We start from the raw sequence: 117,671 nt of genomic DNA on the forward strand, positions 1-117,671 counted from the left end.
TTCTCCAATTTGGTACATAATAAAGCCTCTTTTGAAAAACTGACCTTGAAAATTATCAACCGAAAGTTACTTGGAGTTAACCGGAAATTATCATTTTTGCACTTTTTTCATGAAAAAGTAACTAGAAATTGTATATTTTTTTTAATACACATGCTTAAATGTATCATTGAAGACCGGAAGTGACCTTCAATAAACTGGAAGTACTTTAAAATATCTTCTTATTACAGACAAAAGTATATAGAAACCATATATTTTTCGAATCAGTGTGAAGAAAGCTATTTTGTGAGACCGGCAGTGACATTTTTTAACTAGAAGTTGACAATTATCTCCTTTATTTCAGCCAAAAATATTTAGAAAAAATATTTATTGAATTAGTATAAAGAAACGTATTGTTGGACGGACGCCAGTAGTATATTTGAGTAAACTTGAAGTAGCTTCTCATCGGTATAATTTAGAAAATTGATGTAGAAAGATCTTCAATTGTTCAACTGAACATTTGATATTTTTTTAATAACTTTTGTTGTTTCTGTTATATAAAGTGTTATATCTTATAATTATTGTCCCGAATATGACTGTTATACCGAGTGTAAATTTGCATTGCTATACGACGTGTCTCGGTTTTCTGTACATCCAACATTCATGGTTTTGATTTTAATGTTTCTGTTAGGGTTTCGGTTAGATGGTGAGTTTTGTCCTATCTTTGATTGTTCAAATATTTATAAAATTGCCTCCAAATACCATTTCATGGCTTGAATTTTTTTTGGACGAGTAATGTGAAAATAGTTTTCATTTTTACTCTTTGAATACTAGTATAAAATAAAATTGAGAATGGAAATGGGGAATGTGTCAAAGAGACAACAACCCGACCAAAATAAAAAAACACAACAGCAGAAGGTCACCAACAGGTCTTCAATGTTGCGAGAAATTCCCGCACCCGGAGGCGTCCTTCAGCTGGCCCCTAAACAAATATATACTAGTTCAGTGATAATGAACGCCATACTAATTTCCAAATTGTACACAAGAAACTAAAATTTAAAAAATACAAGACTAACAAAGTCCAGAGGCTCCTGACTTGGGACAGGCGCAAAAATGCGGCGGGGTTAAATATGTTTGTGAGATCTCAACCCTCCCCCTAAACCTCTAACCAGTGTAGAAAAGCAAAAAGCATAACAATACGCACATAAAAATTCAGTTCAAGAGAAGTCCGAGTCTGATGTCAGAAGATGTAACCAAAGAAAATAAACAAAATGATGTCATCAGGTGAGAAAATGATATAACTAGTATAATGTTGTTTTTCTGTTATTAATTAATTTCAAAAGTACAATCGGTCAAACGCAAAAACGAAAAAGATCCAATTTTTTTTAATTTGGTGAATAAAATGTCACACGTTATTTTTTTGCAAAAACATGGCGTACCGTCGTAATTAAAGTAAAATATGTTTAGTTTTGCACTTGATTGTCGACAATGAAATTTTTATATAGACATGTTATTTTTCTAAGCTTTTCAAAATATCTATATTGGTCTCCATAGCATTTGTACTTTCCGCGAAAAAAATGTGTGAAAATTGGTGAAAAAGTTGTCGCACGCATTAAATTTCTGACGGCGGCTACCTGACGTCGTTTCGAATAACCAAAATAACAATAAACGCAGTGCCATAAAAACACACAGAACAGGCGTACACCTTAATCGATTTTCGGTGCATGCATTGTTCAACGACATATATATATATAGAGGGACTTTTAAACTACCATTTGATTTATCTATTTGTTACTGATTTTTCGGATTCTTTTTGTTATTCCGTGATATTGATAAGTGTTGACCTCAACCCGGAACTTATAAGTGCAGAACTTGCAAACTTTTTAAAATGAGTAAAACTTGGGTGCGTAATTGTACGGTCATTTCTTTTATGCGTTTCTATCTTATAGCACTCAAGAGGTTTCTTTAAAGTTTACGGACAAAATATGTTTCGGAGAAGCTCCTAATGTATCTTTGGAACGATACGAATCTATTACAGTGAAAATTAAGAACAAACTTACATTTTGTCAGAAAATGCAAAAAATTTCAACGCTGGACACCAGTTCCTTGCATAGTGGCAAAATGCACAACTTAAATGTTTGAAAGAAAACTTATTATATAAGCACGGTATTATAATTCATAACTATTCCGAAAAGTACGGTTGCAAAGAAAAGTTGGAAATTCAAAAAACTTATTTTCTGCACAACAAGGTATTTATCTATGTGTCTTTAATCTATCGACATTAGCGGTAGACGGAAAAGAAAGTTTGCCGGATATTTCATGTATTATCACCTTATATTATCGGCTCAGTATAAGTCACGAAATTGTTTTTGAATGTTACTAAACCGACATTTGTTTCAAACACGGATATGAAATTTTCATTCGAAATTATTTCGAAACTGCGTGAAAGGTCCCTTAGGACGCAACCGGGGGCGCTTTTTTTTTAAGAATCCAGTAACCATTGATTTTTTTCGCGGGAACGAAATAAAACAATCTGCGGCAGTATTGCAGGGGAAAATTTGAACGTATTGTAAGCGTCGAATATTTAGATATGTCGAGATTTTATAGATCGTGACACAATGTCGTTTAAATCGTTCCTAATATCAAAAGCCTCTATCAAAAGTTTTCTTCTTCTTTGGACGATTCCTATTTGACGTTTAGGTACCTGTCATGTTATTCTTGAGAAAACTAATTGATTGGTTCTTACGATGACTGAATAAATAATTCCATTTGAAGTATAAGGCGACAATACCGACAGTTGTCGAGAACAACTGAAGCCGCAATTGGGGTTCCGCAGAAGATGTGGTATGATTGCCAATGACACAATTAGCTCTCCACAAGAGACCAAAATAACACAGAAATTAACAACTTAAGGCCATCGTTCGGCCTTCAGCCATTAGTAAAGCCCATACTGCATAGTCAACTTAAAAAGGCCCCGCAATGACAATGTAAAACAATTCAAACGGGAAAACTAAGAGCCGTAAAAATGAACGAAAAACAAATATGTAACACATAAACAAACGAAAACCACTAAATTACGGGCTCCTGACTTGGAACAGGCAAATACATACATAATGTGGCGGGGTTAAACCAGACAGGTACATTTACTTTACTTATTCTAGAAGTATTTTTTTTTGCGTCTAAACCATGAAAAACGTCCGATTTTAGCGATAACGTCTGTTATGCTTATAGGCACCAACATCGCGCGTATATACTATCGTAATTATATCCCTTCTTAATAAGTCTATTCAAAGGTTTTGTAAGTTTATGAGGTGAATACTGACACCTTTGTGCTTTATAAAGAATATTTCCATAAAAAATTGGATGTGAAATACCTGAACGTATAAAAAGTCTGCATGTTGAGCTATATTTACGAATGATGTCTTTATACCGATGATATAATTTAGTAAATGTTTTGCCTAGTTTGTGATATCGAAAACCCTGGTGTAATAATTTTTCAGTAATACATAAATTTCTCTCGTTAAAATCTAAAACATTGTTACATACACGAGCGAATCGTACAAGTTGAGATATATAAACACCGTATAGTATGTTTGTTTTGTTCATGTATTGTTGACAATGTAATGGAATTTGATGCGACTGTCATAGAAGTCAGAGGTTTAGCTAGCTATAAAACCAGGTTCAGTCCACCATTTTCTACATTATAAAATGCCTATACTAAGTCAGGAATATGACAGTTGTTGTCCATTCGTTTGATGCGTTTGGACTTTTGATTTTGCATTTTGATTTTGGACTTTCCTTTTTGAATTTTCCTCGGAATTCAGTATTTTTGTGTTTTTACTTTTTGTAAAGTTCGAGATTGCATGCAAGTTATGTGAGCGCGTCACTGTTTCTGATATCTCGTGGTATCTGTTGTTGATGGAATATTTTCGTTATTCTGCGATTTACATGTTGAGTCGATTTTATGAATAATTTTGTTGTGCCTTTCTATGTGATGAATGCGTTTGTTTGTGTTGTATTTTTGTCACGTAGTGTTGTCATATGCATTTTAGCGATATTTATTCATCCTTGTCATAAAGCGGGATGTTTGGCTAGTCATTTAACCAGGTTCAACCCATCATTTTGTTTTCTTAAAATGTCTTGTACCAAGTCATGAATATTGCTGATATCATTAAATACTTAGTAGTTCGTTTCTATGTATAATTGTGTTTGTTTTTGTTGCACTTCCGCATCCCTGTTGTTCCTTCGTTTTCCTCATATAGTACTGCAACCAGAGTTCATTTTTTAAAACTTTAATGGTCCGGAAGAACACACACCTAAATTATATATCGATGGAAAGAGGAAAACGTGTACAATAAGAAAAGTTGTTTTCCTCTTTTAGTTGATGTATTTTCCTCGGTTTAGATTGTTAACTCTTAATCGATTTATTACTTTTTAACAGCGGTAGACAACTGTTGCCTTTATTGACATTTTTTTGTTCTTCATTCTCTAATATTTTAGAACAATTTGATATATTGGTCCATGTTAATTACGCCTTTTGTAAGAAATGGATGCAAGTAGATTATCATTTTTCATTGTTAAAAGTCGACTTTTTGTAGACAAGTTTCCGTGAAATGTAAAAAAAAAGGATGATGCTGATACAGAAATTTGAAATAATCATATAGTCACTAAATTCATTTGTTGACTTATAAGCAATCTGTTTCATGGATGATATTGAAAACGTCAAAAAATGAATGTTTTACGGCCTGCAATGCGATGACGTTACGATTATTACGAGGTTATGTGGTATATTTCACTTACAACACCACTTTAAATGATGTTTACCATAAAAACGAAGTCGGTGATCCTATCATTATTTTACATCAATAAAAAGTAAATATCTGTATCAACAGCAAATATAGGGTTCGAAGAAAAATCTATGTAGTAGAATTAGAGATTTGATGATATCAAGACATATTTTATAAGTTTTTGGCTGATTTTATGAGCTTTCTATAACTGTTACAATATTCACCTGTTTCTGACGAATCCAAGCAGTGATATTGCAGGTGATAAAATACACAATGTTTCCGATTTTCAGAAACAGTAGTTCAACGAATCAAAATTGTATGAAATTTTAGAAAAATCTGTGACGTAGCTCATTTACTGTACTCTGACATTAAAAAACTTGTTTGTTGTTTGGTCATTATTGAATATTTTCGAAATGATTTTTTGATTAGTTATTTTTTTATAACATTGACAATGGACTTTTAAATGGAAGATATGGCTTGAAATAAAGTAGAAAATACAAGAACCTTTATCCTTTTCTAAGCATTCACAAATTGCATTTAAGATACAACAAAACAGCTTTAGAAAATAGAATATGTCCTTTATGAAGAATTATAAGAATAAGTAATAGTATGCTGGCTGTTGAACGTGGTAGATACAACAAAACAGCTTTAGAAAATAGAATATGTCCTTTATGAAGAATTATAAGAATAAGTAATAGTATGCTGGCTGTTGAACGTGGTAGATACAACAAAACAGCTTTAGAAAATAGAATATGTCCTTTATGCCATCAAGAGGTGGAAGATGAATTTTATTTTATCATAACATGTTCAGAAATTAATAAAACTAGGATCACAATGTTTGATGAAATATCTAGTATTGTCCCCTGTTTTAATTCAATGAGTGAAGAAAACAAATTTGATTTTATATTTTCCTGCGAAGAATGTGATATTTTACTTATCATTGTTAACTACATAAGTGAAATGTATAATGAGAGAAACAATTATAATGTCAATATATGAACTGTGTAACTGATGGCTCAACTTATAATGTTATATATATTATAACATATTTTTTGTAACATAAGCATAATATTTTAATTGATAATTTTAAAGAGGAGGCATGTGTCAAAAATAGTATTATAATTAATACTATAATAATCTATGTTTTTGTTTTTCTTTCAATGCTACATGTTTGTAGTGTTTAATGACTATCGTTTTGTAATTAAACTTTGTGAATGCATGAGAATGAATATGTTGGACGCCTTCCTGTTTGCATTGTTTTACGATAGTAATTTTGTGGCCCTGTATAGGTTGCTGTTCGATATGAGTCAATGCTTCATGTGGGAGGCTGTAATTTGACCTATAATTGTTAATTTTTTTCACATTGTGACTTGAATGGAGAGTTGAATTATACTAAATCTTCTCATTTCTATGTAGCTTGATAAAAAATGCTAAAATTTAAATAATGAGTAATTAAATCTTATTCTAATTCATAAACGTCATCTATACTAGTATATAAAATTCTTGACAATGAAGAGATTAAGTTTCATAACGGCATTTCCAAGCATAACCGAGATATCAGTCTCATGCTATTTGACCCGGAAATCAACAGAGAAGGGTTGCTAAAACAATCAATTGAAAAGTTTTGTACCATAGAACTAGAGAGGTGACTGTTTACAATTTAGACTTCCAAGTCTACAAATACCACCATTAAAATCATACCACAGAAATCGAACACTATACAAATAAAGATGGATACAAAGAGGAGACACAAATGAAGGTAACATTAGTGATAGAAAATTGTTCACAAACATTTCACTTGCTAAAAGAAGTTACTACATAAAACTGTATAAAGCCCCAAAACGATCAGGTCAAGGAAGAAGGAACTTGTTGAAATAGACGAGTCCTTGCCTCGGTTGACAGTGTTTTCTCTAGATGATAATTTGCGCTTTCGACCTCTCAGCTATGTGTTATTTAGATAATTTTGTAAGAGGAATATCCAATTAGGTAAATGTTTCATCATCATTATAGACCATATTTCACACTTATTTGATTATTTATGCACAAGAAAGAAATTCAAAACTGGAATATTAAGGTTTTTATTAAGATGTTCATCCATAGAACGTTTTTGACCGTACTTTGGTCATATCCTCATTATACTATTCCAAGTGGTCAATAGGAACACACTGTTGTAAAATAATCCCAAGCCCAGATTTGATGAGCAGGCATACAAAACCTCTATAAAAAATTTAGAAAATAAAATGAAAAGCTAGTGTTCAAAAGTGAAATAAAAAATAATTGAACTCAGAGGAAATTTCAAATATAAATTGGCTTTGTACTTATACATCACGTCATTGTGTTATTGTACTATGGTAATTTTTGTAGTCTTGTCTTTAATTTTTGCTTATATGCTTGGTTTATATACCATTTTGTGCTTCTTTGTTACATATTTGTTTTTTTCATATTGATTACGATTATAACGGTGTTAATGTTGACTGTTGTACTCCTATTTTTGACATTTTTACCTATTATATAAATGTATGTTTGTTTTGTTCACACAAAATTGACAATACGACGGAATTAATTTGATGCGACTGTCATATGTGAGAGGATTAGCTAGCTTTACAATCAGTTTTAATTCACCAATTTCTAAATGTATGTACAAAGTCAGGAATAAGACAGTCGTTCTCCATTCGTTTTTGATGCGTTTTATTATTTGATTTTGCCATGTGATTATGGACTTAACGAATTGATCTTCCTCTTAGTTCAGTATTTTAGTGATTTTACTATTTGATATACTAGTATTTGAATTTTTGATTTTTTCATTTGATGAAGGACTTTCCTTTTGGAATTTTCCTTGAATTTCATATTATTTTTGTGATTTTCCTTTTTTTTAAACTACTGCTATTGACATTATGCTAACACTAACAGAAGACATCATAGCAAGAATATGAGGAACAAAAGCTATTCAAGACGCAGAGCAAATTCCATAGAACACTTCTATTTATAATATCTGAGGCTGATAAAATCAGACACGAACAAGTGCTTGTAATGTTAGACACCAACAATGCTTTCACGATCTTCGCCATGATTCTTTTACATGTATAAACTGTTTCTTGATGGAATCACTGGAAACACATGTTTTATCTTACTGAACATGTTTCGTGCATGTATCGATTTCCGAATCATTTTATTTTTTATAAATATTCTGAAAATAGAAAGAGGAACTGTGTATGCCCTCCTTGGATCAGGATAAACATGTTATAACAAAAATACAGAACTCCAATGGAACATTCAAAACGGAAAGTCCTTCAACAAATCAAATGGCAGAATCAAAAGCGCAAACACATCAAACAAATGGAAAATAACTGTCATATATCTGAATTGGTACAGACATTTCCTATGTAGAAAATGGGTGAGTCAGCTTGGTTTTATTGCTAGCTAAACCAACCATTTATCAGTCGTATGCGAATGTTACACCTAGTAGCCGATAAGTTTCGACAGACGTATGTTCTACCTCAATTTAACTGTGGTATTGATATTAATTCTGCAGATGTGTTGAAACTATAGCAACTACATTTTCATATAGTTTACCTATGGTCATCTAAGACATCTAATACTGCTACATCAGAACTTTATCGTAAAAAGCTGGATACGATACAATCGTCCAACTACTTCCATGCAATTTGAACCGATCCTTTTATTTAGAAATCGGAAGATATTATTAGTTACATAGCATTCATTTGAACATAAAACCACTTGGCGCTCTATAAATATAACGAGAATTTTCGGAATGCATGACTCCAGATCAGTATGAAGCAATGTTTAATTCTCAAAAGGATCTCACATTCATCTACTAGTATATGATAATACTAGTATGTGTAGTTTCCTATTTCCTAAAGCAGAAATTGTTAAATTGGCCTTTCCAAACCTAGAATTCCCCCATACGGACATTACGTTATGATTATTGTAAGAAAACAAGATGGGCTGCTGTTTAGTGGAAACACACACCTGCATTAGTGTCCATAGGAATGTTTCAAAGAGACAACACAGCCCAAGGCCACAAATGTGTCTTCAACAGTGAGAAATTCTGGACTCAGAGGCAGGCTTCAGCTGAACCCTAAAGAAAAATGTGTACTAGTTTACCGAAAATTAACCAACATTAACAAATATACAAGATAAGCAAAGACCACAGACTCCTGACCTTTGTTTTAAAGAAGTATGATTCTGCTGTTAGAATAGACAACAAAAGGAACTGAGCCATATGACAATGATACATAAATTCACAAAGGACTACAAGCAGTTTCTGATAAGCCAATGCCAGACCTCAATTAAATTAAATCAAATTACACAAGTATTCCACATTCCAAACTAAACGACAATTTGAAAGAGTTGGTATTGCTTTGCTTCATAAAAAAGAATGGCCAACGTAGATACAAGTATCTTGTCTTAGGGAGGAATAAATCCAACTTTAATTTGTAAAGGATCACTCTGATTCAAACAAAAAATTCTCTGAAACTGATATTATCAAGATGCTTGATTTCTTGATTGACAATAAATTTGTTACGTTTGGAGGACGTGTTTTTCAACAGACTGTCGGCATTACAATGGGAACAAACTGTGCCCCTCTACTTGCCAACTTGTTTTTTTTTTATTATTATGAGGCTGACTTCATGCAGGAACTTCTTAGGAAGAAAGATAAGAAGTTAGCAATATCCTTTAACTCTACTTTCCGCTATATAAATGATGTTCTTTCACTAAATAATTCGAAATTTGGTGACTATGTGGAATGCATCTATCCGATCGAACTAGAGAATGACTTACATCTATAAATTGACAATGAGGGTCGGTTGAAAACAAAACTTTATGACAAAAGAGATGATTTCAGCATTCCAATTGTGAACTTTCCATTTCTAAGTAGCAACATTCCAGCAGCAACTGCATACAGGGTATATATCTCCCAATTGATACAATATTCTCGTGCGTGCATTTCCTATCATGATTTTCTTGATAGAAGGTTGCTGATCACAAGGAAGCTAGGAAACCAAGAGTTCCAAATGGTGAAGTTGAAATCATCCCTTCGTAAATTTTACGGACGCCATCACGAGTTGGTTGACCGTTATGGAATAACTGTTCCACAAATGATATCGGATATGTTCCTTACGTCGTAACTACAATCCCCTTTCCTTTCATGAATGTGACCTACCGAATTAGACTATTTAACGGATTTGTTATCACATAAGCAACATGACAGGTGCCACATGTGGAGCAGGATCTGCTTACCCTTTCCCAGCACCTGAGATCACCCCATGTTTTGGTGGGGTTCGTGTTGTTATTCTTTAGTTTTCTATGTTGTGTAATATGTACTAAAGTTTGTCTGTTTGTCTTTTTTATTTTTAGCCATGGCGTTGTCAGTTTGTTTTAGATTTATGAGTTTGACTGTATCTTTCGTCCCTCTTTTTTTTAAATGATGGAAAGTTAATGTCTTTATCTTATGACAATCAATTCTGTAAGGGGTTTAGTATCATATCATCGTCAACTATTCAAGAGGAACATAACTTGTATCAAACCAACAACTGGCTTTAGAATAAATGTGTTTATTTCTGATGCTAGGACACTAAGGAGTGAATCAATTATTTTTTTTTCAAAATGCCATCTTGAATGACTTGACAACAGTATTGTAACTATATATGTACTGAAAAAAATCTGTTTCAATTTTTTTTTAAGCTTTAAGGGCATACAATACAGTTACAGGGGAGGTAATGACGTTGCTAACGTAAAATGTTATTTTTGCGACGTCAAACTGTGACATACCTGGAAAAGATGCATTGTTCGACTGATTTTTATTATTCAAACTGATTTTATTTTAAAAGAGTGCATGGACTCCTATTTTTTAAAACGATATTTCGTTTCATTTTGCAGTGAGATTATGTGAACCAAATTTTATAAAACTGTAAATAGTGCAATTTTTTTAATGTTGATAAATATTCAGCAAAAAATTACGTTTTTTCTCAGTTCATGACAATTTGATAAATATGAGTTATTTCTGAACAAAAAATACATAAGTTTTTAGGATATTTATAAAATACAGAAATTACAAATTATTTAACAAAAAACAATTTGTGTTTATCTTTTAAAACAAAGAAGTTATGGCTTTCTTTCGAAAGAGAAAATACGGCCACAAATCTGAATTTTGAGCTAATATACAAAATTTCGACATCATTTAACTCAAAAAGTAGCACATGAAGGTATATTTTTTTTACATATTTGATTTAATCAGGCAAAAAATATCCTATATGGAATTTTTTTATCAAACTGTTAATACGGGATCAAAACTGTATCGTATGCCCTTAAGGTGAACAACAGTTGTGGGCTTTGTATAGAATATTACCATTAAAGTTGCATGTGAGTTGCCTGAACATATAAGATGTCTGTATGTGGATTTATAATTACACAATGATGTTCTTGTACTAATGATAAAATCATAGTAAATGGCAAGTTTCTGATATCAAAATAGTGTAATAATTTGACAAAATCTAGCTTATTATAACAGCATACTTCTGCTGCTTTTATTAAGATGTTATTCATCTAAAAATACTCATGCCATCTTTGTATCTGCTTTTGTTTCTTTAATTTTGAATACCTGTCAACCTGTCTGTCTATATCAACCATCTTTGATAGAAATAAGAAATGCATGAAACAGAATATAACAATTTATTTTTTTGTCTTCAAAACAACAAAGTTAACATAATCAATATGTTTGGAATGTCATCAATATAATCTTTACAATATATTGTAAATTGCACTATCCCCCACATATATACAAATATTGTACGAAAATAAAAAAAATCCCCCATAAAATTTCATTTAACAAAAAGACATTAATTGTAGTTTAATAAATGATAACAAATAAAAGGATTTCTCTTAAACAAAAAAGAAAGTGAACTGCACTTAGACAACTTTAATTTCGATCCATTTCTGTCAAAAACTCTGGTTTTAGTGAGCGTCATTTCTGCGTTTAGGGGCATCATCACTTCCATTTCAATGTTGAGCGAGTGGTTGGAAAATTATAATGTTAAATTGCACAAATCATTCTGCAAATTAAATTCTCATAATTGAATATCAGTACTTACAAAACAAATATTATTTTTGGTTTATCCTGCACAATGACAATCACTAAGATGCTTGATGAACGTTGATAGTGCAGGGATACAGGCGACCCCCTCTATCTGGTAAATGACGTCATAAAGGAGCACATAATTGAAGAGTTTTTTCTGGTGACAGATGAATTCGAAAGTGGTCTATTGTAATAATAGTTTGTACCATAATTAATAGAAGTACTGGGAACTTATGTTCGATAGTGATACCTCTGCCAATTAGAATACAGGAAGCTGTTGATAAAGTCAACACTTATTTGAAGTTCTGAGAAAAATGGAATTAACATCATGGGAATCAGAAACAGACAGAATTAAAGCTATATACCCCCTTCCCTCCCCTTTGAGAATGAATCATAATAAAATATCATCATAAAAACTGAAAAAGTATAGTGGCATTTCCCAACATTTTGGTAATCTCATTGCATACACACATTTTTTTTAAAACCCAATGATTAGATTTTGTGGATAAAAATATTTCATTCTAGTTGTTTTCTTATCACAAATACTTTTTATTAGAGAATTGGACACTAAATTCTGAACATGATTTTGGGTTAAACCACTTTGCACATGATCTTTTAACTTTTATCAACATTTTATACTTATCTTTCACATTACATGTTTAATGTTTATCTACCTTTAGTAAGATTCAATTTTAAAGATTTCTATAAACAATGAAAAATTAGCACTTTTCTTTAATATATGACTTTTGAATAAAATGCTAACTGGCAAATTTTCCTTGTCATTTGGCAACAAGATCAGTTGTTTTGTTAGTTTTTTAGCCTGTAAATTACATTTTTATCTTGAAAATTTATAGTCTACAAGCTTAGATAAGCTTGCTACTACAAAGCTAGCATCAATCTTAGTTTTACTTCTTGCTTTAATCTACCACAACTCTCTGTTCCCTTTAGACAGATTTGTAGACATTGAGATCATTTCCCCTCTGGTTCATAAACTCATTTGTTTATTTTTTGCCTGTTAACCTATTTGCTTCCCCTCTCGTTTCCATATTATCACCATGCCTTGTTCATCACATGATGCTAGTAAGCTTTCATCACAGTTAAAACACACATCAAGGACGGGAGCAGAGTGTCCTAATAGTTTGTTAACACATGGTTTACTTTCCTTACACACATCAAAGAAATACACACACATGTCTTCACTTCCAGATACTGAAAAAAATAACATCAAATGTTCATTTTCTATTTTATATATGTAGTAATGTATTGATTCATTGCATTTGAAGAAACTCATAAATATTCATACATTTATTTTCAAATAAAATAAACATATTAAACAAAACATGGTTTAAATTACATTCAGATAATTTCTTTAAAATTATGTCAAATGTTCATGTGTTTTTTAAGTATGGTTTTCATTGCAATAAACAGATCTCTTTAAATAGGCATTGCTACACACTAGACGTTTAAATGACATTTTTTCAAATATGCTTCTTCCTCATTTATGTTTCTAGCATTAGTAATCAGCATAAAGTATAAAGCAATCAGAAAATATAAACAAATTTAACATTGAACGAGTTACCAAGGCAACAAACCATGATAAAATTTACTTATATATGGAATAATGAGGATGATAATGATATGGTGTTAAACATCCAGAGACAAACTCTTAATAGCAAATACCAATTTTAAAGGTGTTGTTTGACAGATCGAAATACTGAACCTCCTGTACTTTTAAAATCTAAAACAACCAATGCTGATATTTCTCATTGATTTATTTTAATGTCATATTTTGTGTATGATTTAGGTTTTGTGTTGTCCCAGAAGTTTCAATTGATGGATCATTTAAGACGGTCATATTTGATAAAATTTTGGCAATAAAACCTAAGTTTTACAATTTCCTATGGAAAGACCTGTATAAGGTCTGGGGAGTGGTATCTAGTTTATGAATGATATAGTAATTTACTGACACATGCTTCTTATAAGGGAGATACCTTTAATTACTGACCTGTGTAATGTACATGTATCTAAATGAGTGTTACTTACTAACACAGGCCCCTTGTCTGAATGACATTAAGGGACAAAATGTGCTCCTTATAGAAGATCTTTTCTGTTTAACTGGAAATCTTTTCTTTAATTGCAAAGCTCCATCTTCACTTATTATTCTGTATTAAAATAAAAGAAAAGTTTCAGAACTTTCAACAATGGCAGGACTCTGGAAAATGTTTATTACTTAAAACAAAAGTGAACACACCTGTGTGATTTTATTTATAGCATCTCATTCGATTGTACTTATATTCTTCATCATGATACCAGCTCAAAGCAATTAAAGCATCTTTTCATTTCTACAGGTTAGTTCAATCATTCAGTGTAAAAAGAAATCAATCACAATATAAATATACCAGACAGTAACTAAGTGAAACGTTATTTTTCAACACTAGTAAATATTTGTTGCTATGGGTTGATTCATTTTCATGGGTGCCAATTTTCATGGCTTGAGGAAAAACAGTATTTCATGGATACTTGCTTTTATTGTTTGCTAAGGTTACCTTACAAGCCTATAAAGAAGCATATCATTATTTTATTAAAAATGTATTTACCTTTTTCCATGAAATCCCTAATATTCATTAATCTACAACTATTTAATTCTAATAGGCCAGTCAAACTAAGATTCAACCTCAAACTAATTGCAACAGAAAATGATTTAGTTCTAATCTATAGCATTATGCCCTTTATATACACAGAAAAAAGTATCATAAAATCTAACTTGAGGAAAACTCAAAGTCAGCATTTTAAATTTCCTATGGAAATTAACATTGGAAGGGGAGATAAGTCTTGCAAATATGAGTCATTTTTGGTAATTTTTTGGTTGTTTTCCTTGAAATTTATGTAAAGTATGATACTTTGATGGGGTTATAATATTGTATTTGACTAAATTATATAATCTTCTGCTCATGAAATGTACAAACCCAAAGTGTTTTGGGTAGTTTTCATGCATTTTTCATTAAAGAAATTGCAAATTTGAAGCTTTGTTACCATTTTGAAAAAATAATTTAGTATAGTTTATATCCGGTCCAACGATTTACAGAAAAGAGCGACGATTTACAGAAAAGAACCGAAAAGGACCAAAAAGAACCGAAAGGACCGAAAAGAACCGAAAAGAGCATACAAATAATGTTGAAAAAATGTATATATAAATATATATATAACTCGTCTAAATAGCTATCAAAAGTACCAGGATTATAATTTTATACGCCAGACACGCGTTTCGTCTACATAAGACTCATCAGTGACGCTCAGATCAAAATAGTTAAAAAGCCAAACAAATACAAATTTGAAGAGCATTGAGGACCAAAAATTCCAAAAAGTTGTGCCAAATACGGCTAAGGTAATCTACTCCTGGGGTAAGAAAATCCTTAGTTTTTCGAATAATTCAAAGTTTTGTAAACAGAAAATTTATAAAAATGACCATATACAATGTAATTGATATTCATGTCAACACCGAGGTGCTGACTACTGGGCTGGTGATACCCTCGGGGACGAAACGTCCACCAGCAGTGGAATGTGGAAAGGTAACACATGGCCAGCAAAAACTCTTTTTTTGAGAGCCCATGTGGTCGTGTGGTCTAGCGGGACGGCTGCAGTACAGGCGATTTGGTGTCACGATATCACAGTAGCGTGGGTTCGAATCCCGGCGAGGGAAGAACCAAAAATTTGCGAAAGCAAATTTACAGATCTAACATTGTTGGGTTGATGTTTAGACGAGTTGTATATACATTATGTACACAGCCATGTATCACCATCATTGATGGCGATCCGATGGATACATCTGTTGTAGGGTTGTCACTGACTCAGACGTACTTATAAATATATATATATATATAGTTTAAAAGTAAAAACACCAATGTAAACCCCCTCGTAATAAAGGAATGTATAATTCAAATTTAGAGTGTACATTGATATGGATATGTAGACTTACAAAAAAGTTAGATTTCCCTGTATCAGATTGAGGTATTTAAAATTTTGAAAAAAAATAATCAAAGTGTCATTTCCGTTGTTTTCGAAAATAGAATTGTAAAAAACATTTGAAGAAAATTTCATTTCTTGTTACATGTAAACCTTGGCAAACTTTATAGTTTTATAGTTCGTTCTTATGTTGTCCTGTTATAACGTACACTATCCCAGGTTAGGGGAGGGTTGGGATCCTGCTTACATGTTTAACCCCGCCACATTACTTACGTATGTGCCTGTCCCAAGTCAGGAGCTTGTAATTCCGTGGTTGTCGTTTGTTTATAATGTGTTACATATTTGTTTTTCGTTCATTTTTTTTTTACATAAATAAGGCCGTTAATTTTCTCGTTTGAATTGTTTTATATTGTCTTATCGGGGCCTTTTATAGCTGACTATACGGTATGGTCTTTGCTCATTGTTGAAGGCCGTACGGTGACCTATAGTTGTTAATGTTTGTGTCATTTTGGTCTGTTGTTGATAGTTGTCTCATTGGCAATCATACCACATCTTTTTTTTTATATATTTACGATGTTCTTGGTTCGTTCTGGGAACAGTTTATGTTCCTGATTCGTTAAAATTTCTTAATTCAATTTACGGTATAAAACGATTGGCTACATGGGAATAAAAGGATATTAATCAATAAAAAATACATCATTATCTATATATTATAAATTTTGTGCAAAACACAGTGATTTTCTTTCATCTTTTAAGGAATATAAATAAATGAAAAGCGCACCCGCTTTCGCCCGGTATAATTGATAATTGTTTACTCTTTATATAGCCGCCATATAATAGCGTATAGATTAAAGGGTGTGAAAAAGTTAATGGCATGTTTATTTCTATTAATTTTATCCAATAAACCACTTAAAACAGATATGTACATGTAGATCAGTGAAATGATGTCAGATGGTGATAAATGTTGGCCTGTGGTGCTTCATGTATCCTGGATGTATCTACAGAGAAACTTGTGCATGAAGATAACGGGACTTTTCCTTGACAAATTCAAATCCTTGACATGTTTAACGCGTCAAAGTAACAATTAATGTGTTTTCATTGAATATGTAATACACATACACATAAACACAAAAAAGAACGAAATATTCTTATTAATATATGTATTGTAATGTTGAAAATGAATTAGCGACCAAGATTGAACAAAATAATGACACTCAGCTTATAAATATAATTCACTTAGAACGATTGTTTGACAGTAATGAATTGATATCTTTTATTTTCTTGTCTGTTCTATGTTTTCTATTCCATAAGATAGGCATCGGACCCTACATATATAATTTTTCACATGTACAGTTAGTTAAAATATGTAGTCCTGTCGCAGTATAAGGTTTCCTAATAATAAACTTTTGTGAAGAATATCTTTTTATTTAGAATAGACTTTATATAATTTTGCAATTTGCTAATTTTCTTCGATTACAAAACTTTTCGATCTCCTTTTCGGTTCTTTTCGGTCCTTTTCGGTTCTTTTGGTTCTTTTCGGTCCTTTTCGGTTCTTTTCTGTAAATCGTCGCTCTTTTCTGTAAGTCGTCGAACCCTTTATATCTGTATATTATATTTTTTCAGCAACTAACTCATCTAAAGAAGGCTGTACAGTGACCTATAATTGTTAATGTTTGTGTCATTTTGGTCTTTTGTGGTTAGTTGTCTCATTGGCAATCATACCACATCTTCTTTTTTATATTTAAACCACAAAAAGAAGAATACATGCTTAATTGTTTTTATTGAATTTGAGATTCTTTACCTTGACATGTTGAAAAATTTAATAAATGGTCAACTAATGAATTACGAAATCTAGATTATAGCTTGATAAAATATATGAAAATACCTTTAGAGTTGTTTGTTATACTCTAAACACCGCTTAAAAAAAAATCAAGAATCAATACATTCTGATGAATAGAAGTGGTAAAGTTATAAGTTTGTATCAAATTCTATTGATATTTCTGCCTTTTTCGCAAGAGTTATCTCCCTTTCCAATGCAAATCTCCATAGGAATCTTAATATTATGATTTTTAGTCTTCCTCAAGTTAGATTTTATGGGACTTTTTTCTGTGTATATTTGGGGTATAATGCTAAAGATTAAAACTTAAAATTCTTCTGTTGCAATTACTTTTGGGTAAGGGTCAAACTTATGCTAGATTGACTGGACTATAAATATTTATCAACTTAAATACTTACTTGAACAAACAGAGTGCATTAACACAGCAGTTAACCAGTAAAGAAGGATCTCTAGCTTCACGACTGATCCATGACCTAGCAGATATACATGTGACTGGCAATCCTTCACAAACAGTTATTCTGTAAACACAAATAAAGAACTGAAGCAACTTAAAGTGAAGTTAGAACTATTATTAACATTGAGATATATCTCACTAGTTTGGCAGAAAGTGAGTAAATGTGATGGTTTTGTTTACCAATTATACATACATGTATGTAACTGCAATGGGCTGCTAAAAAGAGCATTTGAAATATCAATAGTCTATCTAAAGTAGTTCCCAATAAAAGTACCATGATCATATTACTTTTTATTTTTAAGAGCATAGGATTGAAACTGTGTAGTATCATACCTCATTTCATAATTTTCACTAAAAAAGGAAGCAGATTTTCATGAAATCAACACGAGTCATAGTTCTACATAATTCAAAATACCAAAAATTATTGTACAAACCTTCTTGCTTTTATTAGTTTACCACTGTTTACATCAATAGTAAAGGAATGAATAGAGCCCTTGTCATCTCCTGTCCATAATATATGCCCTGTACTGTCAAAAGCTAGAGCTAGAACTTTACCAGTCACTTTACTTGAACCTCCCTGTAAAATATAATATATGTCCTGTACTGTCAAAGGCTAGAGCAAAAACTTTACCAGTCACTTTACTGGAACCTCCCTGTAAAATATAATATATGTCCTGTACTGTCAAAGACTAGAGCTAAAACTTTACCGGTCACTTTACTGGAACCTCCCTGTAAAATATAATATATGTCCTGTACTGTCAAAGGCTAGAGCTAGAACTTTACCAGTCACTTTACTGGAACCTCCCTGTAAAATATAATATATGTCCTGTACTGTCAAAGGCTAGAGCTAGAACTTTACTGGTCACCTTACTGGAACCTCCCTGTAAAATATAATATATGTCCTGTACTGTCAAAGGCTAGAGCTAGAACTTTACCAGTCACTTTACTGGAACCTCCCTGTAAAATATAATATATGTCCTGTACTGTCAAAGGCTAGAGCTAGAACTTTACCAGTCACTTTACTGGAACCTCCCTGTAAAATATAATATATGTCCTGTACTGTCAAAGGCTAGAGCTAGAACTTTACTGGTCACCTTACTGGAACCTCCCTGTAAAATATAATATATGTCCTGTACTGTCAAAGGCTAGAGCTAGAACTTTACCAGTCACTTTACTGGAACCTCCCTGTAAAATATAATATATGTCCTGTACTGTCAAAGGCTAGAGCTAGAACTTTACCAGTCACTTTACTGGAACCTCCCTGTAAAAAATAATATATGTCCTGTACTGTCAAAGGCTAGAGCTAAAACTTTACCGGTCACTTTACTGGAACCTCCCTGTAAAATATAATATATGTCCTGTACTGTCAAAGGCTAGAGCTAGAACTTTACCAGTCACTTTACTAGAACCTCCCTGTAAAATATAATATATGTCCTGTACTGTCAAAGACTAGAGCTAGAACTTTACCAGTTACTTTACTGGAACCTCCCTGTAAAATATAATATATGTCCTGTACTGTCAAAGGCTAGAGCTAGAACTTTACCAGTCACTTTACTGGAACCTCCCTGTAAAATATAATATATGTCCTGTACTGTCAAAGACTAGAGCTAGAACTTTACCAGTCACTTTACTGGAACCTCCCTGTAAAATATAATATATGTCCTGTACTGTTAAAGGCTAGAGCTAGAACTTTACCAGTCACTTTACTGGAACCTCCCTATAAAATATCATATATGTCCTATACTGTCGAAGGCTAGAGCTAGAACTTTACCAGTCACTTTACTGGAACCTCCCTGTAAAATATAATATATGTCCTGTACTGTCAAAGGCTAGAGCTAGAACTTTACCAGTCACTTTACTAGAACCTCCCTGTAAAATATGATATGTGTAATGTCACAACAAAAGCTGGTTCTAAAATTTTGAGCATGTATTTTGCTGGAACATTTTTTAATTTTTAATTTTTAAATGCTCTAGCTATTAAAGACTTCTACATTAGGAAAATCATCAGTCTGATACTTCACCATCATTTCTCTATAGAATAAACGTCATTCTTTAATATAGACTATAGCAAGAATATATACTTTCATCCAAACATATGTAATTTAATATTAAGTCTTGAAGGGAAATAAGATCATGAAGCATGGACTTTTCATGTTACTACTTTCCAAATACATGTATAAAGTGTTAAAAGATCTGTGCTGTATTAGATGAAAGATAAAATTGAGAATGGAAATGGGGAATGTGTCAAAGAGACAACAACCCGACCAAATAAAAAAACAACAGCAGAAGGTCACCAACAGGTCTTCAATGTAGCGAGAAATTCCAGCACCCGGAGGCGTCCTTCAGCTGGCCCCTAAACAAATATATACTAGTTCAGTGATAATGAACGCCATACTAATTTCCAAATTGTACACAAGAAACTAAAATTAAAATAATATAAGACTAACAAAGGCCAGAGGCTCCTGACTTGGGACAGGCGCAAAAATGCGGCGGGGTTAAACATGTTTGTGAGATCTCAGCCCTCCCCCTTCACCTCTAACCAATGTAGAAAAGTAAACGCATAACAATACACACATTAAAATTCAGTTCAAGAGAATTCCGAGTCAGAAGATGTAACCAAAGAAAATAAACAAAATAACAATAATACATAAATAACAACAGACTACTAGCAGTTAACTGACATGCCAGCTCCAGACTTCAATTAAACTGACTGAAAGATTATGATTTCATCATATGAACATCAGGCACAATCCTTCCCGTTAGGGGTTTAGTATCATACCATCATAACATATATGAGAAGAACATAACCCGTGTCATGCCAAAAACTGTTTTTAGAATAAATGTGTTTAGTTCCGACGCAAAGACCTTATCAGTGACTCAATATTAACGCCAAAATATGCAATCTTTAATGACTTGACAACAGTATCGTAATTATATCCCTTCCTAATAAGTCTATTGAAAGGTTTTGTAAGTTTCTGAGGTGAATACTGTTACGGTTTAGGGTATAAGCTGTAGGTTTGTACATACGACTGTTTCAGGCTACTCAGTAAACACTCTATTCTATTTTCGCGTTCGTCGTTTACTGTTAGCAACGCGTATACAAAGACATTTGATGAACATTGTGTGTACTTATATATTGTTATTGTATGTAAATATTGTTAGTAAGGTCTCTGGGATTAATAAAATAGAGTTCGTCTTCACCGTTTGACCATGGGGGGTCCCTTGACTGAACGACGGTTCCCACCTTCTGTTTATCCTTATTTCACATGTTCCCGCTTTATTACCTTGTTATTTTATTAGCGTAAGGCACGAATATTGTAACCGGGGACCATACATGCTATGAGTAAGCTTAAATAAGTCCCATTTGTCCATTTCCGTCCTCGACAGAATGTCAACATTCCGATCGCCGCCATTTGCATCACTATTTTTATTGACGTCAGTGACCTAATGACCTGAGATCAGCATCCAATCAGCATAACGTAATTTGCCCACCATCTCCATAGGGGCACGAGATGTTGGTGGGACAGAGATATAAAAGCAAGTGCACAACAGTCTTCAGATAGACTGCGGCCCGCTACCAGGGCAGTCACTCCTAATACCAAGGAACTTACCAAGGCAAACCAAAAGTGCTGCAGTCAATGCAATGCATGTACCTTGCTATTGTATGCATCCCCGTTGAATAAATGGACCAAACCATAATTGACCTAGATGTTTTACTACGTTTACTACGATGTTGACAAACTATTAACGTACCAAAAAGGGGGGTCTCGGTATATTTTATTAAGTGTTCTGTTGGGTTTTCATGTGATTTATACTTGTAATAGTATTGATTGTTTGTATATAATAAATTGTGAAGCTTAATTAATCTTGTTGTCTGTTGTACATGTAATTAGTAAGTCAATGTTAACAAGTTTCTGTGCTACCATATTTAGATCAGTGCCTTAACCGTTTTGCCTGCTACGCTACCATAATATTGACTATTTTGCCAGCTACGCTACCAGTATAAATTAGTTTGTAACTCTGCACCAGAGTTGACAGCTCTATATTAGAATTTACCAAGAATATAGTAATCAGTGTTAACCTTATATAAATAACTTTTACTTAAGGGACACCCCCGTCCCGTAACAATACTGACACCTTTGTGCTTTATAAAGAATATTTCCATAAAAATTGGATGTGAAATACCTGAACGTATAAGAAGTCTGCATGTTGAGCTATATTTACGAATGATGTCTTTATACTGACGATAAAATTTAGTAAATGTTTTGACTAGTTTGTGATATCGAAAACCCTGGTGTAATAATTTTTCAGTAATACATAAATTTCTCTCGTTAAAATCTAAAACATTGTTACATACACGAGCGAATCGTACAAGTTGAGATATATAAACACCGTAAGATGGTGACAAGGGAACGTCACCATCTAAAAACGGATAATTAACGATAGGAAATGAAAAATCATCCCTTTTATCATAAATTTTAGTATTCAGCTTTCCGTTAGTGATATAGATATCAAGATCGAGGAAAGGGCAGTGGTCATTGTTGGTATTAGCTTTATTTAAAGTAAGTTCAGCAGGATAAATTTCATTAACATACATACTGAAGTCGTCATTATTGAGAGCCAAGATATCATCCAAATATCTAAAAGTATTATTAAATTTGTTTATCAGATGTTGTTTTGATAGGTCTTTGCTTATTTTTGTCATAAATTGCAACTCATAACAATACAAAAAGAGGTCCACAATAAGTGGTGCACATGCAGTTAGTCCCCATTGGAATTCCAATAATCTGACGATATACGAAATCCCCAAAGCGAACAAAAATGTTATCTAGTAATAATTCAAGTGCATATATAGTATCAAAGCATGTCCAAGTAACATAGTTTTTTTTTTTATTGCTACTAAAAAATAGATGTATAGGTTTGTCAGATAACTGCTGTACAAAAACTATTCATAATATATTGTACAAGTGTTATGCATAACCACACCAATTGAAGAAGAGATCTAAAAAGAATCTTCCTTTAAGTTTTACTGCAGCAAAAGTGGAAATAACTTTTAAAAAAAACATATGATCAAGAAATAAAAACTCCCTAAAAAAACAAGACTGAATGAAATTGTTTACAAAAAAATGTACCTTACCTTATATCCTTTGCCTGTTGATATGTTCAAAACTTGAACAAAACATTTACTATTCCCTGTCTGGTTACAGTTAAGGTTATAACATACAAATTGATTCTTGAATATAAATAATGTAGCAGTTTTCATGATGAACTGAAAAATCTACAGCTCAATTTTTGAAAAATTTCAGTTAGATTTTGTTGGCCTGCAGATATGATTTTTACAGGCCTGTAAGCAATTCTACAAGCCTGCGCAGCCTGGGCTGCCACTCAACCTGAAGACTGATGTAGTGATCATCATTCAACTGAAAAAAAATAGTGGTCAATAGGCTATTTGCCAATTCTTGTAATTGACCCTATAATTAGGGATCCCTTCTTTTAGTTGTCTCCCTTATGAGGGACATACATTTCTATTTACAATGGAGAGCTAGCAGAAAGAGCAAATTTACCTTTGTCTAATGTGAAGAATCTTTTTAAAGGTTTTCAAATCTTTTAATTACATTAATTTGTTGTTCAGCTAAATACCTTTTTACATTAGAAATTATTTTTCGTGAAAATTTAGTTAAACCCTTTCAATTCATCAGGTTTTGCATTGGCAAAAGCCGTTTTTGTCCAGTATGGAACCAGTCTACGATTGACAAAGGAAAGTTATTTGTTTAAAAGTGTGAAATAACAGATTCAAATTGGTAATAGGAAAAAGGACTATTCATAGATAACACTTTATGATCAACAGATTCCAAAAGGATACAACAAACATATTATTATTTAACGGATGGAAGACACATGACAAGAGTTCTGCTGCCATACTGTCCTCTATCACCCTCATACACTTCCCTGCGGCTATATCCCATACTCTGGCTGTAGCATCTAACGATACTGAGAGAATTACATCATTGGACAGGGAAAATACAAAATCTGAAATTGATAGATGAATTTCATGAACATTAGCTGTCAGATGATACAGAAATAATAACAATATTTGATAGCAAAAAATAATAGTTTAAAAAAAACGAAAGTTTAAAAAAGATTTTTTTCTTTTTTTTTCTTAGGGCGTCAAATGCACTTTTTCTGCATTAAACCTTCATGGTGAAAGCTCAAGTTTATATGCTTGACAGCAACAGATTTAAACTTAGAAATAAATGTGTTGCACAGGAAACAAAACCTTTCATGAGAATCATTTGATGTTGGTCAGGGCATTCTTAGATGGTGAACTGTCTCTTCCAATAATCACAATAGCTTTAGCATGTTTAGCTCTCTGTGGAGTTCTTTCAATGGAACTTTTCATTTATCCTTGAAAAAAAACCAATTAATTACAAGACAAAAATTTTGAATAGAAACTCACAGATGATATTTTAAAGAATGAACTTTCAGAAAACCTAATAATCAGTTAATATATGTTTGCAAAGCTTTCCTTAGTGGGGCTTTCATTGGAATAGTTAAATGATTTTGTATATGTACCTGTGACCCCTGCAGAGTGACCCCTCAGCATACAGATAACAGTGGCAGGATCTGGTATAACCTGACATATGGACAATGTACCATCCAATGAAGCACAGGCCAATCTGGTTTTATCATCATGTCCAAATTTTACATTTGTAACTACAAAAGAAGAGAGTAAGAAATACAACGATTAAAATATATCGGGATTCAGAAATAAAACAACAAGAATTTTTAGGGCTTTTCTTAAATATAAATTCCTGAAAGGGTAGCAACTCTTTTGCTGGGGAAAGTGCTATTTATCATCCCTTTCACTGATATTTATGCATTACAGAAATCAAATTAACAATCAATTTCCTTTCCTGTCAAATACTCGAAAAATCTTTAAACCATTACCTTTATATCTTAAAAGGGGAAGGATTTCATAATCCAATCATATCAAGTTGTGATTATGTTTAAATGAGAGTTAGGAGTAAAAGAATTATATTAAATATTTCTCTTTAACTGACAGTACCTGCTGCTGTGTGCTGATCAAATATATGATGCATTCCTGCAAAGGCATAATTCTCTGAGACGGTCTTCCCTCCAGCCATAGCCCTGGAAAACATATTTTCTTTGTTAATTTTCTTACTGATCAATAAAAAAACAAGGAATTATCAAATTTACCCAAATCCTATTGTAATATTTGATATGATAACTGTAAATTATCAAATAACAATGTCCTTCTAATGAATCATTTAATTTTGTGGTTGCATTTTTCATTGATTCAAAGGAAATTTTGTATTTGTAAATATTCAGATTGGCGGATTTGCCAAAAGGTGCATACAAGCTTCTAGAAAATTGCTACTTCATAGAAATTATAAATTTGTTATTTCTCTTTTCATTTTTCAATTAATTGCATTCTTAAAACTTGTTATACTATAGGTTTCAATACTTGACACAATGCTTAAAGATTAAAGTAGGACCTGAAAAACGTTATGATGGGGTTTGTGTTGCTCAGTCTTTTGTTATGTGTACTATTCTTTGTCTGTTTGTCTTTTTCTTTTTTAGCCATGGCGTTGTCAGTCTATTTTCAACTTGACTGTTCCTTTCACATATCTTTTATGATAATTATACCTGCTTGCTTCAGCTTCATCTGTGGGTACAACTTCTATACTGTCAAAGACACGTTTCATTGGTCCTTCAAAGATATGCTTCAGTGACCCACTGCTTAAGTTCCTACGATGTTTCTTAGTGTCACTTAGATTAAGCTTGTCAAAATTCTATAAAGAAAGAAAACAACGTAAATAAGAAATGCTAAAATTAAATGTGAATATTTTCTTTTAATCATAGGATAATAATGTGTATGAAATTTAAAGAATTGACATTACCAAGACATAGATATGTCATTTTCTTGATAAGACTGTCATTAAAGTGAGAGGGTTAGCGCTATAGAACCAGGTTTAATCCACCATTTTCTACATTTGAAAATGCCTGTAACAAGTCAGGAATATGACAGTTCTTGTCCATTCGTTTTTGATGTGTTTTGTTATTTGATTTTGCCATGTGATGATGGACTTTCCAAATTGATTTTCCTCTTAAGTTCAGTATTTTTGTGATTTAACTTTTTAATAACGCAATAATAATTTTTGTTTGAACAGAGAAAATGCTACGATAACATCAACTAAACATGACTATTTTGTAACTGCAATGATACTGGTATACATGGAATTAAAAGAATTAAAGGGGCCTCGGTGTCCAAGTGGTCTAAATAGTTCTACTACTGTGATCATAAGCCAGTCAACAATATGGTTGTGAGTTCAAACATAGATTTGCTTTAAAAATAATCTTCTAACTATGTGGAAAAAAAAAATCAGTTCTGGTAATTGTTTGGCGAATGTTAATTTCAACTAATGAAGAAGACTTAAAGAAGCTTAACAGAGTTAAAAGACTGAAAATGACACAGTAATTCATCATCTTAAGTTCTGTTTGATCGTATAATAAAAGTTTAAACAGAGCATTCTTAATCATATTATACCAGGTTAAATGACTATCTGATTTCATGTTTAATTTGTGCATCATAAACTATGTGACTAACAAGACCTTAAATAATTACATACATCTAATCCACTCCTTCCTCCACTTCTTAAACTTATGGACCTACTTCTTATACTTCTGAAAAATATAAAACAATGGTTATAAAGCTATAGGTTTGCTAGGTAAATATATCAATTACAAACCAATATAAGTCTGCCCTAATTACTCAAACTTTTAGGAAGGAGGCATGTCTCCAAGGTTGCTTGACCCATTGAGTTGTAAATTATGACACAGTTAAACAGTCATTGTGTAATTACCCAGCTTAACAACAGTCAATTTAACATGGTATAACCTGCTACATAGAAATGTTTTATACTAAAGTAAAAATGTTATATTAAAGTTCAAAGATATATAATATACATTGTGAGAATTCTTAACAATGTATCTATAAATTAAGTTTCATTCATTACTGTATCACTAAACTAAACAATGATAAAACCTACCCTCCATCTGAGAAAGCTGGACTACCATATCTAGAATTCAGCAACTGAGCCCTAATATGAAGGTGATCTTTCCTGACTGAAGGGTCTTTCTGAAATGAAAAAATCCATATTACCTTTGGTGTCAACTAATTTCAAATTATGTTATTATCATGTTTAATAACCATTTGACATCCTTATGAATAAATACATGTTCTAGTATACCGGTACATCCAATAGACCAATTTCCAGTTTGTTGCATTTCCGTCAAAGCTTTGTTTCAAGTGAACACTATTCCTCATTTTGGGGCATCATTACTTCCATCCAATCTTGAGCAAGCGGTTAAAAAAATAATGATGTTATACAGTATAAATTATTTGGGAATTTAAATTCTTATACTTGATTATCAGCAATGCTATCATTAGGGAACTATGATTAAAAACATAAGGAACATATATTATTTTGTAAATCTAGCCTGCATTATGACGATTATGAAGATGCTTGCTGAACTTTAATAGCCAGAAATACATGTGGTACCCTATGTCTGGTAAACAACACCATAATGGATAATTGATGAACTTTTCTGCTGAAGGAGATAACTCAAAAGAGACATATTCATTTAGAACATACTTGACAGTCTAAATCTTCACAATAAACTATTGAACCCACAAACCTGAAGCTAAATTTTACGAAAATTCAATTGATTAGTAGAGAAGAATGTTCCAAGCGTAAAGCAAAATTATTTTTTATTGTTTGTAAACACGTGATTGATTTGTTTAAATTTGTGGAACTGCATACCTTTAATTAAATTTTCTACAACACTGAAAGTTTTAACATTTGAATACTTACTCCTGACTTGGCACACTCCCTTAATAACTGACTTCTTCTTCTTATATACAAAGTTCCTGTAAAAGAAATAACAGCAATGCACAAATTGGTAATTACATAAAGATAACATTAATGTATTGTTAGGAGACATTTGTTTATGAAGGTTTGGTTATTCAATTTAACCCTTGTCGTGCGGGGGCCGTAATATTACAGCCTTACCCAGAATACCGTTATTTTGGCATCAATGGCGCTCCATACATTTAGAGGTCATCATAATACCATTTAAATCTTAGTGTATGCACGTTTCCTCAATCTGAAACTATTCATGTCATGTTTCTCACTTTAAATATTCATTTTGAGCTCAAATACGAACTTCAAAATTTGATATCGGACAAAATTGGTTTTTTTGGAGGGGTGGGCTTACCTTCAAGGTCTGAATCACGGAGTTCAGAGGACTGAAACCTTGACAAATACCGTTAACCTAAAGGCACACAAGGACTGGCCGTGTTTATTATCAAAATACGCAGAGGAAACGACTACTTCCGGTTGCAAGTCCAGTTAAAGTTCAAAATTGGAAAAATTCCGAAATTTTGTGAATTTTGGTGCAAATGACCTTCTTTACACTGATGAACCCAGATCAGTTTCACTCCGACCTAACAACTGTTGTGATAAAAGTGTTCACTGGTGTCCACACTACATGTAAACTACAGATGGATGCATCTATTAGCATCTCTCGGATTTACAGGTTGAGAAAAAGAATGAAAAAACGTCAAAATTGACGCTTTTTGTACCTGAGGACCAACTTTGGGGCAAATTCCCGCCCACCCTTCCTCGCCTTCTCACCCCGACCACCCCACCCTGTGATCCCCTATTTTAGATTTATTGCAATCAGTATGCATCAGCATCAGGGTACAGCTCATTTGCATATCATTTGCATATTTCTGCAAATAACTCAGCATGGTAAGGGTTAAGAACCCTGATGTCAGAAACGATTTTTTTTCAGTTTTCTGTCCAATTTTGATGTTTTTTCGTCTTATTTGGGGCCTAGAAAGGTTATCAAGGCCTTGGGATACGCTGGTCATCTCAAAATCGCAAAAAAAAAAATAATGTTGAAACTTACTTAACCCTTGTCGTGCGGAGGCCGTAATATTACGGCCTTACCCAGAATACCCTTATTTTGGCATCAATGGCGCTCCATACATTTAGAGGTCATCGTAATACCATTTAAATCGTTTCCTCAATCTGATCATATTGCTAAATAAACACCCTAAGGGTCATGCCATTAACACTTATAGAATTGAAAGGGCTGATTATTGTTACATAAACAAATCTGCATTCTATTCTGAATAATTACTTATTAATAAGTCACAGTACATATACATGTACATTATTTAATTGTAATTTTTCTTACATGTAATTCTTAATAGGAGGCATATTTATTTGAAAAAAAAATTTTTTTGCTTTATATTTACAGTTTTACAAATCCAAACTAACAAAATAGGTTATAAATATCTTTAATATATAACATTTGTGTTTGATCATTAAATCATCTATAAAATTCAGGCCAGTATTTTATATTACCCAGTATTGCCCAGTATTACCCACTAAAACCCAGTAAAACCTGGGTTTTCCCAGTATTTCCCACTGGGCTGGGCAATACTCATAAAACCCGGGTTTTTGCCAACCCTGATGCAGGAACAAATATATATATATACATTCTATACAGTTACTGTACCCAGTGATATAAGGGTAGTAATGCCCTTTAAGGGCATATGATACAGTTACAGGGGAGGTAATGACGTTGCTAACGTAAATGTTATTTTTCGCAATGTCAAACTGTGACATATCGGGAAAAGATGCATTTTTCGACTGATTTTTATCATGCAAATTGATTTAATTTGAAAACGAGAGCATAATTAAGACCCCTATTTTTTAAGATGACATTTTGTTTCATTTTCCAAATGGAGATTATGTGGACTAAATTTTGTAAAACTGTAAATAGTGCAATTTTTTTAATTTTGATAAATTTACAGCTAAAATTGGTGGTTTTTTTCTCAATTCTTTACCATTTGATAATAGTCCAGTCAATCTAGCATAAATTTGACCCTAACCTGAAAGTAATTGCAACAGAAGATTTTAAAGTTTTAATCTTTAGCATTATACCCCAAATATACACAGAAAAAAGTCCCATAAAATATAACTTGAGGAAAACTAAAAAAATCACCATTTAAAATTCCTATGGAGATTTGCATTGAAAAGGGAAATAACTCTTGCAAAAAAGGCAGAAATATCAATAAAAATTGATACAAAATTATAACTTTACCGCTTCTATTTATCAGAATGTATTGATTCTTGATTTTTTAGCAATCTTTAGAGTATTACAAACAACTCTAAAGGTGTTTTCATATATTTTATCAAGCTATACTCTAGATTTCGTAATTTATAAGTTGACCATTTATTGAAATTTTTAACATGTCAAGGTAAAGAATCTCAAATTTAATAAAAATAATTAAGCATGTATTCTTCTTTTTGTGGTTTAAAGTTTCTTTAGATAAGTAAGTTGCTGAAAATATATAATATACAGATATAAACAATACCAAATTTTCACATTATTTTTTCAAAATGGTTACAAAGCTTCAAATTTGCAATTTCTTTAATGAAAAATTCATGAAAAAAATTTAACTACCCATAACATTTCGGTTTTGTACATTTCATGAGCAGAAGATTATACAATTTAGTCAAATACAAACTTATAACCCCATCAAAGTATCATATTATACATAAATTTAAAGAAAAACAACAAAAAACTGACCCAAAAAGACTAATTTTTGCAAGAGTCATCTCCCCTCCCAATGTTAATTTCCATAGGAAATTTAAAATGCTGATTTTGAGTTTTCCTCACGTTAGATTATATGGGACTTTTTTCTGTGTATATAAAAGGCATAATACTATAGATTAGAACTAAAACATTTTCTGTTGCAATTAGTTTGAGGTTAAATCTTAGTTTGACTGGACTATAAATATGAGATATTTCTGAATAAAAAATGCATAAAATTTTTAGGGTACTTATAAAATACAGAAATTACAAATTATTTAACAGGAAACAATTTGTGTTTATCATTTAAACAAAAAAAAATGTCTTTCTTTCGAAAAGAAAAATACGGCCACAAATCCGATCTTTGAGCAAATATACAAAATTTCGACCTCATTTAACTCAAAAAGTAGCACATGAAGGTATATTTTTTATTACTTATTACATATCTAATTTAATCAGGCCAAAAATAGCCTATATGGATATTTTCATCAAACTGTAAATAAGGGATCAAAACTGTATGATGTATTGTATGCCCTTAACGTCAGGCGTCAAATGGTAATTTATTATTTTCAGCTTCTGTAAGTGTCAAATAGGGTAAATTTTTACCGTAAGTCAACAAACTATCCTTATTGTTACTTGTCAGGGGTCTCAAATAATTATTGATACCATCATTTTTGGGGGAAAAAATAAGGGCTATTCCAGTAAAAATTATCCAGGGGGGGGGGGAGAGGCGGGGGCAAGGGAACGCCACTTATTTTTTTACCCCCCCAACTATGGAAAAGATTAAAAAGATACACCCCCACCTAGCATGTATTTTCTTCCAAGACCCCCTACCTAGAGAAAAAAAAATAAAAGTTAGCTAGTTTTTTAAAGTATACAAAAATGTTGCATCCTGTCAAATAAATGTAAAATTTGTTGGTTTATCTATTGTTAAATTATTTGAATATATAGCATATAATTTGGTTTATAATTGTTTCGACAGCTGCATTTTATTGCTTGTTTGAGAAGTTCTTCTCTTAATGATCCATAACGACTTTCGGGTGATTGTTTTTGTTTCTGTGTCTTGTCGAGATTTTATAGCCTAGCAGTCAGATAGCGGTCAGACCATAGGCGTTAAAATAATCATTATTGAAATTATTTTGATAGATAACGCTGTCTTCTTCTTTTGATCAGTTTCGTTAGCAGTTCTTGTCTTACCAAAAATATATGCAAAGTTTAGTTTTTAACTCTTGAATGTTTTTACGGATTACTTAACATTATGGCTTCTCGGAGAAAAAGGAAATCTACAAGTCGGTTTTCTCCGGATTCAATTGAAATCAGCAGACAAGAAAGTGACTGTTCGTCTTGGACAGTTAAGAAGTTCAAGGAAGAACTAACACATATTGGAATAAACATTACTTCAAAATTAAGTAAAACAGTGTTACAACAAATTTATTTTGATAATCTCAAATCAGTTTCCGAACCTGAACAATTGTCAAATGAAGACCAGGAAGTCTCGCCAACTTTACCTAATGTGACCAGTAATTGGTCTAATGAGCTTCCACTTTTGATCGGAAATTTAACAGAAGTTGTTATAGGATTAAGGGATTCAATGAATTCTAACACCAATAGGAATAATTCTAATACTTCTTTATCAGCGGATTTTTCCGGGAATATACAAGATACAAGACGAAATAGATTTCAACAAGTGCACACAGCAGATGAGCATGTGTTTTCATTATACAAATGGTACGGTGTTTCTCCTAGTGAAAGCGATTGCGGGATAAATCCCACCCTTAACACATCTACAGCTACTATTAACGGAGTGCCGTCATCATCTGTTCCTTTTTTGGATATAATTTCACCAGCGCTTAAAAAGCAAATTATTGAAGGTAGGGACGTTAATTTAGCCGGATTACTCATGAAAGATTACGAATCCGTTCAGGCAGCTAGTACTTTACTTACTAGCAGTGGTCTTGAAATTAATTTGCCAGGAAAAAAGGATATCCGGCTACATAGAACACTCACTATTAAAGAGTTCGTTTGCGCTTTTGGCAAATATAAACGCGTCATGTGTAGGGTTTTTCCTCAACGCAATGAAGAATTAGATTGTTACTTAGCTAACATTTTACAAATTGAATCTAGCTACGGTGAAAAATTTTACGAATATCATAAGCTTTTTGCTGCCAAAGCTGCAACTGCACTTCGCGATTTCAAAGTTAAATTTGACTGGGGAGTTAAAGACAATGACATTCTTACGCTTTTAGCACCTCATGCAAGGCCAGAAGTTTGTAGACTTTGTTACGCTATTGATCACGGAACAAATTTTTGCCCTCTTTCTTCTCAATCAGTAGAACGTAGTACTTATCCGAGGAATAGACCATCTTCCAATCGCGTCGATAGGAGGGGCAGAACACGAGTTTTGCACGATGGGAAAGAGGTCTGCAATAACTATAACACGGCAAGGGGGTGTGCCAGACCGGGTTGTTCTTTAACTCATATTTGCAGTTCTTGTTTCGCTTTTCATTCCGCCTTTAACTGCAACAAAGATACTCAAAGGAACAAATCTTCTAGAGGGTCGACTACAATCAACGAAAATACAAAATGACTAGTAACAATTCCTGTTATCGAAAATTCACCTATCAATGTTAACTTGTTACGTGATTTATTGCAAACGCATCCAGATATAAATTTTGTTAATTATCTTTGTAGTGGTATTAACGAGGGTTTTGACACTATGATTAAATGTACTGATTTACCGACACTTGAATGTAAGAATAACTTTTCTGCTCGCTCTCAACCTTTATCTGTGCGGGAACTTATTAACAAAGAATGTGAAAAAGGTTTCTTGTCAGGTCCGTATAAAATTCCACCTTTTAACTATTATCGAGTCAGCCCTTTGGGACTTGCTGTCGGAAAGTACTCCGGGAAAAAGCGTCTTATATTGGATTTATCAGCCCCACATGACGATGATGATAATTGTAGTATTAACGACTTGATCAGTAAGGAAGATTGTTCAATGACGTATGTCAGAATAGATGATGCGATCAAAGTTATACGAAAATTAGGTCGTTTTTCATTGTGTTCAAAGTTCGAAATAGAGGCCGCTTTCAAACAATTAGGTATAAGAAAGGACCAGTGGCATTTATTTTGCATTAAATGGTGTAAAGAATACTTTTTCTTTAATAGACTAGCGTTTGGTTGTAGAAGCTCGCCAATTATTTTCGATAACTTATCCAGAGCGATTTGTTGGATTGCTACTAATATCTACAAAATTGAATATATATTTCATCTTTTAGACGATTTCTTGACTATAGATAAACCTGATTCTTGCGCAGAGAGAACTATGGCATTAATGACTACTCTTTTTAAAAGACTTAATATTCCACTGGCTAAACACAAGGTTGTAGGCCCTTGTACAGTTATCGAATATTTGGGTATTATACTTGATACGGAAAAGATGGAGACCCGCTTGCCTTTAGATAAAACAAGTCGCATAAGTGAATTTATCAAGAAGTTTTTAAACAGACAATCTTGTACTAAACGTGAACTTCTACAATTGTTAGGGCATTTAAATTTTGCTATGCGGGTTATAATTCCGGGTCGTTCTTTTGTCTCATACCTAATATCTTTATCAACAACTGTCAAGGATCTCAAAGACAAAATATATTTGACCGATGAATGTCGTACCGATTTGCGTTTTTGGTACTCGTTTTTGGTAAACTGGAATGGCATTAATATGTTTTATGATTCTGACTATACTAGTGTTAGGGATATCGAACTATATACAGATGCGGCTTCTACCATTGGTTATGGTGGCTATTTCAAGGGAAAATGGTTTTGTTCTCCTAGGCCGGATGATTTAAATTCTCCATGCGAAAAGAAATTTTCCATGGCTTTTCTAGAACTCTATCCTATAGTCGTTGCAGCCATCTTATGGGGTCATTCATGGACAACTAAAAGAATCTTATTTCGATGTGACAATGAAGCCACCGTACATATTGTTAATAAAGGCCGTTCCAGATGTTTATTGATAATGAAACTTATGAGAACTCTTACTTTGTATGCCTGTATAAATAATTTTTGTTTTCGCGCCGAACACGTTCCTGGAGTTCAGAATTATATCAGTGACTCTCTTTCTCGTTTACAGCTAGAGCGGTTCAAGATACTTGCACCTTTAGCGGACAAAGTACCTCACAAGTGCCCGCCAGTCTCACGAGTAATGTGGCATTAAAGTCTACAGTATCGGATTTATGGCGACATGTGTTATCAACTAGAACATCTCAGACGTATAAAGTTGGATATCGAGCTTATACTGCATTTCTGGCTAATAACGGGGTTGTCTGGTTAGGTAAACCTATGCCTCCGATTTCTGAGGATATTTTGATTTATTTTGTCGCACATTGTTACAAAAACTTGAGACTTTTACATACAACCATTAAATTGTATTTATGTGGAATTCGGTTTTATTATATCCAAAGTAACTGTGACCATCCATTTGATTATACAAATGAATCGACACTCCTTAGACTCAATATGATAATGCGCGCCATCAAACGTATACAAGGAGAGCATAATTCAAAACCACGTCTTCCTATTACTTTTCAGGTACTTGGGAGAATTTGCAATTCTCTTAGAGCAGGTGTTTTCTCTACCTTTACTGATTGTATGTTAGAAACGGCCTGTACAGTAGCCTTTTTTGGATTTCTTAGATGTGGTGAATTTACAGTTTCAAAACATTTTGATTCTACTGTAAATCTAAGTGTAACGGATGTTGAGATTCTCGATTCTTATGCTATTTTACACCTTAAAACCTCAAAAACAGATCCTTTTCGTAAAGGTGTCAGTATACAGCTTCACAAATCCGATCATACCATTTGTCCTTTCTCTGCTGTCCAAAAGTATATTGCAATCAGGAAGGGTAGAGAAGCATCTTTTTGTTTTTCAGATCCATTGTTTGTCAAAGAGAATGGTAACGCTTTAGACCGGGACTTTTTCATCAGAAGTCTAAGACATGTACTAGATATTTGTGGGTACAACTCAAGCTTATACAATGGTCATTCCTTTAGAATTGGTGCCAGTACATCGGCAGGATCCGTTAATATTCAAGATCATCTTATCAAAACACTTGGTCGGTGGACATCAGACAGTTATTGTCGTTATATTCGTATTTCCAATGACACTATTCGAAAAGCACAGAAGTCTTTGACATTGTCTAAAAATACCTGAGTAATATTTGATATGTGGACATTATCGAACTTGAATGGATTACCAAGGACAATGAACTTTAATGTGAACTTGTTGACCATTACAGAACTTTTATGCGAATTACTATACTTGTTATGAAGTATTCAGCCATACGAAGAGTTGCTGTTTGTCTTGCGATACACTTGGACTTATATTTGTACGTTTAGCAGAAGAAACAATGTATTTTAACTTTAAGTCTTATCTATATAGTGACAATTATTTGAATTCGAATTTACCGATTTCATAGAATATTCAGCCGTTCGAAGAGTTGCTGTTTTCACCTGATACATGTTGGATTTATATTTCACTGTGTTTACAGAACTTGTGTCATTGAGTTTTTTTGCCAAAAAACGCGTATTTCAATTTAGAGCCTGCTTGGAATGTGAAAAGAAACACATGTGAACCTTATAATTTTCTTAATATTCAGCCATGTGACGAGTTGCTGTTTTATTTTACTAGATACATTCAAACTTTACAGTTATGTTTTGTGCATCATATTTGTATATATTCATTTTGTTTCTCTCTCTCTCTCTCTCTCTCTCTAATACTTTTTCAGCACATGCGACTTGAAGGCTCCCTTTATACCCCCTTTTGAATTCCACCTCACTTCAAATCTTACCACTTGGGGGATTTCTCAGCTCATATATTATTTTTTTTTAATATAATTTTTCATATTATCTGAGCAATAGCCATTCATTGCATTTTTTATCACTGGTCAGTCTTTTAAATGACAATTTTTTATCCCCCAAGTTCTATCAACTTACAACTCACATTTCATTAGTTATACTACAGTTGATAGGACAAGTCACGTCGAATTTCCTGTCAACCACTGTTTCGCAAGCATCAATAGTTCGCGCAAACTACGCTTTACAACAGCTCAGGATTCAGGGAATTCGACGGGAAAATATTTTCATAATTAGCAAAAATATTTTCAAAATTAGCTGAGATGATTTCCCAAGGGCAATACTTATATAATTTTATTTTTTGTAATAAATTTATATATCTTTTATATTTGTCAGTTTTTCTCTGTTGAAATGTATTCGTTTCAGTCAGGCATTTTGTCTCTGTTATAGCACCACCAGCCACTTAATTACAGACTTGGTACAGGTCATTAAGGTCAATTACAAGTGTATACCAGTTGTAACCTACAGACGGTAATCAATGAGTCCTTAACTATGTCACAACGTTGTTATTTAGAGTATACCTTCATGGAGAAACTTTGTGGTATAAATCTATTTCAGTGCAGAATATTGGAGCCTTTTCATTTGAGATTGCATTAAAAGACATTTTGAATCAACAGTACATGAATTATAGTTTAGTAGGACTAAAGAATTCCTGCACCCCTGTATTTCAAATGAACTATTCATGGAAGGAGATATAAAAACCAGATGCTCCGCAGGGTGTAGCTTTATACGACCGCAGAGGTTGAACCCTGAACGGTTGGGGCAAGTATGGACACAACATTCAAGCTGGATTCAGCTCTAAATTTGGATTGTGATTAAATAGTTGACACAGCATAGGTTTCTGACACAGAATGAATGTGTTCTAATGAACTTAAAATTTTTGTTTTCTCTTAAAGCCATTCACTCTGCTGTTGAATATTAATCCTCTCAAAAAAATGTTTGAAGAAATTTTCTTTTTATTTATGAAATTTCAAATGAGAAAAATTGAACCCAATTTTTTTTAATCACATCCCCCTTTCCCTTATTCCAAAACTAATCTCAATTAAAATTTCTAATGGAGTTTGCAACAATAACTACTCATTTAAATACATCATAAAATATTAAGATGTAAAAAAACTGCTTGTTATCACTGAATGGTAAAGATTATTTTAATTTATCAGTTGGTAGTAAAAAGTGAACATACATTGTATATTGTATATAACAAAGATTTAAGTTGATTCTGGACAAAGAAAGATAACTCCAATTAAAAAAAAATCTTGCTATTGCACAATATTTTGCAATTAGATATTTCTTGCTTACTATTCTGGACAAAGAAAGATAACTCTAATTAAAAAAAAAATTTGCTATTTCACAATATTGTGTAATTAGATATTTCTTGCCATTGTGCAATACTTTTCAATTGAAAAGACTTGCTATTGCACAATACTTAATATAATAATTTAAGATCCTGATTTGGACCAACTTGAAAACTGGGCCCATAATCAAAAATCTAAGTACATGTTTGGATTCAGCATATCAAAGAACCCCAAGATTTCAATTTTTGTTAAAACCAAACTAAGTTTAATTTTGGACCCTTTGGACTTTAATGTAGACCAATTTGAAAACAGGACCAAAAATGAAGAATCTACATACACAGTTAGATTTGGCATATCAAAGAACCCCATTTATTCAATTTTTGATGAAATCAAACAAAGTTTAATTTTGGACCCCAATTTGGACCAACTTGAAAACTGGGCCAATAATCAAGAATCTAAGTCAGCATATCAAAGAACCCAACCAATTCATTTTTTGTCAAAATCAAACTAAGTTTAATTTTGGACCCTTTGGACCTTAATGTAGACCAATAAGAAAACGGGACCAAAAGTTAAGAATCTACATACACAGTCAGATTCGGCATATCAAAGAACCCAGATTATTCAATTTTGATGAAATCAAACAAAGTTTAATTTTGGACCCTTTGGGCCCCTTATTCCTAAACTGTTGGGACATAAACACCCAAAATCAATACCAACCTTCCTTTTGTGGTCATAAACATTGTGTTTAAATTTCATTGATTTCTATTTACTTAAACTAAAGTTATTGTGCGAAAACCAAGAATAATGCTTATTTGGGCCCCTAATTCCTAAACTGTTGAAACCAAAACTCCCAAAATCAATCCCAACCTTTCTTTTGTAAGCATAAACCTTGTGTCAAAATTTCATAGATTTCTATTCACAAAAACTAAAGTTATAGTGCGAAAACCAAAAAAATGCTTATTTGGGCCCTTTTTGGCCCTTAATTCCTAAAATGTTGGGACCAAAACTCCCAAAATCAATACCAACCTTCCTTTTGTGGTCATAAACCTTGTGTTAAAATTTTATAGATTTCTATTCACTTTTACTAAAGTTAGAGTGCGAAAACTAAAAGTATTCGGACGACGACGACGCAGACGCCAACGTGATAGCAATATACGACGAAATTTTTTTCAAATTTTGCGGTTGTATAAAAAATGAACCACTTCTGTCCAGAAGCATTTTTTTTTAAACTTTGTAATTTTTGTTTAAAATGGTTTTATTAAAATTTTCATGATATTTTTTTTTATAAATGAAGTCTTGTGATGAGAATTTCTCAGTCTGATGTTGCATTTCACAAATTGGGGTTTGTCTGCTCTGCCAAGCAACATGGGTTTGGTCTAATAGACTATTGTTGGCTACTGCTAGTCTTTTTCCTGTGTAACAAGGCCAAATTTTCTGCAAAAATTAGGCCATTTTTTTCCTTCAATACCACCCACGCAACATGCGCAATAAAAATCTAATTGTCTGTGCTAAATATAAATATTTTTTTATGGACCGCATAGTTTGGATGTCACCCACACATATTTTTTTGTGGGGAGAGAGTATACAAGGGAGAGGGTACTTGAAGTTGTTATAAACTGTATGCAATAAAATATTATTTGGGACAAAAATTGCAAAGAATTGGCCAGTCCACCTTATTAAGGACATATTCTTTGCAAGGAAAGAGAGTTAAGTACATCAAATTCTTCAGGTTTGCACCAACCATTTCATGTTTCAAGTGTTGGTTGGAGATTGGGCCTTGGATTTTAATAAAATATTATTGGTCATGTTGGTAGGCTCAGTGTAACTTTATATTTCGTAAACAATTTTTTTTTCAACAGGCAATGGTTGTGCAATATGATATACTTTCCTGTGTACCAAGGTCAGATTTTTCAGCAAAATAAGGCTTATTTTTGTTTCAGAAATATCCAAGGCCACCTACAAGCATGAACAAATCTAATGGTCTGTAGCATAAATATTTTGAGGGACCTAGTAGTTAAGATGTCAGCCACACATATTTGTTTAGGAAAAGGTAGAAAGGGTACTTCAAGAAGTCATAAATAGTATGCAATAAAATATTATTTATGACAAAAATTGCAAAGAATTGGCCAGTCCTCCTTAAAAGGACATATTCTTTGCAGGGAAAGAGAAACAAATAGCCAAACATCAGTAAAGATTAATATTATATATCCCGACATTGTGTGGTACATGTATATGCACAAATTGTGTCTGCATCCATATAAACAGAGATAATTTCGTGATCTTGACATCCGCTAGTTTACAGACTGCACAAATGAACTTGTAACGACTTTTTCACTTCACAATCATTTATATCCTTGAAAATACGTTTAAATATCTATTTGGAATCAATTTCTTAAATATTGGATAGAAGGATCTGCATCTATACTATATTAGTGTTCTCCTTTTTTCACTAAGGTAAGGTGGGTGTTTCGAAAAAAACACTTGTAACCAGGTGATTTTTTTTTAATTTTCAACCGGGTTTATTTTTTTTTACTGTGGGTTGGGGTCACAAATAGAAGGATAAGTATAGCCATTTAAAGTCCTGTTCAAAGGGGTAACCTCAATGTAATGACTATCCCTTTTATTATGTGTACATTTAAAGAGAACAAATGAGCACATATTTGTGTCTGGCCTTTTTTTTAACACTTATGGACACTCTAGAAAAGTTGTAAAAAATAAAGGTAAAAAATCTAAGTTTTTCTTTTACTTTTCTTCAACAGTAATCTGACCCCTTGCCTGAGGGACAGTCCCTCATGTAAGGGATATCCCTTATTTTGGGATTGTCCCCAACCTGTTTATCTTCGCGATCGCCTGTGTGCCTTTTCTGTTGTTTTGATACTTGTTTTGATACTTTTTTTTCAATTTCAACAATTTCAATTCAACTATCTGTTTTAGTTGACTTATATGGCTTAGAATTTTTCTTATTACCATCGTCATCTGCCTTTCCATTCCCCCGATTAATAAAAGAAAACATTGAAATTTGACGATCCGCCATTTCTGTCAATGAAAACAAATCTGGGAGACGCGATTAGTATTTAAATTTTTACGGTGCGGAACCAAAAAAATCCGGAATTTGAAAAAAAAGCTGACCACCTCCTAAAATGGAAAGGTGGTCGGATTTGAAAAGAAAGTGGTTGGCACACCCGGCTTAAATGCCGAATGGAAAACACTGTTATGTGTGACGATTCTAATGACTGTAGACTGTAGATCACGTTTACATGTACTTTTGATTTTTAAACGAAATGAAATGAAAACGGGAAGTGACAATTGAATAATAATTTCAGAATAAAACCGGATTCATATACGAACTTTTACGCATGCGCAATACATAGAACAGGAAGCACCTGTTTGCAAGTGAAAATATTTACGTTTTGAAAGTTCATTCTTTTTAATCAAAGTTGTGGAAAGTTTTTGATGAATATTTATATAAAGTATGACGAAAATACATTAAAATGACGAAACTACGACAAGCAAACAGCAAATTATGATCGTAAGGGAAATATTGAAATTACAATACAGTTGAAATGTCCAGGAAGATTATCAATTTTGTTCAAATGACGAAAATACGACAGAATTGTGAGAAATGATTAAAATGAAATGCTGACTGACTGATTTAACTTAAATAGATTATTATGATGGTCATTTATGAGGTTTTATATTAATAATTTAGGGATTAGTGACCCATCTGATTGGCGATAGGCGGATTACTTGTCATCACAACTTTTAACACCTTTGGTAAACGTTAATTACCTGAGGGTCATAAACTTGTCAAAAACATATAAAGACAGGTAGAATTCAAGTAATTTGATGTGTAAATATTTTTACACTTTCCAAATTTAAGAGACGAAATTGATATGAAATATTTTCGTCATTTCGAAAACCTTTTCGTAAAATATGAAAGTGACAAGCACCAATCCTCACAATTTGGCCGATTCCGTACCTCATCTAAAAGGAGAGAAGCGGAGTCACCCGAGGATTGCCGATTGTGACGAGCATGTATGCACCGAATCGGGGAGATAACTCCCGACTTCCGAGAGATAACTCTTCCTGCTTCCGGCTCTTCGTGTTTGACAAGAACACAAACGGACGCTTAAAATTAGTGGTCTGCCAACTTAATTTGAATTTGGACGACCTTTTCAGGAGATTCTTCCTTCATAACAGGGGGAAGAATATGTTTAACCTTTTCAGGAGAATCTTCCTTCATAACAGGGGGGAGAATATGTTTAACGGAAAAAAATATCGTCGGCGTTCCGCCCCTCTTAGGTTAATTTTTCTGGAATAGCCCTAACCTGATTCGTCAAAATCAGTCAATTTTCTTATCGTCTAAAAGAAAGTGTATATATTATTGTCATGCATCAAAATTACTGTTAACATCATTTGTCAAGAATTTTTACTGTAATAAAATACCCCCATTATCACCGTCTGATATGAGGGGGCCTAGGAGGGGTTCTGATCCCCAAATCCTGGGCTTAAAAACATGAAATCCTGAGGTCTCAAATTTAAATCCTGAAATTTGGAAAAAAGAATTCCCTGATCTCGAAATGGACAATTCCAAAATCCAGAGCTTGAAAAGTCTCTATCCTGGAGTCCCGATAAAGGTCAGGACTATCCCCCACCCTCCCCCCTTTTGATATGGTACAAGAAAAGATTCCCACAGTTGGGTGATGTATAAAAAACATAAATTAACTGGGCCGTTGACTATACTAAAAGAAAACTGGCTGTCATAAACGGAAGTTGTATTCACTGTTGACTGTTGTAAAAGAGAAGGAAGCAATTATTATGCGATAGCTATTTCTTGTACAACTTCCTTTTAAACATGCATTTAACAGGCAATTCCTATCAAGATTCAAGTACATCATCGCTACGTGTTAAAAAAATATTCTGCACGTGTAGAACTTACTGAACTGAGGGTTGTTAGGAGTTCTATAAGCATTAAATTTTGCATCTAATGCAAGTGCTTGTTGCCAAACTGCTGCCATCCTGTCATTTTTTTCTAACCGGAAGTTTGCATAAAGTAAATAATATCGGGATCGATTCTGGTCTTATGGCAATGGCTATTGCTACGAATTTTTAAGACTTTAAAGTTAGGCTATTTCCACGAAAGTAATTAAATTCATATTCTTTTTATTCTTAGCATTTTGTAAAATAACTGAGTCATGATCCAAGCTTATGAATACAATAAATTTTAATTTTGACAGCGATCAAGGATTTATATGACTTATATAGTAAGATATGACTTAAAAATTACAATATAAATCCTTGATAGAGATGAGGGGGGTGGGGAAACATTATTTGGACTTCGGGAATGGGTGTTTTCAAGGAGAAAAACTCCTAGATCACGTACATTAGTATGTAATATTTTTTCAAGGGGCATAACTCTTTTAAAAATAGTTGATCAGCACTGATGGATTCACAAATTTGTCTGAGATATTGCTGATTTAACCTTTGATATGAAAATATTTGGCCAGATTTGAACACTTGAGAGTGCTGACAATGCAATTTTCCATAGAATTTATATTTCTAAGGGAAATAACTCTCTTATAAAGCACTTATTTTTACACTCATTGCAGACATTGCTGCTATAAAACTCCTAAATTTCAAAACAATTATACAAGCAAATTAGACTTGCTGTATGGCTGCCTATAATTGCTTGCATTCACTTCATTTGAACTTTGGTGGATATATACTATAGCAGTCTCATTGGCAATCATACCACATATTGAAAGCACTTACAGAGCAAAATTTATTATACACTTAGTATTACCATTTACCATATAGCATAACTCTTTTGAAAATAGTCGATAGGCACTGATTTTCAACTTGTTTGAGACATTTCTGATAGAATTTCATAAATATCTAGCAAAATAGGTACATTTGAGAGCACTAAATGCAATTTTCTATAAAACTTTAATGTTTCCAAAGGCTGCTTTAAAAATGGTTGATCAGCCCTGATTTATCAAAACATTTTGTATAAATTTCATAAAAAATCTGTTAAGAAATGTACATGTGATAGTGCTTATCTCACAAGATCAGATGGAACATTGCTCTTAATTCTATGTCCACCCACAACACTTTGCAAGAGACAATTAAAGATAACACAACTTTTTTGTAATAATGAAGATGGCACATGAACCCTCAAATGATCACTGTGTTTCATTTTTGGACCCACAAATATTCTTTAATATTGATATATCATGGTCCGAAATTTCCTTTTATACTCATAATCCTACATCCTCTTAACTATGTTTTCCTACATTTGTCTTGCACAAGGTGTTTTTTATTACATTATCAATGATGTGTTTACACTTCATCCATCGGAAAGTAAGCTGATTGATACTGAAGTCTGGGATGACATGATTCTTTTAATAGTTGTAATTGGCTTGGAACTAGCTTTCAGTATTAAAGTGGGAGTATTTTAATTTTGTGTCTTTTGTCAGTTGTTTTTTGTCCTTTGGAATGTTCAATCAAGTTCAGCCATTTAGAACTTATTTCTACAGTTTGTTTTTATGTTATTCTAATGCACATCTGTCTCAGGTTATGGGAGGGTTGAGAGCTCACAAACATCAGCTTTTAATTTAGATGTTGTCGTAGTTTCATGTCTGTCATAATTGTTTTTGGTATGGGTTTTGCTCATTGTTGAAGGCTGTATGGTGACCTATAGTTGTTAATGTTTGTGTCATTTTGGTCTTTTCTGGACAGTTGTCTCATTGGCAATCATACCACATCTTCTTTTTTTATATTTCATAAATATTATCATTAAAATTTAGTGCTTTGGTTTTCTTTTTTTTTTAATTATTTTTCTTGTCTGGGCCTGTTACAGGTGACTATGAGTGATTTTTTTTTCTCACTGTCCCTTATATACATATCATTTGAACTCTAAGGTATAGTTGTCTCATTGACATTTATACAGCATCTCCTAATCTTTATATTGGTAGTCAAATAGTTTGCATGTCTAGACCAAATATCATAACAGTAAAACAATCAGTAAAAAGCTATTCATTCAAGTACCATCAATACTTGAAGTTCTATTAACAATTAACTGAGAGCTATACTTTACTAGAAAGACAAAAACACAAAATGTATTTGACATGTTTTTTTAATGTCAATTATCATAATAAGAAATCAACAACAAAACTATATTCAAGTATTAAATATATACTTCTTATAATAAGAAATAACTTAAATACACAACCATTGTTAATAGCTATTTACAAATTCAACAATATCTGATGCACTGACATTTCCAAACAACCATTCAAACTACTTTCATCTTTTAATATCCATTGGATAGCATACTTACAATTGTGTAGAATTAATTTACAGATAAAATTCATTTTCCACTTACTTTCATTCAAAAATAACTCCAGTATAAATTATTTTACACTTTTTTCAATTTGACATCTATATGTGTGTGTTATATTAATGGTTTGAATTGTGTACATACATTTAGAATTAATATCTTACAGAATGGACCATTCAAACTGTTACTGTTACACAAATGACCATTGACTATAAGAAGGAGTTAAAAATACAAAAAAAAGAACTTTAAATTTCTGAAATCAATGCTTTAAAAAGTTATGAATGTTTCTATACTTTTGAGATTTTCTGTACAAGCCGAAATATTTTGTTTTGGGTGGATAACTTTATAATTTTAAATAAAAAATGATCATACAAAAGTTATGCACATGATGAATTATCTCCCTTTTGATTTAAGTGTATTGAATTCATTCACATCCCCCCAGCAAAGTATTGTATACATATTACTGTACAATGATAAATGATTATGAAAAAGATGAAAATGGAGAATTATCTCTCCTTTTGTTCTTTTAATGTAGTGATCAAATTATCTCCCCTATGTTTTTTTAATGTAGTGATCAAATTATCTCCCCCTTCGTTTTTGTAATGTAGTGATCAAATTATCTCCCCTTTGTTTTTTAATGTAGTGATCAAATTATCTCCACCTTCGTTTTTGTAATGTAGTGGTAAAATTATCTCCCCTTTGGTTTTCAATGTATTTGTTGATTTCCCACAATTAACCTTGACACTACGAGTGCTAAATGATATGCAACACTGATGTCTTGCTTCACAACATTATTCACATAAGGGATATAATAATTAATGTGACAGTGGAGCATATTTTAGACCAAGTTTCATCATGATCATTATTTCTTCTAGTTTCACAACTTTGTATTTGAAGAACAATCATCATACACTCTCTCAAAACAGTTTGTTTCTGAATAATTCACAATTTTTAAAATGTCATGACGACCAAGATCCATCAAAAAATTTCGTAAGTTGTAGAAATTGAATGCACGTGCATTTTCATATTTGCTTGATAACAATTTCCAATGACACAGAACCACTCTTGCAGGCCATTCTCTTTGTGTATAACAAAAATACTGTATGATTTCAATGTCTCTGCACTTTAAACCTAAAATAGAAAGAAATTAAGATACATTAAGGTATATCCTGGTTAGAGTAACCTCATGTAGGTTTATTTGCAGTAATTCATGGTTGAATTAGCAGATAATGATGTAAAGTACGTAATACTAAAATCAGGAAGTGAAAACTTTATTTAATTTTAATTATCAGCTTTAAGTGATGTTTTGAAAAAACTAATAACCACAAAACTATTTTTAACACTAAGATCCATTTTTATAATTTTTGGACCATTTTATTAATCAAAATATAAACATATTCATGTAATGTTTTTTTTCATTCTTTGTTTTAATGGGGAATACCCGGAAAATATAATTTATTGATTCAGTGCAGAAATGATTTATGTATCAAAAGCAATTTTTATGACGTTTGTTTCTACTGGAAAGTTGTCTAATTGGCAGTTGTACCACATGACCTTATTTCATATTCAAAAACATTTAAAAAATAAAAAAAAAAGTTTACAAATATAAATACACACACAAATAAATTACCTTTCCGTGACAACATAGTTTTTTTCCCAACAGAAGATAAAAAAAGGTTAAAAAAAAATATTCTCACTTTGAAATGACAGACATTAAAGTAAAGATCCTTAATTTATTTTTAGTGATGGTTACGTCTAGAAAGATAGCATTCAATATTTGTTACAACTCAAATATTGCAAAAACTGCTGATTATGTAAAAAAAAAAATTATACATGTAGTATAATATCTACATTTTATAGAATGTTTCTGGCATTAACAGGAGAGCCCCTAAATTTGTTTTAATACATTTCTTAATCTTACCCAACTTTTCAGCAAAATCTCTCCAATCTTTCTTCATACAAGCTGGGTTTTGGTCTAAGCTGAGGTGTATGATTACAGCACAGAGCTGGGACCAGGACAGGTCAAGATCCATTGATAGTTTTGGACTTTTCCTTTCCATTAATAACTGTATGGTCAGGCATAACTAAAATCAAAACAATGTTATTGAATATACATTGATTTATCCTACCTATTGATATCAGAAATAGATCAAAAGGTACATGTCATTTACTGCCATTCCACATTCCTGTGCATGTCAAAAACACATGGAGTGCATTGAAATAGTCATTATTTTTCAGATTTTTTTGTAACTCAATGATTTTTGTTTGAGTTGAAATTATAGTTGAATTGAAACTATCTAAATTGAAATCTATTTGTTTTGGGGACACATCAAACAGTGAAATCAGGAAAGTGGAATTTTATCTTGTTAACTGTCAGTGTACAGCTAGTAAAAACCCTCATATAAACACTATGTCAATAGCACTGACAGACTCTGAGCTCCCCCTAAATCTGCCTCTGAGAGCCTTGGACGTGTGGAATCATCTCACTAAGCACCCTGAGTGTAGATGCAATATAGTTTATCCTACAGACAAATTAAACAGGTAAACCACAAACTGTATACTGGGGTTAAATTTATATTTGTTTCATTCGTTAATGAACCATTTTATTCTATATTAGGAAAACAATTAAACCTCTGACACCAAACACATCAATCTTAAAATGCTAAATGAACTTAATTGCATGATATACTCTTGTACTTTAACCTAGATGTGAACTGTTATTATCACAAATATTTAAAATTTTAAATCATTTTTTTTATTTTTAAAGAGAACTAAAAAAGTAATGATGATTCACATAAAAAGAGAGCTGACTATACAGTATGGGTTTCTCATTGTTGAAGGCTGTGATACCAATAATTGCTCACATCATCTTCATTTGAACTTTGGTGGACAATGGTGGATAGTTGTCTCATTGGCAATCATACCACATCTCCTTATTTTTAAATTAACATAAAATCTTCAAGATGGTATTAATAAGATCACAAGAGAGAGAGTACGTGCTGCTGTGCATGTGTCTTTATTGTGCAATGCTTCATTGTATCATACCAAATTTGAACAAATGCGTACAACTGAGCACTGATGTGTGCAATCATACTTTACTCTATAAATGAAGGTGCAAAATCATTTACATATATTATATAATTTTGTTCAGCTATGTTGATCTTAAGTCTCAATTTGATTCATTTAAATTAAATTATTCTAATTTGGAATAGAAACTGGCATATAGGTTGAGACTAAAAGTTTACAACCCAAAGAATTGATCTGTGCATTTGTGAGAAGCTGTCTAAAATGGACTTTTAAATGAATAGAACAAATGAAAATAAAATGATTGATTGGTTTTGGTTTAAGGTGAATCTGCACACATAAACTATATCCCTGAAAAATTGATAATATCAGACACAAGTCTAATGTCATTACAATATGAGCTGGGTCAGATAGAAATCCAGTGCACATGTACATGTACATGTATATGTATATGTATATGTATATGTATATATGTATATGTTTTTGATTATTTTTGTACAAAGACGAAATAAAAGATAATTTTGGCCTGTTTTGTAAGGTTCTTAAATCAAATCAATTTTCAAATAGTTACAGACTTTGCATAGAGATTTTTCAATCTGAAATAAGTCAACAGAGGTATTGATTTCTATCCAACGCATCTCAATATAATACGTACATCACCATTCCAGTATTCTGTTTCTGATACTGCTGTCTTTTGACATACATTACTCCTTGTAGTTCTGTAAAAACAATATATTCATATTACTGAAATTATTAACTGTGTCCTAATACCACAAATTATAACACATATTTTGTTTCAAACAAATACCATGTAGTTTGAAGAAAAGTCACAAAATACCCTCTCCTCACTCCCACTTCAGTAACAACATGTGCATGAATGAACATACCGTGGTATATATGATAAAGTTGGCCTACCATTTTTCAGTTTTAAACCATAGAAAAAATATTAAAATGCATTACAATATTATAAATTGACCTTTTAAACTGGTCCTGCAGATTAACCTCTCTTTTGGTTTTTTTTTCACACAGCAAGTAAAACATAGTTATTTGGGAAACACAAATACATCTTAATTCAAATTGACTTCAGATTAAATTTCCCAAAAAATGAAAGAGCAACCGTAAGCCACAAATAGATTTTGAATAATTGCTCACCCCTGCTGATTTTTTTTCTTCAGACTTCATTAAAATGGACCCCATTGTATATGAAGAAATAAAAGTGTTTACCAAAAAAATAATCTTTTGACCATAAGAGTACAACACAAGCATTGAAATTATAATGCGTTTATAAAATTTTCTACTTTACTAAGCAGTGAATTTGGATGATGGGTATACATATTTGTTTTTCATTCATTTTTTTGTACATATATTAGGCCATTAGTTTTCTTGTTTTGGTGCCGTTTATAGCTTACTATGTTGTTTCGGCTTTGCTCGTTGTTGAGGGCCATATAGTCATGACAGTGACCTATAGTTGTTAATTTCTGTGTCATTTTATCTCCTGTTATGTGATATGCAATCATACCACATCTTCGTATTTATATAACTTTATTTTTATTCTCAAAAAAATACTTATGAACAATAATGACATCTTAGTTAGCATGGTAACAGAATATTATTTCAGTCAAAGTTTATGTTTAAAGACAGAATATTAGAAATGATAGATTCAATGAAGGTGATACATATAGCTTATAAATAAATAAATACCTCATGAACATGTCATCTTCTTCACACATTTTGAATTCATTATCCCACCACTTTTCATGTTTGTTCACAACTTCAAAGTCAACATCAGTTATATTCAATCCTAAATGTCTTTGTCGATGAAAACGATGTAAAATTCTCACTCTATTATTTGAGTATCTTACCCAGCCAAGATTCTTATAATAAATTCTTTGATATTCGCTATCGTCACTTGAACAACTGTTTCTATTTGGCCGGTCATAATTGCACAAATCGTTATTTTGTTTGTGTGGACAAAGAACATCCACACTTTCTGCCCTAATCAAATGACCTTGTGGAGGTCGTGAATTACAAGTTGGAGGATTAACAGGATCACGTTGATTGACAATAACCAATGTATTCCCATCTGAATTCTCCATTGCTCCAATGTTTGTTCCATCATGGGGAGTAGGTGGGGGTAATAATGTACTTGGGTCGTCCCATGTTGTATGTCCTACTGTAAAGGGACCATTAGTTTTTGAAATTTCACTATTTATTGTCTCCTCATCACTCACAGTAATAGAATTTGAATCAACATTGAAAGACGATGATTTATCTGATATAGAACTTCCTTTCCCATCATCAAAATTCTCGTCACTTGAATCGTCTGAATTTTCCACTGCTTCATGACTTTTATGATGGTGATGAGGAGAAGGCAGTGGTGGCAGATTAATACCACATGTTGATGATGACCCCTCTATATTACAAGAAGATGAAATTTCAGAAAGATCACTACCACCAGATAGAGTTTTTTGATCTGTCAGCCATCTAAGCACTTCTGGGCTTGGATCATTTGTCATTTCAACACTATGTTCTTGCAGATGGATCTCTTGTAGCTGATGACACAGATGTGTCCTGAAATCATAGCCCTTGTCGTCTCCAGACATGGATGATCTCAGATTTATACAATGTACATGCTGAATTTCTACAAAAGACAAAATAATTTGAATATTGCAGCTATATATAGTTAAACAAACACAATTTTTTATGGGAATTTTAGCCTCTGCTGTTTAATGAAAAACCTTAACCAGTTGAAATTTATTCTCTATAGCCTTTTTGTTTAAAGTGAACTGTCTTTTTAGAGATAATAAACTGGATACCTGCTAAAATACATAAGGAACATTATTTTGTGATTGTTTTGTCTGTTTGCTTGTTTGCTAGTGATTTTATTACATTGGTTGCAATGAATTATATTGATTTCCCAGTGAATAAAAACCAATAGATAATGTGAAATAAACATAGTTATTTCACTCCTCTGATGTCATACAACAATAGGCATTGTCAAGACGTTGTTGTTAATGTCAGATCAAAACAAATTGTGAATGCGTAGAAAAAGATATAGTTCCTTACATTTTGTACTCTAATTTCATAAAAAAAGCCATTTGCCAATATAATAAAATGTTTATATTATAATAAAATCACAAAAATGAAGTAAAATATACCTGCACTGGGACTTTTTTCTACAATCTTCATATTAATTAATCTCAAAAATGGATTAACCAGAATTTCTTTGAATTCCAGACTGCGTAGCTTATGGTAATTTAATACATTTAATTTGTTATCCAACACAGAGAAGTTTGTCTTTCTTAAGATAACACGGACAGGCTGCTCGTTATTGTTTTCAACACTGTACATAAACCACTGCTTCATCACTTTACCTGTAAGAAGAAACATTTATGATATATATTTATTTTAAAAATAACAAAAAAAACACCAAAGAATTACATGGTACATTTCTGACTAAAACTATTAATACAACTAGCTGTTTGCCTGACAGATTGATTGGTTAGAGATAATTGACTGAAATATTTGAGTCATATTAACATATATGTGTAGTAATTTGGGGCCCTTTATAGCTTGTTGTTCGGTGTGAGCTGAAGGCTGTACATTGACCTATAATGGTTTACTTTGTTTTAAATTGTTATTTGGATGGAGAGTTGTCTCATTGGCACTCACACCACATCTGCCTTTATCTATTGACTTACAGGCAATTGCTGATGGATGATGAGTTTAGTACAACTTTCTGTTTTTGAAAATAATCTTTTTTTACTTCTTTCGTTTGCCATGGTTTTGTACTGTCCTTTTCTGATTTATAATTTATTGATTGTCTCCCTTGGATTTGCTTTAAACTGATCTTTGTGTACTAAACATATTATTTCATAAGATGCTCTTTCAAGTTTATACTTTATAGATTTAACATTAACATAATAGGTACTGTAAATACAGAAATTATTGCTGCAATTATTATTGCAATTTTGTCAGTTTTTACTAAAATTATTATTAAGTATTGTATTGTTTAATATTGAGAAAAATCCTGTTAAATTCATATAAAATTATTGCAATCATAACCCTGTCACATTTTTTGCATAAATAAAAATATCCTATTAATTCATGTAATTTCTGAATACATGTAGAAGGATCTTGATTTATGAAATAAGTTTTGACTTGTATTTTACATTGTTTTCTATTTTAATACAAAAACAAACGTATAAATAAATTAAGGAGATATATGTGAGGTATAAGTCAATGAGACAGTATCTTAACAACAAATCAAATGTAACCTTAAGTTCAAAACACTGTTCTTTGCAATTCAAGAATTTAATGCATTTTTGCAATGATTAAAACAAGAGTGCACACACTAAAATGTCTCACCTTCTTTACTTATCATTGATATTATGTTGATAGACCTAAATATATAGCTTTATTACAACTGTCACATAAACTCAACATTAAGCAAGAAAAGGAAACATTGATCAATGAACCATGAAAATGAGGTCAAGGTCAGATGAACCATGCCAGGCAGACATGTACAGCTAACAAATCTTCAATACAACAAATACTGTGTATAAAAGCCTAAACAGGATTCTACACGTACCACTACAGATACAGATACAGATAGTTGACTTATTGCTTATAAATTAAGAAAAACAGACCAAAACACACAAACTTAACACTTAGCAATAGACCGCGAAAATGAGGTCAAGGTCAAATAAAACCTGCGTAACAGACTTATAGATCATAAAATATTTCCATACACCAAATATAGTTGACCTAATACATAAAGTATTAGAAAAATAGACCAAAACTCAAAAACTTAACTTTAACCACTGAACCATGAAAATGAGGTCAAGGTCAGATGACACCTGTCAGCTAGACATGTACACCTTACAATAATTCCATACACCAAATATAGTAGAAGAAAAACAGACCAAAACACAAAAACTTAACTATAACTACTGAACCATGAAAATGAGGTCAAGGTCAGATGACACCTGCCAGTTGGACATGTACACCTTGCAGTCCTTCCATACACCGAATATACTAGACCTATTGTTTATAGTATCTGAGATATGGACTTGACCACCAAAACTTAACCTTGTTCACTGATCCATGAAATGAGGTCGAGGTCAAGTGAAAACTGTCTGATGGGCATGAGGACCTTGCAAGGTACGCACATACCAAATATATTTATCCAATTACTTATAATAAGGGAGAATTTAACATTACAAAAATACTGAACTTTTTTTTTTAAAGTAGTCACTGAACCATGAAAATGAGGTCAAGGACATTGGACATGTGACTGACGGAAAGTTCGTAACATGAGGCATCTATATTCAAAGTATGAAGCGTCCAGGTCTTCTACCTTCTAAAATATAAAGCTTTGAAGAAGTTAGCTAACGCCGCCGCCTCGGGATCACTATCCCTATGTCGAGCTTTCTGCAACAAAAGTTGCAGGCTCGACAAAAAGGACATGAACCAGTTCCCATTAAAATATGACCCTCCTGTCTTGATCATAACTTGTAATTGTAATACTATCAAAAAGACCTACCAAATGTTTTTTGAAGTTTAATGTTTAACTTTTTTAGCTGAGAACTTTTCCCTGGCACCACTCTGTCAAACAATTTAATCCTGTTTGATCCCAGGAACAAACCATCAGGACTTTCATCTTTATATATAACAATCGTCAAACACACAAAGTTTTCATACGCTTCTTCCTCTGTCTTATGTCTCAGACAAACAAAGGGTTTAGATTTCTTGGATTTCTCTTCCAGGATACTTAGTTCTATCTCTTCTAGTTCAAAGAAACAGAACTCCTCCTCTTTAAAGGTTCGTAGGAATGGTCCAACTTTAATTGAATCTGAAAGTTGTAATAGTTTTTAATCAAATACAATGGCAAAGCAGTATTATACAAGTTGAACCTTCCAAAAGAAGTATGCTAAAACTTTCCTAAGTTTGATTTTTGTATCAGAAACATTCATTATACAAATAAAGAAGATTTATTTCAGATCTCCATATTGACATGTGATATAATATATACTGTGGATTCATTTATTTTCATGGGTACCCATTTCAGTGGATTGGCACAGAGGAAAACTTGCATTTTCATGGATATTTAATATTGCGGTTTTGGTAAAGTCTGCATATATTTATATAATTATATATTCCTTCAAGATTCATTGAATGTTTCAATTTGTGGTTCCCCTGTTAATCCCGTACGAAATTAAAAGGCGTATTACGCCTGGAAATAAGGCGTTAACCAGGCATAAGTGGTAGTTACGTGTCTAGATCCAGGCGTAAGGGAGCAGGAAACGTAAATTTGTAGACCTTACGGGCGTAGAAAAAGCAGTAAACCGGGCGTATATTGAAATAAGCAAGGCATAAATTTTCTTACGGGCTTAAAACTGTTCAGTGTTGGTATGGGGTAAACAGAAATACCCATAATGCTTTGTTTAAAGGATGGTGGGATTTTTTTTCAAAATTTGGATCTTTGGTATTAGTTTGCAAGAGTTTGACTTATGGCAGCTTCATATATTCAGGGATAATTAGTTTAATGTTTTGTGCTCTTTGGAAGAATTTGAAATTGGAAATATATACTGAATCAAATTGATTAATGAAAATTGTGAAACTAAAAGGAAAGTAGTATACATGGTATTAATAATAATAATGTGAGTATCATCAAACTAAGTTATTAAGTTTTATGTAACAGTTAATTATTTTCTATCAGAAATTTTGAAATCACAAAACCTTTATCCTTGGATAGTTAAACATTAAAATCTTTTACTTTTAAGTTGAATTGCAGTGTTATCATTTATATTTTAGTTCATTAAAGATAATAATTTTTAAAAACAACTTAGTTAAAATGCTACTTTTATTTCAAGAAAAATTAATTGTCATAATTCTTATTTAAACTTAAACTTATTTGAGCCAGTGTCTGTCTAAAATGTATTTATTTATCTATTAGCTTCTTCAATGGTTAATATTTCAAGTTTTTTGTCAAACAATGAGAAATAAAAGCAAACAGTACAGAAGTTTGTATCAAATACACAAAAGTACACAGCTAGGTAAATACACTGATCTAAAATAAGTGCAGTTTTATGTAAGGATATTACGCCTGGTTTATAGAACAGGCGTACTCATTTGCATATTACGCCTATTTTTTTGTAAACCAGGCATACTCATTTAAATATTACTCCTAATTTTATGCCTGGTTTACGCCTCAGTTACGCTTGGTTTATGCCTGGTTGACGCCTGGACATGCATCTTGTAAACACGCAGCAATGCCGCCAGGATAAAGTATGATTTCAAAGCCTGGTTTCCGTGTAACAGTTTGTACAGGATGGGTTACCCTTGAAATTCACAAAAATTGGTATGAATATTAGTGCAGTAATAATTGATAATTTTTACTATAAATATTATTACACTCAAATGAATTAATTTATTTCTGTGTAAGGATTGATACAAAAATTTTATATATAAAGGAGTTCTATTCTGCATTTCACATTTTTTTTAACTTCTATTTGGTTTCACATTTATTTAAAGCAGATACGTGTATTGAAAGTTAAGGTCAAGGCCAATTCATTTTTTATCATTTTAATACACATCTTGAATCTGACGAAAGGTTGCATCATTGTCTAGCACCATAAGTAGGTCACCCAATTAAGACATCACAAGATTCATTTTTAAGCAATCAAGTGACCTATAACTACAGTCAGGTGACTTAGTATAAAATAAATCTGATAAGAGTCTGAAGGTTATCAACAAAAGAAGAGTATGAATCTATGCACGTAATTTTCTTCCTGATAAATAATTGTAATTTATTTTGAATAAGAGTACTTTTCTTCAATATTTTTAACATATAATTATTTGGTCCATATTTTTAAGAAATAAATAGCATGTCTGGTAAACCCATTTACTAAGTGAGAAAGTCATTACACCTTAGTCTGACCTTTCACCTTGAAGTTCAACATTTGATAACTTTATTGGATTTTTTGTAGAAATGCAATCATTGAAGAAATATTTTGACTTCCCTGTATTACATTTTTTTGATACTTTTAAAATGCAGACTACCGGGTACCCTTTTATATAATTTATTGTTCGTTAATTTCAACAATTAAGTAAAGATTTGTTAAATCGATGTGTAAATTTATAAATAGGTGTGCTAAACTTTGTTTTAAGTTTAAACGAACAACACAGAACTATTATATGAATCAAAAGTTCTTTTTGTAAATTTCCAATTTTCCAGATCTGACTATAATATTCACAAAAACTTGAGTTTGAACAGAAAAAATCACAGGTTTTATCCACATAAAAAAAGTGCAGTCTAAATTTCTATAATATAAGAACAAATTTTTGACATACACATATTTTTTTTTACGAGAAATAATTTAACAGCTATGACAGTGTTTATCCATAGACTTTTATGGGAAAATTTGGTTGATTATATAGAGTATCACTGATGGCAAGTCTGGAGAGCCCCCCTTCCTCCTTTCTAAAAAGTTTCTGCCACTGTCATCTGTATGTACAATGCCTCCTATATAATATACATCTGCATACTAGTATTTAATCTTAATATTTGCCTGTACAAATGATGTGTGTGTCGTAACTCAGCAATTCGTCTTTTTTATGATAGTTAACAAAAATTTGGAATCAAACCACTATTTGATCCCCAAATCTATGGTGTAGACTTTGCATACACCCATTATATCATATTTAATTAATATTTATTTAACAACAGCTTTTGAAATTTTTGTACAATGTTCATTTATGTTTGAGCTAAGAGAGATTTAATTCTGCATACATGTGAACCTCCCGACGGGAGTACAAAACTCCCGTTTTCAGGGGTCTCCTCCCGTCCTCCCGTTTAGTAGAAAAAACTCCCGTGTATGAAATATTTCATGAATGAAAATTTTCAGACGCCATTTTTTATCATTTCTTACTACTGTAAGGGTGTAATTGACACATGTGTTAAATTTTACCTGTACATCAAAGAAGATGTATAATTATATGGCTTCACATGACAGCTTGGGTGTCAAACATACTGGTAATCAACGATGTTTACCTCTGGCTAACTGCCGTTGTGTTATAAAAACGATGCGTCTTGGGAATATTGAAATACTTTTTTGTTACTTCCCTTTGTTTTATCCTGTTTTCAATTATTTTGCTTTTAAAAATGTTTACTGTAAATCGACTATAAATGATTAATATTTTAATCAAATGATCATAAAAGGATGTTGATTAAATGAATTTAAATGTTTTGGGACAAATGAAAAAATATAAATTTATAAATTATTTTAAAAATCTAGACCTCCTTTCAAGAATTAAATTGAAGTTTATATATTAAATCTGTTTATCAGCCTTTTGTCTGTTGATTACACAATATGTACACAATTAGACTAATAAAAGTTCCTATTAGTTTAATTCCTAGTCAAACCTTCAAATTAAAATTTGTAAATGTTAGTATATAAAAGATTTTATTGTGTAAGCTATGTAATAGTAAAACATTTTACACGGTTTAAGTCTTTTTAAGGTTTTTTTACAAATATGACTTTCATAATGCTTAAAAGCCATGCAGTACTAGTGTTAGTGTATGTTATTTTTTTAATTTATTTCTGATGTTGCAAATATACATGTGAGGCTTATTTTTTTTCTTATTTGTCTGTACATTTACCAATGATATGGAGATGGAGACATAAACAAAAATCTATACAGATAAGATAAATAAATATAATGATTTATTTGCAAGCAGTGAACAATCATTTATCAAAAACAAAACAAAACAAGAAACAGATTCTTCTTAATATTTTATTTTATTCAAATAGAGACGCAATAAGGGTACTATAAACATATTACAATTTGATGGAAATTTGAAGAAAAACCACAATTTCTACATCATATGGTTACATTTACGACAAAATTTATGTCGATAAAAAAACCTCCTGATCTGAGTCCTAATCTCCTGACCAAAATTTCCAAATCTCCTGATCTGAGTTTCACAGTCCATCACATGTATGATTCTGTACAATTTTGTCTTAATTGTGTCAAGTTTTTTCAGAGGATTTAAGACTCAAGGACATATAAATTATTGTGTAAACAGTAATTGTATATTTTTAAATGCATTGCATGTTTAGTATAATGTATAATTTCACCAGGAACTGTTATGGCAGGAAATGTATACAATGGTAGATTTCAATAAAACTGGAAAGTAAAAGTACAACTGAAGCAAATAGAAGATATAAACAACTGAATCCAATCACACTTGAACTTAAGTTTCCGGTGGTGGATCCAGGGGCTGTGAAGGGCAGACCCCCTTTTTTGGACGATCAATGCATTTGAATGGGGACTTATGGTTGTCCTATCTTGGGACACCCACCCCCTTTTAAAAAGGCTGGACCCCCCTCCCCTCCTGGTTTCTTACCAATTAGCATGTGACATGCATTATAATATCGTAATTGTGATGATTTCTTTTCCTTCATAGTTTAGGGTGAAATGGAATACTTGAATGTCAAAGTTGTTGCATCATAGAACAATACACTAACAACAGATTTTTTTATTTGTTTCTTTCTCAAGTTCAAGACTTCAACAAGATCAACCAAAAGTCTAGATTTAAATAAATTTAATATCTATATAGATTTCAAAAATAAAAGACAAAATTGGTTTTCATAACATAAAAAGATTTTTGTTTGAAGATAATTTACTTACATTCTTTTTCTTTTCTTTTTGACAGTCTGAAGTAGACGTTTTCCTGAAAAAAAAAGAAAACAAATTAGAAGTCAAGAATATGAAGTTAAAATTAACAATGTAATTTAGAAAAATCAAATATGGTGATCAACTTGTGATAATTTCAGTGCAGTAACACAATGGGAAATTAAATGATTAATATAGAAAAAAATGGTTGACCATTAGTATCTGATAATCTATGTGCTGAGAACAAAGTTAAAGGTACATAATTAGTCTGATCTATTTTTCACTAATTTCCATTCTTCCACATCTTATACACAGTTTCCTTCTCCTTTTCATATATCAATATTCACTGCCTTATTTCCCCTATTGTGCAATTATGAGCATTAAACTGCAAATAGTCAATAAATATATCATATTTAATTTCAATATTGACCCACAGTGATGTCTGCTTCAGGGGTAATAATATTAGGTCTCATATTTAACTGTAAGTATAAAATAGTTGTTTAGTGCCTTTAGCTTTTATTGAAAAGAAAAATGCATTATACCTTTTAGCTCTATAACATAATTTGTGTAAAGATGGCTAAGTATACATATCACAAAATAAATGGGGAATATATTCATGGGACACACATGATGCCCTCTGCTTACATATCATATAAAGATGTAAAGGGACATAACTGAAGAACGGTCAAAGTGATGCTACCCAAATTTATACTTGGTCTGAACTTTGTGGTAATAAGCATTGTGTTTAAGTTTCAAACATTTGGTTGAGGCAAACTAAAGTCAGAGAACAGAAATTATAATACAGATATTTTTCAATTTTTAAAGGGGCATAACTCTAGAACAGTTAAAGTGACAACACCAAAATTTGAATTTGATCTGTGTTTTGTGGTAATAAGCATTGTGTATAAGTTTATAGTATTTTGTTGGGGAAAACTAAATTTAGAGAAGAAAAACTATGTAACATACAGAGGGACAAGGGGACAGATTAATGCCCTCTCTGCTATATATGGTGGGGCATAACAATCTTATACATAAAAGCTGCATTTTATTTTAATGAGTATATAACAACCCAAAACAATCCAACTGAGCTATTTCTAACCCTCTATGATAAAGTGTTCCTTCTTTATTGTTTAATTTCTACTGGATTTCTCCTTGCATGTCACTGTGATTTTTAAAATGTACCCGTATTTTGGTCCACACATACTTGAATAAATAAAATAAAAATCCCTTATAAACCAGGAAGAGAAATAAGCTGACATTTAAATTGATCAAGGTTCATTGCATTTCAATACAAATCATACAATTATGTTATAATAAATGTTCTGGATCAAAATGGTTATGTAAACACAATACATAAAAAGACTTCTTTAAATGGTATTAAAGATAAATATTATATCTTGATATCATTTTTTTTTCATAGGATGGGGAAATCCCTAATTTCTTAGAAATATGTATACCCTCTGAAATAAAACTTTTTTAGAGAATGGACACATTGTAACAAGTGAGATGAAAGGATTTAGAGTGGGTGTACATAATGGAAAAAAGTTTATAAAACTTACACTTTATATCTAGAATTGAGAATGGAAATGGGGAATGTGTCAAAGAGACAACAACCAGACCAAAGAAAAAACAACAGCAGAAAGTCACCAACAGGTCTTCAATGTAGCGAGAAATTCCCGCACCTGGAGGCGTCCTTCAGCTGTCCCCTACACACATACACACATGTGAAAATCTAATTGTCATACAAATCTCAGATGTTTAAAGCTAGTTACACAGATGAATATGTTCCATTAGCTTTGGTTAGCAGATTATAAATGAAACAACCCAACATATAATGAATAGATTCAATAAAATTGTGAATGAAAATGGGGGATATGTCATTTTAGGGACAATTACATGACCAAAGAGAAGAAAACAGCAAAGGCCACCAATGGGTCATCAACGCAGCGAGAAAATCATCCCCTCCATCCAGGGATGTAAAGCTAGCAACTTATATGCAAACCATGAAATTTCCAAATTTATTGACCATATTATCTGATTAAAGTAAGAATCCTTGTCAGCCAATATAACAATAGAGAATGGACACATGAGAATGTGTTAAAGAGACAACAACCTGAACAAGAGCTGAAAACAGCCCAGGCCACTAATGGATCTTCTTATAAGCAGACAGAAATGTTTTAGGAGACAGCCCCTGTCAGACAATTTATTGACAAAATTACCTGTTTAAGGTGACCATCCCTGTCAGAATGATAATGTTTTCCGGTATAAAGTATTTTTGGACTCATTTTTCATTTCTTCCATTAGACTCCTGCAGTATAAAAAAGATGCATTTTAAAATCTTTCTGTTTATGACACATTTCAAAGTTGCCCAGCGTTAAAAGTTGTGATGTAAAACATTTACACCAATGTTTCTCTAAAAAACAATTCAATCTATAGATAAAGCACACATGTTTGTCCTTTTGGCCATACCTTAACATCCAATTTACAGTTTTTTGCAATTTGATCAAATCTAGAAAGATATCCTATATATTGATTATTTCTACCTGTTTTATTTCAAAGTTCTTCAAATCTGTATTTATGGGCTTTCCTTATTATTTGAGTAAAAATACTTTTGAAAATGCAAAAAGATACTTTTCATTACCTCTTAAATTTTTGCATTCTGATGCAACATGGGCATTGGGTCGTAAATTCCAATGGAAATCTTGTTAAGAGATATACATGTTATAATTATATACATGTATCATATAGTTAATGTTCCACTTGTATGATGAAACCCACGGAAATTAAATCCAACAAATAATTAAAAGAATTCACAGTATTGCATGTTTGCTTGCAAAGATTTCCCATACTTGTACATAGGATTTGTATGTACTGACTTTGAATTGGCTCTGAAATTGTATAGTTCATTTTTTATTACTCTTTACTGCATGTTTGGAAACAAATTTTTCTTAAATCTTCAATCACTACCAGGTTCTTGCTAGAGCAGATGGAAATTAATGTGAAAAAAACAATTCTCAAGAAATGCAAAACAAGCTAGTCTTATCAGGGATATGGACTTTCAATGATTTGGCCTTGACTTTCAAATGTTAAATATTATTGCGCACTAAATATTTGATAAGATAAATACTAAAGAAATCAAATAATGTTTAAAGATATTTTTAGCTTTCAATACAGCATCCCTTTTGTTATAATCTATACCCAAATTTGTGCATAAAAACTATCAGTTTCTTTTGTGAGCATACTTATCCTTGTTAATCTATTTTTGCAAGGTTTGTGCTTTATCAGATAGTCTAACATTTGTTAGTGAAATAATCAAGATTCTATTTATTCTCTTTTATCAAATAAACTGCCATTACATGATGATAATGCAGTAGTGGATCAAGGGGAGGGTTACGGGGGTTGGAACCGGGTTGGAACCCCTCTCTTTTTTTGCTGATCAATGCATTTAAATAAGGACATACAGTTGGACCCTCCTTTTTATTCTGGGTTGGGAACCCCCCTTTTGAAAATGGCTGGATCCAACCCTGATGATGTCAGATAAAGTTGGGTTTAACGTTGAGTGGCTGCTGCACTTTCATATGCATAGGCGAAAAAGAACAAATTGGTGTGATATAAATATGTATCCACCTTTGTACTTGCCCGACATGTTGACTTGGATTTTTAATATGATAGTTCACAAGGATACAGTAAGTCAGTACATTATACAGTGAGGTATATATAGAAAGCATATAATAAGTCAAAAGTAAAAGTATTTTGGAACGCTTGAAACTGCTGTGAATAAATTTTTCTTCTAGGATACCAATTTTAGTTGATTAAGACAAATTGTATTGTGGAGGATAACTATTTCTACAGTTTTTTCCTCATTCTGCTAACAACTTAAAAGAAAATGTAGAAATTGAAAAGAAATTGTGTTGGCAATTTAAAATTGTGGTTAACCTTTACCCATGAAATTTTCATGGGTACCTCATGAGTAATCAAGAATTTGCAGAAATATTTAACTTTGCTACCAGTTGAGAAACAGGTTAGAGTTTCTGATGGCACCCCCAACCAATGAAATAAACACACGTTACTACCTTTAATTCCATGTGGTAGCTAAATAGCTCTGTCCAAGAAAAGGAGGTGCATTGAATTTTTTACTTTTTTACCTTAAAATGTACCATCGTTTTAAAAACACATAAATATTACCTTCTGGACTCTGGAGTCACTTTGACATTTTTATGTCAATCATGAATAAATAAACTTTTAAAAGTGACATAGAATAAAAAATATTCAGATTCAGTATAATTACTTTGTATGACATCTAAATCTACATTGATGTAAATGTAAAGACCAATTAAATCAAGTTAAAAATTAGACGGGAATGAATATTAAAAAAAATCTGGGAAGTACAGAGTTTACCTGATATTTGTAGACTTACCTGTAACAGGGAATATAATGTGGATTTTTTAATGTTTCACAAAATAATCCTTTTTCAAATATTATCCCAAAAAAATATCTTCAATAATATTGCAAAACACAGTGAAAGTTGTTTATCGTTTGTGATGTCACTAAATGTTTCAGCCTTTATATGTCATAATAAACAAAATTCTTGAGTCTCTCAGGTACAGATAAAGTAAACAAAAACCAATCAGGTAAAACATTTACACAGGTAAATAACATATGGGCTTTCTCGAATTACTGAAGAAATCACTATTAAATCATTCAAGGATTACATATAACATGATACAGCAAATTTTTTATTAAATACATGTACTTTTCCACTTTTTTTTAAACATTAGGAGCTAAAAAGTAAAATATAAAACTGTGCATTTATATACATGTATCTAAAAACTGTGAATAGTAATAATCATCAATATAATTTCTAGAATATTGTGGACCAAAAATAAAAAAAAATAAAAAATTATAGTAACTGGAAACCAGAATTTCACACATCACATAACCATTGATCTAAATGCAATGTGAAAAGTTACTTAAAAAATAACACAGAAAGGGAAAGAAGGCAAATGGCCTAACCTTCTTATTATTGGTTATCATACTCTCTTTCTTATAAAGTACTGTTATAACACTATCCCAGGTTAGGGGAGGGTTGGGATCCCGCTAACATGTTTAACCCCGCCACATTATGTATGTATGTGCCTGTCCAACGTCAGGAGCCTGTAATTCAGTAGTGGTCGTTTGCTTATGTGTTACATATATTTGTTTTTCATTAATTTTTTGTACATAAATATGGCCATTAGTTTTCTCATTCGAATTGTTGTACATTGTCATTTTGGAGCCTTTTGGTATGGGCTTTGCTCATTGTTGAAGGCTGTTTGGTGACCTTTAGTTGTTAATTTCTGTGTCATTTTGGTCTCTTGTGGATAGTTATCTCATTGGCAATCATACCACATCTGTTTTTTTTACATCTTTATTGCAACATTACTTCTAAATGATTTAATAATATCATGCTTATAATACTGTACATCCTTCCCTGCTCTGATACCTTATCATAAAACAAATCAATATACATATAAAGACATGTCTTAGGCTTAGAGCATCACCAAGTGAGAGTGGGTCTCATTGGGGTCTAAGCGTGACGCGGGATTGCCGAATTATTGTAAGCGTGACACGTGAAAGTCAAATTATTGTGGCGTGAAAACGGGAAATGAGGTCTTGCGGGACCCGGGAAATGACAAAATAATGAGAATTGCTTGCGTACATAGTGTAAGCGGGATACGGGAATCTAATAAAACAGTAAGCGGGATCAGGGATCGGAACCCCCCAATGAGACCCCCGTGAGACACCCAAAAATTATTTAGACAATAAAAACACCACCTGATAGTGTCGGACTCTAGAATGTATTACAGCTAAAGCACCTTCAGAAAAAGCAAGATGACCTCTAGTGTCAACAAAACACTGATTTTTCATAATTTGTAAATAATAAGCAAAACAATAATGCAGGGCAGCACATGCAGTGATAGTTTTAATAACAAAATATATTAGAACAAACAAATCAAGATCTGACAGTGGAATAAGTTATATAGGAAAGTAATAGTAAGTTATCATTCTGTCAAAAGAGTCAAAGTGTTTGGTTTAAGGTGATGTTATTTGGCGTCATTTGCACGTTTGTTAGGCATACCATCTATGTTAGTATAATTCTTATATAATTTGCATATCTATAAATACTTGAATTGGATTGGTCAATTCAAATTTTTCTCTAATTTTACACTTCGATAAACCATGTTTCCGAAACTACTTTTGTAATCTATTCATGCGCAATACACAAGCTTGCAGTGATCCCAGATTTTCAGCAAATTTAGATTTAAAAATAATTGCATAACATTTGTAACTATTCAAGTGCATATGTAACAAAAAAAGAAAGAAATTTAATGCACTAAAGCTTCAAAAATGTATAAAAATAAAATTTAATAAAATTTGCGAAATTTCATGAAGGATTTGGCAAATTTACGTCATAGCAAAACACGACGTCATACGATTCAAATCTTTCAGAGGGAAGATTCTTTTGTTACTTGTTCGCTTCAAATTCTGATAGTATCTAATTGAAATGTAGTTTTTGAGGTAGGTGCTATTTCGATTTAGATTCTGTTGCATTTATCGGACATTTAAGTTTTTTAGAAAGTCAATATGGCAGCGTACTCCTTAGTTACGCCATTGTGTTTCTGATGGTACATATAGTAGCCATCAAAGTAATAATGTAAATTAATCATCGGATATGTTTGGCTGAAGAATTATAAGGATTAAACACATTTTTTCTAGAGGTTATTGATGTGTAAACCGGGTCTCTAACTCACAAACTTGACATACAAGTCCTTCAGACTTTTATTCAGTTTGCAAGTTATTATCGCCCCGGTTTACACATCAATACCCTCTAGAAAAACATGTTTAATTCTATAATGATGAGCTAAGGCCACACCAATTTAATTTCTTGTTCTACGGATTTTTGGACTCCAAAAATTGGGGCGAGCGAGCGATTTGAAAATTTTAATAAAAAAAATATTTAATTTGCAAATTTTTGAGGCGAAGCTTAAAAAGTAAAGGCGAGCGATTATAATTTTTTTTTGTAAACATAAAATAGTAGGTTTGGCTATATTAAAACTTGATTTAGCACTTGTACCTTGACATTTCTTTAATTTATGAAGTATTTTTTCCCTGTTCAACAAGAAATAAATGAATAATTAAATCTGGTCTATGTATGTGTGATTGACAATGAGACAATTCTCCATCCAAGTCATAATCAGGTTCAGAACAACCCCTTAAAGTTATGAATATCCCTTTTATGAGGGGTCAAAATATTAAAGTTATAATAAATTTTTTTTTTTGTAAAAACACTTTAAGTACAAAAGGGCTTATATTTTCCCAAAGAACTATAATATTTGGTATTAAATGGTCAAAACATGTCAAAGAATTTGGTAATATTCCTGGACTTTAACCATGTTAACACATTTACTTTAACAGTTTAATATTATTCAAAATAAGTGGACCCATCCTCTTTTAGAAAAGTTGTGTAAAATATAATGTATTTCTCCTATTTTTGAGTAAAAAATTCTAAGTTGTCAAAGGTTTTGTATAGTAGCACTGTACAAATCCTTAGTATTTCTATTTTTTTCTTTCTACAACCTCAGAGTCTACAACAGACTGAACAGTAAACATGGTAAAATTACCCCTTCAAGGCCCCTGTCTGAGGGAGGGTTGGTCCCAACCTGATAATAACAAACATAGGTCAAAGTACGGCCTTTTACACAGTGCTTTGATCAAGACCAACCAGCAAGCTATAAGGGACCACAACTTAGTATTGTACACAATTCGAACAGGAAAACCAACGATCTAAATTATATTTCCAAACGGGAAAATACCAATGAACCCCATCAACAAACGATAACTGCTGAACGACAGGTCTCTGAATCAACCAGGAAAGGTGCACAAACCTGCAGCGGGTATGACCGTTACCATACATTATAATTGCAGTTGAAGGCAAATCCTTCAGAAGTTCTTTGTACTTTATTTTAACAACGAACATTTTTTTTATAGGGAATATAAGTTAGGGGGAAAGAAACCAACGTTTTGTTCTGTACTGGTATTTCTATTTATATCGGAGCACTCCCGCTTGGAATAAATTGGTTTCATGCTGAAACAAATATTCTCGCAGATATTTACAGTGTTGTGGGTGCTGATAGGTTTAAAATCGTTATATAAAGGCTAGACTGTGATTTTAAAAAACAAATGTTGAGATCTTTATATAATATTTACAAAAAACCGGAGCGGGAAATGGGCATGATTTCATTTCCGGATGCGGGAATATAATAAAAATTAAAAAAAATCTGTTTTGAAAAAAATAGGTGCGGGCGGGTCCGTCGAACAAGTAATCAAATTGGTGTGGCCTAAGGGATGCATATTCTATTGGGGATAACTTCCCAATGATTTCTTTGAAATTATGTTTGCTCCCATGTTTCGGTACCACGATTTCCCGAGAAATAGAAGAAAAACATGATATCCCCAAAACAAGCAGATATATCCCGAGAAAAGTTTTTTATGGTTTAATCACCGGTCATAATCTTACACGTTTAATCACAATTATAAGGTAACAAACAAAAGGTGTGAAATAAGCCATAATTGATCATGACCAATCTAATATAGTTTGTGCTGACAGTAATTAAAATCACATATAGTTTTTTTTTTTTTTTTTCAGAACATTAAAGAAGAAAGTAGTAAAGAAAGTCCCTGACTTAAACGACAGTCAGTGTCGATGTTGGCCCTGTCGTTATCAGCGAATGTCAGGTCATGTTTTCTTACATTTTTTAAAAAAGAAATCTATTTATTTCTTCTTACATCGTTTATAAAATGATAAAATCTTATTATATTTCAAATTTTACATAAATCCTTTGAGAAATGAAAAAGTTATTTGCATTTTTCATTTGGTCCTGTTAAACGGTCCTGTCATTATATGGATATAAAAAGATACAAGATATAAAAATAGATTTTATGAAGATTGCGTGTACTTTTATTAAATATGAACGCCTTAAACCTTATTACTGTATGCTGCTACACTAATTTAAGCAGTACAACACCTATAACACCATCAAAAACCTTTTTCTCTGGATATATTAGTTTGTTTTAGGAATAATTACGTTTTTCTCGTATTTCTCGGGAAATCGTGGTACCCCCCATGTTTTGAACCTTAGTGTCACAACAGACACTATAAGGTTTGAAACATGGGACCAAACATGATTTGTGGCGAACAAACCCAGATTCAAATAATTGTGATTTCTAACAGTCGAAAGGCTATTTAAATTTTTGCTTTGACGGCTTTTCAGAAAGTAAATAATGTAAATTATGTTAAAAATGATTTTATCTGGTTATTAATTGGTGAACATTGCAAATTTTAAGCCAAATTACATTTTGACAGTCTGGTGCATTGCTAATTAATAATATGGTGCGAATGGTTCAACTCAACCAAGAATGAATTTACCTCAGCGATCGCATACACTGTCACTGTTTTTAGTCAGAGTCTGTTTAAGTAAAATAGCTGCTAGTTTTGGCTTTTTGGCATGCGGATGTTTTGTTTGCTTTCGATTCAGGATGGGTTTTCCCGGAAAATAGTAACTGAAAGATTATATTTTGAAGATATCGAGTCGAACAACCTTTAATAAATTAATGCTTACACAATATTCTCTATTAGATCTATATTGAAAACATTCGATTTAATACAAAAATTCTTTTAACTAAAGTGTACGATACATATTAACAAATAATGGTAATGCTTCAATTTGCTGTCATCTTAAAACATGTGAAAATATTATCTTACTTTTATCCATACGAAAAGGGGAATCCCAGGTCACACTATTTGTGGTTCACAACCTTTTGTGGTTCACTTGTGGTCATGTGGGCAGTAAACACATGATTGACTTCTCCTATTTACCTCACCACCGACCAAGAAAAGGATGAATACTTTTGTCGTTTATATTTTGCTGTCTGGCTGTTTTTTGTCTATTTATAGTGAGTATGCCTGCAAAATTTATTTGAAAGACTGCACCATCAGCAGCTTAGTTAGTACATATTTTTTTTATATTTTTAAAATGTTTATGCGGGGTTGGGGATGACAAGAACATATACTGTAAATTATAATTTGAATTCTACACATTTCACTTTACCTACATCTGCATCTATATGTGTAATCCTTAAAGGGTCGCGATCGGTTGACTTATCACACGAATATTTTAAAATAAAAAGTTGTGTCATCCAATATGTGCTCTTTTAAGGGGGTCTCATTGGGGGGTTCCGATCCCGGATCCCGCTTACGGTTTCTTCCGATTCCCGTATCCCGCTTACACTATGTAAGTAACCAATTCTCATTTTTTTGTCATTTCCCGGGTCCCTCAAGGCCTCATATCCCGTTTTCACGACAGAATAATATGACTTTCACGTGTCACGCTTACAAAAAAATCGGCAATCACGCGTCACGCTTAGGCCCCAATGAGACCCACTTTTAAAATCATCATAAATAAAATTATCTCTGAATATATGAAGCTGCCATAGTCAAACTCTTGCAAACTAAAACAAAAGAGTCAAATTTTGAAAAAAAAATCCCACTATCCTTTAAACAAAGCATTATGGCTATTTCTATTTACGCCATACCAACAGGTTTACGGGCCCGCCTGTAAGAAAATTTAAGCCTTGCTTAGCTATTTCAATTTACGCCCAGTTTACTGCTTTTTCTACACCCATAAGGACTACGAATTTACGTTACCTGCTCCCTTACGCCTGGATTTAGACACATAACTACCATTTATGCCTGGTTTACGCCTTATTTCCAGGTGTAATACGCCTTATAATTTCGTATGGGTATGTACAGGTGCCAGTGCAGATAAAAACATGTATGCTCATTTACGTATATCTGTGCTATGAGGTTGGTCTTGAATGCCTCATAGTCATCAATGTCTAATAGGCTAGGCTATACATGTGTATATATAGTTCATTCCAGTTTGTGATGGTTCTTACGAAGAAGCTATGTTTTCTTTGTTCAAAACTTGATCCTATTCTGACAAATCGTCTTTCTTGTTGTTGTCATCAAGTATTCTGGAATTCGAATTGCAATAAGTTGGTGGATTACTTTCTGGAAAAAGGAATAAACGTGATGTTTTTCGTCTTTCCTGAAGTTGTGGTAGTTTTATGTCCTCTAATAAAGATGTTACTATGCCTGGGTCTTGAGACTATTCATGACTGATGAATCTGGCAGCTTTCCTTTGGACCATTTCTAGCTGTTGTATGTGTTGGAGATATGGGTCCCAGACACTGTTAGCATATTCTAACATATTCTTGTGTTGGTCGTACAAGAGCTAATTTTTATAGTTCGTTCTTACATGTATGTTGTACTGTTATACCACTGTCCCAGGTTAGGGGGAGGGTTGGGATCCCGCTAACATGTTTAACCCCGCCACATTATTTATGTATGTGCCTGTCCCAAGTCAGGAGCCTGTAATTCAGTGGTTGTCGTTTGTTTATGTGTTACATATTTGTTTTTTGTTCATTTTTTTACATAATTGAGGCCATTAGTTTTCTCGTTTGAATTGTTTTACATTGTCTTATTGGGGCCTTTAATAGCTTACTATGCGGTTAGGGCTTTGCTCATTGTTGAAGGCCGTACGGTGACCTATAGTTGTTAATGTCTGTGTCATTTTGGTCTTTTGTGGATAGTTGTCTCATTGGCAATCATACCGCATCTTCTTTTTAGCTCACCTGGCCCAAAGGGCCAAGTGAGCTTTTCTCATCACTTTGCGTCCGGCGTCGTCCGTCGTCGTCGTCCTGCGTCCGGCGTTAACTTTTACAAAAATCTTCTCCTCTGAAACTACTGGGCCAAATTAAACCAAACTTGGCCACAATCATCATTGGGGTATCTAGTTTAAAAATTGTGTCCGGTGACCCAGTCAACCAACCAAGATGGCCACCATGGCTAAAAATAGAACATAGGGGTAAAATGCAGTTTTTGGCTTATAACTCAAAAACCAAAGCATTTAGAGCTATTTGACAGGAGTAAAATTGTTTATCAGGTCAAGATATATCTGCCCTGAAATTTTCAGATGAATCGAACAACCTGTTGTTGGGTTGCTACCCCTAAATTGGTAATTTAAAGGAAATTTTGCTGTTTTTGGTTATTATCTTGAATAATATTATAGATAGAGATAAACTGTAAACAGCAATAATGTTCAGCAAAATAAGATTTACAAATAAGTCAACACGACCGAAATGGTCAAATGACCCCTTTAGGAGTTATTGCCCTTTATAGTCAATTTTTAACCATTTTTCGTAAATCTTATTAATCTTTTACAAAAATCTTCTTCTCTGAAACTACTGGGCCAAATTTAACCAAACTTGGCCACAATCATCATTGGGGTATCTAGTTTAAAAATTGTGTCCGTTGACCCGTCAAACCAACCAAGATGGCGGCCATGGCTAAAAATAGAACATGTGGTAAAATGCAGTTTTTGGCTTATAACTCAAAAACAAAAGCATTAAGAGCAAAACTGGCATGGGGTTAAATTGTTTATCATGTCAAGATCTATCTGCCCTGAAAATTTCAGACAAATCGATAGTCAATTTTTAACAATTTTAATAAAATTTGTAAATTTTTACTAACACTTTCAACTGAAACTACTGGGCCAATCATTATAGATGGTGATATATGTACGCAGCAAGAATGTTAAGTAAAGTTAGATCTACAAGCACATCACCATCACCAAAACACAATTTTGTCACGAATCCATCTGTGTCCTTTGTTGAATATTCACATATACCAAGGTGAGCGACACAGGCTCTTTAGAGCCTCTATTTTATATTATATATGCCTGATGCTTTATATTCATTGGGCATTTACCAAGATTCTGTTGTATCAAGTCTAAATTTTCATTTGCCTTTCAGTGGCGGATCCAGTGGAGGGTTCTGGGGGTTGGAACCCCCCTTTTTTTGGGACAATCAATGCATTTGAATGGGGACATATAGTTGGAACACCCGCCTCTTTGTCCCTGGTTGGGAACCCCCTTTTTTAAATGGCTGGATCTGCCCCTGCCTTTTTAGTAATATTTCCAATGTGGTCATTCCATGATCAAGTGTTTGACAGCTCTCACGTTTTAAATTTGAAATTTAACTGTCTCTAGAGGATAAATATTGTATCACACTCGATGCAGTGGTATAATCTATATTCTTTTTCTACTTTTCATTACAGGTTCAAGTAACTATTTTGCCATACAACAAGACTTTGGTTATGTTGATGTACGTGACAAGGCTCACATGTTCTGGTGGTTACAATACACTCAGTCTATGCAGGGATACCAACAAGTTCCTCTTATCATGTGGCTACAGGTATTCTATAAAGATAAAAATATAATTTAGAAAAGTATGGATGATAGATCTTGAGCCAATTTGTTCTTTTGCATAATATATATATAGTCATGATAGTATTGCAGATTTGGCAAAACCATGAAATGAAATGTCGACAAAATTACAATTTTTCCTCAATCAATAACTTAATAAGAATGTCTGCATGTGGTTTATAAACAATAGAGAATAATGGACAAAAAGGGCAGAATAAAGGACATAAATAAAGTATAGATAAAAATTGTTTACAAAAAAAAAATAACAAAGAATAAAGAAATGAAGGACCCCATTCAGCATACTCAACCCTCATGGACATTGAAATCCACAAAATAAAGGAATCAACAGTACCTACAATACATTTATCAAGTATGTTTCATATTGTTACGGAATGGGGTTTTCATGATTTGAACGTATCTGAAGAAGTATGAATGATTGCTGATAAATGAATTTGTAACTTGTGTGATAGACTAGTGAGAATTATGTAACTGAATGTAACTTATTTGTGTGAAAGTGAACCCCCTTTTCTCTTGTTAAAAACTACGTTATGAAAATTACTTTGTTTAATATAATATGTCAGTTGAGAAAACATTTAACGTGATTCTCTGGTATCTTATTGTAGTTACTAAATATGTCCGAATGTACAAACTTTAATTAGGAAAGAAATCTTGTTAAAATATAGCTCTGGTCTTTTCCGTAGATGGACGTCGCCATGTTGTTGTGTTTGTTTACATAACGTTGGAATTTCAAATACCCGTATGTTGAACGTTAAGTGCAAACTGTGTCATGACGTCACTCAAACTGTTGTCGTTTTTGTGTCTGTAGTCAAAATTGTGTCGTTTCAAAAGTATAAAAGTAAGCACAGCTAGTGTTCCAGTTTAGTCTTGTTTCATCTGGGCACGACCTATAGCAGTTATTAAAAAGTTGCGGAGTTTATATTTAGATAGAGAAAGGTTAGAATCAGAGTTTATTTTTGCTGAATTTCCTGAAAACGTTTCCTGATTGATTTTAAAGAGAAATAGTTAAACAGAGTTAAAAGCTGAAATTCGAGATAATTATTGTTGTCAGTCACTTTGACGCTTTTTCCTGCTTTTTATATCGTTGTTAGTAAAGCTGAGTTGTTTCATCTTTTGGTCAGAAAAGTATAAAGTAATAGTTGTAGTTTTAGTTTCCGCTGAATTATTGAGCATAATATTCTTGGGTATATATTTTCGAGGTTCAAGTTGTCTATATTATTGTCTGTGTTATATTTGAATGTGTCTTATGTCCATATTTATTTGTTCCTAACCAGAGCTTTCCCCGTTTTCCCTGTTTTAGCTACAATAGATTCCAGAGAAGTATTTTGTTTAATCACTATTATTTCTATATAGGCATAGGCAGCTAGAGCAGAAAGAGGTTTTAAATATTAATATTTTTGTTATTATAATTGTTTACATCTGATGGTTATTAGCAATATTATTTATTGCTAAATTAAAAGAGTTATTTATTCTATATTTGCATTACGTTTTTATGAGTTCGCTTGTGTTATTCCGTAGTAGTTAAGAGATAGGCTTTACAACCCCTCTCCCAAATCTATATTTGTCAAACGAATTACGAACACAAACTAAAACAAGATATCATCTGCTGACAGTATCCTAGACAGTAGTTCCAGTGTATGACAGCTATCCAGTTATATCAAACTACATTATCCAGCTGAAAAGTACACATTCCATCAATCGCTCAAAGCAAGCCCCAGCATTGCATAGGCCAAATGGCATGCAACGAAATTGGAATAAGCCTCTTTTGATAACAAATGCAGTCTTTTTATTTACTGGCAGGTTCAGATGGACCCTGCAGACAAAGAAAAGACTGCATTTGTTACCAAAAGAGGCTTATTCCAATTTCGTTGCATGCCATTTGGCCTATGCAATGCTGGGGCTTGCTTTGAGCGATTGATGGAATGTGTACTTGCAGGTTTAAATTGGCAGATATGTCTTCTTTATCTAGACGATGTTATAATATTTTCAGATACTTTTGAAAATCACATCGAAAGATTAGAGTTGGTCATATCTAAAATTAGAGAAGCAGGGCTAAAAATATCTCCTAAAAAGTGTGCCTTATTTCAAGAAAAGGTACATTTCTTAGGTCATATAGTCTCTCGAGAAGGAATAGCAACGGACCCTGTTAAAATAAGTGCGATAAAAGACTGGCCAACACCTACTTCTGTTCAGGACATTCGCAGTTTCCTGGGTACCTGTTCCTACTACAGAAAGTTTATTTTAAAATTTTCTGATACAGCTAGGCCCTTGCATAAATTGACAGAAAAAGGTCGAGAATTTAAATGGACTAGTGAGTGCCAGGAATCTTTTGAAAAATTAAAACAATTTCTCATTTCAGCTCCCATACTTAGTTACCCAGATATGAATAAGAAATTTATTTTAGATACTGACGATAGCGGATTTGGTCTAGGAGCTGTGTTATCCCAGGTCCATGAAAATGGAGAAAGGGTAGTAGCTTATTACAGTAAAAGTTTGAGTAAAACAGAACAGCAATACTGTGTGACAAGACGTGAATTGTTAGCTATCGTAGCATCAATCAAACACTTCCATCACTATGTGTATGGTACAAGCTTTCTTGTTAGAACAGACCACGGTGCGCTGCGATGGCTTCTAAACTTTAAAAATCCAGAAGGCCAAACTGCCCGATGGTTAGAGTTTTTGTCGTCTTATAATTTTGAAATCCAACACAGGGCAGGTAGACAACATGGAAATGCAGATGGACTTTCGCTTCGTCCATGTACACAATGCACCCATTGTACACGACAAGAGACAAAAGAGTCTAATGCAGAAGAAGATCCGAGTTGTTACTTGCGCGCAGTTAAAACAGCAAAACTCGATTCTACAATCAGAGAGGAATTGAAATTGAAAGAACAGAGCGAGGAGCAAATTGGATGCAAAGTAAGACAACAGAAGAAATATTAGCCGCCCAGCAACAAGACGATTCAATTGCAGTTATCTTGAAATTGAAATTAGAAAATCAATCAAAACCAAAGTGGGAAGACATTTCTCTTGAGAGTAAACAGGTTAAAACATATTGGGCTCAATGGGATAAGTTAAAAGTTATAAATGGTCTCCTATATAGAGAATGGGTTTCAAACGTTCAGGGAAATGTCCAACAATTAATTTTACCCTTGTGCTTGCATGATCAAGTATTAAAAATGTTACACGACGATCCTGTGGCAGGTCATTTTGGTATACATAGGACGCTAGCGAGAGTTTCGAGCAGGTTTTACTGGGCAGGTTATAAAGAAACCATAGAAATTTGGTGTAAATGCTGTGAAATCTGTAGTACAAGAAAGGGCCCAACGCGTCATCCTAGAGGCCCTATGAAACAGTATTTAGTTGGAGCCCCACTGGAGCGTGTTGCTATAGACATTCTCGGTCCTTTACCAGAAACAAAGAACAAAAATAAATATATTTTAGTTATAACCGATTATTTCAGTCGATGGGCAGAATCGTATCCAATGCCTGATCAAGAAGCAGAAACTGTAAAAAGAATTTTTGTTAACGAATTCATAGCCCGTTTCGGTCTACCAAGACAAGTACACACAGATCAAGGGAGACAGTTTGAGTCTCATCTATTTCGGTCATTATGTCAAACATTTAAAATTGACAAAACAAGAACAACCGCACTCCACCCCCAAAGTGACGGCATGGTGGAAAGGTTGAATAGAACAATAGAAGACATATTAAGTAAATTTATTGCAAAAGACCAATGAGATTGGGATGTGCACTTACCATTAGCTATTAGCCCGTTACAATATGTATTGCCATTGGTCAAAGGTTTTGACTCAAAACAGAATATTGACAGATAACCATAAGACATCCAATCAACAAACATTAACAGTTTTCAACAATATACATGTGCAAAACATGTTAACATAGTTAAACTCTTTGTTGTTTTTAGTCCCAAAAGTCCGTAATGAGTAATAAAAACAGAAAATTTAATATGGCATAAGACAACCACTGACATTGGTCACATTTATGGGTAGGCACATGACCATTCTGCTACTTGTTAAATGACACCATTATCAAATTTGTAACTTTTGTATTGTTATAGGGAGGACCTGGAGGATCTAGTACAGGGTTTGGTAACTTTATGGAGTTAGGACCTTTGGATGTCAACATGAACCCTAGAAATACAACTTGGGTAAGTGATGTAGTGTGGAGTAAATGCATATATTCATATTGACTGTTGTTAAAACATGTCCATCCACCTGACCATACAGGCCTGTTTTACTAATTTAAACCTAGAAATACATTTTCTTAAGCAGTTGTTCTTAAATCTATTGAACTTGGATCTAAACTTAAATTAGTGATAACAGAAATTTTACAAGAACTTGATTATGACTAACATGTAAAATGTGAATTGTGTTCAGGTAACAGATTTATTTTAAACTATATATAAAGCAATTTTTGAAGATTATATTGGTTTTATTTTGATATAAGACAATTTAAATCTGGTTAAAATGGACTACAGTGCAATACATACTACACTTTTATATTTCAATGTAGGCTTTTGTGACAATGTACTTTCAAGCAGTTTAACCAACGTGTGATAAGAGTAGAAACATTGGATAAAAAGTGCATATTATCAAGTTATCAGCTTCAACCCTGTTGTTAGTTATCGTATGCTTTGACTGGAAACTTCTTTTTTGCCAGTTATTTATTCAATATGTTTTAGCTCTCTGTTAAGATAAAATTGAGAATGGAAATGGGGAATGTATCAAAGCGACAACAACCCGACCATTCTGAGGGCCTCAGGGAAGATTAGTGATTGTAACTAACTGTGTTTACCCTCTTTAAATAAAGAATTTATTATTATTATTATATTATTATTATTATTATAGAAAAAACAACAGTGAAAGGTCACCAACAGGTCTTCAATGTAACGAGAAATTCCCGCACCTGAAGGTGTCCTTCAGCTGGCCCCTAAACAAATATATACTAGTTCAGTGATAAAACCTGTTGTTTATTACCTATACTTGTTGTTTGTTTACAGCTGAAGTTAGCCAGTCTGTTGTATGTTGACAATCCTGTTGGAGCAGGATACAGTTATGTAGATAGTGATGATGCCTTAACTACAGATGTCAGTATGATTGCTGCTGACATGATGGTCCTCCTGACAACTTTCTTCAACAGTCCTACAGGTAAAAACTTTCAGGTAAGCATCCAATCATTAACAAATATGTATTGATTAAAAGTTTGATTTCTAAAACTCTCATTGTTTTTGCAGTGTATAAAGCTAGTGCATTGAAAGTTTAATTTTATTATGCTGTAATTTTGTGGCTGATAAAAATCTATAGATGAACACTTCTTAACCTCTTAGCATTAGCTTAAAGGTGGAAGTTCAATAAATTCAGAAATAAATGTCAAGACAGACCATAATTGGGTGTTTTGTAAAAATGCAGTCTAATGGGAGATAACTCAAAATTAAAAGCTTAAAGTTTTAAATATTTCCATTTACCATGACCACAGTATTAAGGAAATGTTTCAAGAAGTTTTTGAATAACATTATTTCTTTCAAAAAACATGCACTGGATTTGATATTTTTTTAATTGTAAATTTAATGTTTCATATTTTTTTTCTAGAATGTTCCATTTTACATATTTTGTGAGTCATATGGAGGCAAAATGACAGCTGCTATCAGTAAATCCTTATATCAGGTTAGTCAAAGATTTATACTTTATTTAAGACTTTGACTACTTACCATGCCCCATGTGTAGATACATTATCACATTTTTCAGTAACATTGATATATCTGTGTTGTGTCAATCATATATTTCCATGTTTTAGAAATGTATTTACATTATAATCATATAATGCAAGGATTTAAATATTTTATCACAGTTGTACTTGATTTTTAATCCCTCTGGTCATTCAAATACAATTCTGCATCTTCATGTTCCAGTCTTGATATTAAATTCTTTGCCAATGAAACAGTTATTTCTTACTATGTTTTTAGTAGAAATGTTGTTAATTTCCATATAATCATATTTTCAAATCTTTAGGGTATGAATGAGAAAACAGGAAACAATGAAAGGCACATTTATATATAGGGAAATTTCATAATTACAACATTTTTTTAATCTAAAAACAGATTTCAACCCTTATACATATTTAGAATTTAAGCAAACGTAACATTATTTTTGTATTTACAACAAATAGAGTTATATGTGCATTTGTATTCAGATATCGCAGATCAAATTTATTCGTTCATTGTGTAATCATACGTTTTTTGATTGAGTTAAGTCTCCCAATTGATATTTTATCGTGTGTTTTTCTATGTTGTGATGTTATGCTATTGTTTCAGAAAAAGGGAGAAGGTTTGAATCCATTAAAACATTTAATCCCGCTGCAAATGTTTGCACCTGTCCTAAGTCAGGAATCTGATGTACAGTAGTTGTCGTTTCTTTATGTAATATATATGTGTTTCTCTTTTCTAGTTTTGTTTATATAGATTAGACTGTTGGTTTTCCCGTTTGAATGGTTTTACACTAGTTATTTTGGGGCCCTTTATAGCTTGTTGTTCGGTGTGAGCCAAGGCTCCGTGTTGAAGGCCGTACTTTAACCTATAATGGTTTACTTTTTAAATTGTTGCTTGGATGGAGAGTTGTATCATTGGCACTCACACCACATCTTCCTATATCTAATTATAGTTAGCTTATATGCAGAACATTTGTCCTTAATATTTTTAAAGTTTCAATACATGTTTTGAAGTTTGACTGTATTAAATGTATATGTTTATAGCATTTATAAAATCTCATTTCAATAAGACTCAAATGTTTGCTCCCTGATCTATAATAGCCTTGTTAATAATTGACACATAATAATTTCTGAAATAATACTATAGTTATACAAGACATTACTCATACTCTAATATTTTTAATTGACTGTTTATAGTTTATTTTTATTACAGAATATGAATGAAGGAACGATAAAGGTGAATTTTAAAGGTTTAGCTCTCGGTGATTCATGGATATCTCCAGTAGATTCAACTGTCAACTGGGCTCCTTATATCTTAACTAATGTAAGTTTTTGTTGTTATGGAAATTATATTAGGAGTAGTTCATTTGCTGTTTGTAGGTTATTGTAGATTTTAACCTGGGTAAGATTTGTATCCACACAAACTTTACCCTGAATGTAGAAAAACAGATAAATCGTGAAACTTCATTCATAAGGCCTGTTCAGGAATACAAATCTGAAATAAATAAGGGTGGAAGAAATGTATATGGGATTTGGACACCTCATGATATGTTTTCTGTGAATAATATAGGTGAAAGCAAACACAAAATTGTTACAAATTTAAATAAAAAAACATACATGCAGATGATTGGGTTTAAAGATAGAGTTTTGTCCATACTCAAGACTTATTATGATTTTTGTGAGTTTTGCCTGTCAATTTTTTATTCATTATAATACATACACTGTTGATAAAGAATTAATTAAAAGGGAGATAACTCAACATTTTTTAGGGGAAAAAATCAGCACAAAATTAGCTATAAAAGCCAGAACTATAAAATTTTATGAACTAATGTTGGTTTGACATAATTGTTTAATCTGTTGTTTATAGATAATGTATTTAATTTTTTTTATTGATTAACCATAACTTAAGTTTTCCATTATAAAAAAGGTGCTTGACAAATTTTATTTTTTTATAAGTTCATCTTTTCCTTATAAAATTGACAATGGAAATGGGGAATGTGTCAAAGAGACAACAACCCGACCAAATAAAAAAACAACAGCAGAAGGTCACCAACAGGTCTTCAATGTAGCGAGAAATTCCAGCACCCGGAAGCGTCCTTCAGCTGGCCCCTAAAAAAATATATACTAGTTCAGTGATAATGAACATATCACCTTATTTTCAGAAAGCTAGGGATATACTCTAAAGCAATTATTGAACTTAGCATTATAATTATAACTGCATACTTAATTGAGTATATATGTTACTACAGTCTATTATAGATGAGAAAGGATTTTACAAAATAAATGAAGCGACAGTGAAGATGACAAAGATGATTGAGGGAGGAATGTGGAAAGAGGCCACGACACAATGGGGTGTCATACAGGATATCTTAGAGACAGAGAGTAATGGTGTCAACTTCTATAACATGTTAGCCTGGGGAGGATCAGAAGCTGGGCTTAAATATTCAAATAATCACAAAGGTGAGTTTTGGAATAAAGTTAACAATTTTCTGCGAGGGATGTGGCTGCTGGATCTCAATTATTGTCACATTTACATTTTATGTCTGTTCTGATTGCTCTTCAAATTTTGTAAATCTAGCAGGACTAGAAACAACTGTCATACAAAAAAATAAGCTAGCTATGAAACCAGGTTTAAACCACCACTTTTCTTTTTTTGAAAATGTCTGTTCCTAAAGAATATGATAGAACTAAATGTTATAAAGTATTCTATAACAGTTTTTGGGACAAAGATTGCATAAGATGTTAACAATACCCTTTTTGTCATTGGCTTAAGATTTTGAGATTAAACCCCACTCATGGCAAGATGTGTGTGAATCTGAGGCCAGGATTTTTTAATTTGTTGGTTTACTGACCCGATTTTGCTGATTTCCAGAATAAAAATAAAATTGGCTTTTCAGGCTTTTTTATTCTCGCAGGCCCTAACAAATGCATTATCCCTGGGAAAAAAATAAAATATCCTTTTCTTATGAAATGAAATGCATTAATCACTAACAGAAGTGATGACACTTTCTGTTGTGAAAAAAATAAACTTCCAGTTTACGTTTCTAAAAATAGACAAATCAATTATTAATGACCTTGAAATGTCGTTTGCGCAAATAATTTTTCGGAACGAAACCTGTGTTTAAAACAAATTACACAATAAATTTGTTTCCCTTCTTTGTCATCAGTCTGTAAGATGCATGTTCTCATAGAAATAGACTTGTCCAAATGTGGACCGGTGGAAGTTCAAGACATCAAGTTAAAGTACTGAATTTTAACAAATCATTTGATATTGTCTTGTTTAATAGATAATAAAAAAATATCGTCCATTTGGATAAAAAACGGGAATGCATGACAACAGATTATTAAACCTGATACTCTCGTTTTTCCAGTGGACGAGTCTATTATGTTTCTGACACGTGTGTTGAAACTTATGTTGAAACTTATTTTCGTACGACGTTTTTACAATTTTTTCTTTATCAGTTTTCGTGCTCATTATTTTTTACCAAGTTTTAATTAAGAGCTACCGTCATGAATCTGTTTATCTTGTTTGTGAAATGACGATTTAATTTCGTTTTTGTCCGTGTACCCCCCTTTTTTACGGGAAATTATTAGACAGTCATGCGATGTTGGCAAATTGAGCAATAATATTTCATCAAACTATAATTCAAGAATGATGACAAAATAGTATGACAAAAATATTATAAGATAGGTGAAATATATTTTTGTTTTGCATATCAGTTTTCTGTCTCGAAAATCCGTAAACCAACAAATTAAAAAAACGTGGCCTGATGTTTAATGATCATGATTATTTATTTTCCTGCAAAAGTGTTCTTGTTCTTTTGTTGTACTCTGAATTCCTGTATTTATAAAAACTGTCAATGGTTTGTTTAAGATAGTTACTTCTGGTATGATCATGCAAGTTTGAAAAAAAAATAACTGTGAATTTCAAGTCTTGACAAGAAAGTGGTCGTTTTAATCAAACCCATCTGAACAGATACATTAAATGCATTCCCTTTTATAATAAGTTTTTATTTATCTGACTTTTCCAGGACCACCTCTTTTATCATTTTATCTTTGGTCACACCAAATATTGCAATGATTTCAGTCTGTGTTAATATAATGTCTAGTTTTAACTTTTTCAGAAAGAATGATAAACAGAATGATTGGTGCTTTAAGAACAGACAAACTAACAGCATTAATGAATGGAAAAGTAAAACAGATGTTAAATATACCAGAGAAGGTTGAATGGGGAGGTAAGTTCTAACAGAATTAATGAATGGGTAAGTAAAAAAGATGTTAAATATACCAGAGAAGGTTGAATGGGGAGGTAAGTTCTAACAGCATTAATGAATGGGTAAGTAAAAAAGATGTTAAATGACCCCCCTTTTTAATGACATCCTATATTAAAATGCATTTACGTTTGATAACTGTATATTGATTTGGGCCATTTTGGGGTATGATCTACATACATATCATATATAAATATGCTAAATTGAGAATCTTACATTATAAAATATATGTGCAACAAACGATGTCAATTCATATATATAAAAACTTAAGGGTAGCTGGTATATTTATGAGTGATGATGAGTTAGTGTTTATATAAGCATGGGTCATATTTTAATTATTGTATATAAGTATATGTCAATCTTTCTTAAATTTTTATATAACTGTAGGTATTGGTTTGCAGTGAATGTTATATTAAAATGGGTATGTTTTTTTTAGGCAAAAATGGCACACCCTTACCAAAAAAATAACGAAGTTACCCCCCGTGCTGTATGCAGTAAAACCTGCTACAAAATTAAAAAAAATTTAAGGAGATGTGGTATGATTGCCAATGAGACAACTAACCATACTGTATGGTTTACTATAAAAGGCCCAATCATGAAAAACATGAAAAACTTGTTCAAAAAGTTCACCTATATCTAGCAAAAACCTGGTCTTGGCAGGTCACTCTAGACTTGCATTGATGTAGTAATGTCTATCCATTTTTAACCTCAATTCTAGGGTCTTCTATTTTATAAGGTAATTTTTCTCTGCCCTTAAGGATGACCTTTATGTACTGGCTTGACTGAAGATGTTTTAAAGGGTAGGTAGAACTATAACACAGTTTGAAGTTAGATCTTCAAAAACAGTCATTATTTTGTGGGTTTATTATAGTGTGGTCATCTTTGATCTGATGTCATAATGCTCAGAAATTTATATTTGAAATTAGGCCATGTAATACAAGTAAACCATAGCTATTTAATTTTGTAAAATTTCGTTTCAGCCCAATCATCAAAAGTGTTTATGTACCAAGCAGAAGATTTTATGAAGCCAGTTGTTGATATAGGTAAGAAACTAAGAGCAACTAAGGGCAGAATCAATTTGCGCCATTTGCAGTTTTGAAAAGGTATTAATTGCGCCGCTCTCTTTTATTTTGATGGTACTTATTGTGCCAATAAATGAAATGAAATTGCGCCACATTTACCTATTAATATTATTAACCTTTATCATACCTGTAAATGTTTTACCTATATCAAGACAAGACAAGACAAGACACATATTTTTATTACTTTATTAAAGTCTCAACACTTGTAACATATAAAATATACTGCTTTTTGAGAACTGTGTGCAAAAGAAAAGCAAGCAATATGTTGTCACACAGCGACCTTCAAAAATAATAAATTCAAAATTGAAGAAGAAAATTTAGAAAAGAAAGATTTAAAATATTTGCGTCAGTCTATGTATATATAGAGAGAAGAAAACTGCGTCCGGCTTTACCTAAAGATTAAGCAAAAATTAACAGAATATTGGATGATATTGGTGTTGTTACAAACAAAGTTGATGACTTTCTTTTGTTTAACGATTCAGAAAGCAGGATAACTTTATTATGATGAGAGGCTAATTTAAAATTTCTTTGTACAATGTCGGAGGAATTTTTTGCTGATGGTACCTAGTCAATCATTTAGGTGTTATATATAAATAAAAATTAATAAAATTGGCGCAATTAGATGATTATTTTATTGACGCAATTGAATCCTATAGTTTTGAAAATTAGGTGGCGCAAAAGAAGTATTGGCACAATTAAGTTGTGGCGCAAATGAGTTGCTTTTTGGCTCAAAAAAGATATCGCCTGAAACTAAGAAGGGCTAATTAAATGATTATTTTAATCTTTATAAAAAACACTTTACATGTATACCTTTTGCAATTTTTTTTAAATATATACATGATACAGTAGATTCCAGTTATTTGCATAGCCTCTTTGTCAGACAAAATTTTGCAATTAAGCGGAGTATGCTTATACAATGTACATGCTGGTAGAAAAATTAATACAATAATTTTATGAACCATAAAAATGAAAACCCATTTTAATATTAACTTTCAACATTAAAGAATTGTTTTCCAGATTTATCTGAATTATCTCACAAACCTTAAAATGTAATGTTGTAATTAATTATGGTGCTAGAAATCAAAGAGTTGATGAGCACCACTAGTAAAAAGCCTGTCCCTATATATACAGCCTGTTGTCCCTGTATTCTTTATAGCTCAGTTTAAAATATCTTTAAAAATTATTATGCCTATCCATTTTAAATGAGCATGACATGAAGAAATTCTTTCTTAATTAGGCAAGACTATCAGTAATAAAATACTGCCTGTCACATTAAAGCTATGATTTATTTACTATGGGAAGGAGTAAAATAACAATTTCTTTATTTATAGTATATATATTTATGTTACAGTTGACTATTTGATACAGAATACAAGCCTATCAGTTGTAGTGTATACTGGACAATTAGATATAATTGTAGCTACACCAGGTCAGAATCTTACAATTAATACCTTTTGGTGCAATATGCAATCTATGTTTTGTAATCAAAAGATATGTAGCAGAACTAAAAACATAATGTTAGCCTTGTTTCTTCCTAAAGTTTTGCAGTCCTAACTGTTCAGTTTTTATTATTAGTTTTCACAGGAAACTTGGTATCTTAACATTCTTGTTTGTTTGTTTGTATGAATAAAATAAGGCCACGTTTTTTTAATTTGTTGGTTTACGGATTTTCCCCATAAAAAAGTCAGGTCCGTCGGTCGTAAAAAAAAAAAGAAAAAAATATCTTACAAAACAGAAAAATATGCAAAATAAATATATATATTTCACTAACAAAATGTTTGTCTTATATGCTGTTTTGTCATCATTTCTTAACATTTAGTTTCGATGAAATATTATTGATTAGTGATCATGAACATCGCATGACATTGTTAAATAACTTCCTGTAAAAAAAGGGGGGTTGCACGGACAAAGACGAGGTTAAATCGTCATTTCACAAACAAGAAAAAAAACAGATTTGCGTAGCTCTCAATCAATTCAAGAAAACTTGATAAATAATGATCTTCAATCACAAAAACTGATAAAGAAAAAAATGTAAAAACGTCGTACAAAAATAAGTTTCAACACATGTGTCGAAAAACGTAATAGACTCGTCCACTGGAAAAACGACAATATCGGGTTAATCAGTTGTCATGCAATGTGGTTTTTATCCCAATGGTCGATATTTTTTATTATCAATGAAACAAGAAAGTTTCAAATGATTTGTTGATATTCAGTACCTTAATTGATGTATTCCACCTGTCCACATTTGGACAAGCCTATTTCTTTGAGATGATGCATCTTACGGATTGATGACAAATAAGGGAAACAAACTTATTTTGTAATTGGTTTTAAACACAGGTTTCGTTCCGCAAAATTATTTGTGCAAAAAACATTTCAAGGTCAGTTATAATTGATTTGTCTATTTTTAGAAACGTAAATTGGAAGTTTTATTTTTCACAACAGAAAGTGTTATTAACTTTGTTAATGATTAATGCATTTCATTTCATAAAAAAAGAAAATTTTAATTATTTTTCAGGGATAATGCATTGATAAGGGTCGGCGGGAATAAAAAAGCATGAAAAGTCAATTTTATTTTTATTCTGAAAATCGGCAAAATTGGGTCGGCGGATCCGTAAACCAACAAATAAAAAACGTGGCCTAATATATTTATAATTTTAAGATTTCAATTGTTTGTGGTTTGCTGAAAAATTATAAGTTGGTTTCTTATCGAAACAATGACGCATGCTACTTTTGATGTAAAAAATATGAATTTTGAGATTGAACAAATAACATAAAAAAAAAAATGCAATATTTTATAATACATTTTTCGTATGTAGTAATGAAGATTCAACAGAAGTCCAAGAAGTTGTTGGAAAGTCATTAGGACATATTTTGTAGAAACACTGCAATTTCCTTTTTCAATCATTATTGAATTTTGTATATTGGTGTGATAAAGAAATAATATATAAAAACTGCGATCACATCTATTCTATTTTTTATTTACATATTGTGGTTTGTTATAGGTACAGAGAAGTGGATTACACAGCTTGGTATATATAAAGATTACTACAATGCTACAAGACAGCCTCTTTATGATCCTTATACCAAACTAACGACAGCATTCTATAAATCTGTTAAAAACTTCTCTGTCTACTGGATACTAGATGCTGGTCACATGGTAAGGTTGCATAATTAGTGAATAGCCCTGTAAAATGTACACAAAGATTGAAATGAACTTGGTTTAATGTATGGAAATGTACAAAATAAACATTCAATTGCACAACTGAGTCACAAAATAACTACACATTTAATTTTTAAAGGCAATCTGTGAATTGTTATCATGTTGATATCAAGTAAAAAAGTCCAAAAGTTATCTAGATTGAACATATTTCTATGATATTCAACAATTGAAAGATGTCTTTCCAAAATGTTAAGCACTTAAATTTCCCGGAGTATACAAAAATTGTTAGTAAATTCAAAGAGACCCTTTTCTATTCACATCTTATTCGGTAAAAGACAATAAGCAATTAGATGTAGCTAAAATTAAAGAAAATTCTTACTTCTTTCACAACATTGGGCATTGGGCATGGATATGAACATTTGGTGGGTATAAAATGTTTATTAAGACTATTTTACAATCTTCAATTTAAACTCAATTTTCTATTTTGTTTCAGGTACCTATGGATAATGGAAATGCAGCACTAGAAATGGTCAGAAGGATTATTAGCAAATGATGCAAATAGAGATAATAGAAATAATTAAGAACATTATAAACATTCCATATATTGATTTTCATTGAATATTTGTTTCTTGCCTTGATGATAAATTTTGTTAGAATCCTATGGACTGATAAATTCATGTCTCACTCCATCCCCTTGCTAAGGACATATACTTTTACCAACGATTTTGAAAGTTTGAATGAATTAAAATGGTTAGTGGGTAAGAAAGAGATGTAAGCATCATCGAGAAAGTAAGATTGAAATTCGATATACTCTCAACAGAGACTGAAAACTTTACTTTCAAGCATTTTATATCCTGATAGCAAGATGTTTAAGGCATTTTCCTAAATTTAATTTACCAATCATGCTCATCCTGTTCATAGCTTGGTAAATACCAACAACAGTGTCTGCATTTACAGTAAAAAGATTGGTCTGAAACAACAAAATTCAAGAATAATTCTATGGAGAGTTCAAATTTATACCTAATTCCTCTATTCACTGTTATGAAATGTAATACAAGACAAAGATTTTAATGAAGGGAGATAATCTGAATTGACAAGACTCAGTATTAAAGATTTATGACGATTTGCTTAGCAGCAAACATCATATACATGATTGAAAAAAGAATTCACTGAAATCAGTATTACATATGAGAATTGTGAACAGATATATCATGTTATGGAGGGGTATTTTTTGCAAATAATTACACCGAATAAATTTTAATTTCAACTCTCTGTACTAGGAAAAAGATATATTTATTTGAGGACAAGTGCTATCATAAAATAAACCTCGGTACCCATACATGTACTTATACGCATTCGCAATGTCTGTATGTAACTTGATATCCGAAAAAAATGTTGGGAAGATGCTTGCAAGGGTAAAAAAGGAATATCCAGAATGGCAAATACCATGTTATTTGAGGCATATTCACCTGCAGTGGTGAGAAACAGTCAGATTTGTTTGAAATGAGGAAAAAATGTTAGAATATGCGAAAAATACACTGGCTATCAGCCAATCAAAAGCTGGCATTCTTATATAAGGTGTAATTATATACTTTATATCCTTGAATGGAGATAGTTCTTCTCTCAGACAGCTGAGAATGCAGCATATTCCCCATTTCCTTTCTCAATTTTATACATTATGAGTGCATTTATTCTTAAATAAATCTGTTGTTAAAAAAAATGATGAAGTTTTAACCGTCTTAAACAGAGCACCTGTAATTTTCAGCAGATTTCAATTAGGGTATTTCAGTTAACATTGAGGATACAGTAAATACAGAAATATTGAGAGCTTCATTTATAAGGAATTTAAAAGAATTGACAGACGTTGGATTTAAGTAAATGTGTATCAGGTATCAGAATGCAAGTTATTATTGTGATACTTACACAATTGCATTATTTGCATCAATGGAAACCTATCAATAATTTCAGATTGCATAATATATTTATTCTTAAATTGATTGATTGTAAAATTAATCTATCTAGTATGGTAAAATTTAAGAAAATTGAAAAGTATGTTGACTTTTGTATATAATTTGATAATTGTATTTATACATTGAAAATTTGTTGAATAAATTTATTGTTACTTTAAATAATTGTACTATAAGAGGTTTTACCTCGGTTTATACATTGATAACCATATTTTTTTTATATGAAATAAGAAGATGTGGCTAAACTTGAATGACATAACAACCCAATAACCCAAATTCTTTTGATCCTGCTTTAAGATTAGTCCTGCAGTCCAGAAATCTAAATGGGTCGTTACAATCCTCACGATCAAGCCAACATGGTAAGATCCTACACAGATATACTTATACCCAAAATTGGATAAATAAATGCCCCTCTCAAGATAACACTTTTTCCATCAAAACGGTAGATCAACATCCCACATTGACTATATTCTTACCAAAAACGAAGACATAATTGATAAAACACAATTATGGACTCGACAGGCATAAACCTATCGACTCATATACCAGTTATCTGTACCCTTGCTGCAATTCCATCAAGGATCAAGAAGTTAAATGGTCCGAAAATTAAGGTGTCGCCAGAGGCAAAAAGGCTGCTAAATTTAAACAAACCAAAAACACAGAATTTGGGTTACAAAGGGGTTGCTCAAAAGGAAATATGACAAATCATACCTCATAGAACGAAAGGAAGCAAAATATACAATCCTCCGCATAGAAAGAGCCATAGAAAAAGATATTTTTTATCATCAACTTGAACAAAAAACTTCAAATAAAAAAAAAAATTCAAACTTATTTATAATAGAAATATGAGCAGGGAAAATTTAAATACTCCAGTTATTCATCATGAAAGTAAGGAAATATTAAGCTCTCCAGATGAACTGACAAAATTTTTGGCAAAATATTATGCACAATTAGCTACACCTCAAATTTCTAATGAATATAACAGAATATCTCAAAACATGACAGCTTCGTTGTTACATCGTTACAGAACTTGTCTAAAACAAGGCCAGTAGCATTGAGTTTAGTAAAAATGAAATTCTAGCTGCCATCAATAATCTATAGCGATAAAGCAGGAGATGAATATGGCTTATTCTCAGAACATCTTAAATTGGCAGGCTCGGAAATTATTCCGGTATTGAAATTGGTCGTCAACAGAATAATTACAGAAAAGAGAACTCCATGTAGAACACTTCAAAACTGGAATTATCACACCGGTATGTAAAAAAGGAAACAACAGTAGCCTGTTCGACAGCTAAAGAGGATTAACTGTTTCCTCAATATTAGGGAAAACATTTGAACATGCATTACTCAATACAATTATTAACAAATTTGGTAACCACTCATTTCAGCAATTTGGCTTCTCACAAGGATTATCTCCGTCTATGGCAGCTCAACTAATTTCGGAAGCATTTTCAAAACAGACGAAATAAATATGATATTTGGCAGCTCCATACGTGCCAACTTTTTCAAAATGCCCATGGGAGTTTGGCGTGCAAGATGGCTCTGATAGTCCTAATAAACCTTTGAGGGGGCCTTCAAATGTATTTTTATGTTGTTTTTTTGGCTTCTTCATTCTATTGCGAGATTATGGGCAATTTAATATTATAGACAAAGTTGCTCTTTTAAAATTTTCATTTGGGAGCTTTCATGGGAACAAGGGAAGATGGAAATTACAATATCAGATCAAGCTGCTCATCCCGGACTAACAAGATCCTCCAAAAATGAAAGTATGATAAACGTTGAAGAAAAAATAAGTTTTGCGAGAAGCTGAAGAAAAATTAAATCACAAAAATAATGAGAAAAATTTAATTGGAAATTCCATAATCACATAGCAAAATCAAATTACAAAACACATAAAAAACGAATGGACAAGAACTGTCATATTCCTGACTTTGTACAGGCATTTTCAAATGTAGAAAATGATGGATTAAACCTGGTTTTATAGCGCTAAACCTCTCACTTTGATGAAAGTCTCATCAAATTCCGTTATATTTACAATGACGCGAAAACTAAACAGGCATAATAAATAAAATAGTCAAAATATGGGCACAGCTGTCAGTATCGTGTAACAATTTTAAAAAGGAACAATTTATCAGAACACAAAAACATCTATCTACAAACTCATTCACAAAAAAAGTGCAAATTTCGACGAGGTAATATTTTGAAAAATGATGTCTTTGTTTAAAACATTTGAATGTGGCCCTCTATTCTATAGTATGGTAGCAACGATATTCCGAAATATATAATGGGAAAACATGAAGAGTTCCTTCAATTTTAACATTTCGGGTTATCCTTTGATAGAATCGTGCCAATGGTGTTACCAATTGAAAACATACACTTAGGTACTAAATAGTATGTTAAACATCAAACAACTGTTCCAATTTGTTGTTAAGATTAAATAACGATTTATTGACATTATTCATATAGCTGTGCATTCTATTCAAACATATTTTTCAGAACACATTGTCGTGAAAAAGTTGGCTGTCCTAATTATGGCCGTTGTAAATACTAAAAAATACACTTTAACTGAATTTATGTAAAATGTATAATAATACCTAATCTTTCGTATACGACCTAAAAACACTTTCATTTAGGAATAACTTTTTCAAAAAATGTCGCATTTTTATATAGTTACACCGCTGACCAATCAGTAACTCCAATGACACAAAAGTATTGCCATTGACATCACATTTCAAATTTTACTTTTATTAAGTACTGAACACAAAGGCTTAAGCCACGAACACCGAGCAAGAGGGGATATATTAATGGAACCCAATCAGAAAAGTTCGGATTGTTTATGGAAAGAACATCATCAATATATCTGAAAGTGAAATTAAATAATCTGGCTTCTTTGATCCCCTTGTTTTGACAAGTGTCTGAAGGAACTCCGATTCGTATGAAAATAAGAAAAGATCGACAAGAAAAGGCGCACAGTTTGTTCCCATAGGAATGCCGACAATTTGTTGGAAAAGTCTACCTACAAACTCAACAAATATGAAAACAGGCGTTCATGAAGCCAATGAACTGAACTCGTGTGTATCGGACAATATATACAGAATATATATATTGCCACGCCTCCTTTACAGCTTAGAGGTTCTTCCGCTAAATATAAAGAAACTAAAAGCACTTAGCGACTTCCGCTCAGCATTTCTGAGAAATATCAAATCTCTGCATGTCAGAACAACTTCAGTAGGATGTATGTGTTACTTGTTGCCCTCTCGCTCTAGACTAAGCTTCACAAACGTCAATTAAGTCTTTTTCACTGCATTCTTACATCAGAAAATCAAAACCTGAAAAAAAAATCACTACGACAATTTCAACTGCAGGTAAATTAGGGAACTTTTCTAGAAAGAACTGAATCTATTTTACATAAATATAACTCCTAGTATAGAGGAATTTTGGGAAAAACACACCAACTAAAATTAACTGGAAACACTAACCTGCATGATAAAATTTTGGCATGAAGGGATGAAAACAGAAATTTCTCAAAATCAACTCTTCATCGTATTGATATTAACTCAATAAATTGTGCAAAAAACTCATGCAGTTTGGAAGACAGCTCTGAATTTACTGGGAGAAACAAAAAGGGTAATAGTTAAAGCAAGAAATCAAGAAATCTTACTAGAATATACATGCTGTCAAGCAAATAAGGCAAAATTTCAAATAGAAAATGCTGACTCAATCTGTCCCATTTGCATGATTGAAGAAGAAAACCTCATCCACTTCATTTCAATATGTCCTGTCCTCGAAGGTATCCATATAATACATTATAAATTCATCAAGCAACTGAAAGTGGACAAAATTGGAAGCATTCAGTGGAATAGAAAGTTCCGTGCTTGAGACATTATATGCCAGTGGATAACAAACTGCAGGAAACTCACTGGAGAATATCTGCCTCATGATAAAGGGTGTGGTAGACATTTAAACTTCAGAGTAAAATCTCTGCATATAAAAATTGCAATGAGGAGAATCGTGTGGAAGCCTTATTATTTAAAACTTGTTACAGACGTAAATAAGACAAAACTAAAGTCGTGAAATTTTACCCAAAATCTGATTCTCAGATGACTAACGGCATGAAAACTAGCAGAATAAAAAATATTATACTGGATGATACGCCGCCCTGGATAAAAAGGTGCCAATCGGATGTTGTCAAGGACACAACAATATCGATTTTATCAGATGTCCCTAATATCATCTTCAATGATGTAATGAAAATGACACATGTGCAATCTTCTGAATCCTCATTGTACAATAAAAATTAAGACAAGTTAGTTTATATTCGGCCCTATTACTATTCAACTTTCAGATATTTTAGATTTCGACGAAAACAACCAATATTGCTCTATTTCCAAATGTACCATTAAAAATTGTAAAACCTGTTATATACTTATGTCTGATACCCACTTTCAAAGTAATTTAACCACCAAAAGTTGCAATACACACAGTCATGAGGATTTTAATTACACTGCTTCCAATATTGTGTACGGCATTGGATGTACTCTTTGTGGATTGATCTTCGTCGGGGAACTCGACAAAGACTCAATTTTAGAATGAATGATCATCGGTCTAATGTAAATGATCCTAATAACAACAAATTTGTCTATAAACATTTCAATCAGCCTGACCATTTTATTGTTTAAATAAAAGTCAGGATTATAGAGAAAATATATCATTCAACAATAACCCCATATTGAGTACACCATATCGATTACAGAGAGAAGTCTGTTTGATAAGAGAGTTTGGAACAGCAATTCCCTTTGGATGCAATGACAAAATTGATGGTGTATGTATTTTGTAGTACTGTCAATACATTACAATTATTTAATACTTCTGCTCGACGAAATTGAAGCCATGTTCACAGAAAATATATACCACCTGCTGTGCATACCGTTACAACGTTAACGTCTTTTTAAAACCTTTAGAAATTCATCATATCAGAACTAAATTATACTATATTCCATTGTCAAAACTTTCTTTACTATTTCAAGAGTCCCAAAATACTTCTGTTACTGATTCTAGTTCTGTTTTGTATAGATTAGTTGCAATAATCATGAGTATTGCTATTTTTTTAAGGTAGAATTCGCAAAAAAAGGTTTAGATACTGTAAATATCAGCAATATTTTCCAAAAGCGCGAACCAGACGAACCAGAACTAGACACTTTGTCTGAATGTATGAGAGCTATTCGATCATGAATTCAGAAGCGCATTCAAAAACTACGATGCAAAATGAGCACAAGAGTTACTAACCTTTCAAGAATCCAGATGTTGTGGATGCTTCATTTTCTTTGCATGACAAATATGCCATTATTCCAGCAGATAAAGCCTCCAATAGTATTGTCTTCATATGTAAAAACCATTATTTGCAATGTCTCACAACATAGTTTGGAATAAATAAAACTACACGTAACCCTACATATTCTTTAACAACATTTACCATTGCGAAATATTACAAAATCACAAATCTGGTCTTCTTTCTTTTGGTATCAACATCAAAGAAAACGAAGAAAATTTACCATCATTATACTGGATACCAAAACTACACAAAACTCCATTTAAAGAACGATACATAGCTGGGTCATCAACATGTTCATCTAAACATCTTTCTATAGTTCTGACTACAATTCTTTCTACAGTTAAAAATTGGCTATAAACATATTGTGATGATATATTCTACCAGTGGTTTTAACCAGATGTGGATTGAAAGACCGACTTCACCATCTCATTGAACGGAGCTTTTGCTATAAAAATGGGAATCGTAGATAGACATTTCTTGTTTTGGGTTAAAATAACTCATAGTGTGTGAAGAACCACACTGAATCTATCAGAAAATATACTGAAGATGATATTATCAAAATGCTGGACTTTTTGATCGACAATATATTTGTTGAGTTTGGAGGATTTATATTTCAACAGACAGTCGGTATTTCAATGGGTACTTATTGTGCACCCTTATTGGCCGATTTGTTTTTGTACTCGTATGAAGTAGAATTCCTTCAGAACCTTCTAAAAGACAAAAAGAAAAAGCACCTTGCAAAATTCTTTAATTTTACTTTCAAATAAATTGACGAGGTTCTATCATTCGATGACCCATATTTCAGCCAATACTTACATCTCATATATCTCAGTGAACTTGAAATTAAGGATACTACTGATACTAGAAGGACTGCTTGTTACCTTGATCTTTTCCTAAATATTGACACAAATGGACGACTTCACACGAAAGTCTATGATAAACGGGACAATATCAACTTCCCAATTATTAATTTCCCATTTCTCAGAAGTAACTAACCCTCTGCCCCTTCGTATGGTGTTTACATATCTCAACTGGTACGTTATTCTCGTGATTGTTCACACTATACGTACTTCATATATAGGAGTGTGCTCCTTACGCAGGAACTGCTTCAACAAAGTTATTAGGAGGACAGATTAAACATGACACTCCGCAAATTTTACAGACGCCATCACGAATTGGTTGATCCATACGATGTCTCTTTGTCCAGACTAACTAAGGACATTTTACCACGTGTTAAATTGTGGTTTGTCTTTACGTCGTCTGATCTTTTAATTACCGAACGTGAATTATTCCCGATTGTGACTGTTTTGCTGAGTGTGAATTCGCTTACTATAACAGAAGGACAAACGATAACAAAGTGACAGTCAAAAACATAAATCAAAAATAAATTGACAACACCATGGCTAAAAATGAAAAAGGCAAACAGACAAACAATAGTACACATGACACAACATAGAAAACCAAAGAATCAACCCCACGAACCCCACCAAAAACTAGAGGTGATATCAGGTGCTCCAGAAGGATAAGCAGATCCTGCTCCACATGTGGCACCCGTCGTGTTGCTTATATGATAACAAATCCGATAAATAGTCTAATTCGGTAGGTCACATTCATGAAAGGGAAGGGGATTGTAGTTACGACTTAAGGAACATATCCGATATCATTTGTGAAACGGTTATTCTATAACGGTCAACCAACTTGTGATGACGTCCGAAAATTAACGAAGAGATGATTTCAACTTCACCATTTGGAACTCTTGGTTTAATAGCTTCCTTGTGAGCAGCAACCCTCTATCTAGAAAATCATGACAGGAAATGCAAGCACGAGTATATCGTATCAATTGGGAGATATATACCAAGTATGCATGTGCTGCTGGAATGTTACTACTGAGAAATGGAAAGTTCACAATTGGAATGCTGAAATCATCTCTTTAGTCGTCAAGTTTTTTTTTCAACCGACCCTCATTGTCAATTTCTAGATTTAAGTCAAGATATGAGGCCGACTTAACTATATTTGTAGTATCCTATATTAGACGTGTCATGGTACTTTTCTATCCCAAATTCATGTATGTTGATGTTATATTTGTTATTCTCATCGGATTTTGTAAAATGTCTTATAACACGTATTATTAAACTATAATCCTGGTACCTTTGATAACTATTTATACCACTGGGTCGATGCCACTGGTGGTGGGCGTTTCGTCCCCGAGGGTATCACAAACCCAGTAGTCAGCACTTCAGTGTTGACATGAATATCAATTATATGGTCATTTTTGTAAATTTCCTGTTACAAAACTTTGAATTTTATCGAAAAACTAAGGATTTTCTTATCTCAGGAATAGAATACCTTAGCCGTATTTGGCACAATATTTTGGAATTTTAGGTCCTCAATGCTCTTCCACTTTGTACTTTTTTGGCTTTTTAACTCTATTTTGATCTGAGCGTCACTGATAAGTCTTATGTAGACGTAACGCCCACCTGACGTATTAAGTTATAATCCTGGTACTTGTGATAACTATTAACGTGTTTTCTGTTATATTCGTGTGATACGGGAAAGATAATTAATCCCCCCCTTCATTTATTAGATTTTAGTTTGGTTCAACGAAATTTATACGATATATTTGGTTTACAGTTTGATTCATAAGAAACACCGACATAGCTAGATAATACAATTTAAAATTATCTAATTACCAAAACAATTTGCTGTTAATAAGTATTGTAACTTTAATTGTTATTAATAAATGTAATATCAGTATTAATACAAATCTAATCTTAAATCAATCATCATTCTCTCTAATTTTTTGGAAATATTTTTACAAGTTCAAATGTGACGTCACTTTGTGTGTCTTTTTGGAATTTTAAATGTGACGTCACTTTGTGCGTTGAGGCTTTGGCTTACTCGGCTGTGTATTTTGATGTGCTGGATTAGGTTTTTTTATGTAATGTATCCGTGTTTATTCTGTATTTAGTCACCACTTCAGTTTTATCATATATATTTATTATACAGTCATTTTTTGATAAAATTTACTGTTTACAATAAACTCATCATATATACCAGGACTAAATCAAAGTATGAATTATTCTAAATAATAAGGATATTCTTATCCCAGGCAGGAAAGCCTATCCGTATTAGGGACAGCGTTTTGGAACTTTTGGTGCTCAGTGCTCTTCAACTTTGTACTTGTTTTGGCTTTTGAACTTTTTACATCCGAGCGTCACTCGTTACTTGTGACGAAACGCACGTTTGGTGTATTAAATTAAAAACCTGGTACCTTTTGTAAGCTATAATTCGTGTGTTTATCTGTCCTATATGTTCTCCCATTTATTTGTATTGTAGTCTTGTCATGTAATGTTGTCATTTTAATGTTATATTTAACATTGCCATAAAATCGGGAGGTTTAGCATGCGACAAAACCAGGTTCAACTCACCATTTTGTTCTTGTACCAAGTCAGAAAAATGGCCATTATTAAATTATAGTTCGTTTCTGTGTGTGTTACATTTTAATGTTGTGTTTTTGCTCTGTCGTTAATCTCCTCTTTTTTATGCGTTTCCCTCAGTTTTTGGTTTGTAACCCGGAATTGTTTTGTTTTTATCTCTGTCGATTAATGAGTTTCGAACAGCGGTATACTACTGTTTCCTTTATTTATATACCATAAACAATAGGTCAACTATACTGACTGAAATGTGTTTCATACCATGACCTCATTGTTATGGATACATTCAACTGTCAATGTAAAGTTTTCATGGTTTGGTCTGTTTTATTATAATCCTGGTACTTTTGATAACTATTATTGATACAATAAGCAATTGGTCAACTATGGTTTGTATATGAATTGATAGTCAGGTTTAAATGTTTGTATAGCAGATTTATATCTGACCTTGATGTCAATGCCACCACGTATCAATGATAATGATATTTTATGTGGTAATGTATTTCAACCCATTTTCTTTAAGACCATCAAAGAATCAATCATGGTCAACAAAACAGGCTTGAAAAGTACATGGATGCGCTCGTCTTTATCAAAAAGTACATATGAACCCCATTAAAAAAGCACTGAAGTCCAATGTTAAGGTACACTGCTTTTGCTTCTGACAATTGTCATAATACTGAATCGTAGATGTTTCTTGTCTAATACTTTTAGAACGTACTTATTAATCATATTTCTCAATCCCTAAGAAATGAATAAAGCCAATATAAACAATATGACGTACACTGTTAATTCCTCACAAAATGTTTATTGAAAGTTTATCATGAATACCATAATAAGACCGTTATGCACTTGTTTGCAAAGTGGTTTAACAAGCAATAGAGAACATGTAACAAATTGAACAATTTTATTAATTTTATTTTGATGATGAAGATCTTATTCAAAAACAAGAAAGCGATAAATGGGATTGTTGGGTTTGATATATGCCTTTTTGTTCTTAGTTGTAAGATACTTGTTTGTTTTTATTGTGATTAAGATGCTTGTGGTACTTGTACATCCTGTCATTATTGTTTATGATATTCTCGTATTTTTGTCTTTCATTTTTGCTTATGTGTTTTTTCTATATGCCGTTTTGTGTTACTTCAATACAAATAGCGTGGCTCTGTTTTTATACACCCCGTTATTGTGCTATTGTAAAACTTGTTTGTTGCTTGTAGTTCATTTTAACTATGTGCTTTATCTAAATGCCTTTTTTAACATATAAATTTATGACGTGGTTCTGTACTTATACATCCCGTCTTTGTGTTATTGTACTATGGTAAATTTTTGTATTCTTGTCTTTAGTTTTTGCTAGTATGCTTGGTCTATATGCCATTTTGTGCTTCATTGTTACAGATTTGTTTGATTTGTTTTGTGATGTAAGATTGTAACACAATGTTGACTGCTATATTTTTGATATTTTGACCAATTAGTCTGTTTGTTTTGTTCACGCATCGTTGTCAATATAATAGAGTTTAATGTGACTGTCATACAAGTTAGAGGTTTAATTTTAAAATCAGGTTCAATCCACCATTTTCTACATAAGAAAAGGCATATACCAAGTCAGGAATAGGACAATTGTTATCCATTCGTTTGATGTGTTTAAGCTCTTGTTTTTTTAATTTGATTAGGGACTCTCCGTTTTGAATTTTCCACGGAATTCAGTATTTTTGTGATTTTACTTTTTATTACAGTCATCATATCAGCCCTCTATGTAAATGAATGGCCAAGGTAGATACAAGTATCTTGTTTAGGAATGGATACATCTTACTTCACAAAACTTCATTCATATTCAAACAACAAACTCTGAAACTGACATTATCAAGATGCTTGTTTTCCTGATCGACTATATATTTGTTAAGTTTGGGGGTCGTGTTTTTCAACAAACTATTGGGCATTCCCATGAATCAATTGTGCCCCTCTTCTTGCTGACTTGTTCCTTTATTCTTATGAGGCATATTTCATACAAGATCTTCTTAGGAAGAAAGAAAAGAAGTTAGCATTTACTTAATCTTTACTGTTCGCTATATAGAGGATATTCTCTCACTAAACGATTCAGAATTTGGTGACTATGTTGAATGCATCTATCCCATCGTACTAGAGATACAACAGTTACAGTTAAGTCTGTCTTACAACTTGACTTACATTTAGAAATGACAATGAGGGTCGGTTGAAAACAACACTCTACGACAAAGGAGATGCTTTCTTCTTCCCAACTGTGAACTTCCCATGCCTATGTAGCAACACTCCAGCAGCGCCTGCATACGGAGTATATATCTCCGAATTGATACGATGTTATGTTTCCGGGTTTGTTTTTCTTATCATGATTTCCTTGATAAAAGGTTGTTGCTCACAAGGAAGCTATTAAACTAAGTGTTCCAAATGGAGACGTTGAAATCATCCTTTCGTAAATTTTACATATATTTTTATGTTCTAATTCGTTTCACCTAAACAAACATAACATATTTATCAAATAAATTACTGGAACTGTCACACGGACCATAAACTATGTTTATGTCATAAACAAGAAACAACGCTTATTGATATTTTTATATGTTGTGTCGTCATTCATTTATATTTAATGCTTTTCCCTCGGTTTTAGTTTTTTTCTATCAATTTATAAATTTTGAACATCGGTATACTACTGTTGCATTATTTACAGGTGCATGTGGTTGACCGTAATGGAATATCTGTTTCAGAGATGATATCTGATACTGTGGATTCATTAATATTCGTTGGATACCAATTTTCGTGGATTTCGTGGGTACAGAAGAACCACGAATTCAAATGTTAAACAAAATACAAATTTTGTCAAGGAATGAGTGTAGACTTTTCCAAAACCACGAAATTAAATATCCACGAATATGTAAGTTTTCCTCAAACCACGAAAATTGGTACCCACGAAAATAAATGAATCCACAGTATGTTATTTCTATCGTAACAACAATCTGTTTCCTTTTCACGAATGTGACCTACCTAATTAGACTATTAACCGGGTTTGTATTAACCATAACAACACGACGGGTGCCATATTTGGAGCAGGATCTCCTTACACTTCCGTAACACATAAGATCACCCACAGTTTTAGTGTCGATCGTGTTGCTTAGTCTTTAGTTTTCTATGTTGTGTCATGTGTACTTAACAATTATTCTAATTGGTAGTACTTAAGAGTTGTAAAGTTTTTGTTGCACTTCAATGTTTCTGTTGATCCGGTTGTTTCCCCTTATTGTTGATGTGTTTCCTTCGGATTTGTTTTCTCTCAATCGATTTATTAAATTTGAACAACAGTATACTACTTTTGCCTTATTTTATATCTATCTATCTTTATTTCATTTATTTAATGTTCGTAAATATTTTTCCGAATTATCTTATGCATATAATGATTTTATTTTTATAAACACGACACATCCCTTTAATCGTCTGTAGTGAATGAGGAGTTCATTAACAATAAACCATATTTGTAGCAGAGAGGAATTTTGTATATATATATATATATATATATACATGTATTTTTTTCCATTAAGAAACAGTAATATAATCCAAATAAAATTGAGAATGGAAATGGGGAATGTGTAAAAGAGATTACAACCCGACCAAACAGCAGACAACAGCCGATGACCACCAATATGTTCAAATGAAGTTTATGGCTTATATCTAAAAAAAAACTAAAGCTTTTAGAGCAACTCTGACATTGGGTTAAATTGTCCATTTGGTCAAGATCTATCAGCCCTGACGAATAGACGAATCGAACAACCCATTGTTAGGTTGCTACCACTAAATTGGTAGTTTTAAGGAAATTTTTCAGTTTTTGTTATTATCTTTAATATTATTATAGATAGATATAAACTGTAAACAGCAATAATGATCAGCGAAGTAAGATCTACAAAAAGGTTTATTACCAAAATTGTCAATAGTGAGTTATAGTTCTTCAAATACAGTTTTGAACAATTCAATCATCAAGTTTACTAACATTTAAAAAACTTAGAGATACCCTGAAACTACTGGGCCAGATACCTTCAAACGTTAACTTATGATGCCTAGTATATAAATTGTATTTTTGATCCATCGACAAACATGCCCACCATGGCTAAAAAAAAGAACATAGGGGTCAAATGCAGTTTTTAGCTTAAATCTCAGAAACTGTAGCATTTAGAGCAAATCTGAAACGGTCAAGATCTATTAGCCCGGAAATTTTCAGACGAACCAAACAAATCATTTTTTTGGTTTCTGCCACTAAACTGATTATTAAGAGGGAGCCATGGTATAGTGTTTAAGGCATCGGATTACTTACATAAAGGTTCCTGGTTCGCGGAGAAAATTTTCAGGGACTGATTTTTCGGCTCTTTCTCGACAACATTTAAGAGTATGGTCTTGAGAAACGATGACATTATACGTCGGAATGGGACGATATATGGCTGACCCGTTCAAAGAGAGATCCATGTCTCTTGCACGTTAAAGACACCCTTGTAGATTTCGAAAAATTGTAGCCTAATATGCCGCTACAAGGCAGCACTGGCACCCGCAAAGTAGACATGGTAGAAAGAGATTAATATAAGTTGTTATAACTTGTTGCCCAATCCACTATAAATAAATATGTTTGAACTAAATTGATTATTTAAAGGAATGTTTGCAGTTTTTGGTTATTATCTTGAATATTATTAAAAAAAGATAAACTGTAAGCGGCAAAATTGTTCAGTAAGATCTGCAAAACAGTTTATATTATGTTGTCATTTCAATGTTATATTTAACTTTGCCATTAAAGTGCGAGGTTTGGCATGCCACAAAACCAGGTTCAACCCACCACTTTTATTACCCTTTAAAAGTGTCCTTTACCAAGTCAGGAAGATGGTAATTGTTATATTATTGTTCGTTTCTATGTGTGTTGCATTTTAACGGTGAGTCTTTTGTGTTTTCTCTTATTTTTGAGATATTGAGATAAGACGTGGCACGGTACTTGTCTATCCCAAATTAATGTGTATTTGGTTTTCATGTTATATTTGTTATTCTCGTGGTGTTTTGTCTGATGCTTGGTCCGTTTCTGTGTGTGTTGCGTTTCGGTGTTGTGTCGTTGTTCTCCTCTTATATTTAATGCGTTTCCCTCGGTTTTAGTTTGTTACCCCGATTTTGTTTTTTGTCCATGGATTTATGAGTTTTGAACAGCGGTATACTACTGTTGCCTTTATTTATAGGACCAAAATTGTTAATTAACCGCTTAAGGAGTTATTGTCTCTTCAGAGCCTCTTGTTTATTAACCCAATAAAGGACCAATTGAGGGCATGACTACAAACATAAAGGTATATCAATCAGTGACCATTACAGTACATAGATACATGTACCTTCTGTATGTAAAATCAGCAAAAGTTGTGATAAAAAAACTTTCGTTATCTCAAATTGAACACAATTTTAAACAAATTTTACATTGAATATCATATTTTTTTCAATATGTATCAAGCGAGACATACACATATAAAGTGGCTAGTAAATTGATATAGGATTAGAAAAGAGCATACGTCCATTTTAAATTAGTTTATACTGCACTCGTTCTATTTGAGCAGTCAAAATGCGTTGACCGTATATTTCTATTTCATATACAGTCACTGACCTGCTATCACTTTTCCTCATGAATACTTATATAGAAATTGCCGAAATTATTACAATTAATTATTCATACGACCTATTCAACCTGTTTTTGTTCCCAATGTATGCGTTTCCCTCGATTTGGATTTTTTTGTCCATGGATTTACGAGTTTTGAACAGCGGTATACTACTGTTGCCTTTGATTATATACAACGACTCAAACTTAGTTATTTTGCATTTTTTTTTACAAATAAACATATTTCACTTGTAAATATTTTTGGTAGGCAAACTACAAATCTGACATTATGATTTACGCTTATTGTTGATATTTTAGTTTGTTCTCAAACAAATTCGTTCTCCCATCGATTGCGGGTTTCAACTGGTAATGTACATTTCATTGTGTTGTATACTTCTCCGCCTGCGTGATATGAGGCCTTTTCATAAAAGGGGGAAGTTTTACAATATTTAAATCAAAGAACAACATTTACACATTAAACAACAATTGAAAATGTTTTTTTTTTTTTTTAGATTGCAGTATAAAGACAATGCACTATTATTGTCTATATACCATATTCATTTTGTATCCTCAGCAATTTGATTTAAAAATTTCCCAAAATAATCTTCAAATGCTTGTTCATCAAAAACATTCAAATGCATGACAATTCTAAAACAAATAGTTTCCGCATTGAGAAGAAATCAATATAAAAAAAACAACATTACGTAAGATAAAATTCTGTAAATACGTATTAACAATCACTAATGTAACTTCTAAAATATGTCAGTTTATCAATGAACTCTAAATACAAGGACTTTTTCTCCCCATTCATTGGCAACATAAAATTTAGTGTAATCCTGGTTGAAGCAGATTGCGATGGGTTGTTTTATCCCGTGTTGACTAGCCAGTGGAATGTCAAGAACCTTTCCTTCCTCTGTCAATCTGTGTATAGTGTTGGATCCCTTTCCACTGACGTAAATGTTACCAAAGTCATCAGAGCATACGTCACTAGGCACTTCTATTTTAGGTATAACTATTTTGCTGCGGTGAGGACTGAAATTCTGATCTAGATTCCCCTTAATTATGTAATCCTTACCACTTTTACAATAAATAATATTATTGTTGGACAACATATGAAACTTTGCAACCAAACTGTCAAAAGCTATAGTCTTTGTCATAATATATGATTCAGTATCTTCTGTGGAAAGGTTCCTTGAAAAAAAAAAACGATCGTTATTAAAGACAGAGGTTTATCATGACGTTTAATTTAAAATATAAAAATAAATACAAATGCACTTGTTTGTCACTCATGTTAAGATGTTCAGTGATCATTTATCGTCCAATCAGTACAAATGTTTTTGTATATGTGTAACTAATTATAAATTTATTGCAATTCTTCTAATACTATAAGCACAGTTGTTATGCTAATTTCAAAAATATATTCGGCAAACTACGTAATATATGAGCAGTATTTGAATGCACGTTACAACGTGTTACCACCACGCACTCTGAAGGACTCTGTCATCTAGGTTAAATATATATGTATTAAGTACAGAAGGTATTATTAATGTTTATTCTAATATGACGTGCTTCTTTCGCTTTGTAAACAACACCGTGTGAAAATTCTCGATATATCTATACTTAGCGCAGACTCAGAGATATACATTATAATGGATGTTACAATATACCTCCCACGTAAATCCACATGTATTTGAACCTACATTGCAAACGCTTTGCCAATTTTATTGTATTACTAATTTTAAAAAACAAACGGCATTATAGAACTTTTATTCTTATTCAGATGCATGATAAAAAGAATTAATGTATTGCAAATAAAAAACCTTCTGCTGTTGTGTTTTTTTATTTTGGTCGGGTTGTTGTCTCTTTGACACATTCCCCATTTCCATTCTCAATTTTATTGTTTATTTCCTAAAAATAGTAACACTGTATATTTTGTGCAATGTCAATTTCATCATGGAACACTTTCTCTACAATCAGGGGTTCATTAAGGGATGCAAATAAGCTTGATATTTATGTTACGATTTAAAAAAAATATCAATATACTAATTTAAGTTGCAGTATAAAAACAATCTTTAGTCAATATCACAAAATTAAAAAAAAATTGAAACCAACGAAGTTCGTATAATATTGTATAAAAATGAAATTCTGAGGTTTTTTATTCTATTGCATTTGATTTCAGCGAGTCAACATGGCAGCTCCTTTTTTACGAAATGGCAATTTTGGATTTGACGGTAGCTTACGAGAAAACATGTAATTTAAAAATCGGAAATATTGGGTTTGAGAATTAAACATATTTTTTTCTAGCGGTTATTAACGAAATAATTAATGCAAGTTAAAGATGTATGAGAATATTTGAGCTTATCTAACAAGGAGTAAAAAAGAACAGCTCCACACACGACACATTAACCCTCGCTTCAGTATTTAAATTAACTTATTTGTCCTATTAGAATCGAAATAATTCATGGAAGCCATAGATTTGTTGTAAATTTACACATGGCCTGGGCCGTGATATTCTTTAATTTTATCCCTCGCTAACGCTCAGGATAAAATTCGAATATCACGGCCCAGGCCATGTGTAAATTTCCAACAAATCTATGGCTTCCATGAATTATTTCTTAATTAATAACACAGCATCAAAAAAATGTGATGTCGACAACACGTCGAAGTTTAACCTTAACGAATATGTGACTTATGGTGTTTTTTAAAAGTAAAATAACAAAAATACCGAACTGCGAGATAAACGGAATGTACCTTATCACATGTCAATACCAAAAGCTCAAACACAATAAACGAATGTGAATCTCCCACGAAATTTTAGTTTATTTGATCTCAAACGAGCTTGTACGTGAAACCAAGGAATTGTATATTTAACTATACAATTCCTTGGTGAAACTCACGTGAATTTCATGTCCAATGTTCAAATCACATGATTTATTTTCCCCGTGAAATTCACCTGAATCTTTAAAATAATCAAATAATATGATCATGAAAAATACCATTTCTGGGTACAATTTACGTGAAACTCCAATAAAAATTTCACTTGAGGTTCACATGAACCTAAATTCACGTGAAATTAATATACAAATTTTGGCGGGAGTTTCATATAATATTATAAGCTCGCTTGAGGTGAATTTCACGTGAAATTTTTTTTACGTGAATTTCACTTCAGCAAAATTTGCCGGTGTACTTTTTTAAATATGTAGGATTCAAATCTATGGTGGGTTTCAGTCTTTCAGATCTATTGCAAGTTCCTGCAAATTCATAATCTTTTGTTAATATAATGTCATAAACGCCAAACAAATGACAAATATATGGCATTGTTTTGTTTTATCCAAATCTATGTCGGATTTGATACAACGTAATTTCCCTTCACACGACGTTCGAAGCTACCGCTTGTTTATATACAGAAGATAAGGAGAATGATAGTGTCAACGTATATTTTTTCCACCTAACAGAAGTTCCAGTGGAAACTTTATTATAAACAATGTCATAATACCTGTACCTGATGGAACAAATATTCTATGCTATTTATTCCTTTAGGAACAACTACTGTAATATTTATTCCTGTGGAGGTAATATTCCAGAATATTTTTTTCCATTTGGAACTTATATTATGAAGGCACTTTTATTCCGTGACAACAGGAAAGCAATTTATAAATTGTAACACCTAATCTTTCTTGAAATCAAGGAATTGTATATTTACAATTCCTTGTTGAAATTAGGACAAAATAATTATGTCAAAGATTTCTAAAGATTTCTAGAAATAAATATTATTTTCCGCTATAAATATGTCGAACAACTGTACCGTTTGAGAAATGATGATTTATTTTTATAGAAAGTCGCGTGTTTAAGGCGATTAATTCTTTACATGAAGTAAATCGTCATCAGTCAAAAAAGGTTTACATTATTTAGCGCTCAAATATATAAAAGTTTGAAAATATCATCACCTTAAATTATTTTAAGAGTACACAGGCTTAAGAAGACCAAGCAAAGATATTTTACTTATGAGTGTTTTAAAATAACCTTAGATTACATTAATTTGTTCAATAAATGAAAAAAAGTATGTGGTGTTTGCTTATCTTGTATGTTAATTCATTATAGAGTTGTAAATCGGTGACCGTGTGTTAAGTTTTTAATGTGTACTCTCTGTACTTAAAATACAGTAGAAGACGAGTTTTATTTCATTTAACAGTGTGATTGTTATAATGAAATACTGAGGAGAGATTACATCGAGCCATATGAGTTGATGCGTCCATCGTCATTAATTTAAAGCTTGTGCAGTTGTTGTTTGCAAAAAATGTAATATGTCACCTTTGTAAACTTCTTTTCCTTGCATTTAAACGTAGAACAGACATGTTAGTAACCAAAACCTTATATTATTCTTCTCTTATGTATTCATTTATCAGTTATGTATGCATTCTGTATTAATCAGTGCTTTGATTAATGCTTCCATGTCTATTAACACTATACAAATTTAAGCAGTATTTATTTCTGAATGAATCTAGATGAAATCTCATTTTAATATGCGTAAGGTGTCCTAAATACACTGAAAGATAAAGCTGTAAACAATCTTTTTATTTAGGTATTAGTCAAGGCTCCGTGCCGTTTACGGTCGTTCTTTGACCTATAACTGTTTACTTTTTACACACTGTGAATTGGATGGAGAGTTGTCTCATTGACACTCATATCATATCTTCTCATTTCTATTTAGATAAAAGTGAGAATAGAAATAGGAGATGAGTCGAAGAGACAATAACCTAACAAAGAGCAGATAACAGCCGAAGGCCACCAATGGGTCTTCAATGCAGCGAAAAAATACCGCTACCGGAGGCGTACTTCAACTTGCCACTAAAAAATGTGCATAATACTAGCTCAGTGATTATGGACGTCATACTAAACTCCGAAATATATAAAAGAAACTAGAATTAAAATCAAACAAGATCAACAAAGGTCAAAGGCTCCTGACTTGGGACAGGTGCTAAAATGCGGCGTGGTTAAACAGTTTGTTTTATCGCTTTAAACAACAAAAGAAATAACAAACGCACAACAATACGGACAGTGAAACCAGACCTCAATTATACTGATTGAAAGATTATGTCTTCATCATATAAATATCAAGCACAATTCCTCCTATTAGGGGTTTGGTATTATACCATCACAAAATATAGGAAAAGAACATAACCCGCATCATGCCAGGAACTTTAGAATAAATGTGTTTATTTTTTATGAAAAGACCCTATAGGTGAATCATATAAAATCAAAAAATATTACAGCCAAAATATGTAATCTTTCATGATTTGACAACTATATTCCTTTTTGATTAGTCTGTGTAAAGGTTTTGTTAGCTTTTGAGGTGAATGCTGACATATTTGTGCTTTGTTAAGAATTTAACCATAAAAGATTGGATGTGAAATACCTGAACGTATAAGATGTCTGCATGTTGATAACATTTAGTAACTGTTTTGACTAGTTTGTGATACCAAAAACCCTGGTGTAATAATTTTTCAGTTATATATACATACATTTCTCTCACTAAAATCTAATACGCTGCTACATACACGAGCAAATCGTACAAGCATATTTAGCTAATTTAGCTAGGAGAAAAGCAAAATGATGTATACTGTCTTACGTTTGGTAAGGACCAATTTTGAATGCATACGATGCACCTTTTGAAATAGAAGTAACCATACAATATTCTTTATCATCATCTTGAGCACAGAACTGTGACGCGCTTTCGTCTAATGTTTCGCTAGGTGGTAAACGAGACAGACACAATACGGAATTATTGCAATCAGGACATGGTATTTTCATTAAAACAACCATCAGTTCTGGGTCTACTTGCAAAACAGATCTTGCATTAGGCAAAGTCACATATCCGATATTACTCCAAGTGATAGCAACATCGTATGGTTCACTTTCTGTTGGCAGACTATTTATAAAATTTCCACGTGAATCTACCAAAACCAGATTCTTCCTCAAATAATCACAAAGAAGTATACATTTGTTTCTCTTTCCTGAAGCTGCCATCCCAGTTATTCTTCCAAAGTCGTGCTCAAATGATACCATGAGTTCAAAACTGTGTCTAACATCACCAGGTATTGCTAAAGCCTGAGCCATCTGTTAAAAAACGTGAAATTTATGCTGTCTGTGTGTTTAAATCACATACTTGGTGACTATCAAATGTTGAGATAAACAAAAAATTGGAATGGTACTCGCAAAGCGTTTTTTTTGTTTGTGTTTTTTGTTGTGTTTTCGTTCGGATATGAGGGAGAATGACATCGGTAAAAGGGCTTAAAGGCCGTGTCCTCCACATATTCTAGTCGAACAATGGAGAGACAAGTTACACCCAGATCTCAGCTGTTGGTCTCCTCTGATCTTTACTATGTATTGACTACAAAGTTATAAAAAGATCCTGTCTTTTCACCTCCGCTTACAGTAATTGTTCTGTTAGTAATATTTCTGGTTTTAAGATTATTTCCTGATTATTCATGTGTTTCTTTGTCTAATATGTTCTCCTATTTATTTGTATTGTATTCCTGTAATATTATGTTGTCATTTTAATGTTATATTTCAAAATAGCCTTGGCTCACACCGAATAGCAAGCTAGTAAAGAAAGACCCCAAAAATTACTATTGTTAACCATTCAAACGGGAAAGCCAACAGTCTGATATAAAAAAAATAAAAAAGCGAGAAACGAGAAACACTTATGAACCACATCAAAAAACGACAACTACTGAACATCAGATTTCTGACTTGCGACAGATGCAAAAACATGCAAATGGTTTAAATGTTTTGATAGGTACCAAATTACGCTATAACCTGAAACAATAATGTAACAACACAACACAAAAAGACACACTATAAAATATCAATTGAAACGGCTTAACCCAATCAAAATGCATATTAACACTAGTGAACATACACTGAACGAATGAATTTGATCTATGAAACAATGTTAATACAACATCAATAAAATAAGCGGTGAATAGATAACAGTAGCTAACGCTGTGAGATGTTAAACAATTAAAAAAATACCAACAACTAAAAGCCGCAATAAACAATAATACACACAGGTAAATGAAAATAGTTTTGTGGTAAGGTATACAATTTAATGGAAAATGGAAATATTTTTTCGAAGAAGTGAAAAATTATCGTACAATGTAATAACAAACCCTTATCAAAGCTGATATATAGACGAAATATAAGCCTCAATATGTAAATATTGTGTTACATATTTGTTTTTCGTTCATTTTTTTACATAAATAAGGCCGTTAGTTTTCTCGTTTGAATTGTTTCACATTGTCTTATCGAGGCATTTTATAGCTGACTATGAGGTATGGGCTTTGCTCATTGTGGAAGGCCGTACGGTGACCTATAGTTGTTAATGTCTGTGTCATTTTGGTCTTTTGTGGATAGTTGTCTCATTGGCAATCATACCACATCTTCTATTTATATTGAATAACACAAAAACATTACAAATTTACAGGTCAAATTAACAAGAAGGTACGATTTGAGAGTACTCGCAGTTACTGAAAGCTAGTGAAAAGCTAACAAATGCATGATTGTCTGTCACCGTTTGCTGTGCGTACTTTCAAAGATACATGATAGTCCTACCCAAAGCGTTTGTGATAACAACTGTGACAAAAGGCATGTCACATGTTTCAGTAAGTGCCTTTTATTTTCATAGCATCGGGTCCGCCACTGAAAAACCGACATACTAAATTGTATAAATGACGTTTTACAGACGTCCGGTGGCAACCATTATAATAACTGGTGCATCCCCTGTACGTGACAATGGTCATCTTTAAACTTAAAATGTTGTAACTACACCCATCAAGTAGAAATACAGACTTGGAAAACACATAATTATAAAACACAACTAATATATGATTGTCATATCTAAATACGAACCTCATTCAGTCTTTTGTGTTATACTTCCTTCTTTATGATAAAGATTTCCCACGCATTGGTAATTTCTAACTTATACAGATATGCACGTAGTAAAAACATATGTGTTATCATTGTTATGTTATCTTAAATAAACATGTTCAAAAGTAGTTTATATAGTCACTTAGACTAATCAACAACAAAAAGGGACGGTATCAAAATGTTGAAATATTCTAAATTAAAACCGATCGAATTTCGCTTTACACTTAAACTTTAAACAGAAAAAAATGTAACAGCATTGAAGAGTAAATTTTTAGTTATGCCACGGTGAGCGAATCCGAGGGCTTTGAAATCATGAAAGGGTTGATTCCGTATATGAAAGTTCAAACTATGTTTGTGTTCTTCAAAATACGTTATATCTCCATTTGCCCTACTCTAATTAATTTCCTTATCTAAAAGTGTTGTGTTTTTTTGTTTATTATTCATTTTCCTTTTGCTGAATAATACTGTTGCGGAACTTTTATTGTACAATTTAGAAGAGATAAGTATTGCGTGAAAATGTATTACTAAGCTTTTGAAATAAATCCATGCAATCATTTTTTTTATTTTTTTTAAATTATGTTTAAGTAACAAAAATGATGACTTGGTTTCATGTACTTAAATAAAAAAAGGCTAATGTATATTTTAAAACATTTGATTTCCTTTTAACAGATTTGTATGCCCCACCTACAATAGCCACCTACGATAGTAGAGGGGCATTATGTTTTCTTGTCTGTGCGTCCGTTTGTCCGTGTGTTCGTTCGTCTGTTCCGCTTCAGGTAAAAGTTTTTGGTCAAGATAGTTTTGATGAAGTTGAAGTCCAATCAACTTGAAACTTAGTTCAAGTGTTCCCTATGGTATGGTCTTTCTAATGTTAATGCCAAATTACACTTTTTATCCTATTTTATGGTCCATTGCACATAGAAAATGATAGTGCGAGTGGGGCATCCGTGTACTTAGGACACATTTTTTTTTTTTTTTATATTTTACTATATATCTTTATGGTGTTTATATGATCTTATATATCTCTAAATCTTCAATTCGAAAGGACATCATTTGTAAAAACGATCGAAACATCTGATACAAACATTCAATTATACTTTTAGATATTTGGATAATAATAATAATAATAATAATAATAATAATAATAATAATAATAATAATAATAATAATAATAATAATAATAATAATTATAATAATAATGATAATAACTTATTTTATTAAAGTGTCACATATTATACTTGTCTCCAGATTTTTATACAGATTATATAATAAACATTGCACAATAATAAAATAAGACAAATACCCAGCCTAGTCTGTAGAAAGGCTTATGGACACTATATACAAATATATATTTATTGAACAAATACAAATTGAAAAACATATTAAAATGTTAAAAATGTTTAAAATTATCCGGATACTTCACATCATAAAAATAAATAAATAAGTAATTAAAAAAGAATATCTTTTAAAAAAAGAAATGACAAAATTAAGTATGTCGTAAAAAAAAATAAAAAAAAAATATTATATTGACTCTCAACAATGACGACTTCAGTATGTATACTAAAGAGATATATAATGTTAAACTATAGCTTAAATATAAAGCTAATACTAACAATGACCACTGTCTTTTCCTGGATCTTGATATCTATATCGTTAACGAGAAGCTTTATACCAATTTTATGATAAAAGAGATGATTTTCCAATTTTAGATGTTGACATTCCCTCGTCACCATCGATCTTATGGTGTTTATATGTTTATATGGTGCCAAAAAACATAAAATAAATATGTAATGCACTAATGTAACTGTTCAGACGTTACACGCGATGTTCGTTCATGTAAGCGTAACATAACGTCGCGAATATTTCGTAACGTTTAAATCAAAACTTCGACCGTCAGTGAAACGTTGGTTTTAAGCATGTGCGACAGTCTTGTAAGACTCCGCAAAATCGACGGTGCGTTTTAACTACTTATCGAAAATTGATGTACTTTAGATTTTTCAAAAGTTAAGAAAAATAACATTTTAAAAAATAATAAAATTCTACCATTATAAGAGCTCTGATAAGCAAACAATTGATGTAAATTTGAGTCGAGTTCGTTTTAACGTCTAAAAATGGCGGTGCGACAACCTTGTAAGCCTTTGAAAAATCGCTCATAAATTACCATATATCATTTTTCAGGATATTTGTCTTTAAATTCATAAAATTAAGCAAAATAACATTGATGTAGTAAATACAAATACTAACCTTTTCCCTTTTAGATAAATGTTTTTGATTCTCAAATTTGGAATACCAATTTTTTTTCTCCCGTGGGACAGATTTGCCCTTGTAGTATGGAACACTTTATTTTTTCTATGACGTCATCAAAACGTTATAAAAAATGCATAAAAAATTAAGGAACCTTTTTGTTAAATAATGGAAAAACCGTTTTTCAAAATATTAAATAGTTTAGACGAAAATCACAGTTTAGTGGTTACAATAAATGAAATATGTTACGCGGGACAGCCTAAAAATATCCGTTTTTCAAAACTGAAGCTTGTCGCATGCAGCATAAAACATAGTTTCAACAAATATTTTTCTTTTTTATTTAAAAAAAAAACATTTTTGTTCAAAATGCGTACAATAGCAATGAATATGATATCACAAAATAAAATATTTTGGACTTGCATCATGTCAACTACACCGATTTTCCAATGAGGTACGAACATCGCGCGTAACGTCTCATGATTTTGAGCATGTATATGTTATCGTGAAAGTGTCAGGGTTTTACATTTTTCATGATGAACTCTTTACATTAATTGTCTATGGTATGTTAAAATAAAATGGTTGGATGGATCTTAACAGCAGAAGACCAATAACGAGAAATTCCAAATCATACGGTATAAGGCGTTACTAAACATGTCAATAGTCCTAGGCCAGGATTTTATGAACGAAAGGCGTAATTACGGTTGCCCTGGTAGAGGGTCCATGGGGAATCTCAGAATCTCCATGGTTTCAACAATTTAGCATCAAATTATGAAGAAGCCAGAATAATAAATATCTCTCTATTGCTTTCTCTGAGCAGCACATAATACAAGACAAACACACACTGAAGTATAATGTTCGTTCGTAGGCTTTAATGTGGAATACATGATTGAATATGAAAAATTGACTTTATTGTACATCAGTGCTAAATTAAAGCAATCATGTCACTGTCTAGTTCCGATAGGTGGTATTTGGTACATGAATAAATATGGTGCTTGAACTTGATGGCAAAATGTAGGTCCGATGATGTGACTAAGTTACTAACTAATGGATATTGAAACAATACGATACTACCAAAGGCTATCCAGATTAGGAAGTAAAAATTCTAAACCAATTATACATGTTACTAGTATAAATGAAAATTAACGCAAAACCTCAAATGACTAAATATTACTGATTTGTAGGTTTCTTCTGTATAAATCACGAAACATTTATTTATTATTTGAAATATACCAAATTTTATTTAAAAATAAAATGTAACAAGTTTACTATCGCCTATTTTATATATATTTTTTAAACAATATAAAAACATACAGGAACAAATTTACTGTCAAATTTTAGAAAGACACCTTCTTATAACTAAACAAACAACCTAATAATTAACAAAAATAAAAAGTTGGCTAAATGAGAATACCTTATTTTTAAAAGTTGGATAAATGAGAAGACACCGTTTATATATCTGTATATATAGTACGCCGCTAGATTAAAACTGACGTGGAAAAGTAACATATGGCCACCGAAAGCTCTTTTTTTGAGAGCCCAGGTGGTCGTGTGGTCTAGCGGGACGGCTGCAGTGCAGGCGATTTGGTGTCACGATATCACAGTAGCATGGGTTCGAATCCCGGCGAGGGAAGAACCAAAAAAAAAATTTGCGAAAGCAAATTTACAGATCTAACATTGTTGGGTTGATGTTAAGACGAGTTGTATATATAAGGTTCGTTTTATTGTGTTTTTGGTGATGTTGTATTCTTTTAGACTTGTTATATATATATATAATGTTGGGTTGATGTTAAGACGAGTTGTATATATATATATATATATATATACAACTCGTCTAAACATCAACCCAACAATGTTAGATCTGTTAATTTGCTTTCGCAAATTTTTGGTTCTTCCCTCGCCGGGATTCGAACCCATGCTACTGTGATATCGTGACACCAAATCGCCTGCACTGCAGCCCTCCCGCTAGACCACACGACCACCTGGATCTAACATTGTTGGGTTGATGTTTAGACGAGTTGTATATACATTATGTACACAGCCATGTATCACCATCATTGATGGCGATCCGATGGATACATCTGTTGTAGGGTTGTCACTGACTCAGACGTACTTATGTATATATATATATATATATATATATAAACGCCTAAAAAAATGTACACAACAACTCCAAATACAAAAAAAGGTAACTATAAATGTAATTATTTATAAATATTTCGGATAACAGATATCCTTCGTCAGTCAGATTCTGATGTGAAATGAATCATCTTTGAGTCTCGTTAGATTAAACTTTTACTAAATCTTGAATTTTATACAATAAAAAAAGTCAAACCGAACATCAGTAAAGACGCTTGCACCATTCTAAAAAAATGTTAACATGACATAGGTTATATGGTTTATTACAACAGAGAGCTCATATATATGCTTTAAATACAAATAATAATGTGCGATTTGAACTAGCACAATTCTAAAACTGTATTGGGAACGACAATTATGATGGTATAACATGTATACGCATGATAACGTCTGTAAAATTACCAAATAGACAGCACTGAACGATCTAAATATTTGAAATTGAGAGTAAAGTAGTTACAACAGAGTCTGAATATTTAAATATCGTGAACAAACGGCCGTAAAGATGTAATAATATTTTTTTTAATAAGTATAACTAGAAGAACGTGGCTAGGTACTTATACATCCCTCAAAAAATTAAGCAATTTAAATTGGTATCTTCAACAAATGTATTTAACAAATGAAAAAGGTTAAGAAAAAGAAACAGAGACTGTAATAATAAGTAAGTATATATATATATATCTTTATTCTCAATAAACCATTACATAGGTATAGAGAAGACAAATGAATTATGTACAATATTTACAACAAGACAGAACAAACAAAATAGTTGCTAATACAATATATATGAAGTCCATTTCAGCCAGGATCACATACACCTGTGTTAATAATCTTTATAAATTTACATAGTTTAATCAATTCTGGTTCGTTTTTTGAAGACATAATCTGATTGTATTTGACAATATTTGCATTTTTCAAATAATAATTTGACAGACAATGTTTCCTGTTTTCATCAAAGTATTTACATTCTAATATATAATGCATTTCATCACCAATATCATTTTTATTACATAGAAGACAAATTCTATTGTTTCTAACTATATTGTTCCATCAACCCTGTTCAATAGGGAGCTTGTGATTTGTGGTCCTAAATCTACACAAATCAATAGACAATTTGTTCCCAAGAATTTCAAAATTTCAAAATAACCTTTTTTTCCAAAAAAATCTTTAAAAAGTTTGTAATGTATTGCTTTTGGCGAGTTTTCAAGTAAAGAATGCCAGACTTGTACATACTGATCTTTAAGTCTAAGTTTGATGAATGAAACTAACCACTTACAATTTATAAAAGATTGCGTTTCCCATACATTTGGGATACCACATTCGTTCAGAATAGTCTTTTAATTATTCTGTTTAACCATGAAAAATTCACATTGTCATTAATAGACATGTGATAACACAATTTATATAAAATATATGATAGTTTTGTCTCTTTACCAGAGTTTAATTTCCCCCAAAATGAAATCAATCTAGTTTTTATGTCCAAGTCTATAGGATACCTCCCAAGCTCCCCATAAATCATATAAAAGGGTGTAGATGTTTTCAGACTTAATAACAATTTACAAAATTTTAGATGTACCCTTTCAATCATGTCGTTATTGCCAATACCCCATACTTCACAACCGTACAGTAGTATTGGCTTTACCATTTTATCAAATAAATCCAGCTGACTACATATAGAAAGATTATGTAGTCGACCTAGTCTTAACACTTCGTACAGAGCCTTGGTAGCTTTTTCCTAAAGTTGCCTGTTCTTGTTAGAACTATTCCTAAGTAGTTAAATTCATCAACAATATCAAGTTTTTTGCCATTAAATAAAAATTAAAAATCACATGATGGTCGTCTCCTTGAAAAAACCACGACCTTTGTTTTATCAACATTAACTTTTAGCTTCCATACATCTGTGTAATCTTGAAAACAATCTAAACGTTTTTGGAGTTCAGTTTCTGATTCGGCCATCAAAACAGTATCATCAGCGTACAAAATGATAAAAAGTTTTTAAAAAATGTCAAGTTTTCCCTCAAGCTCTTTTGACACTGATTTTAAGCCCTTTAGGTTACAATTTTGCAAGAAAGAATCAAGATCATTTAAAAATAAAGAAAAAAGAAAAGGCGATAAATTTTCGCCTTGTCTAACCCCGTTACTACATGGGAAGAAATCAGATAAGGCATTGTTATATGAAATACATGACTTTGTACCTCGATACATATTTACAATTACATTATACATACATCCATTCATATTATTTAGAAGCATTTTGTACCACAGTGCATCTCGCCATATCGTGTCAAAGGCTTTTTCGAAATCGACGAATGCACAAAAAAGTTTTTTCTTTTT

The 117,671-nt window shown here is 32.2% G+C and overlaps 5 protein-coding genes across 6 annotated transcripts; 2 read left to right on the forward strand and 3 right to left on the reverse strand.

Moving 5' to 3' along the window:
* Positions 1-11,442: 11,442 nt before the first annotated feature.
* LOC134724818 (WD repeat-containing protein 13-like) lies at positions 11,443-43,069 on the reverse strand. Its single transcript, XM_063588100.1, has 13 exons — positions 42,947-43,069; positions 28,010-28,065; positions 27,185-27,273; positions 26,765-26,819; positions 25,782-25,927; positions 25,180-25,262; positions 24,687-24,827; positions 23,977-24,143; positions 23,251-23,310; positions 18,548-18,690; positions 18,058-18,177; positions 13,903-14,021; positions 11,443-13,068 (listed from the first exon to the last, which is right to left on the reverse strand). Exons 1-13 carry the CDS (start codon positions 43,023-43,025, stop codon positions 12,875-12,877), a joined length of 1,452 nt encoding a protein of 483 aa, XP_063444170.1. The 5' UTR covers positions 43,026-43,069; the 3' UTR covers positions 11,443-12,874.
* Positions 32,062-36,662, forward strand: LOC134726061 (uncharacterized). The gene is made up of 2 exons (XM_063590456.1): positions 32,062-32,674; positions 34,933-36,662. Exons 1-2 carry the CDS (start codon positions 32,062-32,064, stop codon positions 36,009-36,011), a joined length of 1,692 nt encoding a protein of 563 aa, XP_063446526.1. The 3' UTR covers positions 36,012-36,662.
* Positions 43,070-45,126: 2,057 nt separating the features above from the next.
* Positions 45,127-68,745, reverse strand: LOC134724819 (uncharacterized). Of its 2 annotated transcripts, none has more exons than XM_063588103.1 (9): positions 68,517-68,745; positions 61,270-61,358; positions 59,066-59,108; positions 53,916-54,224; positions 51,529-51,744; positions 50,072-51,011; positions 49,026-49,089; positions 47,268-47,430; positions 45,127-46,477 (listed from the first exon to the last, which is right to left on the reverse strand). In XM_063588103.1, exons 2-9 carry the CDS (start codon positions 61,333-61,335, stop codon positions 46,224-46,226), a joined length of 2,055 nt encoding a protein of 684 aa, XP_063444173.1. In that variant the 5' UTR covers positions 61,336-61,358; positions 68,517-68,745; the 3' UTR covers positions 45,127-46,223. The 2 variants fall into 2 exon arrangements, with proteins under 2 accessions (XP_063444173.1, XP_063444172.1); XM_063588102.1 differs by lacking the exon at positions 68,517-68,745 and adding an exon at positions 63,468-63,632.
* A 133-nt stretch (positions 68,746-68,878) lies between these two features.
* Positions 68,879-88,720, forward strand: LOC134724820 (retinoid-inducible serine carboxypeptidase-like). Its single transcript, XM_063588104.1, has 12 exons — positions 68,879-69,043; positions 72,267-72,403; positions 76,514-76,603; positions 77,456-77,617; positions 78,045-78,119; positions 79,373-79,483; positions 80,409-80,619; positions 82,284-82,394; positions 83,411-83,473; positions 84,864-84,941; positions 86,515-86,669; positions 87,166-88,720. The coding sequence occupies exons 1-12, from the start codon at positions 68,989-68,991 to the stop codon at positions 87,223-87,225; spliced, it is 1,308 nt and encodes a 435-aa protein (XP_063444174.1). The 5' UTR covers positions 68,879-68,988; the 3' UTR covers positions 87,226-88,720.
* A 14,812-nt stretch (positions 88,721-103,532) lies between these two features.
* LOC134726924 (uncharacterized) lies at positions 103,533-111,012 on the reverse strand. The gene is made up of 3 exons (XM_063591320.1): positions 110,943-111,012; positions 108,661-109,148; positions 103,533-104,222 (listed from the first exon to the last, which is right to left on the reverse strand). Exons 2-3 carry the CDS (start codon positions 109,146-109,148, stop codon positions 103,802-103,804), a joined length of 909 nt encoding a protein of 302 aa, XP_063447390.1. The 5' UTR covers positions 110,943-111,012; the 3' UTR covers positions 103,533-103,801.
* Positions 111,013-117,671: the final 6,659 nt, after the last annotated feature.

This window comes from Mytilus trossulus, chromosome 7 (genome assembly GCF_036588685.1).
Source record: "Mytilus trossulus isolate FHL-02 chromosome 7, PNRI_Mtr1.1.1.hap1, whole genome shotgun sequence".
Taxonomy (NCBI): Eukaryota; Metazoa; Mollusca; class Bivalvia; order Mytilida; family Mytilidae; genus Mytilus; species Mytilus trossulus.

Coding starts and splice junctions, on each gene's coding strand:
- LOC134724819 (XM_063588103.1), bottom strand. CDS start 61,335: ATGAGTCCAAAAATACTTTATACCGGAAAACATTATCATTCTGACAGG. Junction 59,109..61,269: donor GGGATGGTCACCTTAAACAG/GTAATTTTGTCA, acceptor TTTTTTTTTCAG/GAAAACGTCTACTTCAGACT. Junction 46,478..47,267: donor AGATTTTGCTGAAAAGTTGG/GTAAGATTAAGA, acceptor TTTCTATTTTAG/GTTTAAAGTGCAGAGACATT.
- LOC134724818 (XM_063588100.1), bottom strand. CDS start 43,025: ATGGCAGCAGTTTGGCAACAAGCACTTGCATTAGATGCAAAATTTAAT. Junction 28,066..42,946: donor TCCTAACAACCCTCAGTTCA/GTAAGTTCTACA, acceptor TTTCTTTTACAG/GAACTTTGTATATAAGAAGA. Junction 13,069..13,902: donor CAGACAAGGGGCCTGTGTTA/GTAAGTAACACT, acceptor TATTTTTTTCAG/TATCTGGAAGTGAAGACATG.
- LOC134724820 (XM_063588104.1), top strand. CDS start 68,989: ATGAATACTTTTGTCGTTTATATTTTGCTGTCTGGCTGTTTTTTGTCT. Junction 69,044..72,266: donor CTGTTTTTTGTCTATTTATA/GTGAGTATGCCT, acceptor TTTTCATTACAG/GTTCAAGTAACTATTTTGCC. Junction 72,404..76,513: donor CTCTTATCATGTGGCTACAG/GTATTCTATAAA, acceptor GTATTGTTATAG/GGAGGACCTGGAGGATCTAG.
- LOC134726061 (XM_063590456.1), top strand. CDS start 32,062: ATGGCTTCTCGGAGAAAAAGGAAATCTACAAGTCGGTTTTCTCCGGAT. Junction 32,675..34,932: donor TAAAAAGCAAATTATTGAAG/GTAGGGACGTTA, acceptor TCTCGTTTACAG/CTAGAGCGGTTCAAGATACT.
- LOC134726924 (XM_063591320.1), bottom strand. CDS start 109,148: ATGGCTCAGGCTTTAGCAATACCTGGTGATGTTAGACACAGTTTTGAA. Junction 104,223..108,660: donor AAAATTGGTCCTTACCAAAC/GTAAGACAGTAT, acceptor TTTTTTTTCAAG/GAACCTTTCCACAGAAGATA.